Source organism: Accipiter gentilis, chromosome 27 (assembly GCF_929443795.1).
Source record: "Accipiter gentilis chromosome 27, bAccGen1.1, whole genome shotgun sequence".
In the NCBI taxonomy this organism is placed as follows: domain Eukaryota; kingdom Metazoa; phylum Chordata; class Aves; order Accipitriformes; family Accipitridae; genus Astur; species Astur gentilis.
This window is the reverse complement of record NC_064906.1, coordinates 9,247,969-9,390,074: the sequence shown is the minus strand read 5'-3', so window position 1 is coordinate 9,390,074 and position 142,106 is coordinate 9,247,969. Positions and strand designations below refer to the sequence as shown.

The 142,106-nt window shown below is 42.2% G+C and overlaps 4 protein-coding genes across 9 annotated transcripts; 2 read left to right on the top strand and 2 right to left on the bottom strand.

Annotated features, from left to right (window-relative positions):
• Window positions 1-8,942: 8,942 nt before the first annotated feature.
• CNDP2 (carnosine dipeptidase 2) lies at window positions 8,943-24,744 on the bottom strand. 2 transcript variants are annotated; one of them, XM_049830307.1, is made up of 12 exons: window positions 24,696-24,744; window positions 22,033-22,122; window positions 20,946-21,089; window positions 18,330-18,492; window positions 16,646-16,734; window positions 15,544-15,744; window positions 14,942-15,026; window positions 14,205-14,365; window positions 11,546-11,710; window positions 10,856-10,997; window positions 10,081-10,228; window positions 8,943-9,651 (listed from the first exon to the last, which is right to left on the bottom strand). In XM_049830307.1, exons 2-12 carry the CDS (start codon window positions 22,090-22,092, stop codon window positions 9,582-9,584), a joined length of 1,428 nt encoding a protein of 475 aa, XP_049686264.1. In that variant the 5' UTR covers window positions 22,093-22,122; window positions 24,696-24,744; the 3' UTR covers window positions 8,943-9,581. The 2 variants fall into 2 exon arrangements, with proteins under 2 accessions (XP_049686264.1, XP_049686265.1); XM_049830308.1 differs by lacking the exons at window positions 18,330-18,492; window positions 22,033-22,122; window positions 24,696-24,744 and having other exon boundaries at window positions 20,946-21,028.
• Window positions 24,745-43,448: 18,704 nt separating this feature from the next.
• On the top strand, window positions 43,449-55,791 carry DIPK1C (divergent protein kinase domain 1C). Of its 2 annotated transcripts, none has more exons than XM_049830309.1 (4): window positions 43,449-43,717; window positions 49,836-50,513; window positions 54,303-54,467; window positions 55,206-55,791. In XM_049830309.1, the coding sequence occupies exons 1-4, from the start codon at window positions 43,532-43,534 to the stop codon at window positions 55,419-55,421; spliced, it is 1,245 nt and encodes a 414-aa protein (XP_049686266.1). In that variant the 5' UTR covers window positions 43,449-43,531; the 3' UTR covers window positions 55,422-55,791. The 2 variants fall into 2 exon arrangements, with proteins under 2 accessions (XP_049686266.1, XP_049686267.1); XM_049830310.1 differs by lacking the exon at window positions 43,449-43,717 and adding an exon at window positions 45,207-45,642.
• A 28,071-nt stretch (window positions 55,792-83,862) lies between these two features.
• On the bottom strand, window positions 83,863-103,466 carry C27H18orf63 (chromosome 27 C18orf63 homolog). Its single transcript, XM_049830290.1, has 15 exons — window positions 103,364-103,466; window positions 102,903-103,072; window positions 102,121-102,199; window positions 100,662-100,718; window positions 99,124-99,235; window positions 97,857-97,898; window positions 96,790-96,866; window positions 95,268-95,377; window positions 94,513-94,609; window positions 94,335-94,420; window positions 93,599-93,776; window positions 91,409-92,485; window positions 90,318-90,434; window positions 87,870-87,957; window positions 83,863-84,082 (listed from the first exon to the last, which is right to left on the bottom strand). The coding sequence occupies exons 2-14, from the start codon at window positions 103,034-103,036 to the stop codon at window positions 87,901-87,903; spliced, it is 2,223 nt and encodes a 740-aa protein (XP_049686247.1). The 5' UTR covers window positions 103,037-103,072; window positions 103,364-103,466; the 3' UTR covers window positions 83,863-84,082; window positions 87,870-87,900.
• Window positions 103,467-106,890: 3,424 nt separating this feature from the next.
• Window positions 106,891-121,358, top strand: LOC126051267 (cytochrome b5). 4 transcript variants are annotated; one of them, XM_049830318.1, is made up of 6 exons: window positions 113,338-113,383; window positions 114,067-114,158; window positions 114,974-115,102; window positions 116,759-116,788; window positions 119,355-119,389; window positions 120,251-121,358. In XM_049830318.1, exons 1-6 carry the CDS (start codon window positions 113,353-113,355, stop codon window positions 120,327-120,329), a joined length of 396 nt encoding a protein of 131 aa, XP_049686275.1. In that variant the 5' UTR covers window positions 113,338-113,352; the 3' UTR covers window positions 120,330-121,358. The 4 variants fall into 4 exon arrangements, with proteins under 4 accessions (XP_049686274.1, XP_049686275.1, XP_049686273.1 ...); XM_049830317.1 differs by lacking the exons at window positions 113,338-113,383; window positions 114,067-114,158 and adding an exon at window positions 106,891-107,131; XM_049830315.1 differs by lacking the exon at window positions 113,338-113,383 and having other exon boundaries at window positions 113,876-114,158.
• Window positions 121,359-142,106: the final 20,748 nt, after the last annotated feature.

Below are 142,106 nucleotides of genomic sequence, written 5' to 3'. Positions count from 1 at the left end.
TACCTCCATTTCCAGAGCAGTAATTGCATGAAGAACTCACACAGAAGAATCTAACTCTGGAACATGATGGACTTAAGGAGTCCAGACCATCCATTTAGTACCTTGTGAGTGATCTCAGCTGAATACAAAGGTGTCAGAGATGTCAGATCCTTCATCACTGTGCAGCCTTCCCAGCCACGAGTAAACATGTCTTTTATCTACCTAGACTTGCCCTTTCTTAGCTGGGAGGAGAGAAAATGCTCTGTGGAGATATTAGAAAGATAATGCAACTCACACAGTTGAGGCTGCAAGCAAAGGGAAAAAAAAAATAGTGCTTTTTTCCTCATAAATAGACAGTTTTCAAAGAGTCACATTTCAAGAAAAAAAAAAAAAAGTGTCAGCCTGAAGTAGTGTGTGATTCCTTTTAAAGTATCTCAGCATGGTGTCATCTTATCTGGAAATTTCATTTGTTCCTGTGACTAGTAATTGGGCCTTAAACTGGCTAACAGATTTAGTCGGATCAAGCTCTCAAATTCAGAGCACTGTGAAAACATACAGAGAATTTTTGATCTTTAAACTGAAAGATAAATGGATGTTATCCAGGTGACATGTGCCACTTTAAGTACTAAATAAGGGGTTTAGAGAGTGGGGGGTTTGATACTTGGTGTGTTCCTTCACTAATAGTAAGGTATAAGTCACTCTTTGCTCCTGCCAATCTTGAAAACCCTCTGAATATTGATAAACCTGTGAAAAATGAGTGACAGACCAAGCTTGTAAGTTTATGCATCATTTGCCAACATACCTGTCTTACCTGAAGTAACCAATTCTCCCTCACCACAGACTACAAGAAAGGGGCTTTTATACCACTCTGCTGTTTGTTAGTTTTGAGTAGCAGCATAACTTGGTAGGTTTAAAGGACTCGGGATGACACATTAATTTCTATCAACACAGATAAAATTATATGTGGAACAGATTAATTACAGTCTGTATTTTTGCATTATAGTCTTATGTAAAATGTGTGAAATTAAAATTTACTGGTTTGCTCTGTTATAAAGCAAACAACTTTCTGAACATTTCACAGTTCAAAATCACTATATCGTCTACTTTCGATTTAGTTCCAAACTTAAAGCAAGCTCTCAGATTCATAGACCTCTGTCATTTTATCAGCCCAAATTCTTACATTCAGTAATTGAAAAAGACTAATAAACAGTGTGCCAAAATGTTAGTTATCTTTGATGGGCACAGACTCTAGTCATTCAAATTCAAAAGCAAACTGGTGCCTATATCTGAGTTTATGAACAGATTACCATGCACTTCTGGATATATTAGCCTCAATTCTGTATTGATGTCTATGAATATAACTAGATGAAAAGACTGTTGTATTGCAGACTGTGTGCTATTAAAACAAAAACAACCCCCAAAAACCCAAACCAAAACATTTTCCTATTCCAGCCCCCTTTTTAATTTTAGTGCTAAGCCTAATTATTTTCAGAATGTTTCTTCTAAGTCCTTAAGGACTTCTGGTCTGTCAGTGGCAGGGATTGTGTCATTAAAACTTTCTTCCTTATAAATCAAATTATTGGAAGGAGCTAGAAGAGCATTTATTACTGAGGCACTCTCAGCTCCTTCTAATGAGGTCAGAGAAGCTGAACTTGTTTTACATTTGGAACAGATAATGCTAATCAGCTGTTACTGAGCACAGCTTCAAGGTGACTGCTCTGTCCCAGTAAATGTGTCATATTTGCACATAGATAGATGTGGAACTACAACACATTAAGAAAATGGAATGTATCATCTTAAATATTAATATTTTATGTTGATGACTTAATTACCTGTCATACCCTATAGGAATACTTTCACAGAGCAGGCAATGTAATACAGCATAGTTTTCTATTAATTTAATACTCAGTAACTCTGATGCTCCTGTGTTCCAGGGGAAAAAAAAAAACAACACCAAACCTCAGATTTATTTGCTACTTTTTAGTGTATTTCTATTTTAAACCAATCAACGCATGAACTTACCTGCAGTTAAAGACAACATTTCATTCTCCCATTTCTCAAATCCCTTCCTCAAAACTCCTATGAACTTTAAAAAATAAGGACTTCTGAACTGGTCTCAAGGTATTTAAATTTCATCTATGAGTACCAGACAACTCCAAGTAAAGCTTCCAAAAATTATATGCTCCTCTGCAAACTTACAGAAGTTCATAACCAGCCAAATTCCATTAATCATCATTTCCAGATCAGTGCAAAGGAACATGAGCAGACTAAAGCCTGGAAGCTAATAAAGTGACTGTCCATACTGTAGGAAGATGTATTTATACATTCACTTACACCTTTCTCATGAAGCTTTTTACTTTATTTCTGAAACCTGCTCTCTACCCGTCTTCCCACATTCAAGATATCTTTATTCACATCTCTCTATACTGAAATTCTGAAATTGCCAGACAACAGAACTGGTAACCAGTGTGTGTGCCTGAGCTCCTGATGCAGTCCTTCCCTCCTCTTGATTTGTACTTCTGAATCCAGCCGGTCAGAATTAAAACTGCCTGAAAATAATCATGAGCAGCACTGTGCCTCCTCATACAAAAGTTTAGGATGCAGCTGACAAGGCATTACAGGATATTTCTGAAGTACAAACAAGATTCAAAGCTGTGCAGAAATAACTCTTTTGCTTCCTTTTCATTAATTCGCTCTGTTAGACAACCGATTCCTGAAAATGATGACACGCAGCCTGTACTGTATTTTGAATTTATATTGTATTCTTACAGCTTTGAACTTGAGTCCTCCAGCTAAGTGTTCAACACGTACAATAGAGAAACCTAAAGAGATTCGCCTGGAACCATTCCTGAGTGTCCTTTGTCTGATGCCTTTAACTTCTGGCATTTCCACAAATTAAAAAGAAGTATGTTCCAGCAGACTTGCAGAAATAGCTGCTCTTCCGCCAGAATTTTTACAGGTTGCTGTTCACTCAAATAGCAAAGAGGTTAATGGAGACGAATTTGGAAACAAAAAGTTACCTTCCCCCACTCCGTTTAGTGTTATCATACTGTTGTGCCAGCTTCCAAAACCTGAGAACTATTGCAGTGGCAACTACAGAGTAAAGTTGAAATACAGGGTCATCATTGTCCGCTAGCATTTTCCACATAAGCATTAGAATAACTACAGTCTTAATACAAAAAGTAGAAGAGACTTGGTCCAGTCAACATGTAACTATCACGTTATAAAGTGAAAGCCTGGTCATATTCCTGGGAAACTCCATGGGTCCCCCTTGCAGGATTAGCTCCCCTCATATGAATAACTGGAAAAAATAGCAGTAGAGGGGGAGCAGAAAGAGCAGCAGTAGTAGAGAACACAGTAAGCAACAGAGGCCAGATATTCTGTGTTCTCCATGTATTAAAGAGTCCATCAAAAGAAATGGAATTTTTACATTTAAAAGGTTTCTAATGACGCATCAGTACACAGTTGATAACAGAAGAAAGATGTCAACCCATTACTAATACAACAAGATAGTCTAAAACAACACCTTATCAAAGGCATATTTATAAAAAAGCAAATACTATAGAGCAAAAGCAAATACTATAGAGCATTCTAGCTTGCAAAAGTCTTTTGCAGCAATTCTACTACTTTAACACTTTAGTTAGTTTAGTTATATTGTTGCTTTCCAAGTTGCTGCAAATCTAAGGAACAGTTTAATAGGTTTCCTTGAAATTGAGCAGCAGCATCTCAGAATTCTCCCTACCAGCATTTAAAACAGTCCAAGAGAAGACAGCATTAATTCTCATATCTCTAACCTTGACTCCACTATTCACTACATGGACATTAAATCCATTAAGTAGTTCAGAAACGTGAAATTTAATTTCATCATATCTCTTCACAGCTAACTTGAATTCAGGAATTGGCTACAATTCTGCATATATTAACAGCTCCAGCTGGCAATTCCATTTACTTACTCTGTCCAAAAGAACAACGAAACAGTCCTCCAAAGATTCACCTTTACATGGAGACATTTAGCATTTTTTTATATGTTTTCATTTATTATATAGACAGTAGCAGCAGCCTTCGAAGGATCCTTCCTTAAATGCTATTCAAACACATTACTTATGAACACTTAAACTTTATTAAGGTTAGTCTTTCAGTACAGAGCAGTGAATTGTGACTGACAACTGTAGGGCGCGCATATTCACAAGCAGCAGCTAACACAGAAGAAATATCTCTATACAAAGACCTTCTTGAGTATCTAATAACTGAACATATTTCACTTCCAAATAATATTTGGCACTTTGTGCTGTGGGTCGAATTTGTTGCTATAGATTATAACTCTGTAGTAACTCTTAAAGTTACCTTGGTGGAGTTAGCTTGGACTTTTTGCAAAGAGCCCACGTATCCTCTGCGGATGCAACAGGTCTCACGATTCAAATGCACCGCATATAGGACGGCTGCTTTGCCAAAGGAGAGCATAGCACAATAACAATGACAAAAGAAGCTGCTCAGCTGTATTCGTTACCTCATTTTTCAGTCTAAAGGGCAGAAATAGAAGAGGTCTATGGGCTGCCTCCATGATTGAGGAGAACATAAGCCTGCCCAGACAGAAGGAGGACACTGCATACCAATGTGTCAGCATCAGCTGGCATAATTCATTGGCATGCATTTTAAGCAGTCCTCAAGAAATCTCAGAATCGCTAAGGATATGCAAAATTAATAGAAAGATGAATATTTAAAAGTACTAGAAAAACACGTCTTAGCATTCAGAGTTTGTCATAACTTAACATCGTGATGTAGAATGGTACGATCAAGCTAGCAAGGGACTAGAATCAAAATTATCCACTAATAAGCTTCTCTGTGTAGCCTAAGCAGATTCTCTGAAGAGTGATTTAAATCTCCTGCATAACTTTATTAATTATCAGGAAGGTGATTTATTCAGATTGACTCCTCATAATGTAAAAGCTTATTTAACACATGAATCTAACTGAATGAGTTCAGATAACGCTGCAAAAAGTTTGTGATGTTTTTAAGCTGCTACTCTGACAGAATGAACAAACTCACATACTTTATCTAGATTAGCTCTATGTTATCTCCACTCTTCACGTTGCTTCAAGGTCCAGATCACAAAGCTGAAGTTCTTGAAGTTAAGACAGTCTACCATGTAACCTTATGGAAAAATAGGTTTTGATTCAGTTAGTACATCCAAACTCATTATGCTAAACCAAAGCCTGTTTTACAAGTTAAAAACAGTTTCAAATTAGGAAACATTGTGCTCAGTAAGCCTAAAATGGATTGCCACATAGTTGAAAGTCAGGGCTGTGCTTTTAATGTACATGCTATTGTTTCCCAGTACAGCAAAAATGAAGAAAAGTGACATTTTAAAAGGCAGTTAGGGCTTATTCATTTAAGGATAATAGCTTGTAATAACTCCAGCTGCTCTTTTAAGTGCATATTCCATACCAAGATGCACTGTCATGGATTTTGCTACAACACAAGAAATCTAGTGAGCAACAAGGTATTACAAGCCAGAAGTCTGCATTCCCAATTTTGCAGCACTTTCACCCTGTGGACAAGTGATTGTAAAATGCATGTCGTAGATCTCCCTCCATTCTTGGAGTGGGAGAACTGGAAGTGCAAACCATCTAGACTTGTGAAAAGCAGCATGCCTCTGACCAAGAGATTTCCAAATTTCCTATCAGGAATCAAGCTCTTATTCCACATTAGAAAACAGGACAGAAGAATGTGTTTTGCTTTTGTGGCATACAGATATCCCCCCCCCCCCCCCCCCCGCCTCCGCCTTTTTATTTTTTTGCCCCAGCTGCCTACTTATGCAGTCACCTTTCCTTCTGCAAGTAACCCTCCCAGGCCCCCAGAATTAGTTTCCAGGAAACCACTGCTGCTGCCTTCAGTTAATTAAGCAAGGGGAAAAAATAGCTAAGTGAGGATATACAGATCTTCTCCCATATTTAATAAAAGTCCAGGTTTCAAATATAGCAGAGTTATGCAGTTCCATCTATTTTGTCTTGAAGGGAATCTGGACAGGAAAAGCAAAATTACCCTGGGGGTGGAGGGCACAGAGAGAGTACAAAGGTGATCCCACTGCTTTCACTTTAGTATTTGAAGGTGTTTAGCATACTTTGACATAATTCAGATAAACAGAAGCTTGCAAAAAATCTCTCACCAATTGACAGCCACATGCCATTCGGGTCAGCTGGCAGTAAGCTGGGCTCCTACCTGGTTTACACCTAACAGCCAAGTAGCAGACAAGTAAAACGTGGGCATGAAAAAGAACATCCTGAAGCAATAATCTAAGTAGTAAATAAATCTAAGCTAAGCAGGTATCCCCAATAGGCCCAGCCAAGATTCAGCCACTTATCAGATTAGAGAAGTTTGTAACCACATTCCTTTTGATAGCCTCGCTTATAAATAGAGCCGGCATATCTCTACTCTGGAAAATTGGAGACTCTAGCTGTTCACATTTGTAAAGCTGTCCCAGGCATAACTCCATCCCAGAGAGGCCACGGTGACTGCAGGCAGACACCACAAGGAAGAAACTGCAAAATCAGCCAGAACATTTTTCCTGTGCTTGCCATCGCATGGGAATTACTTAGCACAGGAAAAACACCTAGCAGCTAGACCTAGGCTAACCAAAGCCCTCTGAAACACCTGGAGTCTTGCCCTCCTCCCAGCTGTACTTCCCCATAACTAGAGACTGGTCTGGCAGTCAAGACAGTTCGCTTAGGAATCTTTTAATGAGCATCAGCCGAGGGTCATTAATTAAACAAGCTTTCATGTCATATATTAACTGCAGGTGGCCAAGCCTTTCAGTAAACTAACAGGTAAAAAGCAATGCTATGAAGTTCTGCATGGAAAATACCAACAGCCTTTGTACACCCAGCAGATGGTGCTGCGAGGTTCTGTGCTTCACTGATACATTTTGGGGTTTGTGTTTAGCTCACACTTTGTCACCTGTATTGTATGGCAGTCCTGCTATTCTAACAGATGGGCTAAGCAAACTTCATGTGCTGCACAGCCATCCCAAGGTGCAGCAAAACAGATCTCCGCACCAGATACTAGTTTTCTAGAAGTCTTCAAGGAGCCAGCTCTGAAGCAGCCAGGCTACAGAAAGGAGCTGGCACCACTAGTCCTTTTTGCCCGTGTTGTTCATTCAGGCCGAGCGCTACTGCTTTTGTGGTGACCTTAGGTGGGGGGGACAAGGGAGGTTACAGCTAAAGCAAGCTCCACTGTAGCAAAGTAACAGATACTGACTATTTCCAACTTTAAAATTATACACCTAAACAAACCTGAAACCACATTAATCTCATAAAGGAGCCATTACTTCAGCAACTTACTCCTATATGCTTAAATAGGCCCCTGCATTTTGCTCAGGCCAAAGTCCCATTTTAATCTCCTTTTCACAGGGTTCTGGCACTCACCCCATGCCAAAATATTTCTGCTGTCTATGCAATAGGATCTACTTCCCAGCCTCTTCTACAGACCCCTTAACACACTTTCTCCTGCTTTGGACATACTTCACAACTCTGCCATGCTGTAATTATTCAGGAAGTGCAGGATCTGATACAGTGTCTTGAGTGCAGAACTTGCACAATTAAGTGATTCTCAAGAAAGTACTTGCAAATTAAACAGGAAAACTACAGACACACTCACTTTCTGAACATAGTTCATGACATTATCAGCTTCCTTACTCCCCAAATAAGCTTTCTTGATATTGTGAGAAACTAGTATTGCCTGAGTCCAGGAACTAGATTCTTTTAAGTTTTGATGCTTTTCAAATTGATAGAAAATTAGCAATATCAATTCACCAACAGCCAGGGAATTGTCTTTTTGTGAAAGTTACCCCATTTAGAGAAGTCTGAGGTGTCATTTCAGTAACTGAAGCTGCTTTAGACACACTGACTGCTAGGACTAGTTATCCTGTATAACTATTTGATCTTCTCAGCACACAGATGACCTTCAAATATTCAGGCATGCCAGTCTTGTCCTATGTACAGACCCCATGCTGTATCAGAGTAGTTCCACTGTCACCAAAAGGTGAGAACCTGGCAGCCCACTACCCAGTGTTTGTGCAGATTCTTGGTGCTAGCAAGTACTGACACAGGCATCTGACATGGGTCTCAGGCTGTACCCAGCTGTAAGTGCAAAGTTTAATGGTACCAGGTTATTTCCAGCCATCAACTTCCATGACAAACCAAACAACAAAACAAACAAGGCAGAGAAGCTTGAGAAGCTTCACAGTGAGAACAGACAACTCCTCCTTGACCCAAGAGCCATCCAGTATTAAGACTCTAGATCAAGCAACAGTGAAAAAAGACATTCTTGCCTTCTGCCCCCCAAGGCAGGAAGCATCACATGCTGCTCACCTATTTGTCAGACTACAGGACTGCTCTGTGCTCTCAGGCACTTCTCAGAGCAAAGCATCATCACTTGATATACTTACCCATCTTAGCCTGCTAGCACTGGGTCTGGGAATTCACAAACACTAAGTCAAATCCAGTTCAGATTAGCACACATTTAAGAGGGTTTTTTTTTTTTTTTTACATAATACCAGAAGTGTTGTAGTTGAATGTTTCCAAAAGACAGCTGGAAGTTGGATGTCAGTCAGTAGTTGCAATGAGTGATGCTTTTCTCTCCCCACTTACGCCTACAAATTCCACCCACTCCCTTGCAGTATCATCAGTTGTGCTACAGTGTGATGACCTGGTTTACAGAGCCAAAATGGAACATTTTCTGAGCTTGTTTTCTCTCAGGAGAGCAGGATTTAGCAACATCTGCTTCAAGTCAACAAGCTGTTATGGAGCCAGAGCCTAAGGAATAAAAATCTGGATTCCCAGGAAGTATAGTCTGTCTAGCCATGTTGCTCTCCTGCCTCTGTAACCATAGAAGAGTTCCTCTCAAGTTACCTGAAGTTGCTTTCCCTCCCAAGTCACTATTTAATCCTTAGAGACCAAGAACCAAACTCTAGAGCATGATTATTTATTGTCCTTTTTAGGTTGTACAAAGGTAGCTTTACAAAAAGATGGCCAGTAGTCATTACCACAATGAATTCTGTTATAACCTAATTCACTGTAAACTGAAACCTGCAGGCAGGTATAAACTGTAAGAGACGAACTGCTCTTCCAAATCACTGAGTCAGCAAGACAGATGCCTCACTACAGCTTGAACACATTCCAGTATAGCCCCATAATCTGTCACTTTGACTACTTCCAGGACATATCCAGGAATAAGAACCTTAAACTTGGCTAGCAGTTCTGCAACTCATGTGGCTGCTTAAACAACTGAGAGCAAACCATTCCTCCTGCTTTACAGGAAAAGTAGATGAATACAGCAAACCACAACTTTGAAGTGACACAGAGGGGACAAAGATACAGTTCAGGACTGCTGGCCAGATAAAGAGTAGTCTGTGTCATTTGAAGTAAGCATTTAAAGAAACATTTTTGGTATACAGTGTTCTTTGTCAAGTGGAACCACATGCTTCCCTCTCCCCCACCAAAGCAGTGGAGTGTTGGTAAAAAGGGGAGCCATGTAAGACTTGGTAATTGACGACATTTTCTAAGAAAATTCAGACTTCTGATCCACAAGCCAGAAGGTAAGGTGTCTTAGTCCTTCAGCTGGGAGACTTCATAGAGGTATGCACCAAGCATCTTCACCCCTTGGATGTAGTTGTACCTGGGAAGAAGATAGCTTCCATTAGCATTGTCTTAGCTTGAGCTGTATTTCTAGTAGCTGTGCATTTTGCAGTATCAGTCCTATGCAGGCAAGAGATGCTACAGGCACCAGGTACTACTCCCAACCTCCCTGGAATCAACTCTGGCAAGAGAAATGCCACCCTTGGGGTAGGGGAGAGTAGCCAAGCTTGGAGACCAAGGTATAAAAACTGCTTCTGATTTCAAGTGTATAAAATTAGAAGCAGTAATTGGATCAAGATTCAGCTACAGGCCAGTTACCCACCCAGTCATCCTCCACTAGGGAGAAACAGCACTTCACCTTCCAGAGACTTCGAGAAAAGCAAAAGCCCAATTCTTCTTGCTCCTCTTCATAATACATGCCAAGACCAGCAGTAAACTCAGCCTGACACAGGGATAAATGTTCTCTTACCTATTTAGCTTCTCATTTTGAGAGTGGGCACCATCATCTGCAGCTCCAACAGGAAGCAGCATGACATTCTTGCCTGTTGCTTCTTGAAAAGTAAGGGTAACAGGAATGCTTCCTCCCTCCCTCGTCAGGTCTGGTTCAACTCCAAAAACTACAAAGTGACACTCTAGTCAGTTTGGAATTGTATTTGTTTTTCCAACACAGATCCTTACTGCTGCTTAAGCAATCAAGTACCAGCCACTTTCGTACCACGTGCTGACCAAATCTTGCTCCGTTTTAATCAGCCAGACCACATAGGTTGCAGAATTGTGGCATTTGTCCCCCAGATGTAGTGCTGGAGTACCATCACTTTCAGAGGTCAGTTACACAAATAACACTTATCTGAAAGCCTGTTTGTACTCCAACACAGAAGTTGGATTTGCTCTAGTTGCCCTATACAATCTAGTTGTCCTAGCATAACTGATTAAGAAGGATGCTAGGATGACTAAACTTTGCGGGCTTTGGTTAAGTGATCTGAACTGACAGTCTCGCCCTTATGCAAAAGCAGCACCATACCAATGGACTTGTTCCAGCATAGTAGGAATTAGCTTGGTATCAAGTTTCTTTCCTTCCTGTACCTCAGACTTGAGTTTAAGGATTGCGCACAACATGCTTCCTTACTGAGCCAAGCTTATTCTGTAAGTGCAGAACACTGCAAACATGACCTCCTCAGTGTTTCCTGAGGTGCTAAAACAAGAGCTTTTTAGTCCTCCCAGTGCCAAGTGGAAAACCTACTGACCTGTCTTCATGGCCTTCCTACCAGCCATGTAGTGGGGATGGTTGAAGTCTGACACCCAGGGTTTTCCGCCATGGCCTAAGTATACTCTGAATTTGTTGGGGCTCTGCAGCTCTGCAAACTTTTTGCTCACATAGTCTTCAACCTGTAAGAAAGATTGAAGAGTCTTATCTACTGTTAGCATTTGTATGAACACTGGTAAAGACTAAAATACTAAAAATAGTAAAAGCATCTTAGGGACTTGCAGGTCACTACTACTGTGCAGCAATACTTTCCTTCCTATTACTATTACTTCATATTATTCCTATGTAACTCTGCTCTGAAGTCAGAGTACCTTCTTTAGGCAAGTTAACAGTATACTGTAGAACAGTTAGCCAATATGTCAAACACTGATGCTTTTGAATATGCACTTTGGGCAATCCAAGTACCCTACAATTAATTTAGCATTTACTCCTGAGCCCTTTCTTTGCGTTATTTGAGAGAAATTAAATTGCCAGGCCACAATGGTCCAGTGTGGGACCATACGGGAATTCTCTCAATTATCTGAGTTGAGGTGAAGAACAGGGAAGATGGTAACAAAGTAAATAACCAGAACTGCTTTAGAAACCAGAAATATTCTTCCCCCAGGCATGGAGAACAGGAGAAGTTTAGAGATGCTAGTTGTTTTGAGACCATCAATCCATCTCAACATACGTGTTTTGTGACTTCTTCAGGAGTCATGTTTGGCACAAGCCGGATTGAGAACTTGCCAATCACTTTCCTAGGAATCACAGTCTTAGCTCCAGAGGCTGAGAAGGCTCCTTCAATTCCATGAAGAGACAAGGAAGGATATCTCCACCTATGCATAAGGATATCTCTCTGCAAAGGGAAAGATGCAAGGTTACGTGAAGTTTGACAGTGTTCCCCAAAGTTATAATTTCTTCAATGTAATAAAGACTTTGCAAGAAACAGTGCTTTCTCCTACAGACAGTGCAGCTCATTCAAGACCACTGTTATAAGCAGCAGCTGTTACTCCCATTAAGCACACATTTTGTTATAACAGCTGGGTTTTCAGCACCTTAAGAGATTCAGTAACTCTAGTTTGGCTTTCTCCTAGTTCTATGGAACCTATAGGACACGACCAGTCTGCTTCTGACAAGGACACAAATACCATTAAGGTGCTCAAACACAGTGAGTAGAAAGTGCTTTGGAAGCTCTGGTCCCCACTGCCTCAAGTCAGGCAGGTGCCTTCATCACTGAGTCACATGCTTATGAAGATCACAACTTTTCTAAAAGCCTCACCACTGTGCAAGACTGAGGCATACAGTGTGTTCCTGCTTTTATATCATCAATTGTATTAAACTGACCCAACTCTGGGTTGATTAGAGTAAGCACTATTGCCTTTTTCAGATACACTTCTGCATTTCCTCCTTGTTGCCTTGGACACAGCTGTTCAGTACACTGAATACTGTGAATTCAACACATTTGTGTCCTCTATAGACAGCTACAGTATCTCAAACCTGAAATTCACTGCAGAGACTCAAGAGACTTGGAAATTGTGGCCTTTATTGTCCTGGTTTCAGCTGGGATAGTTAACTGTCTTCCTAGTAGCTGGTACAGTGCTGTGTTTTGAGTTCAGCATGCGAAGAATGTTGATAACACTGATGTTTTCAGTTGTTGCTCAGTAGTGTTTAGACTATAGTCAAGGATTTTTCAGCTTCTCATGCCCAGCCAGGGCACAAGAAGTTGGCACAGGACACAGCCAGGGCACCTGACCCAAACTGGCCAACGGTGTACTCCATACCATGGGACGTCCCATCTAGTATAGGAACTGGGAAGTGGGGGCAGGGAATCGCCCCTCGAGGACTAGCTGGGTGTTGGTCAGCAGGTGGTGAGCAATTGCCCTGCGCATCACTTGTACATTCCAATCCTTTTATTACTACTGTTGTCATTTAATTAGTATTATCATTATTAGTTTCTTCTTTTCTGTTCTATTAAACCATTCTTATCTCAACCCATGAGTTTTACTTTTTTTCCCCGATTTTCTCCCCCATCCCACTGGATGGCGGGGGGGGGAAGTGAGCAGCTGCATGGTGCTTAGTTGCTGGCTGGGGTTAAACCACAACATTTATGTTAAGTTTGTTTTGTTCCACAAAATCTGCCTCTAATCATCTCTCAAAGCAAATTTAACTGTCACATTTCAAATCTCTCAAGCACATTGTTTCTCACTTGGAGATCACAGCCTTCTCTACCATCTCTCTCCTTAGCCCCAAGACCCTTCTTGCATGCCTGCAGCTTAGTTGGAACCCCCTTGAGTCTAGCAAATACTGAACAGCTTTAGTTCAGTATCATACATAAAAAGCATCTGGCCAGCTCCTTATATATAAGCTATATTTCATCATTACCTTATAGGAAAAGGCTAAAAATGGAAGTCTGCATGCTCCCAGTTGATACAAACCTGAGCATGTAAAGACAAGGTTGAGGATATAAAATTGTTACTCATACCCAAGTTGTGTGAAGTCTCCTGCTGACAGTACTAGGACAGAAGACAGACCTGCACATGCAAACCTGTCTTTTACAATGCTTGTTTCTGCTTTTTATGATAGATGTATTTACATCTAGGGTTTAATGCTTTAAAGTTAGTAATACCTATACCTTGCAAGATTCAATGCTGTTAAAAGGATTCGTTTGGAGACCTCCCAAGATGGAGACTTGAGAAGATCAGACATGAGTTTATTGAACTTGAGCCTGTTCAAAGATTTGGGCAGCTGCCTAGTTAATGGCTACAAAACAGTCCTTGCTTGCCAGGTGTAGGAAGGTGTTAAGTATGTCAACCTTAAGTGCATCACAGCTAGATCTCAAGCTGTTTTCTCACCTAATGAGAAGTCATCTCTATGACCAACTATATTTCTGGTAACCCACTGAACTTCCTACAGATGTAGAAAATCAGATGCTTTATGGTATGTCAGATGTGGTATCTGACCTCTAGAAAAGTGCTAGCAATTCTTATCCGGCATTAAGAGAACAGCACTAGGTAAAGAAAGTTCTGTACAACTTTGAAATGCTACTTATAGACTAAGGAGCAAATTTAAAATTATCTAGACAGCTTGCCTTAAATATGCCTTTAACCTAGACTAAGTTTCCAAGCACCTAACTCTCTGCAGAGGAACTGCAAGTGCTAAGTATACAGTCAACTGTACAGTAGGTAAAGTTATCTTCAAGGCAATCTCACCATTTTAAAGACATCAGATTAATTCTCTGCCTAAATTACACAATACTACTACACAAGCATCCACAGAAGCTTGTTTCTGTCTTCTAATATAGATAGCTTGAACTAACACAGCTAACCAGGATAGAGAGGAGTACAGTATACCTTTGTATCATGCAATAGTTTTGTTGCTCCTACATCTTTTGCATATTCTTCCAGGTCAAAATCAATCTTCTCATATAGTGCCAGCTCCTCATCAGTAACAGGTGCCACTGCTTCATTAATGCCTGGGATGAGGATTTTCCCTTTCTTGTCTATAAGAGAACCTGTAAACAAGAAGCACCTAATATCAGGATTCAAGCAGAAGAAACAGTATGTCATTGCTGGGAACACTATCAATGGGAAATAGAAGTCTTTGCCTTCTGAAAACTCTGTAAATGTAATGAAATTCTGACCTTTACCTCCCAGAGCCTGTACCACTAAGCATGGAAGGCACCTATGGAATTTACAGCTCTCCAAAATGTCAAGATGTGCACTTCCTTGCAACTGTATTTAATTCTACTGCTACATGTTTAGCTGGCTGTTTGAAGGCAGTATTCCCAAGGAGTTCAGTGTGGCATCTGTACCAGAGTTTGAAGAAATGAGCCGATTTAATTAGCTTACAAGTTTGCAGCAAGATTTTAGGGGAAGCTGAAGTAGATAAGAGAACTTCCAAGCAAGACCTTCATCTTTTTTCTGTATCTAAGCCATCAGCCTTGCATACCCGACAAGCACTATTTCATTGGTCATTGCTTCGCTAGTATAAGCGGCCCTTAGGAATCCCCCTCACTGCAAACTCACTCATGCTTTAATGGGTCTTACTCCCATTGTACATGCAGTCAGTGAAACCTGCTTTTGCTTACCCATTAGCGTAATGAGATCTGTCATGGCCTCATGTACTGAACCACCATAAACTCCAGAGTGAAGGTCTTTGTCACTACATTCCACCTGGTTTGAAGTGAATTAAGAATCAGGTTAATTTTAGCATGAAGATACTGTCAAATGTGCAGAACAGACTTTTACCCTAGCTTTTTGTTGCACATATTTTGGGAACGCATCCGTTTCTGAACCCAGACCGCTCAGTTGTAGCGCATTAAAGCAGATATGCTTTTTATTGCTCTGTTGAGTACAAGCCCTTAGTACTGACTGCCCCAACCTCAGGGACTTCTGTGGTGACATCTCTTCCAGCACTCAAGTAAATATCTGGATGAAGATATCTATGCCATGAGATAATCCTTCAGTGAAGGTGCTGACTTATCTTGCTTCATACTGTGAAAGCTATCCCTCCTACTCAGGTATCATACAGGATAGTAAAAAGAAGGTATTTAGACAATTAGTAGAAACTGTTCTACTGAAGTCAACAGTTTCACCTTTTCTGAAGAAAAGCTATTGGCATGAGAAAAAGCTACAACTCCAGTAGAAAATTCAGTTTAATACTGGTTTTCCACTGTATTTCAGCACTTACCTCTATGAAGTAGTAGCAGATACCCCTCAAGCCATAGGTGATACAAGGCTTCTTCTTGCCTAGCCAGTAGTTATCAGAAATGCAAACATAATCCACATCTTTGAAGAAGGTCTCTTGCTGAGCAAAAATGAGTTCATCAAGGCCTTCAGATCCCGATTCTTCCATACCCTCTAGGCAGAACTTAACATTTACTGGAAACTCCTTTGAAAATGAAAAACAAGAACAGATTTAAGTATGTGAAAACATTGGACTCCTTCAACAATCAGTAATTTTCATCTGTCACGTACAAAGAATAGACACGGGTAAATTAGTTCCATGACAGTGGAATTTGTTAATTATACACGAAGTATTACAAAGTTTGGACTGCACTTATGCTGAGAGCACTTACACCACCCTTCATTTGCTGGAATTCAAACTCTTCAAAAAAGTTTTAACTAAGCTCTAGAACAACTTGTTCCCAATCCTCTTAACTGTGGGAATGCAGTTGCCAAAAGGTAAGTCACAGGGCTAGGAAAACTAGTATTAGCCACAGAAATCGCATGACAGTAGGAGAGTCAGAGCTACCGTCTATCCAGTCTACCATGTTCTATGCCTTGACAGCACTTGAGAACTGGTAATTCTTCTAACAAGTAATAGTAATTTGTCTTGCAAGATAAAGCAGACACCCTAAGCTATTTCTGATTACACTTCTTGAACAGAAACAGCAAAGCTCCCAGTTTAGTGTTACTAAATTAATCTCCTCAGAGTTCAGAGGCAGTGAGACATTAAGCTTTGCTAAAGGCCAAGCTAATTTGACATCCTTATGTGAAAGTGATCACATTTGATTATTTCTCCTGCTCCAGATGCTTGCATATGTATTTTCCTTCCTACACATTTTGTTAAAGCAAAAAGGTTTAAAGTCCAATCCAAGCATCTACAAGACTAACTTGTCAGCAAGTCAGCTCAACCCTGCTGGGACATCAGGGATTTCACAGGACTATTGCATCATTCCTCCCATCAGCTGAATAAGCAGGCTTGCCTCACAAGGGTTTGTGGTTTGGATAACATTTATTGCTAGAGTCAGCTATATGTAAAAAAGCAGGACACATTTTTGGGCACACACCTGGTTAGTTTGTTTATAAGCCTCCAAGGCATTCAGCCAGGCAAGCACTGGACCTTTGTCATCTGTTGATCCTCGCCCATACAGCTTTCCTGTAGAAACATGATATAAAGTGACCGGTGTGGAGAAAAATTAGGATGAAGCTTCAGTCATCTGATACCTGCAGGAGAAAAAATCTTTTTGGATAAGCTTTTTAGCCCTGCTTACATTAACTTTCATTTCTGATTCTTCCAAAGTAGCAGTTTTACATACACCCATGCAAGTGGGATAGGTACAGGACTGCAATAGTTCTCCCACTTCCAGAGCTACCCCACCTCTTCCCCCAGCTGCTCCCTGGACAGGGGCTGAACACAAGCCTGGAAAAGATGTAACTGCCTTGGGCTACATCATTCCCATATCCTTCACAATAATATCATTTTCTACAAACACAGCAGTAAGGGTATAGAAACAAGCTACCTCCTTTTAACAGAAACATACCCAGTATTAGCTTCAATTCAGTAATTCTTTGTTTGAAGAGTAAGAATTCAGTAGCTAGTGACCAATCACTTCTCTGGATTCTCCAGATAAAAGTGAATCTCCCCAGAAAGGGCTTTAGTCAGACAAGTTTTACAGGCTACGGGGAAGGTCCCAGGAAATGCAGCACGTGGGATCACAGTAGGGGCAGGTATCGCTGCAATCAGAGCTGTGGCTACAACCCCTAAGCACTAGGTGCAACCAGTGACAGAACAGGCCAGACAGCTTGTAAGGTAAGGAGCCATTAGTAAATACGCCTCTTACACTGCCAAGCTGCACAGGAATAAGCCACAGCGTGAGACAAGTCTAGCTCTTACTATCAGATGAGATAATCCAATTTAACAGCTTGGACTGTGCTGCCCATAGGCACTTCTACCAAGTGCCCAAGTAGAAATACTAGTTGCCACAGATACATCTTTTCTTGGCAATGATTAACACTTACGCAACAAGAATGGTTAATGTCCTTCTATTCATGTGACTTTTGACACTCAACACTGAGCAAATGAAACAAGAGGGTGTTGGTAGCACCAGCTTTCAACAAAAAAGAAAGTTTTAGTCTCCTCTTAGCTACCGGCAATGTGTTGTTTCAACAGAAGTTACTGCATGATTTCTTCATCCCCAGTTTTGGGAGAAGGACACTTGCGTGGGCACTAGCTCTGTAAAACACAGCTTCAGCAGTACTCATTGTAACACAGTACGTAACCACAAGGCAACCCAGGGAGGATGCTGTACCACTCCTGTCTCCAGGCATAAGAAGCTGTGTTGAGTGTTTGTCCCCTGTAGTGGTTCAAAATCCCCGCAGTCTGACATGACCTTACAGGCTGCAAGTTGTGAACAGCATAAGAAACTAGTTCTAAAAAGCTTTCTGGCAACAAATTTTCACCATGGAAGGCAGCAGTTAAGACTTTGCTGTAGCTACAAGGAAGATACATGCAAATAAATACAGCCTAGACTATCAGAAAAGTAAACAAGCCCTGAAAGCAGCAGAGGTGTTGCAGGTCTACTTGCTTACCACTTTCCCCTCCTGTGTATTTTCTCAACAGTATTAAACAAACACCCATATCTCTTCTTACCCCCCCTCCTCCTTCCAGTCAAGGGTACACAACCTTAGACCAGTTGAGAAATACCATACTCACTAAAGAAGTGTTCAGTTTGTGAAGTTCACCAGTCTTACCTTCTCTTTCTACCAGTGTGAAAGGCTCACTATCCCAGCCATCCTCTAGTGCTGCTGGCTGAACATCCAGGTGACCATATACACACACCGTCTTTTTGCGTGGATCTGAGCCAAGTATTCCCAGAACAATTGGCGGTAGAGGGATCTCTGATCCATCAGGCAGCTAGAAGTTTTATTCATATGTGGAATGTCAGTGCCACGTTTTTATCAGATGAATTACTTTAACATTACAGAGTTTGAGATTAGGGGCATAGACAACCAAACAAAACTAAGCTACTTAACTGACTGCCAGAAGCTGTGTCCCAATGAAGCCATGACAGCACCATGCCAGTAAGTTTCCTGACAAGGCCCAGTAATGGTCAAAGTGTTCCAAGCCACTCAGAACTGTTAGCTTTAAAGTAAGTCCTACATCAAATTTAGCAGAGCAAGCTGTCTGCATGCCAAACTGCCATATCTAATGCTGACCTAAGCATGTGATAAACTCCAATATCGCTGCACTGCTTGTCACTGCACTTTCATCCTGTCCACAGTATAGATGTAGACAAAAATTTCCTGACAGTATCACTGAGTATATAACACATGCCTACACCCAAATAAGATCAGCATAACAGCTGTATTTCCCTATACCAGCCTATGCTGTTAAGCAAAGGGCAGGGTAGTGCTGATGAACTTCGTTCAAGAGTTGAACTCAGCCTAGTCCTTTGGAATACCCCATAAGCAATTATCACATGCTATTCTCAGCATGTATTTCCCTTCCAGTGAGAACATACTCCTAGACACTGTTCAGGAGATCAAGATCAGCTTTGACTTTTTGCTCATATGGGCTCCAAGCTCCAATTTTTTATCAACCGGTTACGTGGTCCTTGGCCCGCTGCAGTTCAAAGCGATTAAAGCATTATTACGCTTACAGTAATCAGTACACAGTACAAACTGCTGTGCAGCAGTAACCTAAGTTAGATCAGATAAGATCACCAGTTGCTTTACACTGTGCATTGCTGCTATATCAATAAAGGACATAATACAGACTAGTTTTGTCTATACTTACTATAAAACTGAATACTAAAGTTAACTTTAATCTAGCTGCAAGAGTTTTTTAAATAGAAGTGTTACTTGTAATAAACTCTCTAAAATCAGTTCTTGCCCCCAGAAAATTACACTGATGAAAAGAACAAGTTAGTCTCTGAATTAACTGAAACACTTTTGATGGGATTTTAGGCTGTAGGTAGTAGCAGAGCTAGAATTATCCTACAGATTCCCTCCCAAGAGGGCACATGAAGTCAGGTGCTTCCCTGCTGGGACCTGTAGTGCTACAAACAAGTGTATTCCAGTTGCCAAAAGCAAGAACTGCTCAGAGAGCCCCGACATACATAGATTTCACTCAGCAGTCATTAGGACCAATTACAATGACAATCATCTAAAACTAGCAAACGCTCCAGTACAACAGGATTTTGAATGCCACTATCCAAATACTAGTCTAACAATTTTGGTATGCATCTTATTCTGTGACATGTAGTGACTAGGCACTTCAAAGGAGGACCATATCAAGTTCCCTAGGATGAACTTATCACTCACAAGCACACACATTTCTCAGGTGAAAAGCAGCCCAGATAGGATGTGTCCCCTTCTTATTTTCAGCTATTAAGGATCCTTCTGTATCTGGTAAGGGAGCAGTGCAATCTTGTGACAAATACAACACTTCAGGAAAAGCCTAAAAGTCTTTTGGAAGACTTATTGAAACTTCAGTCAAAATCTTTAGAGTCTATGGATCTAGGGTTCAACACCAGCCTGCTGTTAAAAACATCTAACATTTGTTTGCAGGTGCTCTGTCCATGTTCAGTTAGAAAAGTATTTAAAATACATGTAATACACAGTCCAAAATGTAATACAACATGCTTAACTGATCTGGATCCCAAGGTTTACTTTATAAACAAAGGTTTTAACAGGACACTCAGACTGTGTGGCAAGACATTATCCTACACCCCAAGAGGTTACTGCCTTTCTAGGCCCCTACCCACAAGACCCTTGTGCGGGGATCCTGACCAGAAAGTCATCAGACGTCAGGGAATTAGTAATCCATATAGTTAGCCTGAGTTTACCCAAGCCTGTGCTGTGCTATGCTGCACATCCAGCTTGGCCTTCCTGCCTGTGCTGTGCATATCCTTGGGCTGCAGGATAAACTTAGCCAGTTGACTGTAGCTTGCAGGCAGTTCCCACTTGGTACTGGTGATTACACCACCCACATGTCCTTGTCTTTATCTCAAAGTGCAGCAAGAAGTTCTCATGTGAATATCCCTTTTGTCTGGATGTCAAACAGCCTGAATAAATAAAATGGGATAACATTTCCATGAATGGGATCTGCACAGCATGCTGCACACTGATTGGATGCCCACTAGATACTGCACAGCTTGGGGTTCCCAGTATCTGAAGGGACATAAGATTATCTATACTAGCCTCTTTCTTTATAATGGTATCTCTAACAAACAGCATTTTAAATGATACTTTATGGAGTCTAAGTGCCTTTCTTACTGGGAGCATAAGAAGCCAGCACCTCCTAGTACAAAACACCTTGTCTTCTAAAGAGACTTCTACTAAACTGACATGAAGATGCTCACATACCTTTTGTTTCCCAATATCCATAAGTTCAGTTGTGCCTCCCAGTTGCTCAATATCCTTCGCAGCAACCTCCATCATGCGTCTGATTTCAGCCCTCTTCTCCGGCCATGCTGACACACTCTGGATTGCCACCCATTGAGCCAGCCGCTACAGAAAGACAGAAAAGCTAAAGGTTTTACTACACATGAATTACAGCATGGGAGGCACTGTACAAATACAACACCTTGCAATTCAACTAATACCGTTTTAGTCAAGCTTAAACTTGAGGCAAATCAGCTCCGTCCTCTGCTCAAAAGAGTACTCTAACCATTAATACTACACTCAAAAGCTCTCTAAAACCTCACTTCCTTACAGTTGGCCCTGCAGTGTAGCACAAAGACTACAGATACATAATGTAAACGTCAGAGTATGACAGCTTGCACATATTGTGCCTTTCTGGTTGCCATTCTTTAAGTATCCAGAACCAGCTAACATCCTTGAGACTTCAGCTTTTTTCCCTCATGCAAGATCAGCAAGAGCAACTGGCAGAAGTCAGGTTGGCATAGTTCTTGCCTGAGAGTTTACAGTGCTATACTACTGATTCCTTCACAGGTGAAAGGGATTGCAATACAAGGTGAAATTCAATAGCAGGCTAAACAGCAAAATACAGAAGGCAACCTGTGTCCCTCTGTACCCCAAGATGAACAGTTTCATATGAGAAAGCTTTATTCCAGCCTTGTTTATATCTTTCCTCTCCCACCTCCAAAAGGGAAAGACAGTACCTAATTCAGCATTCAGGAACCAGTGTCAAACTTCTTTTTCCTCTAAATAAGTCACTGCTTGCATTAGACAGTAATAGAGCATTTCCTAATAAATCTACCATGGAGATTTAGGTCTTTGAACAGAACTGTGCCCAAACCTAAGAAAAAGTTTTCTGGCTTGACTGAAGTCAGTCACACTTCCTGCCTGCTCCCCCCTCTCCCCAATTACTTGGCATTACTCTGTTATTGGGCATATGACATAGGTGTAACAACAAGCTTGAAGTTGACCACCTAACTTTCAATATCCCATAGCTGTCTGTGCTGCAGGACAAAACTCAAAGAAAACTTACCTGAATATAGACATCCTGGTGTTCATCAATGTATTTAAAGAGGGTTTCAAGAGCAGACATTTTCTGACCAGAACAGTGCTGCTGAAGATTCTGTGACAGAAAAATTATTTAGCCCTCACAGGTTTAAGCAGCAAGTCAGTTATCAAGCAGCCACAGAAGACTTTCACCTTACAGCTGCTCATGCCACACACCAAGCTGTGCTAATATAAACCTTGAGGCCACTCCCTCACAAAATGACACAGTGAAGTGGCTAAACAAAAGCATACTTAATCTCAACACCACTGTTTCTGCCCCTCCTCCCAAAATAACTTTGGAAGTTAACCAAGCAAGCTTGTCTATAGAGATACTTCAATCAAGTCAAGTACTTTACTGCAGAACTACAGGCAGAATGTTACTCGAGTAAAATGCAACTTCAAAGAACAGATTTCATTATAAGAATTCAACTAATAGCGTGCCATAGGCTTGAATGCTAGTAGCTAGGTACAAGAAAGGACCACACTTTGTGCTCTGCAAAGGAGGTTAAAAGCAGGCAGCTTAAGAACCATGCTTTCTCCAGCTTTAAAGTCCCAATCTGCCACTCAGCCTTCCCAAAGAAGTTCAGAGTTAAGCCACAGGAATAGAAACCAGCCCCAGCAGGCCATGAGCAAATGGTCAGTGACTAGTTCAGTGCTACTACTTCCTTCTTTTGTTTTAGTTTCAACTGAAGTTCATGTGAGAAAATCCAAGACCTCTCCCCGCCTCAGTTTTCTGTCTTCCTTACAAGTCCAAACTCCACATTAAAAACACGTAGTGTCCACTCAACCGACAAAATCAACAAGCTTAAACTTAGTTCTCAAGTTAGAACTAAAGATACAGCACCTCCTCTAAGCCAGGAAAACAAATGAGCTTTACAAATACGCCTCTGAAATCCAAGTGCCTGGACCATGAGAAAAACTCCAGTGTCCATGTAATACACTGGACAAGCACGTTCAGCAACACCAACTGCTGTGATTCAGTGTTTTGTTCAGTCAGCTTTATGCCAGATCCTTTAAACCTTTCTTCCACTTTTATGTGGAAGTCACAAGACAAGAGTATGATAGTTGTTGAAACATTTGACTTTGTCTTAGGATTTCTTGAACAGCTGACTACCCTACATAGCTGAAATGAAAACTTTCAAGCCGCAGGTTGTCCCACACAACATACTGCAATACAAGCACATCCTACCACCCCAAACCTACAGAAGACTTACAAAATGCACTTTCTTTCAAGCAGGGTTGGACTTACACAGATCACTGATGTTTGATATACAAACATCTTTTGCTCACTGGAGATGGCTTCTATTTAATTTACAACATCCATCAAGTTTAAATTTGGATAATGAGTTTTAAGCATCAGTTTGAACAACCCCAAACCACCAGACAGCTCAAGCATTCTCTTCAATAGTCATGAACGGTGAAAGTTGAATGCCTTCAAAAGGCCTATATAGACATAACCAAGTTAAAGAAATCTTTCTAACTGAAGCTTAGTTTCCCTAACAAAGCCACCATCCTCACATGCAGCTGGAGCTCATACATTATTCACCTGGAGCTTTTCAAAGAAACCAGCACAGAGGCATCAGCCCTGCCAATCTGACCCTCCCCTTCACTCAACCAGTTCCTATACAACATCAGGGCTCTAGCTTCGCAGCACAGACACAAAATACAACATATTACACGGAGACTGATATTCTGGCCAACACAAACAAGATCTGAACTACCTGCTGAGTCAGGGACTACTTTAAGTATCACCTTAAACATGGCTAAATATTCTTAAAAATTAGAGGGGCACTGAATCACTCCAGTCTCACTGCAGAGCTGCAAAAAAGTCCGCCCCAGAAAGCTTCAAACTTGGAAAAGCAAATGCTGCTTACCACACAGCACAAGGCTGGATACCACCTCCCCTCCCCTCTTAAAAAACAGAGCTAGAATTTCCCGTAGGTCCCTCAGACTGGAAAGCTGGAACCTTCCTACCTGCATGGAAGAGGGTCCACGGTTCTACCTTTTCACAACACTATAACAGTTGCATTATGGAATGCGATAACCCAAGGGACTGCCAGCATGCTGTGACAGCTTTGCTCTCCTTATCCACGGGCAAAATTAGCACCCAGGCGAGAGCATTTAATCGAGTCAGGAGAGAGAGGTCTGTAGCCAACCCAGAGCACTCGCCCACCCTCCACCAGCCACTGGAAGTGCCAGCATACAACCCCGCGTCCACATTACAGGCCCCGCTCTGTGGGCTGAGGTTGGTCTAGAGGTCAGACCTGGGACTTCACGAGGTTTTGCAGCAGAAGGGAAAGTTCACCGCGGCCCCCAGCGAGGCGAGCCTCGGGGCGGGAGGGAGGCACGTCGCAGTTTCCTACGGACAGGGCCAGGCTCACGGGGAGAGAGCGAGCAAGCGCGGGGAAGGGGACGGGGACGCAGCGGCAGCTTCCCTCTGAGGAGCAGCAGCGGCAGCTTCCCTCTGAGGAGCAGCAGCGGCGCCTGCCGCGTCCCGGCAGAGCCGGCCGGCCCGGCGCTTCCTACCGCGGGCAAGGCCCGGCCCGGCGCCTCCCCGCAAGGCCGCGGAGCAGAGGCCGGCGGAAAGGCCGGGCCACCCCACCACAACGCGAAGAGGACCCGACCCGGCCCGCCCCCGCCCCCACTCACGCTGTCCCCGCCGTCCCGCCTCCGGCTGACAGGCAGCGGTTACCGCCGCGGCGCCTTAAATAACCCTCGCGCCGGCCCCGCCCCGCGCCGCGGGCCGCGGCGGCGGCCAATCGGCGAGCAAGGAGAAGGCGGTCCGGCGGTTTCGCGCGGCCCCGGGGCGGGGCTTGCTGCAAAACGGGGCGGGGCTTGCTGCAAAACGGGGCGGGGCCAGCGCCTCCCGCCCAGCGGCCGCACCGAGATACGGCGCCCCGGGGTCCAGGCGGGGGGCCCGGTGGTCGGTCCTTCCTTCTGTCCCGGTGGTCGGTCCTTCCTTCTGTCCCGGTGGTTTGTCCTTCCTTCTGCCCCGGTGGTCGGTCCTTCTGCCCGGGGGCATCCCCTCGAGGCGGTCGAGTGGTAAGGACCTCTCCAGTCTCCGGTGGAAGGTGATGAGCAAGGGCATAAATAACACGAGAGAATTACGAAAGATAATAGGGGAGATAGTAAGGGAGAATATAGTAAAGTATAATATGGGAGCAACTTGGGGAGATCTTGGCAAGAGCCTGTCTGGACAACTGAATTACTCCAACCAAAGATGGAAGTGTCCTTATGACCTCCCATTGGAAGGTTGGAAAAGGAAAGTGTAAAATGAACCGTAAGGTGCAAAAGTGAAGATGACCTAGTGCAGGGTTTCCTTACCTCCTAACGATGTTGGAAAGGCACAGAGTCATTCCAAGCGCAGAAAGGTAAAAGTTCAGGTAAGGCTTGCTATTACCCTGCACCTGACCTAAATCAACCAAGACCTTAAAAGATGGGAACTGCTAAAGCTGCGTCTGTTCATGAGTAATTGAATAGCTCTGATACATATAGCCATTAACTGTGTGTGGATATAATAATTTGGTAATTAATTTTGTTTTATGGGCAGTCTTAAAAGAAGTGTAAAAATGGTGGTTGGCCCTAGGCTGTAATAAAAGTATTTGTTACCCACATTACTGGTTACTGGTACTGAGGGAGGAGGCTCACCAGTCGGTCAAATTTGTTGGGCAGTGTGGTCCTCAGTGCCACAAACATTAGGAAATGTGGTGATAAAATTTGCTGAGGGCACGAGGCCGGGAGATGGAGTCAGGACAGAGAAGGAAAATGGAACAGCGTGATGACCCTGAGGATCGCAGAAACAAAACCAAGACGAAAATCGGTAACTGGGAGCGCATCAGCTGGAAACGGGTGAGAAGGAGCGGGGCATGCTAGCTGGTCATGGGAGGTCTGGGAGCTGCTGTGGAAGAGAACGACAGAATTTGGGAACTGGTCGGGTGGTGGTGTCTGGGAAGTAAGTGCCGGGACCTTGCGCAAGGCTGCGGTGAGCGTTGTCCCACGTGGACTGCCGGGCACTGCTCCCGTCACCCGCTGACCCTGAGCTGAAACGACAACAGGGGGTCTCTGGGGGGGCCGCTCAGATGGTCAGAGAAATGCAGAGTCTCTGGGCGTCCGAATTTGGCCTAAGTAACCTAGAGAAAAGACTGAGGAATGACATGGTTTGCAAGCACGCTTCAGGCTGGGGTTAACGCACAAGGGGGAGGAAAATAGTTATGGCTGAAAGGGCCTGAGGGCATCCATGCCCGTGGGAGCTGCTTTTGGCTGGGCTGCCAGCGCTTGGCCCCACCAGAGCCATGGCTCGGCCGTGCTGAGCTGGGGATTCCCAGGCTGCCTGGCTCCTGGCTGGGGCGCTGGGACGGGTTCTGGCTGCCGGGTCCTGCCCCATCAGACCCCCACGGGAATCTCCCACCGCTCCCGGCACCCCCAGACCCTGGGGAGCCCCTGGCAGCACGACACCGGGCACTGCTCTGTGCTGGTGGAAGAGCAGATGGCCAAATCTACCACGCAGGGACAAATGGAGCTTAGAAACTGGAATAAAATTTCTGTCCACACTTGTATTAGGAAAATCCTCGCCCGGGAGCAATAGGAAAGAAAAAGATTTTAAAAGAAGGAAAAGAAACTGCTTCTAAAAAGCGGTTTGTTGCATTTATGAAAGGTATTATGTGACTGTTGTGGTTTAACCCCAGCCAGCAACTAAGCACCTCGCAGCTGCTCACTCACTGCCCCCCATCCAGTGGGATGGGGAGAAAGTCGGGAAAAGAAGTAAAACCCGCGGGTTGAGATAAGAACGGTTTAATAGAACAGAAAAGAAGAAACTAATAATGATAACACTAATAAAATGACAACAGCAATAGTAAAAGGATTGGAATGTACAAATGATGTGCAGTGCAATTGCTCACCACCTGCCAATTGACACCCAGTTAGTCCCCGAGCGGCCATCCCCCCACCCCCACTCCCCCCAGTTCCTATACATAACGTCCCATGGTATGGAATACACTGTTGGCCACTTTGGGTCAGGTGCCCTGGTTGTGTCCTGTGCCAACTTCTTGTGCCCCTCCAGTTTTCTCACTGGCTGGGGATGAGAAGCTGAAAAATCCTTGACTTTACTCTAAACACTACTGAGCAACAACTGAAACCATCAATGTTATCAACATTCTTTGCATACTGAACTCAAAACACAGCACTGTACCAGCTACTAGGAACACAGTTAACTCTATCCCAGCTGAAACCAGGACAGTGACATGACATGGGATGATTCCTGGTGACCTCTTTCGGTTCCCATGTTCCTATCTGGAAGTAATTCTTGGTACCTTTTTCCCATATGCAAAACAAACCCCACAAACCAAAAATACAAATCAAGGACACAAGCTCCAAATATAAAAGCATGAGGGAAGCATACAGTGAAAATATTTTGTATTGTATTATCAGAGTTTTCTGCAAGCCTCTATTGATCTAAAATCCACAAAGGATTCTGTGAAGAACAACCACAAAAAGCACACAGTAGCTTACCCATGTGAAAACAACAAATTTTGAAAGATAACGGGCCCAATTATCAGCTTTGAGGACCTTGGAAATTGTCTTTAAGGCAATGCAGTTTTGTTTTACAAGGCTGGTAGTTTGGAGGTGAAAAGAATATCTGCATGCATAAAAACCCTCTGGGAACAGAGGAGAAGGGTAGGAAAAGACACATTTATCATAAATGGTTTAGGGACAGAAGGTGACAAAGCAAGGTACTTTATAAAGAAAATATAAGGGTGCTTGGCCTTCTCTAGTCCAGGTGAAGCTATCTAAAACATCTAAGCTGCTCTATTTCTTTTTTTAATATGTTCTCTTTGAAATAGTTTTGTTCTAAAGAAATCTTTCATAGATACTTGTGCCATTGCTTTTGAATCATGAGGGTATAGAGTGTAAGAGGCCCCTGAAGCAATAGCAGGTGAGTAGGTGAGGGGCCTGAAACCCAAGCTCTGGTCTGAGGAGAGGACAACTGCGTGAATCAGCTTTGCAGGACGGCTGCAGACTGAGAGCCACGGGCCGTGGGAGGCCAACAGAGATACCATTGCCTTAACAGCTGTGGGCGTCCTCACTGAAAAACTCCATGCGAAACCATGAAACGGGACAGAAAGCTTCTACGGATGCTACAGTAAATGTACAAAATCTCACTCTCATTTCTTTTGAAATGAATTTCAAGTGGTGGTCATGTCCCTATATGTAGGTGTATGGCATCTAAAAATCTCACGTTGCTCAATTTCTTTGTCCTTTCCCTGGAGTGAGATAAATGCACAGCAGTTCCTTTACTGCACTTCTGAGGGGAAAAAAAAGAAAAAACACAAAAAGCTGAAAATTAGTTGTCGTCAGCCTCTTTATTCTATCTTGCTATTTCTTGCTCCATCTTCTCCTTCTCCTCTTTATTTTGCGTGGTTCTGCTCAGGTGAGTCACAAGCCCAACTTTCTAAACATTGGGTGCTCACAGTACATGAGGTGGACTGCTAGACTGAAAGTAAAGATTATGTATACAGATTTGCAGAACAATGCAGCTTTGTTGGATTTATTTGCTTTCCTGCACACAATAGGTTTTGAACTGGTGAGAGTAAATTTAAAGCACTAGTATAGGCAGGTTGCAGCTGATGTTTAAGGAATTCCTCATTGATCGCTTTAACCCCTCCTAAACTTAAGTGTGTCCTATTTATATCACACCCATGTATGCTTTAACCTCTCCTAAACTTAGGTGTGTCCTATTTATATCACACCCGTGTACACTCACCTGTAAGGACATTTTGACTCCATTAACGTCTCTTACCTGAAATACACGAATCTGGGTAATGACTTGAAAGCTTCAAGATAACATTTTTTGCAAGGTCTTCCTTCCTTTCATACTTTCAAATGCACAAGAAGGCAAAGTGTGTTGCCTTCTGCAGATTGCACGTGTGGGTGTGCAGTAGTCAAGCTGGCATGTCCAGGGGATTCACCGAGGTTTAGGTTTCTCTGTTTTTCCCAGGCGCTTCACAAGATAGGTAGGGTGTTTCCTATAACCAACCTGCATCGTAGGCCTCATGCAAACAACTTAGGGTCCCAGAGCACCTTTATGAAGTAAAAGAGCTTTCAAAAGTAAATCTTAACCCTCTTCTTCTAGGACTGTGATCCCTGGGAATACCTTGTTACCACTGTGTAAAAAGCCATACTTTTCTTCACTCTTCTGGAGTCTGACAGCCATTAAGTTGTCACCAGGCTCTGTTATTGAATACAGGTAACTAGCTTGATGTATCTGTTAGATTTATGTAAGATTTATATTCACCAACACCGTATACTAACCCTTGCTGGGTTTTGTAGCCTCTCAGAAATGTACACATTAACATGTAGACTCTGTGGGATGAAGCACATAGCCATCTGAGACCCATCTGGTTTTCTTCCAAATTAATTTCTGCCCTCCTCCTGATACAAGAGAGACATTAGAGACGTTGACAAACTGGAACAAAACAGATAGGGACAAACTGGATTGACTGGTGGCAGCAGGCCACCGAGATGGTTAGGTGGGCTGGAGAATGTGATGTATAGAAACGGCTAAGAGAGATGGGTTTGTTCAGCCTAGAGATGGAAAGGCCAAGTGGCATCAAATGGCTGTGTACTATTAACTAGAGGAAGAGTATAGAGAAGGAGACAGATCACCCTCAGAGGTACACAGCAAAATGACAACAGGCAACAATCACAAGTTGCAGCAGGAGAAATACTGAGTAGACATAAGGAAACAAATTGTCAGGGTGGAACTGGCTGAGTACTGGAACAAGTTGGCCAAGAGGTTGTGGAGTTTCCACCCATGGAGATATTTGCCGGGGAGCAGCAGGTCCTGGCTGAGGTGTCCCAGCGAGGGTGACCCAGCACCGGGGTGCAGTCCCACAGTGTCTGAATGTGGCAGGCAGAGACGGGGCTGGATGACAGGGTCCATCAACAACCCTAGACGTGGCAAGCGATGAGTCAGGTCCAAGGTCCAGCCAGAGTCCTATCAGGAACAAAAGGAGATGGAGCCAAAGACCAGGCTGGAAGCAAAGGTGCAACATGGGTCCAAAGCCCACACAGGGGACAGAGGCAGGGACAGGACTGGAAACAAACGACAGTGCCCTGAAGCCCTGCCAGATCTCCCCACCCCTGCCCACCTCCATGGCTCCCCCCACCCCACCCATGGCCAGGACCCCATCTCAGACCCCCAGAGCCAGCAGCCTGGTCTCCAGCTCCTCATGGCCCCACTCTGCCCAGTCATGGGTCCCCCAAGCCTGGGTCCACAGGGAGCCCCTGGCCCACCCAGTGCCGCGACAGTGGGGTCACCAAGAGACAACCTATCTACAGACATAGGTCTAAGGTCCATCCAGGAGGCAGGGCCAGAGATTTGGCTAGGGTGCTGGGCTGGGTGATCTCAAAAAATCCTTTCCCACCAAAATTAATCTGTTATTCCAAGATTCTGCAGTCCAACCAGGCTTGAACAAAGAGTCTTAGAAGGCTTGGAAGAGATATCGGTCAAAATTTCTTTTGGTTTTTTTTGGCTTGTTTGCACTGATACTTGAAGGAAAGCCTGGGGTAAAGGGAGAATCCTAAGTGAAAGCATGAGGCTAAATTAAATGTTTTGAAATTTAAAGGTAATTAGTTTGAAATGTTTAAAGAGCTGTTGCAGCAAGCAAAAGGGGTCATTTCTCCAAAGTGAACAGAGCAGGAACAGGTTTACATCATACCAAAAAAATTGAAACTGGGAATCCAGAAACATTTTTTAACAGAAAGGATTAGAAAGCATTGTGTACTGAGTCTGTCTGGGATGGAGTTAGTGTCCTTCATAGCAGTCCGTACAGTGCTGTGTTTTAGAGTGGTGACCAAAACAGTGTGGATAACACACTGGTGGTTTTGCTATCGCTGACCAGTGCTTCCACAGTGTCAAGGCTTTCTCTGTTTTTTACTCTGCCACCTCCAGCAGGCTGGGGGTTGGCAAGAAGCTGTGGGGGGACACAGCCAGGACAGCTGACCCCAGCTGACCAAAGGGATATCCCAGACCATATGGCATCATGCTCAGCAATAGAACTGGGGGGGGAGTTCTTCCAAAGTAGCTGTTGCTCTAAGACTGGCTGGCTGACTGGCTGGCCACCAGTCTGCTGGTGGAGGTAGTGAGTGACTGCCTTTGCATCACTTGTTTGGGGTTGTGGGTTTTTTCCCTTCACTTATTAAACTGTCTGTATCTTGACCCACAAGGTTTTTTTGCACTTTTACACTTCTGATTCTCTCCCCCATCCTGCTGGAGTGGAGTGACTGAGCGACTGGGTGGAGGCTTAGATGCTAGCCGGGGTCAACCCACCACACATTGAAGTAGACTGATTGCCTGCGGAAATTATGGACTTTCCAATGTTGGAAGTATTGTAAAAGTCTTTAGCACAAATTAGAAAAGAAACCATCAGTATAAGATAGATTTAATTAAGCCTGTCTTGAGTGTGGGGATGGATTAAATGAGCTCTTGAGGTCCCTTTGGGTCATATTTTTCTTTCAGTCTCTGCCTAGATGTCTTCTGAGATCCGTGACAGTGGATCAGTTCCCCTTTTCTGTTTTGCAGCCATTAGCACTAAAAGCCGTCTGAGACAAGGAGGAGATGATGTGAAACACCGTTCTGGCATTTAGGAGCTTCAAGAAAAACTCCTCATGTTAGCAGGCTTCGGATAAAACACTTCCCAGGAGTTTACAAGATGGTCATTTTGCTTTGTCAGATTTTTCCTCTCTCAATTTTAATTATGGGTTTGTTCCAGAGGTTTGCATTAAGGCTTTGCTTTTCTTCCCCATTATTTTAGACAGATGCTCCACTCATGATGGCCACAGTTCTGAAATAAGTCATGCGGAAGCAGTTTACTTTTCCATGCAGAACCTTGTTGTGGGATCGAGGCCTGTATAACTAAGCTTGGTTCTTGCTCTGCTAGCCGTTTGTCAGTGAAAAGGTGACTATGCTTTCTGAGTGACTTGACTTCTCTCTCTGCCTTCTGATCACAACATCTATTTTTGGCCAAGTATGAAATCTTCCCTGGGAACAGAGCAGGCTGCTATTTGTGTTGGACCCAGCAGAAGGAGGTAAAGTTTATGGGCCAAATCCAATGATGGAATTACACCCACTTCTGCTGGGTTTGACCTTTTGTTGACTAAGGGTGAACAGAGTTGCTTGTACCTGGAAATGGCCTTGCCGTTGACATTCCAGCAACGTAAGCCTCACCTATTACCCCTGGCTTTTCAAAACCAAATGAAGGTAGGAAGAATGTGGCCTCAGAGCCCAAGCTCATTTCGAGGAATAGCACTAAACTAAACCAAAACAAAGTATCATTTACTGTCCCTCTTTTCCAGTCAGTACTATGGCTTCAGAGGCAACCTTGCTCTGACCTCCGAAAACGCAGGGCTGCTTATGTGATCTATGTAATTGTAGAGTGCTGAATATTTAGGTGCATTCATGGCCTTCCTAATCTATGTGTGCATGTGTGCCATATAGTAATTAATGAGTCTGATCCTCACAAGCTTGCTCCAACAAAAGAAATAGTTTTCTTTTTTAATAGGTAATTAATCAAAGTACAGGGCAGATTACACTTAACCTGTGTAGAAAATGTTGAGGTTTACCTGAGAGAGCACAGTGTGGGGTGCCTGTGTGCCCCAGCCTCTGGTCAGAATCCCGCTGGAGTGCACCATGTCCCTACATTGGACAACGCACTCAGCTTTTGCTGTTGTGGACGAAGGCATGGACCCACAGGAATGCTGCAACTAAGACAAGAACTGAATCTAAGTCTACAGGCGTGGTCCTGTGATCCTTCTTCCCATCCTTCCGTAATGGGGCACCAGTACAAAATGGGGCCTGTGTGGGTCAGCAGCCCAAGTAATAATAAATACTAAAGGACCCTTCTCCCTCTCTCTGCTCCTTTCCTTCTTCTGCCCCACCATTTACTGCTCCTTTCATCATCTCCAGTGTCCTCTCACTGTACTGAGCCTGGCGAGCGGAGGCTTTATATTCTCAGAGAACCTATCGCCCCACGGCTCCATCCAATCCAACTCGGAACAGAGACATCTGCATTGATCCCCCATGAGACCCCACAGGGTCGGGCCACTGTGCAGAAGACAGATGAGCCTGCCTGAGCACAGCACTACAGCAGGGTGGCTCTGGGCTGCTGCTGACTTTCTGCCTTGGTTAGCACAAGCTTGAGGAGCTCTGCTCTGTGCCCTGCGATGGTGCACTGGATGCTCAGGATGCCCAGGATGCTCAGGGTTCTTCTCTTTCCTCACTGATTCTTACAAACCTCTTCCTTGTCCCCAGTCTCCTGGCTCAGTGGTTGATGCATCAAACCTTTCTGCAACTCTGGTAGCCCCTATATCAATAAGGTTGTAACTTTCCTGCTAAAAAACACACTCAGAAGCTTGTTGGCAACTTCAGGTCCTCCAGTGTCTTCACAAAGTAGCAAAACTTGATTACTCTAAGCCTTCAGTAGTCATTAGTTGCTTAACTAAGGCGATTCAGGACACCATAGATCTTGAAGTCTCTCATCTTAGGTGATAGATTTATCCGCAACCTATGAGAGCTTAAAGTAGAATACAAGGGTCTTGCTGTGCACTGCTGGATAACTCTTCACTCCTTTTTTCCTGGCTTTATACAAGGTGGCTTTGCCCCTCCCTGTAAGTGCTAATTTGCTGAGTCTGTACACTATATTGCAATCTATGTTTTCCGTGTCCTTTTGTCAGGATGCAGCAGTGACATGTTGGAAATGTCACTGTTAGGAACCCAAAATAAACCTGAAGACTGGCTAACCTGTCTAGAGGGCTGGAGAGACCATCTCAACTCAGAGAGAGTAGCGGAGAGCCAGACAAAAAGAAACTCTTCTAAATTTAATGTGCAGATTTTCCAAATATCAATGTGCTTTTGGCAGCATACTCCCCATTGCACTGCCCTAATGTTGCCCAGGAACAGGCAGTCTTTCTATTTTGGGGATCCTGGGCTCAGGGAGGGCAGGTACTCTTCGCTTTTCTGATTTTGAGGCACAGATGACAGAACGGTGGGAGAGGCTGTTAGTACATTGTTCGTCCCCAGCACCTTGGAGGACTGGCTCACAAACTTCGGAGCCAACGTGTCTTGGAAAGTCATTGAATGGGCATGCCAAATGATTCCTCGTTTGCTGAAGTGTTAGTCCAGCTAGGCCAGTGCTCTAAGAGGAGTAAAAAAATGCACCTACGTCCCTTTGTTCAACGTCTGTTCTTCTGCCTAAGAGTCACTAAAGCACTCTGAGCTTCTGCCTGCTTGTCCTGATACTCTGCATTAATATAACAAGGCAATGGTTCAAATGGGAACAGTGGGATGTGTGCCATGTAACAAGCAAGTGTAATAGACAGGCAAGCAAAGGGTCAATAGCCCGGCTAGATGCGGTCTGACGGCAAATGAGAACCACAGCCCTTGGAGACTGCTTAGGTCCAGCACTTTTCTTTGGAATGACCACAGAGCCCAATTGCCAGAACCTTTACCCTTTTGCAACTTAATATTGACTACCCTGAATTTCATCCCAACGTTTCATCCCAACACCATGCCCACTTTATCCACACTGAAAGCACATGGAACATGCCTTGTGCGTGAGTAGATGTCATTTTCAGTTTCCCCTTGAATATACTTTGGAGTGTTGGGAGGCTTTATTTTGGTCTTTTATAAGTTGTTGATTTGCCAAAGTGAAAGAGAAATATTAAAGAGACTTGGCCAGCACTGCACGCTCTCCTCAATGAAATGCAGCTTAAGTGCTTCCCCAGCTGGAATTTTCCTCCAGGGTTGCAGCTCTGCAGGACTGCACTTCAGTGTCTGTTGTGGTTTCACCGTGGTTCCTCTCCCCATCCTTTGATGGATCTCCCCTCTTCCCGGACTGAGGATCACATCCAGAATAATGCAATCCTTGTTTTTCATTTTGGAAGACTTGCTATGAATTCTTTTGGTAAGAACATATGTGTGTGCATCTGTACAGCACGGCCTGAAAACACAATTTAGTTTTATGAAAGAAACAAGGAGTTGCAAAACCAAGGAATATTAAATATTGTCTAATAATGGCATCTCTGTGTATTCCTTCTTTTATGTACCTTAGTGTAAATCAAAAGTAAATCTACTGATACTGGGTCAGAACTAAGGCCTCTTCTTTTTCAGAAGCAGCCTCTTGCTAAGGATGTGGAGGAGGGACTCCTTCGACAGTGCACAGAGTCTTCTGAGGAGAGAGATGACCGACACATCCCGTTGGTGGCAGATAATTAAGGGCTAAGAAGGATAGAAAGGGGAAATCATTGAAGAATAAGGAGAACTGAAAAAATGTAAGTAGGGAAGAAAATAGGTTTGTACTGAAGACAAATGACAGAAAACAGAAGGCAGGAAAAGGATGACAGCACGTCACTTCAGAAAGAAATAAGGAAAGTAATGCCAATTTAATTATGAGAAGTTCTGGAGCAAAAGCTTCATTACACAAAGGCATTTTTCAAGCTTTTGTGAAGTTCTGCTTTTAAGAAAAAGGTCGAAGTTTTGATTATCCATTGCACAAGTGTAGGTAGGAACAAGTGGGTAGCTCACTTAAGTGGGGGTTTTTGTAATCACACGTCCTTAAAGCTGAAAGATACCCATACTGCCAAAGCCAGCTGAAAACCATGGGATGACTCCTGCTAACTGCAGTGACCATTGGCTCCAGCCTATAACAAATCCAGTTCGTTCAAAGGATACGTTACTGCCTTATAAAGTGTTTCTCAGTCAATTTAGCTTCTCATCAAAAGGCAGCTCACAAAAACCAGTGTGGCCTAGTAGGAAGAGCTGACTCAATGCCAGATTTTAAAAATAGCATAGGAAGAGACGGAGAGGAATGTTACATCCCCTGAAAGACCCATCTACTGAGCAAACCGAACACATCAGCTTGGCTTTGATGAGAAGCAAATTCTCCTCTACCTCTCTGCTCTTTTTGTGCGAGGAAGTGCATTGCAAGTAGGGTACAAAGATTGTGCCTGTGGAAGAAGCTACGGAAATCCACTTCTGAGGCTTCTCAACCACAGACAACTCCGCTCGCAGCAGGAGGCAGCTCCGTGGCACTCCTTGTTTGTTACGTTGGCTATCGATGCCCGTGTAGCAGTGACCCCTTCAGAAATAGGTCTGGCCAGCAAAACCAGTCAGGTTCCTGGAGGACACTTCTGTGTGAGAGGAGGAACATCATACAGCAGCTGGACAGGATCCCACATGCAGATTTCTCGCTCAGGAGTAACACAGGGGAGTCACTCGCACTAATGGGTATTTAACCTGGGCATAATTATGAGCAATTTGTTGTAAAGCAGTACAGCAACTAAATTCTCTACTCTTCCCTAAACAAATGTCATACAGCATTGCATGTGTGCAAACTAACATTACCTAAAGGAAAGCTAATGACTTGCAAAGAGTGATAGAAAATTGAATTTCACTAATGGATCGTTTTGCAGTTTGCTCCATGCCCAGCCATTCATTATTCACAAAGAAACTGCACAGAACAGCTTCAAGGAAATAACTGAAAGTAATTAAGTTGTACAGAGCTGGTACTGAAAGTCATCCACACTCCATCTAAATCCTCTTTTTTTTTTTTTTTCTATTTCAGATACGGATTTTTAGAAGAGAAATCAAGAAATGGACGTACTCACCTGTAAATGAGCTGTGATCTATCATATGCGATGGCTATGTTTTAATCTGATTTTTAACATAGAGTACTACAGTACACAGCCCTTGAACCAAAAGAACAAAACAAAAACATCAGAAAAATGCTATCAGAAAGATTCAGATTGCCTTATGTGAATGGAGAAGAGCAGCACAGATTCTCCCTGGAAGGTCTATTTATAAATTACAAAACCTTTCATGTGCAATATCGATAGTATCCACTTGGTGGTCACTTGTGCCTACAATGGAGATGCCCTTTCCCATCTCCAAGAATCAGTTACTTGCTTTCCATTTCTCTTCTAGTAACAGAGAGCACGCAGACCTCTGGAAACAGCTGGGCTGCATTTTAAAATCTATGGCATAACAAGATGCAAGTGGGTGGGCCTTGGCTATCCTAGACCACTCTTGCCAGTGAAAGAAATTTAAAATCGGCCTCGTGCAAATTCCTAACATAAACTCATTTCAGAGAGTCTGCAGCCATAGTGCTGGACTGATTTTAATCTATATGACAACATGGTAACTTTTCTGACAGTAGCAGCCATTGAAACGTCTTCTTCGTACAGTGGAATGTATAATCTATAGTCATTGGACTAGAAAAGATGACACTTAACTCTCTAACTCTTTTGAGCTACCACATACCTAAATGATCACAGCCCTGTGAATGCCATATGTACATTGTGTAAAGTAACCTGCCAGTTTAAATGACTTTAGATCACTCATGTAAATAACAGCACAATGCAAGAGGCCACGGGGAATTAGCTTATTAGATGGTGGAGGTTTTTTTTCTTTCTATATAACCCTAGTGCAACTTCAAAATATTTCTGGAATTGCTTCAGACACTCATAAAGGGAGGCTGCAAAGAGCCAGATTCAGTATTGGCATAATGAGATCACTTGGCCTGAACTTGGTGCAAAGAATAGAAACTGCATACAGAAAGACTGGAAAAGAATTGCAGCATTTTCCCTTCTTTGTTCCCCCTTTCGCATACTGTGGACAGCCGTACAATGTGCCACACAGCAGCAGATTCCATTGGAGAGCATCCTCCTAGGCTAGAAAAATTGTTCTCGAGTTACTGACTCCAATCCCAGGCAAAGAGAATTCCACTTATAAACTGATTAAGCTTCATCTTACAGCTAATTAAGCTATTTTTTCCTGTTGGTGAATGGTAGCACAAATAGACAAAGAATGTAGCAGAGAAGCAATGGGCAGTGCTGTGTCAGGCATGGCTTTTGATATGTGGACGAAAATTCCAAAACATTTTTACATCTTGATTCTTCCATCTAATCCTAAGAATTACAAGTAAATCGCAGTCTGCCACAGTCATTGCCAAGGTATCTCACTGGCTTCTCCAGATGATACTGTTTCCAGAGGAGAGGGAAAATAGGCATGAGATTAATAAAGAGATTATTTAGAAGGGGATATATGAGAAGAGCAGGACAATTAAAATTTTCAGTGTGGAATCTAGAAAGTGGTAAAAGGGAAGAAGAAAATAAATATATTTGGCTTTCACAAGCAACTATGCCTAAGAAATATCTGCTGCAAGTAAAAAGCAAACAGGGCAAAATATATTACAAATTCTTTATTCTATATATACATGGGAAAGCTTTTTCAGTCTAAACACTTTCCCTTGTTTAAATCAGTGAATTACTCTAGGCCTTTCCCTTGTCCACAAAGCTATACTCTGTATTTTATATTGTGCCATTTTTCTGCTTCTGGTCTGCAATGTGACCCAATAAACTCACTGCACGCTGGTGCAATAAAACTTCTGTGAGTAGTTTGCAACATATTCTTTTTGATTAACGGCATAAATGAGAAAATACATTTGGATTCCTTTGGTAGACTCAGTACTCTGCAGGGGAATTTCACTGCCTAAAGGACATGTTCAAACCTATGTCAAACCTTGTGATGTTTTTCAGTAACTCAACTTTGCCACAGGAAATCAGAAAGAAATATTTATACATTAAAATATATTTTCAAAGTAGATTTGAACAGCACTTGAAAGTTTCCTGAGCTTCTAGCAGGAAAATAGGAGATTCATATGCACCCTGTGGAAGATTAGCCAGAAATGTACCCTATTTCCACGGACAACCTCGTGCTAATGACAGAAGGTGATGAAATCAATCAAACAGAACAATAATTCCTAAAGAACCAGTTTTACATTTCATTAACTTGAGTGCCAAGGTAGTTCTTAATGACTGATTTATTTTTTTTTTCTTTTAAACTCTCACAAAGAACTAAGTAATTAGGAAAATAAGGACTAACAGCCCAACACAACTTGAGCCTGTGCGACGCGGTTTGTGTCCGGAGGCAATGCGAGAAGTGTGGGCTCAGCAGCTCCTCAGGCTGAGGACTCCTCACGGTCCTGGCTCGAGGAGCTGCTGAGCCCACGCGTAGGTAGACAGCACAGGTACACCCCACGCCAGGCTCCTCTACCTGGCTGTGTCACGGCGTCTCGCTCCTGGCCGCCGAAGCCTGCGGTTCTTCCAGCTCTGAACCGTCACCAGTGATGCGCAATTTTGTGACGTGCCCAACGCAGCGATGAAGAGGACACCAACTTGATGTCGTCATCGTGCTCTAAACAGTAATTCAAACGTTGCGGCAATGTAGTTGGGTAGGAACTAATACAGTTAGTCCGGGATTATTTTTACTGCCCTTGACTTCGCTTGCTTTAATTCAACTTTTACTAATTAATTTCCATCAAGCTTAATTCTCAGTTAAAGTGAGAATAGGAATATAGCTTCCTTTAGGAATACAGGAATGCAACGTGAAATAGTCACATTTTAATATATACAGGAAGCAAAGTTTCTCCGATGCAGAGGGTTGTTTTCAAGGGAAAATTGCCATGGGACAGAGAGACACTTGGATACATATTTTACAGAGGATGGACTAGAATTGACTCTCTTCGTCTGAAGAACCTTGAAGTTTCGGGAAATCTAAAACTAGCTTTGAATTTTGCAGCTAGCAACAGATCATTATTAAAGGCTAAACCCACTGATCCTAAAGCACCTAGGCTTTTATCTTTTCCTGAATCCAAGCTTTCCAAGTCAACTCCTGATCTGTTCTGAAGATGTCTATGTATATGTGTGTATGTATACATCCATGAAGAAGGTATGCGTACACACAGACATATATTTACCAGACTTGTCCAACGTTTCACTCCCGCTAAAGTCAGTGGGATACGTGGAAGTGCAGAGACTGAACAACTCGATACAAACCCTTTCCCCTGTCTGAAAGCTGTATCAAAATCTTTTGGGAATACAGGGCTTTATTCCCTGCAAATGTCTCCCGTGGGATTTACCGTAAAATGAAAGTGGTAAACAGTCTAGTGTGAGTGCCACGCAACCTGCATTTGCTTCATTAGGTTCCTTTCACCCCATACTTTTATTTTTTTATTAAAACTATTGAAAACTCTATGGAAACCTTATTAAAAACTATTATTATTATTATCTTAGTCTATTTCTTCTTATTCCACAATTCCAAAGCAGCAGACACCTGTACGTTAAAGGTAGAATTGCCCTTGCTCTGTGTAGCAGCTGTTCCCAAACCAAAAAGAAGGATGCGGGCTCCTTACACACCCCAAAATCCAATGAATTTTAGCTGGTACCTTGGGAAGAAATGAAAAGTGCACTCCGAAACCTACAGGTGCTGCCTGTTGGGCTAACTGCCCTGACCCAGCTGCCAAAGAAGCAGTGGCAGCCTACGGCTGGGGTGAAAACAGGGACAAGACTGTTCCTTTCAGCACGCATTTCCATTTAGATCACCTTCTCCGTCATACCGCATTGCATCCTTACGGTGCAGACACGTAGTAGAGCTGAGCCAGCGGGACCGCTCTGCCTCCAGCATCCCGGAGCGCCTGGCCCTGCAACGCGCTTCCCTGCAACGGCTCTATCGGCGTGCCTGGCGGCATCCTCCGGACTTCCTAACCTGCCTGAAAATAATCTCAGCAAAGAACAGCTTTACGGTTTTCTGCCCTGTTGGTGAGCTGAGTAAACTTTACTGGGGGAAGGGGCTGGACTAGGAAGGCAAGACCAAGAGGAAAACAGGGAGGTGATGGTGGAGGAGGAGGAGGAACATGCTTGTTTCTTTCAGTAGCAATTAGAGGAGCTCAGCCACGACACCCAACCAGATCTGAAGTCTCCATACTTTGTTCCTAGCTCAAAGTCAGGAGTAATTAAGATTTGTGTTCAGAACTACCGTTAAAACACAAATGATACATATACAGAATTTCTCGGACGTGAAATAATAATACGCAACATCCTTTGGAGAATGCCGACACACAGCGAAGTCAAGACCCAGACTTGAAAAAATAAAGTGTAAAACGCATATAGTTTTGGTAATGCCTAAACTATTACCCAGACAGCTTAGGACCGAGCGGTAGGGAGATACTCTGATGCTTGAGTTTCCCCTGCCATCTACGCCCCTCTTCCATGTGGGGCACATTTCCCTCCATCTCAGGATTGTTCCAGACATCGGTATGGCAGATCTCCAGTTTTTCCTCCGAGGTGGGAGCAGCAGCTGGTGATGGTTGGCTGTGTTCAAGCCTAGCTGGTACTCCCTACAGAGGAATGGCTAAGCAGCTCTCCCTCTTGCCCCTCCTCACTTCTTGTCCAAGAAATTTCCAAATAAAACCCAAAACTGGTGAGGGACAGCTCTTGAAATTATTTTGTATCAGACTGAGAAATAGGATCAAAAGTTCTCAGTTCCTAGTTGCCCTGTCGGTCTTTCCTGCTTGCTGTGTTCCCAAGAAACAGACTCCATCGCCAGTGCCTCAAAGGGAAGCTTCCTCTCCATAAAAGGACCAGGGGGGGAAAAAGCAAATAAAAAAAAAGATGGCCAAAGACAGCCTCTGCAGGTGAAGAACTGAGACGGTGAAGAGAGAGAGAGAAAGCAAAACACATTAACTATAGAAGGTGTGGCTAGTGATAATGATTCTGCTTCTGAGACTCTTTGGAGATGAAAGCGGTTTTGCTCTTCTTGCATCCCCCTCCCCACTGCCAGTCTCTAGAAAGCTGTAGTATTTTCAGCAATAGTTTTATCTTTCCATTTTCTTTTCTGCCATAGTCTGCCATCTACTTAGAAGCTGCATTCCAAGCCCTGCTCTGCCATGTAGGGGCGAACCGTGCTCACCATGCAAAAGGTGTGGCTAGCAGCAAGTTTGCTGCACCTGTGCTCGTCCCCTCCCTGTTCTGAGAGGTAAAATTCGATCGTGACAATAGACGCATCTTTCTTTTTAACGACTTGTACGGGAAGATATTTTTCATTAAGTTGGACATATATCCCTGAACCCAGCTCTCCAACAGTGAACTTCCCCTTTTTAACGTTAATTCATTTACTAACAAAATGTGCGCCAGAGCGACTTACACAAGATGCACATTAAAATAAGTCTACTGCATTATTCTGCAGTGCTCCATCCATGGACCTGATTCTGCTATTCTGACTCATTTGGGTAAATAATTTACCCTCCGAGTGGTTTCATTAACTGCAATTCATCTTCCTGCTATGGGCTATCAGGTAGCCTGAAGTAACCATCCATAGGAGGCAAAGAAAATGTTTCTGGTCCTTCTTCATCATATCTGGCAGTAAACCCGAATCAGATACCGTTATTACATCGGGCTGTACTTTCAAATATGAATTTTCCCACTGAAAACCGTGATGGCGAGATGCTATCAAGTAAGCGGGAGTCAAGGGAAGAAAAAAGTGACCGCGGTGGTCTAGACGGGGACAGTGAGCATCTGCGCCTGGCCTGAGGAAAGGGTGCCAGCATCTCTCTCGCTGCACAGGAGCAAACATCTGGGTCTTTGACCCCTCAGAGACGGGAACAAAGTCAAATATATTAGAGGCCGTCGCACGGAGCTGACCCCTCCACGTAGCCACAGACGCTGTCTCTGCCACAGGGCACGGGGGGGGGGGGGGGGGAGGGCGATTTACACCCCCCCACTCTCCCCCACCAGCACCCTTGCCCCCAGTCCAGCCTGCCCTGGTTCTGCAATGCCACCAGTGGGGCAGCTCCGCTGGCCTTCTCCACCGGCTGCCGAGGGAGCCGGGACACGGGGGAGCCGGGCAGGGCCCGGCCAGCCCCGCACCCCCGCGGCCGGGGCGGGGGGCGGCCGGGGGAGGCTGTGGAAGCTGCTGGAGGGTCAGCACGGGGGGGGGGGGGGGGGGTCGGCGTTAGGGAACGGCCACGGGAGCCGCTTCTCTCCCTTCCTCCTCTAGCCCCGGGTGGATAACACTGAAGAAGAATAAACAACTTTTTTTTTTTTTTTTTTTTTCTTTCTTCCCCCCATTTGACGGGGGAGGGGGGCCCGAAGCTTTCTCCAGAAGGAACCATCCGTCTCCAGGCAGCTTCTTTCCAAAAGTCGGGCAGCCGCCCGGGTGGGGAAGGGTTCCCACAGCAGCCTCCATCCCTCCCCCCCCCCCCCCCCCTCCCGCCCCCATCCCCCTCGTTTTTATTCTCGGGTGAGAAACTCAGCGGGGAACAGAGCTCGGGGCGGGAGGGGGGTGAAGCCGCCGAGGGACTGCAGGGGCCGCTTGGCACCGGGGAGAGCGGACAAAAGCCGGCGGAACGACGTGGCTTCAATTCAAAAAGGGGCGCTCCGGGCTCCGGGAGGGCAGCACCGGCCCGGGGAAGGGGGCGGGAGCGGCGGCGGCGGCGGCGGCGGCGGCGGGCAGCCCGGCGGCGGGGGCGTTTGGCGATGGGCGCCGGCGGGGAGCGGGACCGGCGTGGGAGTGGGGGAGCGGGGAGCCCCCGGGCGCCGCTGGTTGGGGACGGCAGCGGCTGAAACGGCTGCCCAAAGGCAGCCCGGACGCCACGATGAGGGGCATCCCGGGCTTGAAGCGGCTGCGGCTCAAAATCTGGCGGCGATGCACCCTGCTGCTCCTCCTCCTCCTCTGGGCTGCCTGCTGGCTGGTGGGGAGCGCCTTGCTCTTCCTCCTCCACAGGAGCGTCTTCTCCGAGCGCTGCACGGACGAGAAGAGCCGCCGGATGCTGGCCAGGCTGGTACGTGTCCCGGCGGGACGCGGAGAGGGGAGCGGGCACCCCCCCGGGGGCTGGGCGAGTCCCTCGGGGCTGCCCCGAACCGAGCTCCGTCCCGCAGGAGGTGCCGCATCCCCGGCGCGTCCCCGGTGCGCCCGGGCCGGCGGGCGAGCGGCTGCCTCCTTAAGGCCCTTTTCCCTTCTGCTTCCCTTTTCCCTCCTTCCCTTTTCCCTTCTGCTTCCCTTTTCCCTTCTTCCCTTTTCCCTTCTGCTTCCCTTTTCCCTTCTCCGCTTTTCCCTTCTTCTTCCCTTTTCCCTTCCCTTTTCCCTTCTGCTTCCCTTTTCCCTTCTTCCCTTTTCCCTTCTGCTTCCCTTTTCCCTTCTTCCCTTTTCCCTTCTTCTTCCCTTTTCCCTTCCCTTTTCCCTTCTGCTTCCCTTTCCCCTTCTTCCCTTTTCCCTTCTTCTTCCCTTTTCCCTTCTTCCCTTTTCCCTTCTGCTTCCCTTTTCCCTTCTTCCCTTTTCCCTTCTGCTTCCCTTTTCCCTTCCCTTTTCCCTTCTGCTTCCCTTTTCCCTTCTTCCCTTTTCCCTTCTGCTTCCCTTTTCCCTTCTTCCCTTTTCCCTTCTGCTTCCCTTTTCCCTCCTTCCCTTTTCCCTTCTCCCCTTTTCCCTTCTTCTTCCCTTTTCCCTTCCCTTTTCCCTTCTGCTTCCCTTTTCCCTCCTTCCCTTTTCCCTTCTGCTTCCCTTTTCCCTTCTTCCCTTTTCCCTTCTGCTTCCCTTTTCCCTTCTCCCCTTTTCCCTTCTTCTTCCCTTTTCCCTTCTTCTTCCCTTTTCCCTTCCCTTTTCCCTTCTTCCCTTTTCCCTTCTTCTTCCCTTTTCCCTTCTTCTTCCCTTTTCCCTTCCCTTTTCCCTTCCCTTCCCGGGGAGAGGGCAGGTGTAGGCAGCGGGGCGGGCTGGTGCGCTGCCCCGGGGGCTTTGGAAAGGGCAAGTACTCCGAAGAGGTTGGGGGGGGGGGGAAACCTTCCTGCCGGCTTTTTGGGTTGGGTTGGGTTGGGGTTTGGGGGTTTGTTTGGGTTTTTTTTTCTTTTTATGGAGCCGAAAAAGTGTTTGTGCAAAAGTCGTCTTTCAGAAACGTCGGGCAGCTTGTAACGCCTCCTTTACGTCTGGCGGGGGCTGGCATTTGAGATGTAGTTATTCAAAGTTCCAGAAAGGATTTGCAAATATTCATTAAAATCTCCATAGAAAAGTAAAGGAAAAAAAAAGGTAAAAAGAAAAGAAGAAAGGAAAAGAGAAAAAAGAAGGGAAGGAAACAGGCTTAGAATTGTGTAGGAAACACTTGAGAAGAGGAGCAGCATGGGTTAATGCTTTGAGTTCAGTTCTGTTTCTTGATTGAGGGATTCGTAGTGCCAATGGTTAGGTGGGAAGGGAGGAATCCTAATGGAAATTAAATGACCTGTTACTGCAGCAAGCAAAAACTGATCATAGATTTTCCCTAAATTCTGTCCAATAAAGGAAGAGAAGCCATAGGCAGAGGTGCTGACAGTGCGGTTCTAACGGCAGCAAGGTCCCGTTTCTTCACCCCAGCAGTCAGCTTGAAGTACAGCTGGGCTTGGGATTGAAGCTGAAGGAGTGAATCCTGCCTGCTCCTTACGTGCCTGGGAAGAGCACAGGGGTCTAGAGGTGCAAGGAGCCACCGAGCTCGGGGAGGTCCAGGCCCTTGCCATCACACTCGGATGTGTAAACGGACAGAGACTTGTGGCTGTTCTTCAGTTTGGAGAGCGTTAGGCACGACTTCAAAAGCCCAAGTGGGGATCAGATTTCAGGCACAAGGCTGGAAAGTTGTCTCTGTTACTGGGGCATAGCTCAGATTCAGAGCCTCCTTCCAGAGGAAGGGTAGCTGAGATGGCTGTGCTCATCTGTTTCCGTAGGCGAGTCTTCAGGAGTATCGTTAAGGTTTGTAAGCGACAGTTGTCCCGAATGAAGTTAGAAAGGGGTCGTCCTTCTAGTGGAACGATTAGAAAATGAGTTCGTCTTCATCAGCCCTGAAATAAGTCTTTATTCATCTTCGGAGCATGGCATGAGTTTTGCAGTTATAGAAAGTGCAATTGATCTAGGAAACAAATAATCTTATAGCTTGAGTCTCACGGCTTTTATTTGAGCAAAATTTGACTTGCGAGAAAAACTGTTTTACTAGTCATCTGTCATATTTTCAGTAGGAGATAAGATGAGCTATTTTAAGCAAGTGGGTGAAAACTACACGGTTGTATACCCTTGCGAGTGATATTTCTGAAGGCTTATTTCCTTCTTCTGAGCAAAATATGCACCTGTGCAGATGTGTACTGCACTGGGAAGGCTGAAGTAGCACTGGACATTTTGAAGAGACCAATTTTAACTCTCAAAAAAACCCACTTACTCTTTCCTAACATGGGTCTCGTCTTCATTTACACTGAACACGCTAAATCATAGCAATCAATTTCTCTTTTCTCTGGAGAAATCAATTAATTTTGATGCCTTCCAAAACCTTGCTGAGTATTGCATTTACAGAGGAGAAGTACTTGATAACAAGGCAGGACTCAGTCTCAGGCCTGATTTACACAAAAGTGATGGTGATACAGTAAGTTATTTAAATGTATATAAATCCCTAGTGGGGTTTATGTTAATTTAAACTTTTACAGGAATTTAACCCCAGCTTTTTTAACTTATCTTGATAAGTGTACTAAGGACATTAAAAATTATGTAGCCAATTTTAAACCGAAACAGAAGAGTGAGCTCAGACCGTGCTTGTGTTTGCATTTCTGCGCAGTATAGCTGCTTTTCTGTAAGGCTTTTGGCTTAGTATCACTTTCATATTTTAGTTTAAAAAATCTGGCACTTAGTGACATACAAAGGGCGCTCATTAGGTAGATTTAAAACTGTCTCATCGACAGATCTCAAAATGCAGTCATTAAGACAGGGACGGCAGTGTGGAGGACCCTTTCTGGGAGATTTCTTTGGGGAATTGATTCTTCTTTTTACCAGCAGTCATCGTGACAACATAAAATCTTGTATAGCGAAGTCTGCAGTTAGTGCAAAGGTTCCTGGGTCGGAAAATAATAAATAGACCATCTTTTCATGGCAGGGTAATCTGAATCACCTGGTTAAATGTTTTCAGTCCACCAAAATGTGTTTTAATGCAGTAAAATGCAAGATAGTACACTGGGGTGTACACAAGAGTACAAGCTGTGCCAATAGGATGGAAGAGTGTCTTGTAAAACTGTGTGACTTTGGAAAGGACGTAGGGGTCAAATAATTGCTTCAACATGAACTACCAGTGCAGACTGTGCCTAAAAGGCTGATACAATCCCCGAATGTCTCCAAAAAGGAGAATTAGGGAAGGGCTGTTGGCTTTCTTTGCGGCACTGGACAACAGCATTCAGTTCTCATGTCTGTCCTTCTAAGGTTGGTGGAGGGAAAATGGAGAGAAGAAACAGGCAGGGAATAAAAACACACAAATCATCCGGGGGCTGAAAAAGTAAGGATTAAAGTGGGAGGGCTGGGGAGCTAAGCTTACGTAGTGTACTATGCTCATGGCATAAAACACTAAAGGTCGGAATAATGGGGGGAGGGAGGGTAGTGAGGGCATGAAGGTGCAGTCAGTCTTTGCTGACCTTCTAGGTTATAATGAACAGGAATCTGAGGAGAATTTTAAAGCCATTGAGTGACTCATGGCTCACTACCTTCTGTGAGTAAAGAGAGACAGCTTGAAAATTGTTCATACTTCTTGATTGCTTATTTGAGGAAGCCTTTTTGAAATTCTTGCTCGGATTGGTGACCAGCAGAGAATGTTACTTCTGGAAGGCTGATCTGTGTTTCATCACTGTGAGACCAGGAACTCCTTGGTCAAGTCCTGTTTCACAGATCCTCGTTTGCAAAACGCCACGCAAGTTCAGTGTAAGAAGAATCAGATTCTGAGACTGTTTGTCAGATACTAGGTTAATAATCAAAGATTTATGGGTTCAACTGGAGGAGCGGACAAGTCCTAAACGGCAGCCAGGTTCAAAAATGACTCATCTCCTATGTCTGGGAAATGTAACTGAGACTATTTTTTCCACAACTACTTTTCCTCATTAATGCCATTAAGAATGACGTGATGGCAACACAAGAAAATAAGCTGCATGTTCACATGTTTGACGGCAGGTCCTCTGGGCATGTGTTCTTCTAGATGCAAGAGGTCCATGCATACAGACCCTGTAAGAGTGAACTTGATGGACCACTGTAAAATTGTCCATGGGGCAAGTGTTCACCCATGTGGCCCCAGTTACAGAACTAAGTCCTATATTCTCTCACTGTAGTAGAAGAAGAGTTAGGTTGTGGTCTTCTCAATAGGGGAGCAATAATTTAAAAAGTGATTATGCTTGCACTCCAAACAAACCCCCCCAAATTCCTCCTGCTTGTAATGTTCTTTCTAAAATCGCTTAGAGTTCCAGATGGTAAGAACTGCTAAACTACTTCTGTTGAGAAAATTACACTTCCTACTTAAAAAAGGAAAATAAATTTGTATTGCATTCATAGGGGTAGATTTTCAAACGCAAGGACATTGATCTGCGTGCTCTGAAGTCTGTGGACAGCCCACTGAGTCTGCTTGACCATCCTGATGTGGATGCGGATGCAGATGCAGATGTGTGTGTTTCACACATGCGCACCACCCTGGACTCAGAGTCAGGACATTCAGAGTTTGCCTACCTGGCTCTCCGTGCCGGTATTGAATGTTCTCATTGGGGCTGTGAGAACATCAGAGTATAAATAAACTTTATGCCTGTCTGAACTGCCCTCAGTGAGCCGTTTCAGTCAATTTATCACCATTCCTGGATTTTGGACTTCATCCTCCACCCACTCCCCCGTGTGTTGTTTAAGGTTGGGCTCTGAATGTTGCCTGGCATCAGAACATATCCCTCTGGTGCACAACACAGAGACTGTCCTAAGAAAATACATCACTTGAATTTTACGATCATGTTTCTTGTGTCTGTAACAGCAAGTCACAAGTGAGGTGGGGGTCAGGCAGCCATTGCAAGTACTCCACACGCAGGGGGAGCTGCCAACTTGTTTAAGTGAAGGTTCAAATGCCAGAAAGCAACAGAGGCGGCTGACACTGTCAAATCGCCTCCCAGATGTTTGGCTTTCTACACCACCACAGTCTATTCCCCTTTCACCAGAGACCTCTGACCATCCCCTCTACTGATTCGCCCAAAGCAGTCCCTGCAGCTGCACTTCTGAATGCCCGTAGGAATATATTGACTGCCTACACTTTTGAAAATGATGGTATGGAAACAATTATGGATTGAAGGAAGGACTGGTGAGGGAATCCTTGCAGTTCTTGTACGAATTTGCACTGACCACTTACCTATCAAGCAGCAGTTCCCATGTTTCCATGGGCTGATTTTTTTCCAATTTTTTTTTTTTTTAAAAAGTATTTAATTCATATTAGAATGTCACTTCTGATAAGTACCTATGAAACCTGGAAACATAATTTTGTCCTACAGCATTTACATATTTGAAAATTCTGAAAGTTCTTGGTCTAAGAGGCCTTGAGCGCAACCTCTGTGTTTCCTGGTAGTGCAGAAGGACGCCCTTGCAGCTTCATTCAGGGCATGTTGAGTGCAAGGTTGAAACACGCACGGCTGCAGAAGGTCCCAGCAATCCAGCTACCGGTGGATTTTCCTACAGCTTAAGTGCGGATGTCTAAGTTCTGCTGCCCTGAACCTTCCAGAGAAGGCCTGAATTGCACTGGAAGTTATCTCCTGTGCCTTAAAGTGTTCCAGCCCAGAATCTCACATAGCACAGTCAATGGTGTCCAAAGCTTGTCTCACTGAATTCATATGGGGCAAGAACTTAAGAGTAACGGGTTATCTAGTCCATTTCCTTGCCCCCCAAAAGCCTGTCCTTTACCATCCCAAGAATCCCTGTTTTGAAGCAAGATTCGCCCTAGTAAAAGGTCTCTAGAGACTTCTGAAAAAACACTGAATAACCCAAGAGTTATTCTTCAGAAGGTGTGTGCTTGTGGTACCACGACTGCTGCAAGACTCTTGAGCTTAGGGCTATTGCTGATTCTTGATAATTGGTCCATGGGTGTATGGTCCTGCTGCAAATATTCTGCTCTTTCACTCCAGTGTCTTGACTACAGCAGCGGAGCCCTGACTGGTGACCTCTGTGAAGACCTGTGTGTGGCACAGAAGCTGGTGTACAAACACTGCCTTTACTATGACAGAGGTAAGAAGGTCATCCAGGCTGACTGGAGAGGCCAGCCCATCATCCTGAAATCCAAAAAGGAAATCTTCTCCAGCTACCAGCATCTCAGTATGCTAGAGGAGGTGGAAACACAGGATATTCCTGAAACAGAGCTTCTGCTGATGGTAGCCTTGGAGGTCAAAAATGTTCTGGGGCTAGAACTGTCTAACAATTCCATGGGGCCTCTGTGGACAAGGAAAAAGGGACCACGTTGGAAAGCACAGGTGGCCAGCATGTGGTCCTTGCTCCAGCAGGAAGAATATATCTACTTCAGTTTGCTGCAGGACTTCAGCAAACACGTGCTACGAATTATTGGCTCTTGTGGACACTTTTATGCTGTGGAGTATCTCACAGCTGGACATGCCTGGCACAAAACTCTTTTTCCCTTGGAAAACATGGTCGGTCTCTCCCTTGCTGGCCACAGAAGCAGGGTGAGAGCCATCATTGACATTGCACTCAGCTTTCTCGACATGGTGCAGCATTTTGACAACGATTTCTCTCACCGACTTCACCTGTGTGACATCAAACCAGAAAACTTCGCTATCAGGCGTGATCTCACGGTAAGTTGGGTCTTTGGGGTGGTGTTGCAGCAATTTGAGGTCAAATTCTAGTCTGAAAGTGGCTGTGTAAAAATGACACTTCCCTCCTCGTACAGCTTTTGGCCAAGTTTTTGCAAAAACAATGCATTTACAAGTGACGGGGGAGATTCTCTACTGCTTTTCGTCTTTGTAATATGTGCAGCCACATTTCAAAGCAGTAAATCCTGCTGCTTGTTTTGAGAACTGCTTGCTCAGTTCTGAGTTGCTTCGCGTCCTTAAAGGCACCGGTACGGACAGGGTCCCTTGGATGTGGTGAGGGATACCTCCTGAAGACAAGAACATCTCAAAAGCTGTAAACGGAGCTGTAATTTGAGTCACGGGAGCTATTTCTGGTAGTGATGCTGAAAGGAGAAACTGCTTGAATTTGAAAGCTAAGGCTGAATTCTTTGGCCTGACACAAGGGGAACTCCCCACATCCAAACATGCACATTTGTGCTTTAGGTCTGGACATGATCCAAGGACAGCGACTTGAAACTCCCTGGTACTGTTACACTTTGCCTTTTCATTGTACAGCCGTAACTTAGACCTGCATAGCTATGCACGTTTTCTAAGTAGTGATGTAGCTCAGCACCACATTGCTGCATGTATCTTGTGTTCATTCTGCGGACAGAAATTCCACTGGTTTTGGTGGGAATTGTGTGTACCGACTGGAGCCACCGTGCAGTGAGTATGTGTTTGAACCAGGCTCGCAATTTGCAGTGACATCAGGGGAGTTTCTGCACTCTGAGTGATTATAAAGCATTTTCAGGGACTTTAATGCTATTTTCAGTACTCACCGAGTGTTAATATAACACTCGCATCTTCAGAGCACTAGAGAAAAATTGCCTAAGCATATAGCCATTAAGAGCAATTAGAGTGCTTCCCCTTCACCCTTCCCTTCCCTCCCATTGTTTATTCAGGTGCAGTATAGCAGCTGAACAGGGAATGGGTGAGGAGCTACAGCAAGAAGCTAAAATAAGCATACCAGTACTTAGGCAAAGTGAGGTACGGCAGGGATTCCTCAAGGCAGGCTTTGCCCATCTTTTTCAGTTACATAGGGCTGTGACTGCGTGTGGCTGAGCGCACACCAGAGCATCTGTTTTACAGCCTACTTGCAGGAAAAGATATTTAATTTAGGAAAAGAGAAAGAATACTGGATGTGTATTCCCTTACGATTCCTTTTGGTGAGGCTTGCTTCTCCAGGATCTTCCCATGATTTCTGGGGTCCAAAGAGACAGCAGTCACCTTCTGGTATAGGAAAGTGCTCTAATTTAGTATTTTCTAGGAGAATTCATTAAAAAAAAAAAAAAAAAAAAAAGTGAGTTGCCCACACATGGCTCTCCCAGTTGTCCGTTACTTACAGCTCGTTGGTATCACCTGTTATCACCCCACTGGGCTGGAAGACAGGAGATACACGCGGTCAGAAAGCTGCGGGGAGGAGACACACGACAGAGGGAGCTTCTGATCAGTGAAGAAGGAAGGAAAGTGAGAAGCAGAAACCCTAGGGGTTTTTACCAACCAGTTCCAGAAAAGGGACACAGCAAGGCAGCCTCCTCTTTGTCCCTTATGTTTGTTTTAGGCAATTTTTTCACTTGCTTGTTTCTTGTGCTCTGTATAGGATAATAATAAACATCCATAATAGTACCACTATTCCTCGTCCCATTAGTGAGACTGCTAATGCCCAAAGAAATGTGCCTGGAGTGCAATAGTTCTACTTTGAAGATTGTTTTGAAATGGTGGGGATAAGCCTCCAGCCGTCACTCCAGCCTTCACGTACTGTTCCTGCAGCACGGAGGGGAGAGATCACTGCCTGGTAGATCATCCAGGGGAATTTTAAGCTGCCACAGAGCTACAGAAGGTGCAGAGTTGGAAGGAGGTCTGGGTGAATATACAGTGCTCTTGGAGATCTTCCTCTTTTACCAGCACCTCAGAGACAACTAGAAAGATTACAGCACCTTAAACGTGACTTTAAATCAGGTCAGGAGCCAAGCTGGGTTCTTCCTGCATTTCCTTAGGTACCTTCATCGTCAAACCCCACCAAAATGTAGCTGATTATAGGTAGAGCATCGCCCAGATCTATCTTCACAGGGTCTGGCTGGATGCCCACACATTTTTGTAACAGATGAATGTCAGTGAAACCACTGAGCCCTTTGGCAGCCGCACGTTTGGGAGCGAGGGCGGTTTTTCCTAGCGCAGCAATTGATCAGATTGTCAAAGGTGCTCGGTGCTGGCAGAGACCCCACCTGGGAACTGATGCAGTGACCCCATGACTGGGGAAATCCTGCACCGCTTTTACTGTCTCTCCTCCAAAGAAGTGAACAGCAAAACTGCAGAAAGCTTAAGGAAGTAAAGAAGGAAAGGAAAAAAACCTGCCTGTCCAAACGTGTGACATTCCTTGGGCTACGTCATCGTTATCAAGCTCTCCAAGAAGCTTAAAAATACTTGAGTTTTTTTAGCTATGCCTCATCTCTCTAAGATTTTTCCCTGTGGAAAAAGGAGTAGAATAAAATGAAGACTGGACTGTGTTCTTTCTTTTGCCTGTGGAAGGTTTATTTGGCCTTCTACCAGACCAGACATCTTTAGTTCCTGGGGTTGATCCAGCTGCTGCTCCAGCCACACAGTTCAGCTTCCCCTGTTATTTGGGAGGTCGAATCTTAAAAATGAGGTTATCGTTTGAGCCCAAGTAACTCTGCTTTGCCCAGGTCCCAGACATTTCCCTCCATGAAAATGTGTGTCAGCTGCTGCAAGGGAGCGTCTCTGACCCTGACTGTCGAGTGTTAAGCGCAGCTCTGATTGATCCATCGCGCTGAAGGCAGGCTGCGTTCACTGGGGTCACCCACAGTTTGTCTCATGTCAAGCAGCTGCCATCCCATTACTGGCTTCCTTCCTTTCCCTGTTTATGGCTGTGATTTTTTTAAGAAGTGAAGTGTTCATGGGTGGAGTGACACTGGCAGAAACTGGGACTACAGCCCTTCACTCCCAGAATGGTCTCAAACCTAGCACGGGCAGCAGCAATGCAGACCTCTTTGTGCTACATATTCACTATTTTGCAAGCTTTGTGTCAGGGCGAGAAAATGGATTGATCCCTTCAGTCCTCTCTTTTTCTGCTGAGACCAACTTCTGGCTGGACTCTGTTATAGACTGTATTTCTGGACAAGCAGAACAAGAACTGTGCGCAATAAATGAGTCAAATGATCGCAAAGAGGACCAGGCAAAGCCAGTCCCAACTTTCAACAGCTTTACAGATCTCTTTCTACAGCTGAACAGATGCAAACCCATGGAATGCAATGGCGGGTTTGAAGGAGCTGTGCATCCCACTGCTCCCCTCCACAATGGTAAAGTCAGGGGTTTAGTCTGAATGGTGAATTCGAAATGATGCCGTCTGGCCTGTGGATAATTTTGCACCATCATAAAATTAAAAGGTAGAGGTGCCATCTGCATAAGCTGCAATGACAAGCAGATCAATCTTCAAGTTAGATAGTCCCAGTTTAAGGCAAATCAGTCCAGTTGGCCCCAGGGACACATACTGCCCACAAATAGTTTTCCCTTTCCTGGTGTTGTAAGCATTGGCCGTTTTCATTTAAGAAGTGGTATTCATAAGACTACCGCAGCTCAGTTAAGCGAAATAAAGCCCTTTCATTGTGATTCCAGTTCCCCGCTGGCAGATGCTCTCAGCACAGCATTTCCAAAAGCGAGCAGCAAAGAACGCTGGCTCAGCCATATCCCGCAGGCTGTGCTGTGCCAGTTCTCATGGGTTGTTTTCATCCACAGGTGGTGGCCATCGATGTGGATATGGCCTTTTTTGAACCCAAAATGAGGGACATCCTCGAACAGAACTGCACAGGAGACGAAGACTGTAATTTTTTTGATTGCTTTTCAAAATGCAATCTGAAAATCAGAAAATGCGGAGCACAGAGAGCCAACAACAACTTGCAAGTGAGTAGACACAGCTGCTTTATGCATCCATTTCTTTTAAAATCACATTGACTGTAAAATGCACGGTATGTACTAGAAGACTGTGAGATGAAGACAGGCAGGTTTTTAAACGTGGCCACGTAAGTGCCAGCCCCGTCTGGGGGCAAGCAAACAGATCTTTATATTCACTGGTGTTTATTTGCCGTGTTTTCGTGGTATAGCTGTTTGCCCAATGCCTCTGATGACAGGAGAGGGAAGGACGTAGGAGAAGGGGATTAGCGTTACCGTCTCCACTAATGGCAAAGTCGTGGCCGTCCACGTGTCAGCAGTGGGGGGTTACGGCTGCGATTCCCCGCGCTACAGACGTAGTGCGCAGATGTAGCGGAGAGAGGAGTCCGTGGGGCTCTCGGCCCCGGGGCGAGGTGTCTTCCAGCTCACCCCGCTTCTGCTGGTGGGAGGCACTAGCGCTGCAGAGGGGCTGGGGGGGGGGGGGCATAGCTGCAGCTCGGCAGCCCTTTGCCTGCTTCTCCCACCCCCCTCACCCTCACCGCTTGTTAAGTAGAAGGTGCAAGAGCAGTCTGAGAAAAAGGGGGTAGAGCAGAGCCTTTGTGGGTGCTCCTCTTCTCTACCTTCCTCTTTGAATGGCTGCGGGGGGCGCATTTTGGATTCGGATGATATTTTGCTACAGTCCCAGAGAAGCAGCAGGGCGTTAGTTGTGGCTCCTGAAAGACAATAGTCTGCTCTCTTCCCTTTCCTCAGGTAATCTGTGACAAAATATTCCGTCGCTGGTTTTCCCCAAATCTCAGAGGACCGTTGGTTTCCCTGCCCCTGCAGCTGCAGCTGCAGAAGGCTGTGCAGGAGTGCGCCGAGCCGGGGCACGTGGACGCTGCCGGGCACCAGAGGACTCTGAAATCTCTCTCCGAGCTATACCACCTGCTTCGGGTCACTCAGCGAGAGCTGCAAAGGGCAGAGTAGACACAAAAGGCAGAACTGCAAGGGCCGCATCCCAGCCACTGCTAAGGGACGCTGTGTACGAGGCACTCTGAGTTTTCTTTCTCCCTCTTCCATCTCTCCTACCCCTTGTATTACATTTACAGCACAGAGATTGTTTTTCTGCTATGCAAATGAAATTCATGGCTGCGGGTGCAGCACCTCCTGTTAATATCCTTTCAAGTGTGAAATTGTTTTACATCACCTGGATTCTGTTCTTGCTTATTTTCTTGAGCTAGCGCTAGCCCTCTCCGTCAGCAGTCAGCACATCGTTGGCTTACCAAGAGCTGTAGTCGCTGCTCAGATAGCATCTGAGTGCGGTGCTCACAGTGAGGATGCATTTACAGAAGAAAAGTGCAAGCAAGTGCAGCAAAACTAGTATCGGTAATCAAAGTAGTGGGTGGGTGGGTGTGGACAAGTACATGAATAGTGTTTGTTTTAATTTCTCCGTAGGATAAGGTTTTTTTTGAAGTAGGGACAGAGTGCTCTGTGTGAAAAAACAATCGCAAATAGGGAGATGTATTGTCACAGAAGTGAAGAGTTTCTTTTATACAAAGCAGTCCTTTCTGATGTCCCCAAATGCATTTTCTCTGGTGTGTTGCATTACCTGTGCCACGGCTAACTTTCTGGTGAGAAACTGTATGAAGGTACTTAGGACTTTTCTAGAGCAAAATAATTATACCCTCGTTGAGTTCCCATGTGGGCACTCATATTCTGCAGTGGAGTGGTATGAATAATGCCACTGAATTTTGCCATGTGAACAAGCCCTCAGGCACTTGTACATCAGAGCACTTGATAAGAAGCACTCCTTTGCCAGAGAGCAGAATTACCCAGGAATGCCAACAGTCTGTCGCTTGCGCTGAACAGAAAAATATCCAGACCTGGTGTTTTCTTACACAGTATTTTTTTAATGAACAACAACAAAATTTTTTTGGTAAGAATTCATTATCTTGCAATCAGTTACATAAATAAAGATCCCTAGATTAACTTAAAATCATTAACTTTGCTTTTTAAGCGTGTGTAGCTGTGGCTGGAGAATCTAACACACAGGTTCAGAAGACACTGCATGTGTTTTGGTCCAATACTGGGCAATACACCCCTGAGCTGGTTTTGGCATGAAGACATTAAAAACTCCACAAAGAGAAAAAAATGACAGCCTGTGACAGCCCCTCAGCTCAGGACGACTCTTCAATATTAAGATTGACAATACTGGTTTGTGGATGTGGGACACATAACAGTACCTAATCTTTTTTGTCTTCGTATTCCCTCAGCCATATGACAACCCTGAAGCCCTTGAGCACTAATTATACATAAACTTCCAATTTCTGGACAGGTTCTTTAAAGTGATGTCAAAGACTGCCTGTGACCAGAAAAATGTGAGCTGCTTAGGAGACCCTTATCCAAAACTAGCTCGAATTTTCGGACTAGTGCTAGATTTTTTTCTATTTCTTGCAATAAACTACCGTAATTTTAAAAATCATGCAAGCCCTCAAGAAGCTCACCGTGAGGGCAAGGTCAGCTGCCTTGCCTGGGGCTGTACTGAGGAGAAGCTGCTGCTAAGCCAGAGCTACAGCTTAGGAGCTGCTGGCTGGTAAAGTTGTGCTCAGTCTGTGCTTCTCCTCTAACTGGGGAGACAGGCAATATTTCACTACTTTAAGATCATCCTTTGCAAAAGCAGGAAGGCAAAGCAGAACCAGAAGAAACCCAAATTCAGAACAAGCCCTGTTGCAAAGTTGTGAAATTGATAGAGAAAATAATTAAGGATAGAATCAGATTATGGTAAAGGTCTGGGGACAGATAAAGCATCAGGTAGATAGAGGATAAGGAAAAAGAGGCGAAGGAGAAATAGGAAAAGTGAAGTAAAAAATATGGCCCACTTTGTGAATACATGATTTATGATGGAAGATTGAATAAACTGGCATTTACTGTGAGGGAGACTGAAGAGAAGCATGGTTACGCTCTTCAGAAACAGAAAGAGGCTGATAAAAAGAGAGTAGGAGAGAACTGTGCTGTCCACATTTCCTTGGTGGATATGGCAAGCAATGAGCTTAAATTGTACTAAGGACAATTCAGGCTAGACGTTTGTTACAGGCTTTCTAATAGTAAGGAACGGTGGAGATATGGCACAGATCATTTGGGAAAACTTCCTAAGTTGTGATTTTTTAACTACAGGCAAGAGTGAGTGCCTGTCAGGAATGAGGTATGTGCAGTTACGTTGATGATCCTGCCTTGAGGTAGCCTTTTATCTCCAAGTCCTGTGATTCTGTTATTACCAGCTAGTATTTGTGCTCTTGTGACCCCCCTTACAACAAAATCCACCCTTCGGAGACACGGGGATAGGTAACTCTCCTTTACCTTACATGTGCAAATCCGTGGGGTCCCCCGGGGAGGGAAGGCACGGCACAGAGATCTCCAGCTGTGCAAATGATGCTACAGAGCCCGCTGGTGCCGTCGGGGTTTGTGTGCTCCCCACATGACCCCCCTGCTGAAGGCACCGATCCTTGCTAGCTCAGGAGTGACCCAGTATATACCCCAAATGCTGCCGGGGAACCTGAAGATCTTTACATTATCGCCGTCTTGGTTCCCTCGGTCCCGTTAATTCTTTCCTCCTTCCCAAGGCCAGAGGGTACCATCAGGGAAAAGCAAGGCTCATGCAGACACCCAGTGCATTGCGGCACTGTCCCAGCCCACCGCGGCCAAGGTCCCCTTCCCATTTCCAGGTTTGCCTTTCAAACAGGTTAATTTTCCACTGGATGTGACGTTTCAGTTTTAAAACGGGTGGAAAAAAACACTGCAGCCACCTCCACCTGGCAGGGACCTCCTTCCCCCACACCACACGCTTTCCCAGGTTGTTAGGTTTCACTTCTTCTTTTCAGAATACAGAGAATAATCCTCAGAAACCTCTCAAGAGTGACACAAATGGGTTATTTATACTTGGCTGGGCTGTGAGGTTGCGTATCACTGATGCAGCCGGCTCTGGCTGCCTTTGGTACACCTTCGCTGGTGAGTGGAAAAACAAGGAGAATCTGACGGGCTACGTGAACCTGATTCTTCACCTCCCCCCATGCACCTTGTAAAGTCACTCAAACCTGGGAAACAGGAGAGAAAAACACTACCAGTGAAGCAAATGAAATATTCCAACTTATTTAGCACAGGTACCTGTGACCAAAACAGGAATAAAACAGGAGTCATGCCTTTATCTCCCTGGGAGCAAAAGAAAAGAAAATGAAGGCACTGGTTTAGTGCAAACTGCATTATTTTACACCTGTGTTTTAAGGTGTTGGATAATGAAGAACCAGGCTCACACGTCCCTTCCAACAAAGCCCTTTTCGTACTGCCTTGGCAGCACTGCTCACCAGAAAAATCCCTGGCATAAAGAGATGCCCGGCTGGCACGTACTTCAGAGAGCACGGCCAGGTCAGGTGTGTATTGAACGAGAGTCCTCTGTGCTGTTGAATCCAGGCCTTTGGCAGAGTTTGTTGCAATATGACAGCCAGCAGCGATAGCTGGGAAATTCTGCCATGAAACAGTGCTGGGGTATGGCCAGAAGAGTTGTCAAAAATTACATCATGCTCTACAAGAGTCTAATTAAAAAAAAAAAAAAAAAAATACAAGACACCAAACCCCTCAATTTAAGTCAATTTTGAAAATGTCTAACATACTCAGTTTTGCCAGTTTCTATATGGAAAAATCTGCATGTTATTTTCCCAGTTTTAGTTAATTTATACTGAAAAGGTTTGAAAAATAAAAAGATGAAGATTGAAATTAATCACAATTTTAAAAACAGTGTTTTTTCTGGTCTGCACAGTGAAGCTTGTTAGTACCCTCATCACTTTCTGATGTTTAGTTTTCATCCCAATTCAGATGAGAAATTTCATGAAAGCTCAAAATCTTTTGCAGAGGCTTTTTCACCCAACCCCAGTGGTCAGATCTGGAAAAGAGGAGGTCCACATATGGTTTTTTAAGTCACTTTTGCATTTCCACGTACTGTTTGTGATCTTAACCTGGGCTGCAATGGTTTCTGCTTGATTTCTCTCACTTTCAGATATCTCCAAAGCTCCTGCCTACTGGCATCCCTGTTTGGTATCCAGTTCACCGCAGCTTTGCAAAATCATAGAATGCATAAGATTCTTCACACTGTTCATCTTCTCCATATAAAAGATGACTCCTCTTATATAGGTTCACTAATAGCATTTGGCTGCACTGGGAATGGCCACTTAATCCAAGGCGGCTGTTCCCATTCAATTGATCTCAGCCCCATCTCTTTGCTTGGTCAGTCTGTTCCTGAATCCTTTTCGCCCTGTAAAAGTGGCACTACCTCTTGATTCATTTCTACCACTTGCTGCATTAGTGCCTTACTCAGCAACTTTCTCCCCGTATTTATGGCTCTTTGTGAAACAGGAATGGCGTTAAGTCATTGTTTATTCCTTCTTTGCGTCTTGGTCAGCAGCATGTGCTTCAGCTCTGCAATAATCTAAATACACTCCCTATTCCCACATTTTACAAGACATGAGTCCGGTTGGAGGTCCACTTCATAATCTTTAGGAAAGATAAATTCAACCCTTTCAGCAAGATTTTCACAGAATCACTTCTTAAACACAGATTTTTCTCCAATTGGCATTGTATGCTCTGCAAAAACATCCGCAAGCAATAGTCCTGCGCTAGGGTGATGTGAAACAGCAAAACGCCTTCTCCCGAAGGACTTAGGTGGTCTCCCTTGTGTTTTGAGGTTGACTTGACAGTGACTAACCCAGAACAGCAGGTCATTGCTATAGCCACAGTTTTTCATATAGAGGCTACTACTGCCTAGTGTGAATTCACGGAGCCCCCCCTCCACTGAGAGCATTCAGATGCATTGCTGGAGGCAGCACTGGAGACAACAACAGATATTTGGTACTGGGAGAGAAGAGAGGGAAGGGTTTGTTTTCTTTCAATTAGAAATGTTGACTGAACGAAACACTTCCTACAGGTGAAAAATGGGATCAAAAACTTGAAGGAGTTAAGGACTCCTCACCAATTTCCTTTTTCCTTTGTTAAAAAGTGTAGACTCAAGCTGCCCTATTTATTTTTTATGTAGTTTTTCTTTAAAAAAAAAAAAAAAAAGAATTAAAGAAGTCACATACCATGTTGCCTGTCTTTCAGCAGATCATATTGTTGTATGTAATGGGCAGGAAGGTGATAAATTACAGCTTTTAACGAGTATTAGGCTGTAACATTGGAGCCTTTACACATCTGGAGAACCAACTGCAAAGAAACCCCATAACCGGTATCAGTGGAAGCATACAATCAGATTAGCCATCTTGGCAGATGCTCCTGGAAGCCTAGCACAGACGAATGATGAAATCCCACTGTCAGGGCTGACCTGCAGCGAGTCCAAGCAATAAGCAGAGTCATGCTGCAGAAGCCTCGGTTGCTGCCACTTCCTTGGATCCTCAGTGAAATCAGGAGGAAGGCTACTAGGCTTTCAGTAGCAAAAAAAGGCAGCAACAAGTAGACAGGGAGAGAATGACTTGCCTGGAAGAATAAGAATCCAGACTCGGAACCAAAGCTAGTTAAGAGACCCTATACTGAAAATTCAGAGAACGTCAATAAATTGATTGGGAAAAAAAATCCCAAACACTTCTATTGTAGTTCTTTAAAATTAAAAAGAACAGCAGCACATGGGATATAGTGCAGGCATCTCCAAAGCCATTTGTTGTACGTGTCTAAGGATCTGTCAAGTAGGCTGCGGAGCTGTATAATGATGTCTGCAGCCTAAAGGCTAGACAGAGTAAAAGAACTTAACAAAAGCTTTTAGAACTACTATTTACATAAATGCAGAAAACTGCCCTAATTAGTAACAGCCTATGTCAGCCAAAAAAAGGAGAAAAGAGTGCTTTTCTCAATAAAAGTGTCATTATGTCTATAAATGAACGTACGGCAAAATGTTGAAAGGCTACGATCCATAATCCTGAGGTTTGTTTAAAGTTTTGATCCCGCAGGCTTGGGCCCCTGCGCAGCAGTGATTGCTGAGCTCCTTCAAACTCTGTGATTATTGGTGCCTTCTGCAATATACTTTGAGCTCCTTTTTCTGTAAACCGGAGGGGTTTTTTCCTACACTACAAATGCGCCTAAGTGGTGACGGCCGCCAGAAGGATGTGCATATGATCCAGTGCATAATCACTTCCACAAGCATCTGCTGCTAGTGCTTTCAAGATACGCGTAATCCAAGCTGGAGACTATTGTGAATACCTCTCGTTTTCCCTTGCTGGTTCCTTAGCGGTTTGCTTGTAGCTAGTTAGAAACAGAATCCCCCATCCTGCTTAAATTGGTTATAATCTCTCCAAGATTCGTGCTACAGCAGGAAAAGACCAAACCGCATCAAGTTCAGGGTGGGTTCATTCTCTTAAAGGTACGACATGCAAAGCTGCAGGAAAGAACAGAGGTTAATTTTTATTTCTAAAGAAGAGGTCCTCTGGCTAAATGTAAGTAGCTGAAAAAATAGATGTTTCAACCAATATTCCATGTACATTTGTGAATTAACATTTGTCTGTATTTGCATAATCTAAAGCCCTCTGCTCCTTTCCCATTCTAAAGAAAATTAAAAAAGCAGAACGTGTTGTTGACTACTCCAAATTTCACAGGTATGCCAATTACTTCTTTCCCATTTCTATGTCAGACATTTAGGTTGTGTCTTTGTCCTTAGGAAATGGATTTTTTTTCATTATCCCTAGAAAGTGAATATCTGGAAAAATACAGATTCCCAAAAGTAATTTTCTTCTCTTGTTCAAGGGTTGTTATGCACCATTTAAATCTTGCAGAGAGTTATCATTGGCTTAATATTTATTACATGAAACCAAGGCCTGATTAATGGAATCAATATCTAACAACAACTAAATAAATATCCATGTAATTACTCCAGCGTTCAGAATTTTGCTTTTAATGGAACGATACCAGTACTATCCTATCTGATTATAGATTACATATGTACAAGTAAGTGCTTTGCCAAACTTATGTTCAGATATACTTTCATGTGGATTAAGTCTACAAGTGACTCTTGGCGAAACTGTATACCTGGACCGGAGCATAGAGGAACAAAAAACAACCCTCACAAACTTATATCCATTGTCTTTCTTTTAGCCATCATGTTCAATTGTTTGCGGAGTAAAGGCAGTGTATGCGCACACAGATACGCTTGCATCTGTTTGTTGACCAGTAACTTCATGTAACAAATGCTGAGTGCATTTGCTATTGCACAATAAGAGTCCACAAATGGTCAGTGTTTTTATTTTTCCTATTGCATTCTATAGAAATTGGGAAAGTGCAGGTGTAATTAGCAACATGAATATCACACAGTGTAGAGCAATAATGAAAACTTAATGGAATGCTTCATCAAATTCTGCATTTTCACCCATTGATTTCACTGAGCTTTCTTAAGTGATTAAAGAGTTAAATCTGTTGGATCACATTCTAGTCTCCAACTCTTAGAAAATATTGGATGAACAGTATTATATTAGCCAAAGCAATATCACTGAAGAGGCATTAGATAATGCAAGCATACTGCGCGAATGTCCATTGCCATTTCAGTAGATACGTCTCAAAAGTGAAGAAATAAAGCCAAGAGCCGGACAGGACAGTGATAAGCACTACTGAAATGCCTGCAAATGGACTCGGTAAAGAGCAGGGACAGATCTCCAGTCCCACCTCATTCTTGTTGCGTTCGTTTTCCCTTGCATACGCGCTGACGTGAATTCACATGTGATATTAGCATGTTTCAAGGCTCAAGTTGGATTTACACCAGCATAACTCACTGGCATTTCGGTGCGTGCTCTTGATTCACATCAGCGGGAGAGCTGGAGCTCCTTGTGTTTTAAATGGGCAGAGGGAGCAGTAATGTTGGCAATAAGCTCATTTAATAAATATGAGAATACAGAAGTTACGCTATAGCCAAGAGCTTTTTTCTTTCCCTAGCCGAAATCTTTGCGGAGAGGGTGACGCACGGCTCCGCCATCTCAGAAGCCATCCAGGGATGCTCCTCAAGGACCACGGCACTGTCCATCATTATCACTCCTGGTTCGGCAGTGGCGTCTGGCACGCCGGTGGTGGCCAGCTACCTCCTCTGGGCTGTAGGGCCGGGCAGGGAGCTCGGGGGCATGGGTTCTTCTTCTCTCCGGCACCTGGACGGCGAGCAGATAGATCGGCCAACCTGCTGGTTGAAGGCTGTAGCTCAGCCCCTCTCCTCCGATAGCGCTGGTCGTTAGGCAATGAGTGATGAGCGTTCACTCTCCCAGTCCTTGGATGCGAGGTCACTGGGAAAATACAAGCCGCTTTGCTAATGGATCCTCACAGGGCGCTGGAGGGCGAGTCTCCAGCACCGTTCCCAGTCCTGAGGTGTCTCCTCCAGGAAAGTCTCTCTCCTAACTGGGGCCCTTCCCAGTCCTGGCACAATGGTGGGGCGCTGGGTGGGGGGGTCACCCCACCGCTCGCCCTCCTGCTCCTCTGGCAGGGGCTGCAAGAGCCGTTCCCATCCCTCGGAGGAACGCCGCATTCATGTTGAGAAAGGCAGTGAAAGAACACAAAACAAAGGCGGTACCATGGAAGTTCCTCGTCTATTGATTTCGCCCCGTTCCCACAGCTCCAGGATTTTGACAGCCTCACACAAACTTTGCTGAGAAAGACCTACTCTCATAATGTAGCCCACTGCAAAAAAAGACTGTAGGGGTGAATTTAATGCTATCTGCTTTTTCATGTGGGAAGCAGATAAGAATCGTCTGAATAATCACTACAAAATTAGGCAGCTTTTCTGGAAAGCATGAAGGAAGAGAAAGAATTTGCTGGGCTCCATCCTTTCATATTATAGACAGCAAAGCACAGCAAGGCTGTGTTTAATTTGTAGTCCAGGAGTTCACAAAGCTGTCAGCCAGGTCAGATGCTGTCTCTGGAAGCAACAGGAATTTCAGTGCAGGCACACACACCTGCTAGGGCATTTGGATAAAAGTCTGGTAGCTGGAGTGTGCAACTACACGGCTATAAATATTTAAACTAGCTGCTCTGAGTGCGTGTTCTCAAGCTGCAATGATGTTGGAGTGCAGAGCAGAGCTGGAGCAATGCCAAATCAATAGGTACGGGCTTTTGAAGAGCTTGTACGTATCTCTGTGGACACTTCTGGTACTATGAAGAGCTATTAAAAGCAGAAGATAACAGTGTCTTTTCATTAGAAGAAGAAAGCCATACCAAAACCATACAGCCTCTCTCTTGCATAGGAATAGGGAAGATTATTATGAGAAGGAGCCGAGACCACTGGGCTCGTTTAGCCTTAAGAAGCGACTGCTGTGTACAGCTAACTGGAGCGTGTAAAGAAGATGAAGCCAAACTCTTCTTGGAAGCGCACGGTAATCGGATGAGAGGCAAGAGGCGCAAGCTGGCACATGGGAACTTCCAACTCAGTATTAAGAAAAAGTTTTATACCGTGAAGAGGGTCAAGTGCTGGAACAGGGTCCTAGCGAGGCTGTGGAATTTCCATCCTTGGAGATATTCAAGCTTGACAGGACAAGGTCCTGAGAAATCCAGTCTAATTGGGCCTCCTTTGAGCAGGAGGCTGGCCTAGGTGACCTCCATGTCTCAGTGTCAGCATGCAGTCTTTCAAAGATGTCAACCACAGTTTAAAAATCAGAGAAGCATAATGGTCTTTCTTAACTATTATTACTCAAAATGCCCAAATGTTTCTTGTAACTGTGGCTATTCTTTATGTGAAGGAAACAAAAACACATAGTTGGTCTCTATCTAGCAAGTGCCCCGTCCAGTTGTTTGCAGGCATCTTCTACTCTAAGCTGAAGCGCAGATTTCGCACTCTGGCCTAGCCAAAGCCAGCTCAGGTTCTGAGGAAGCTGAGGAATGGGGAAACAAGAGTTTCGTGAATGCCAAGGAACTGTAGAGTTGCATTGCCAACAGGATGAATCGTTTGCAAAATTCTTGAATCCCAAGACTTAATCTCCATCTGAAGGTCTAGGACGATATGATCAGGGTTTAAACATTTTGTTGTCTCTATTAGGCTAAGTGGATAAGGGCCTCATTGTGCCAGGCGCGGGACAGGACCAGAGTAATAAACAATGCCTGAGTTTCCATTCACATTTGGAAACCTCTGGCCCGCTCTGCAAAAGACTTTCAGGGGCAAGAGTGGTTATCAGTATAATCTATGTCCACTGCAAGACCTCCACAGGAGAAAAAAATCAGAATTAAGCCCAATAGTTTGGTGCCCTTTGGTGTGACCGAGGTTCTTCCTCCCAAACAGAACCTCGGTGCTGAGAAAACGCCACTGCTCTTCCTTTATCTTAGACACAATTGCAAGATTAAGGACGAAAAGAGACCAGCCAAGCACAGGTGGTACAAAGATTTTAAAAAGTAGCTGTCATGTAAGTAGCAGAGAATTATAAAATAAATTCTGCAGAAATACAAAAATACATGCCTTTCAGTTGTTCAGATAAAGAAGACGTAGCAAGATTCTAAATAATGTATCACTATTGTTAGAAGCTTGAACATTATTGCTTTTTCTCCCCAAAGAAGTAGTATAAGTGGCAGAAACAAAAGGGTTGTTGCTGTGTATTTAGGGTTGGGTGGGTTTTTTTTAAAGCATTATGCCAAGTTGCTGTTTTCAAACACAGGTCGATGCTGGGAAGAAATGGGCATGTATCCATCTTGCCTGCAGGCCAAACCATTTAACCAGAACTGGGAATACTGACAAACTTTCTCAACCTCCCCCTCTTTTCAGCGCAATTGTACAAAGCAGCCCTTTGCAGATCTCTCTATGAAAATGACCAGTAAAAATACCATGCTGCGTGCTTCCGTTTATCAAGTGGAAAATTATTTTTAATGTACTCCTGAAGAAAGGTAACAGGTAAGTAGCAAACGTTCACACGGTCATTATAAAGGGGTAAGTGTCAGCCTATAAATCAATAGCTGGCACGATGCCATTTGCTTCTGAATGGAAACCAACTATTTTTGCAGAGTTCTGCTCGCAGCAGCTGAGCATCGATGCTAAATAGTGTGTAGCTATTAGGGAAAAACCGAGCATGACAACACAAATCATGGAGCCCCTGATGAACATCTCTGCACATGGCTGCTTCTTCTAATCACCAGCAGAATTTAATGAGACACCTGCAGTTTATAGATACTCTTGTTCCAACATAAATTGCCCTGAGAGCACAAAGTCTTCTTTTAAAAAATATTCTTCAGTAAAGCATAAACCACAAAGAGTTCATTGTCACTAATAGCATACTCCTCATTAATTTATAATTGTATGAAACCATATTCCCCCACACATGACCTCCAACAGATCTGAGGATTAAGTGAAAGGCTGTTAAGGTTTCCTAATTAGCACAGTTTTCAACCATTTTAATTTTCATTAATAAAACAGCGCTGGAGACCTTGAAATTGACCTCTTGCAGTGCTGCAAAAATAGTAATTCTTCATAAATCTGACCCGTATCAGGTGAAGGAGAGGACTGAATACATCCCATGGGTTGCTAGGTGGGAACAAGCTCGGGCAGGTTGGGATTCCTCCTCTGCTCGAAGCTGGAATGACATCCAGCTGACTGCAGCCACGGATGCTCCTGCCCTCACCTTCCACTTCCATTGCAGTGAGGGGGCAGCTCGGACTGCCAAAAAACCATAAAGGCAGCTCGTCAGGATGCCAAAAAAGGTAAAGGTAATGTATACTTTGTCATGCCTTATCACATTTGCAAAGAGGAGGCAATAAAACCCTTTATTTTCTAATCAGCAACGCGTTCTTTGCTGCATGGCAGAAGAAACAGCGAATGGCATCTGCTAAAAAGAAAACAAAACCAGCTCCTCTGAATCAGGGAGCTTAAAGAGAGAGAAAAAAAAGGCTTGTTGCTGAGAATTAGGGATATTGTCATCCACCGAGTAAGCAGCTGGAAATCACTGGCATGAATTGCTGCATCTATGGTGCACCCCGGGGCTTTATTGTCTTGGACCAGGACGTGGTGGGGCCACAGCAAAGCAGCCTGTCAAACTCTCGTCAGTAGGTGCACAGGCCTCCCAGGAATTCGGCTGTGAGCTGTTTTGTTACCACTGACAACAACATTTTGACTTTTTAACATCTGGGATGAATACTTGCTGATCTTTGGTCTAAATTTGTAGCAACCTGCAAAATATCTAAGAGTTACCTTAAGACCTTCCTTAGAAGGGTCCTCAGAAATTGTTAGCACATTATAAATTGTCATCTTTGCTAACATAAACCTGCTGCTTCTGGGAGGAAAAAGAAGATTTGTGGCATTAGTTAGTGGAAGAGCATTTAATAGCAGCATTGAAAAAAAGTAATAGAGATTTCATTCTGCTCCTCTTTTGTTGTCAAATATAATCTATTCGTCAGTGGCTGCCTCTCCGACATTTCATATCCTCTTCCCTTCGTGGCCAATAGCTCCATTTCACACTATGCCAGCTGGTGTAAAGAGACACATCTCCAGTGAAGTGAATGGAGCCGGGGCTTTTTACAGAGTCTGAGAATCTGGCGCTGAACATTTTAAGCTGGCTGTGCAGTTATCAAATGGGACGTGTCGGGGAGGCACTCCAAGTCAGACAGAACAGTTGTCTAACAGCCCTGCTATCAGGAAAGCCACAAATGCTCTCACAAAAACAGTTCTGGTGGAGCTGGTAAGCATCTTTTGCAATATATTCTTTATGTAAAAAAAGAAAGGCAGCACGTTTATATTCCTCTCACATTATTCAGAGATTTTCTCATCATCAGGACAAGAAAATGTCAGAATAAGTTTATTTGAAAAATGGTTTTTTAATAAAGTAAATGGAACCTTCTTAGCTAAGGGTAGTGAAAGGTAATAATAATGGAATTTTCATTAAAGAACACTTCCTTTCAAAATAGTACAGACCACTGGGAGAAGAAAATTAGCAGTCAGATCCTCACTGGCTGCAATCTGGCATCGTTCTAGTGACAGACTAACATCTCGTCTAGCGTCGCAAGTGAAATTACACAGTCAAGTTGTGCTCTGACATATGTATTTGTTATGCGCTACCTCATATTTGTTACTTGTTACCTCGGAGCAGCAAAGTAAATTTATTTTTAATAATGAGAAATGAGCAGGTAAAATCTAACAGCAAACTTCTTGAGGGTTTGGCCTTCCTTAAAAAACAAATTCAAAATAGTCTACAAAAAATACACCTTTCAGGCTTTAATCAAGCCTCAGTGGTTCAAAACCTCATTCCTATGGCCTAGGGGAGTATTTACATGCTCAGTTCTTACCAAGCACAGGGTCTTCTCTGTATCCCCTACACCCCAGGGGCCAACCCAGCAGGTCCCCTTCGCCACCACGACCGAGCCTGCAGCTGTGCAGAGGTTTAGCTGTGTTACAGGCTGGGCTAGCCCGATAACCAAGTTCACAGTCAACTTCTAAAAGACGCGACAAATACCCTGCCTCCCAATCACATGAAGGTAACCTATTGATTTGGATTTTTTTCACGTTTTAGTATTTTCCCATGCTTGAATTGCCAATTGCTTCTGTCACTGTCACAGCCCTCAGGACACAGAGGCTGAGAACCCCACAAACATTAATGCATTTATCCCCGAGCAATACATCTACAAAGCAGGGCTTTGCTACTGTTCCACGTGTCTCAAACAGCTCTCCTTTGTAATGATGTTCAGAGAGAAAAAGGAGTAGCTAGGCTGTTATTTGGATTAGTAACAGTCATGGAGAGCTAGGTACATTGCAGGTAGATACTCCAGCTAAGTACTTACGTGTACAAGCATCTTTTAAGCCTGGCCTGAACTGACAGGCTGAAGGACGCAAGATGCTTGCAGGAGAGGTAAGAAAGAGTGAAACCCTGACTTTTGGGCCAGCATTTTCAGTCCGAAGCCTCCAGCCCCTGTGCACGCCTTGCATTACCACCCTGGGCTGGCACCCTGCTTTGCCCGGCAAAGCACCCTGAAGCCCACGGTAGTGCTGGGGTTGGCGGCTCTAAAGCACCAACCATCTCTGCAGCACTGGAAAAAAGTCAGGCGGTGGGATCTTGTGGAGATCTCTCTGCCCCTCTCCTTCAGTCCTTTCGGAAGGGAGGAGAGGAGTCACAGCAGTGCCTCCGCTAGGGCTGCGGAGGCTGGAGGTAAGGTGGAAAGGTTAGCTCAGGCACCGAAGTCAGCCTCCCTGGGGCCAAGAGCACGTCTGGTGCAAGTTCATTTACTTTCCTTTGCGGGCTCTAAAGGTGAGGTGGCATTTGGCAACGGTTCAGAAGAAAGGAGGTGACGAAGTGTGTGGAAACATACGCAGCGGGCAGGAACGGAGAATCAGGTGAATAAACATCAAATATAGAGCCCAGGGAACAGAAACCCTTTTTCCTATCAGTCGAATCACAGCTGAGGGGCCCAAACTAATTCCGTTCGGAAACCCAGAATACCTGAGGGGCACGGGAAAAATTTGGAACTTAGCAGGAAATCTGTTCACAGTGAAGCCACTGAGTGAGCTGGCGAGAGAAATTACTCAAAGGCATGGAGCAGAGCCAGGGAAAACAGACAACCGTTGACCAGACATTGCAGAAAATTCTGGGGATAAATTGCTCTAGAGAAGTGCAGTGCTTCTTAGGACTGGATTCAAGAGTACTTAAGTATTATTTCTTGTGTGAAGCCTCCACAGCCAGTTGCTTGGGAAATTTTTTAGCAACTTTTAAAATACCAATTAATCAAAGCAAATCTTTTGCAAAAAAATGTATCTGCTTTAAGAAACATCCACAGGGACACAAAAATGGCACTGAACCAGTGTATTTGGTTTTTGCCAAGTTACCTACTAGGTTTAATGTCTAGGACCTGTTGTTCTGTGGCTGCTCAGCAAAAGGAGTGGTCCTGCAGCTGCCAAGATTCTCAGACCTAGGAGTGGCTGCCTCAAAGCGTATGACCCCACAGTTTCCAGAACCCTTTTGCAAAACCAGCATTGTAGAAGCCCCACCTCAAATGATGATTTTTCAGAGAACAGACTCACCATTTGGGAACTGGAGACTTTGCGCAAAAGCGGACTTTGAGATTCAGAACTCCCCACAACATTTGGGATTCCTCTGTTGCAGTGATTGATGCTCACTATGCTGCATAAAACAAACTCCCAGTTTGAGTGTCACTCTTTATAGCGTTTACAAATATGGGCATGCCCTCCATTAACAGAGAGCTTAATAGCTTTGAAGTATTTTTTGATAAACAAAATCTTCACATTTTTCAGTACTGAGATCAAAGCATAAGTAATTCTTATAAACATTTTCTCTAACTAGCATTAGAAATCAATTTGGCATTTGTTGTATCACTTTGCCCCACTCTTATGTAAAAGCCTCCTATTCTGTTTTGTATATAATTTTATTTTGATTACTGTAATTTCGGTTGCAACTAATCACACACATTAAAATCAGCTGGCCTTGAATAAGTCTTTCTAAAAAGCTCAACACTCTGTGCTGCTCATTCTTGATAATTGATACATTAATGCACACCTGATTTAAAGTGCATAGTACAAATACAAAGTGCAAATTACAGTGAACCAAACTGCAGCCAAGGTTTTCACGGCTCTGCAGCGTGTGGCGTGGTATTCACCAGCTGTAGCCCAGGGGCCAGTGGGCTACATTTAAGCCCTCGTTTTTTAATTTATTCCCAGTGACCAGCTTCCCTGGGAGTGAAATGGAAGACTTCGTATGTTCACTGGAAGCAAATGGCACTACAAGGCTATATGAACTCAGAAAGATCCGAATCCTAAGGTCTAGCTCCTCACCAACCTGATTCCCAAACAGCCCCTCATGACGAGACGAATATATCCTCCCACTCAAAAACTTATCAGGCCATTATATTATTAAATTCTATCAGATGATGTTAAGTTTTTCTAAAATTGAGGCAGTAACAGTTACAATTAAATATGGGCCATATTTGCCGATTCAGAGCCTTTTTCTTTCCCTGAGATGCTTGATCCCCAGCATACTAGGGAAGCGCCCTGCAGGCTTTGAATCAAGCCTGCGATTCCCCACCGCAGCCCTTTAAGGCTCTCTAAGACTACGTTCAGAAGCAATTGCTAGATCAGATCCTTAATTTGTACTTGACAATGTTCAACTCATACGCACAGTAGGTGGGCGGGGGAATTTGATGGCTTTCAGATTGTGTGGGGGAAAGGAAAAAATAGACTTTGTTCTGTATTTGGCGTGAAAATGATTAATCTCTTTTATATTCTTTTAAGTTACAACATGGATGTGGAGCAAAAGAGAGTTAGATTTTAATCTTTTCACTGAAGTAAAATAATTAAAAGGGTTTCACAAACTCATTTATTTCCACATGAAATATTCTATTTCAGGCATGTTTGAAAAAGTGTTCCAGAAGTTAGCGATTTAAAGCAAGCAGCCGCATACTGATAACAGGGGAATTCTCTCACTGCGGCTTTAGATCACAGGAATCCACTCAGCAAAGGAACCAATTTTTCTCTCTAATTTTGAAAAAATAACCCTACTGGTTAGAGTGCTAGCCTGAAATTAGAACACGTATCTGCTTATTTTGCAAGAGAAACATTATAAAAATGGGTTGAAAGAGCTGCAGCTCTTTTAATATCTCACAAACAATGATTTACTGTGAAGAATAAAGCTACTGAATTCTCCCTCCTCTAATTACTATTCACTTGTTGTGTACAGACAGAAGATGTGCCACTGTTCATATGGGTATTTTAAATACTGATTATGAACTCTAAGCTTGCTAGCGAAGTTAGTGTCGTGGAGGAGCGATTACAGTGGGTTACGCGTGCCCCCAGTGCTCGCTGAGCGGTCCGAGCAGTGCCTGTCTGCTGGTCTCAGAGTGGACACTATCACCTCAAACATCTAATGCAATAAGTGCTTGTAATGATTTGTTTCCCATGTAATAGCCTGTTCTTGTACCTTAACCCCTGACAGCTCAGTTTTATCAAATGATAAAATGTTTTATCACAGGAGTCAATGCTTAGATGGAAAATGTGTTTTGGGAGAGCTGGTGGTGACTTACAAGTTGGTTTGCTCGATCTGTTTTTCTGTCCTTGGAGTTGTCAAGCACGAAGACAATCAAATCCTGGCAGCATTTGCATTTGGTGTCCATCTAGAATAACTTACCGGGTCAAAGAATTATCTCAGTCTGACACCTGGGGTCACCAAGGGGTTTTCTGGGCCAAAGAGTGCCAGTGGTGGGCAGACCGTCTCTCAGTCGGGCTCCTTGATGGCCCATCAGGATAAGAACAGCTTCTCTTTGCTGGGAGAATTTTTCACCTACAGATGTCTGCTGTGACATGTGGGTCCACGATTTTCTTGGCAACTTTTCAAAACCGGGCTTTTTCAAAATTACTTCCATATTCACTCAATAGTTGGACATTTGGAGTTTGGCAGACTTGGAGAAAAAGATCTGCAAGGGAATTCAGGGTTCAGAAAGTCACACTTGCGTTATCTGTATTTTAATTTGTCCTGAACACAGGCTTAAGCCCAGAAGGAGTGATTAAATATCGTAATCTTCTGTAGATCACAGGCCATTGACTTTCATACAGTTACCCTTTGTCGAGGCCCCAAAAATATTTGTTTGATTACTCATTTCTTCCATGTGAGATTTGATTGTTGATTTGAAGACATCCAGACATGGAAAGCCCTCCACTTCTCTTCGTAGTTTGTTCCAATGGCTAATCACTCTCACTTGTTTCCTCAATTAAATCTGTCTGATGCTGGCTTCCAGCCATCTATTCTTCCAATGTCCTTCTCATGAAGCAAGACAGCTTTGGGTAAGTCAGGGTCAGGCACTGGCAAGCTACGTCCGCTCAAGCAAAACGCTCTGCAAGAATGGTGGTTAGCATTTTTACTTATGAACTCTTTATATATTTATTTAAATGAATTTAAATAAAAAACCTACAGTGAATTAGCATTTTATATAGCATTTTAAAATGCATTGAGCATTATATGAGCATATGGTTTTATTTTAATATTTCTCTAGGCAGGTATTATTGAGAATTGGCAAAATAGAAAAAACTATGTATTTCTTCTTCTGCTTTGTATAACAAACATCTGCATTCTTGTCTATCTCACGCATCTGTTTATGAAGTTAGAGAAATCTATTGTCGAAGGAATAGGCCAGAACAGCACTGGAAACTCTAAAGAAATGCCAGCTAACAGTCTGGCTGACTAAAGAGAATGAAATAAAACTCAAACCTTCACCTGCCTGTAACAAAACTGATAAGGAAAAAACCTTAAAGCCCCAACTATGGCATTCAGTAGCTGTGCTTTCATTAGAAAGCTGTTCCTTCTCTGCTAACTCTACCCTGAAATCAAGGCGAACAGAGAAACTGAGGCCTCAGATGCCCAGAAGAAACAGGAATTACTCAAAAACGCAGAAAAGATGGCAGAGAGAAGATGAAAAAATCCGGGTCTGCATCCATTGAAACCTATGGAAGTTTTGCTCTCAGTGCTAACGCATGCTCTACTGCATCGACTGAAATATTTCTTCTACACAGTCCCCTCAGATTCAAGAACTGTTAATGTCAGTCCCCACGTTAATGTCACTGTGCTGGGGTGAGTCCCTCTGCTGTCTGTTTACAGGCTGGGTTCAGCAAGATGGCACAATAAGGACGTGCTGAAAACCTGAGACGAGCACAAGAATGTTTTGTAGATCCACCAACCTTGAAGCCCACAGAGATGTAGAATCAGGCAGAGATCCCGGGGCAAGGGCAGGAAAAGTAAAAATATTAGAAAAAAAACCCCCAACCAACCTGCAAAGTGCTACTCTAGAAAGTTACTGTCATCTTTCTAATATGAGGTTCAAAGACCCCGACAAAACGAACTAGCCAAGATTTATTTTAATAATTGAGACAATGGTCTAAATTCTTGTTGTTGTTCTCCACCACAGAAGAAAAACACTGCACTTAACTAATCGTTGTGACTGAATCAATTACATAATTACATTAGCGCAGTTATCCGATTATGCCCTTTCACACAGCTAAAGGAAATCAAAGACAATCCACATACATTAATGCGCTGCACCTTTTCTGCAGGATATTCTGGCATCGTATTAAGTGCTATTTCTAGAGACTGCCTGCAGCAGATTTAAATTCTGCTTGGGTTGAATACAGGAAAGATAATGTTACTTCAGTCTCTTCAAGTCATCTGGGTTTTGTTTTGATCATATTTCAGGAATATTCACATGCTTCCCATACATACTGTAAGAGTATTTTTGTAACATAAAGTTCTCCTTTCTAAGGTCATTTATTTTAGTTGCAATGCAGCCATGCTGATAAATGGGAGATGAAGGGGCATGAGAACTTACTTCCCCATTTATTCACAAACTCTAAGCAATAAAATGTACTCCCCAAGTATTAAGAATAGTTTTGGGCCAAACCTTATGTATGGAAACTCCCATGACTTTTAATTAGCAGAGTCAAGAACTAGAGGATTTACCTCTGAGGCCACCTCTATACCCCTCTATTAGGTTAATCCTGAGGGCAGCCGAGGCGGAAGCAGTCCTGTATCCATACTGCAGCCCTTTAGGGCACCCTGGCAGACCCTGAGCATGGGGTCCACCTCCAGGCCCCTGCAGCTATCTCCCAGCTTGGTTACATTACACACATCCAGCGCTCTAACTTTAATCTGGCCTCTCGTAAATGGCTCGCATGACTATTTACCACTGCCACTTAACACAAAAGGGAAGAGGTGGGGAAACCCAGTCCTGAGCTCACTGCACTAGCCACCAGCAGCCAGAAGCTGGCATTGAACGGAGCAATCAGCATTTGCACCCTCAGGTTTTCCCGAGCACACGCACAGACGGAGACTTTATTCCATTGCAAATGTCAAAGTCCACTGGTATTGCTTCAATTAGGAACACCTTTGCTCTCCTCATTCCCATGCTTTGCTCAGACCTATGCAACGGGGCTACAAAGAAGGTCTCTGTGAAATCTCAGTCCTGTGTGGGATGTCCTGGAAGCCACCGAGGACCCAGGCCTGCCATGAAGGCTTCGATAAGACTTGCCGTGGCAGGAGAAGCACAAACAAGGCTATCTGCTTTTCTAGAAAAGCAAAAGAAACCATGCTGAGCCCAAGGAAACCTACTGCAGGGCATTTTGTGATCGGGGCTATCACTAAGAGCAGGTCTGAAGGATGGGCCCTTTACGAAGGCAAGGAGGGAAGGAGTAAAATCTTGAAAAGAGAGAAACTTGCTACTTGTGGAGCTGTGCAAGGCTACTGGTTAGTGTCAGTCACAGACCCACCTTCTCTGCGTTTTCTTAGCCTTCATGTCCTCCATACACCTACTCATTGGGTAGTTCTGGTAGTGCCGTCTTGTTAGACGGCTTCTGTGTCAACACTACCTCTGGCAGGGATGGGGAGGTTTTGCTGGTATATCCATCACCCCGCCTTGGGATGCTACGGGGTCACTTTCCAGATATCCATATACGCAACCGGAGGAAAATACTTCTTGGCAGTGATCACTGATGATTGCGCACAAAAGGATGTAGGAGCTAGAAGAAAGATGGTGGTGCAGTCAAGGGAAGAACATCATCCGTCTGCAATCAGCAGCACGTCCCCTCAACCTCGCACCCCAAAAAAGCCACTGCTCTAAAGGACAAGTTTCAAGGTCCCTCTCTCAAAGGTCCCTTCAAAGCAAATCTTGGAAGAGGAGACAACTGGAAAACTTCTTGGTCCTCCCTGGAGCTTTGCCTGGGCTGATACAAGTGTGGAAGCCAAGGCAGGGGTAAGAAAACACTGACTAGTGACAAAGATTTCTGTCTGGGAAATTAAGAACACATCGGACCTGGGTAAGACTTGGAAGAGCGCAAGCCTTGTGCGGGAGGCTGGTGCTGTCTGACTTTCTGGGGCACGCCAGGCTGCTCAGAAATAGATTTCTGGCACGTACTCACAGACAGAATTAGCTGGTGCCTGGCCCAGGAGGGAATCGGCTCCATGCGACTCACGTAGCACCATCAACCAACCTGGATAAACACTGCAAGCCTGGGATGGGGAAACGGAGCGGTGGGTGTCAGGACATCAGGGGAGGCAGCCGGCTGGCCAGGGCCTGGGTACTGAGCAGGATCAGCACCTTACAGCAAATAGTTTGCATTCAAACAAAGACCATTCCTGTTAAGATCTTTTCTGACGCTGTACAAAGCGGCTGCGGGAAGCCCTGGCTTGCTCAGAAATGACATAGGGGCTGAGTCCGAGGACGGGAGCGTGGCGGGCGCCGTCTGTACGCTGGGCGCACACAAGCCGCACCGCCCTGCCACCCGCTTCTCCTGCTGGTGCTGACGGGGGAGATCCAGGTCCGGTGGCTGTCTGACCACTGGTGCAGGGACACGGAACCGTGTTTGAGCGTGAGGGGGGAGGCTGAGGGACAGGAGAGAGGGTCCTGCTGTCCGACGGGGGCTGCAGCCTTTTCGTCCTGCCTGGGAGCCCTGCTCCTGGCACCGCTCGGCTGGGCTGGCACTCCTGGCCAGGGAGATGCGGGCAGGGAGAGGGACACCCTGGGGCAGGGACAGCCCAAGGGACTTCAGCCGTGGGTGACCCACCTGGGAACAGAGCAGGAGGAAAAGCAGTAAGCGGCAAAGAGCCGCAAAACATCACCACGAACGGGAGCGCGTGGCTTTGTGGGACAACACATTGGAAGGACGACCAAGAAGCAATGGAAGTCAATGCAGAAAAGGCAAAGATAAAAAAGACACGAGCAAATACATGAGCAGAATACTTATGTTCAGTTTTATTTTAAGTAAAAATATTTTTTTCCCCCCCAAGAATGAAAGTTAGAAGGGAAAGGTAAAAAAAAAAATCTAATGTGTATGACTATGAATGAAGTACCTCAATCTCGAAAGACCAAAATGGGAAAAATAAAGCTTACTTCAATTCTCATTAGATTCCCTTTTTGAAAGACACCTGGCTCTGAGACTCTGAATGCATTTAATCGCATCTGTCCTATTAAGCAAAAGTGAACAACCTAAACTGTATGAAAATTATTGCTGGCCCAAACGTGACTCACTAGGAATGAAAGCCAGCCCCACTGATTACTTTCTGTAGAGCATTCCCAAAAGTGCATTATTCACACTGAAGTTCTAAGCACGTTGTAGTTCATGAGGCAGAGGTGGGAAGACCCTCATTTGGAGGCAGGCAGAGAGCTACGCCTTTGGACTGAGCATGCAGAAACTTGTAGGAGAGGGGAGTGACAAAAATGACACAGAATTCAATTTGATTGATTAATTAGCTTTGACAGAAGTGCCACCATAATCATAAAAGGAGCCATGATTAAACGTACGAAGAAGTCGATGGGAATCAGGTGACCTGGAATCAGTTAAATTTTGATACCTACCAGCTCTCTGTTCCTATCTGTAGCCTGTGCCTCCAACCATGTGTCTCTCCTGTCTATTCGAGTATAAGTTCATCAGAACAGCAAGTGTCATATCCAGTGATACTAGGAAACTTCCAAATTATTATAGACCTTCTGAGCTTACATGACTGTTATACCTAAAAGTGATAATAAAACGTATTACATCTTAATGAAATAGTGAGCTACTGCATAAACATTTTATCCTATGTTCACAAAAATATAAAAAACCACTTGGTGCATTCTATGCTAAACTTTTTTTTTTTGTAATGAACATGTTAAAAGGCTGCTGTGTTATTATTCTGAATTATTCTGAAAATACTTGCCCTGATTATGCAGTAGTAGGCATGTGCAGTTGATTCGAAGGAGCTAAACTCTGCATCAAATTTCCCCTGGGTACTATGTGAAACTGCACAATAAATGAGTGTTGCTGTAACTTAAACAGATACTGACTCTTCGGAGACATGAAAATAAAAATGTTGTGGTGTTAAAATGTAGCCCTGACAGGTCTATTACACTCTTCACAAAGTCTGATAGTTTTCTTCTGTGTCTTAAAAATTAATGAAGCATACTTTCAATGTTATCTCATTACTGATGCACAACTCAGTAGATTTCAGATGAGATTCCAGCTAGATGGGTATGCCCTTGATGTATAGGGGAATGGGCTCAGTTCGCCAAAAAGCTTTCCTTCTCTGTATCTTTATTTTTCTACTTAAGCTACAGAGCCATTCTGTGAGATCTTCCACTGTGCTCTTCTTTACAGTTGCCAGTAAGATTGCTTTAGATCTCCATCTTGAGTTACAAATTCCGTATGATAACATAAAAATAGGGGGGTTTTGACTGAAGTTTGGAAAAAAACCCAAATATTTTAAGCTGTGAAGCAGAAAAAACCTTCTATAGCACCTTTTAAGCTTTCCAGTAACATTTGAAAAGATCCAACCAGATGACAACTTTCCTCCGTAAGGATGCCATAGACCATTCAGAGTATTGAAACTCCCAGCGTATTTGTTATGATAAATTCCTGCTGGCTTATTATCACTAAATAACAATGCAGAAAGTAAGTACCTTTTAGCCTTTTATTTTGGACCCATTTAAAATTAATTAATGTCTGTAGTTGTATGGCAAACATGCAAAGCAGCTTTCTAAAGGAGTGTCTCTGTGATTTAACATGACTTCTTGCCCACTCCCACCCAGTCGGCTCCCTCCAGTCCAGAAAAAGCCTGGGAAAGTAGGTAAAATTGGCATTTCTGACCCAAAGGCTGGCAGATTTGGCTCAGCCAGCGGGGCACAGGACATGAGGGAGTACAGTTCAGCATCCCCCCTCACCCAGCTGGGGCCTCAGATTTAAGTAGATGCATGCATGCCAATAGCTGATGGATATATGTACACCCAGTATTCCCAGTAAGGGCAAAACCCCCAAACCGATATTTTTTCCTTTACGTCTGAATGGTGGTTTACACGACTTAAGTTTACGCTGCTAACATCAATCGATTCATCTCTAAATGAAAATTAATGAAGATGTGTGCTTAATACCAAACTGGGCTGGCTGGGTGCCCAGGTATTGGGGGCTATGCATTTTCCATTACTGGAAGGCATTTACTCTCACTGATGTGCAGAATTTGGATTTTTCTGTTATTCTTTCTAAATTAAAAAAAACTGCAGAGGCAGAATATCCAATTAGTATTATAAGACCAAAAAACAATAACCCAAATTTGGTCAATAGGACAAAGTGCTCGCTTTGTCTGTGTGGCGTTTTAGTGAGTGCATTCCTAAAGGAGCTGTGAGATTTGATATAAAATGAAATGCTTTTGTTGGCCTTCAAAGCATCTAGTCTCCCGGGAAGTAAAGCCTTATGGAACTGAGTCTTACCTAAGTCCCTCTTTCAACAGAAAGAGCACTACAGAAATTTCCTGGTTAACAAATGTTTGCATTTACACAAATTTCAGTTCTTTACAATGCTGGTCACATATGTGAAAAGATGCACAGTAAGCTGCAGAATGCTATCTGCTTTACAGAAGGTCCATTTTTCTTCTTTCCATATTATTTTCCATTATATGAATGGTAGAAAAAGAAATGAAGTTCGTTTTCTGATACATTTTTCTCTTGGAGACTGAAAATACACATTATCATTTTGAATTATGACTTACTTTTTGCCCTTTTCAGCAGAGGTTTAATTCTGCTTCATTTACCTCAATATCCCAGAGCCATGCAGCTCCAGTTGCAATAAAAATATTTCTACTGCATAATATAATCAAAAATGTAACATAAAAAGTTAAATAGGTATCTGCATTGGCTGTGTAGGCATGGGTATTGCTATCTGTTGCTAGGACCTCGCAGTGGAATAATCCTTCTTATTTTTGTTCTGGAAAGCATTTCGGCACTGAGCAGTCTTAGCTGATTTCCTTGGTACTGTTCACCAGCTGAACTGAGACAGGTGGCCAGCTGCTTTGTAAGACAAATGTTTATTCTGGCTAAAATCTGTGCTGCGATATTATGCATAATTAAGGGAAATACATTTTTACTGGACTGTGGAAGCTGAAAAGCACACAACCACATGCTTTCAGATCATCTACCCAGCTGACCACTTCAACTCCCAGGGATGCCTGCAGCGCGCAGACCCACGTGGGGGAACAGGTAGGTCCTGGCACGTAGGAAAAAGTGAAAGTTTGACCTTCACTGCTGAGTCAGCATCACCCAAGATTTCATACAGTAGCCACACTGCAAGCTGCAACTATCGGGACACTTGACTAACTGTTGATTTATTCAAATAGTAGCTGATGGTTTAAATAGTATTTAATTAAGCTCATATACTGCTAGAGACAGCACAGTTAAAACCAGCTAAGCTTTGGCAGCCTGTTCCTGTCGATGTAAATGGAGTTTTGTGTCATGGACAAGGGAATCGGGATGACAAAATGAAAACTATCCCTTGCACATCACGCCCTGGTACCTGGCAACAGGGAACTACCAAACGCTGCTGCCCAGTCTGAACTGTCCATACTAGAACAACATTTTTCACATTACGCATACTCTGCGTATTTTAGAACACCTGTAATGAAACATAGCTATAGGTATGTGTGCGTGTATACATGCACACATGCTCTAACACATATACATACGTGTGTGCATATATTTTTACATATATATATATATTTACACACATATTGGGCTGCTTTCACACCAGAACAAAACTGTATCCGTTCCTAAAAGTGATTATTTGCTCCCAGACAAGGAGCTTCATCCTGCAAGAAGATCAGATGTATTAGCTTCCAATCCTTCTGAACTTCTCTTGCTGGAGCAAGCTTAAATCCCTTTTACATATTGGGTTTAAGGAGCAATTTGTTGTCACTGTTTTAAACAATAAAAATATCATTGCAAGAAGCTACGTGTGTTCCTGATGGAATTGTAAGCTCTTTAGGAACAATTTTCACATATTTTCCAGCAAAGTTAGACTGCTTTGTCCCAGATTCTAATGCTACCCTGGGGGGATTAAGCTGCTCAGAGGCTGCATCAAGTTCTGCACAGATCCCAAGGAAAACATACTTGCTCATCCTGGCTGCAAATTTTTAGGTGAGAGGTTGAGCCACTGCTCTGTGCTGTCCGTGGGCCAGCAGAACTACACAGTTTTGTGAAGAGTCAGAACACTGGTAGCGTTTTTAGGGCTGGGAAGAATAGTTTTCCTGAACTAGTACAAGAGATGCCACAGAATTCTTCAATTCATGGCTCTCCACAAAGCTAGGACGAGCATGTTGATGCATATCAGCATGCAGCTCAAAGTCCTTAAATTGCTGTATTTGCTAAACTACTTTGTGATATAGTGACATAGTACTTTTAGAGGTCTTCATCTGACTATTTTTAAACCAACTATTAACCACAAGCTGGTATGAAACTGGCACCAAAAGAACTAAACAGCAAGCTTCCCTGCTGTTATAAGCACCTATAAAATAATTTGTAAACTTCTAAGTTCAGATTTGATGGAGTGCTTGAGTATATGCCAATTTAAAGTATGTAAGAAGTCCCTCTGGCTTACATCTGGGAAGACTAGGGAGGAAAAGAACACTGTCAGCTTATGAAAACACATGAGAAAAGAGCACTCTCTGGTAGTGTGTATTTACTAAATAATGTGAACACATTACAAATACTTCAACTGGAGCTGTCTGAATCCTCTAACACAGTGGCCAGAGAAAGCTTTCGCAAATGTAAATCTGAACTGATTTAGACATAGAATCAGTTGATTTGAAAACTGATGAAAAAGCTATAAAACACTATGAAACCCAGCAGGCATCAAAGGGTAGGTGATATCTGCTGCCAGTTGACCTCTTACCAGTTTCTCACACCTGGGGATTGTTTTAACCTTTTACATTTCCACTCGTTCCTGATGTACATCTATATATTTTGGGGCAGGTGGAGGGGTCTGTTCCTTTTATCTTGAGGAATCAAACCTGCAGACACCACAAGTGGAGGCTCCAAGCGATCCTAGACATTGAGGCCTCCTGTGCGTTGACAGCTTCACGAACCTGCCAGAAGCGAGGGTATTCTGCCCAGTTAGTAAGAACTAGTTAAAAGGAGAAACTGAGATGGGCTCTTACAAGCCCTCCATACAAACAGTGAAGGGTAAGGCAGGACTGAAGGTCCCTTCAGCATCGCCAAATCCTCCGCAGGCAGCCACAGCACTAATTCTTCCTCCACATTAGTGGCATTTCCAGCGCCACTCCTGCACCCAGCATGTTTCCGCTCACTATCAACACCTTACTACACATTTACAAGGAGTGGGTGGGTGGGGCTGAATAACAGGGTCCTCCCTTACAGCATAGACTAGGAAGTATTTGGCAATTTAACACAAATGAGTAGTTCAATAGTTTATTTTAAATGGAAGAAATTGGATCTGCAATAATTAAATTTTCTGTATTTTGAGTATTATAATAGATAACACAAAATGATGTAAACATTTGAAAATGCAAGGACAATGCAAAATGACTTCTACTATAATACAAGGCAAATGCTGGCAACCAGAGGCATTTAGAAAGCAACAATAGGAAAGATATCAGATGAAGCATTAATTTATATAGCGCAATAGAAATGCAACTGCTCTACAGGCTTTTTCATACTGTAAGACAAGAAAAAGATCAACTACCTATAGTCAAACCTATGAAAGAATAACTAATCCACAGCATTTGAAAAGTAGCTTTGTATACCAATTTCATGACAAAATGTAAGTATATTTGATTTCTTGCTGAGCATATTGCTTTAATTTTTGTAATACTTGTGTTGTTTTGTATTTTTTTATATTATGTATGAGAGAGTTGCATGTTGTTGAAGTGCCCACTTCCTTTAAACACCGGCACCATTAAATTAGAGCTATGTTAACAGTCACCATTCAAGAAAAAAACAAAACAACCCAAAAGTTGTCATTGTAGTAGGGCAAAATCTTGCTTTGGAAAATGAGGTAAATAAAAATACAGCTATAGCAATATAAACCTAAAAAGGTTTTCATAAAGCACGTAAAGTTCCATTGTACCAATTCCTTTAGCAAAAAAGTTTTGCAAATATATATCCGAAGCAAGTGTTTAACTAAAGTTTTTTATCATTTGAGTTTAGGAGCTAGTATGTCATTTTATTCTTATTTTTCAGGTAACACGATAATACTCACTTAAAAACAGTGATTATGGGGCAACAATTGCATATATGTATATATTTGTAACTACACCTTCAAGTGACTCACTTGAAGACACATTTATGCTGATAAAATTACACAAAGGGCAACTATACACATTCTGCATGAACTGCTGAAGAATGGCGTTATCAATCAGGCTTAAAAAAATCTTTTACAGAGCAGTTTCATTTCTGAAAACGGAAATTCGTTAAAAATTATAACAAGAATTAAAGAAGCTTGAATCAAATCCAGCCTTCAGATTATTCCCCTAAGAAAAAGTGTACCGTTTATTTCCTAAGCATCTGACCTGACAAAGAAAAGTTATTTAGGAATGTTTTACTGATGAAACAAAGAGGACCAGACATTTTAGCAAAGAATTAGATATAATTATATCACAAAAAGACAGACTTGAAACTTCAAAATAACTTGGAAGAATGATTAAGTGTGTAAGCAAGTACTAGGACAGACATAATGTGATTCAAAAACTAAGCAATTAGCTAAATTTTCAAATTCATTAGAGGCTTATTAAACTGTGTGGAGAAGTTGTTATTCACTTGACTGTATGGATTTAACCCTCAGGTTTTCATCCAGAAACAGGTACCAGTGATGTGAAATAAACAGAGCAAAATTCACAAAGCTCAGAGATCCTCAATTATGTTAATGCCCTCTTGGGAACCTGAATGAAGGAAAACATAGAAGAAGTTTAGATCACAAAAGAAACCAAAAGACAACTCAGAATTGTATGGTTAATATGCAAACAAAAGTTGCTGTACTTCCACATTTGTATTTGCAGTCTGTTTATGAAGTTTGGATTTAGGGCTTTCAAGTTAAATGTTTGCATTTTTATACAGAAAAAGAAAGAATTCTCTCTCTTGATAAATCTATGGTATCTTAAATCTTTATCCTTCCTCTTAGGTCTGGGTTTTAAAATTTAAAACCCTCAAAATATTACAATCAGTTGTAGTGCTGGAAGAAAGCACTTTGATTGCAGAAGTCTATTCACACCTTCTTAACCAGCTGAGATCAGGTAGCCAAGCCACATTCTTAACTCTTAAGAAATTGTTTAGCATTTTTAAATGGTCAACTATGCAGTAAATTACATTAACCCTAACCTGGAACAGTCCTGCAGCAATGACAAATGGATAGGATAACAGCAATAATGTTATGATAGCATCTATTTTTTGAAGTATGTCTCAGGTATTTAGGTACCAACAACCTACTATGGTACACAGTCCAAAGGTTATTTCTGCTACTAGATTTGAATAGGAAATGAATTTTCCCCCATCATAAAAGGAATTGCTTTTTCATTGAAAGACTAAACATTTTCAAAATCCCTTTTTAATGAAAACCCAAATATTTTCACCACATACAATTTCCACGCAAATATTTTCAAATTTAAGTTAAAACTGTTTCTTCATAAAACCAGCTCAAGCTATTATATTTATATGATAGCTTAAAAGGTATTATTTTGGCCTAATATTTCACATCAAGAAAGCATTTGAAAGATGGCTTTGTTGAAATTTCTGTACCACACACAGCCTTCTAATCAGAAGAGAAATTCCTAAATGTTGGCTTGGGCCAATCCACCTTTTAGAAGAAACAGTCCAATAGATCTCTAGCCCTTATATGCAAAACTGCTAAGAAATTTTACTTAATTCCAGTTGTGTGGATCCCCTGCCTTCAGCTTGTGTTCATACAACAACTTTACAGTAATGGCAGCAATTACTTTCATGTAAAAGAATATTATTATTACTATATGAGATGAATTTGTATCTTCTCATTTGCTAAATGAGTTTTGGCAACTAAAACCAAAGGTCAGTATCATATGACAACACAGGAGCAGAGCAATAGGAAGAATTATGCAGACCAGTGGAAAAGGCTTGGGGACTTCAGCGCTGCTATTTTGAATATGTCTGTTCTAGCACCAACATTTGTAATGATGCAAATCTTTCTTTTAAAACATCTTTCTGTACTAGCATATACTCTGCTTTAGAAGCTCTGCTCTTATGACTGGTCTTAGAAGCCAAACTTCCCTTTCATAGTAGTTTTTGACCTTGAAAATGACAGGATGACTTCCATTAATAAAAGACTAAGCATGGAGACTTTTTTTAATTTGACAGCAAATATAAAATAGCTTAAAAAGAATCTATAAATCTCTTCTGAAAACTCTGTAATCATGCAGATCTTTATTTAAACTGAATAACTATTCAAGCCTGACCCTTGGGATGGTTTTGAGCTCCAGATTTAGACATTTAGCTCTCTACATATGTGTTAGATGTCAAAACTCCTATTAAATTCAATGGAAATCTAGTAGACATACCCAACAGACTCTACAGAGCTCACTCAGCAGCAGATATCCTGCCCCCACCCCATGGGCTGGGCACCTCAGCGGCCTTGGAAGTTCCACTGGCCCAATCTATGTGGCCTTGAAAAAGAACAATGTACCCAGCATAGTCCAGACCCCTAAATATGGGGACAGGAAGGGGCTATGTCAAACTCATGCTTAATATCTAGCTACTCCTTTTATGCCAAAGAAAAGCCCGAGTCCTTCCCCAGAGAACAAATTAGAATGTTTTAGTATTAAAATCAAATGTCCAATTTCTTAAAATGTTAAATACTTCTCTCACATTGTTTTATTAACATACCCACTATTTTCACCAGCAAAACAAGGAAAAAAAATTAGGATTATGCTGTGATTTCCTGGACAAGTAAAGAGGCTGTGCAACTTGGCATGTTAGTCATAAAAACTGACCCTTTTTGCAAGATAATTATAAAAAAATGTTTTTATTGTCATGAATTATAGATCCAAGTCTTTCCTGTTGACTACATCATTGAATTCCATTGTAGGACCTTCTCACCCATAAATCTTGTTACACAGTAAATTTGAAAACTTACAAGTAATTCTCAAGTGTTCAAATGAAAACATATACTCCGAATGCATGTGTAGTAATACATAATAAAGAAATTCAGAGCACAGCTTTTCAGAATCAAAATTGTAGGCACTGGTCCAATAGCAGAAGTTATTTTAGCTCTAGTTTTCTTTTTAAATCATCAACACCAATGAAGAACCCATACCAATGGGCTTCTTAGAAATCGTATTTTAAATACTTTATGGAAGATGCTGTTTCCTTTCCAGGGTTTAAGCATCACCTACCACGATCAACTTGATCCTGTGGCATTTAACTCATAAATAAGAAAAAAAATTAGATTTTTTTTATTTAGGCAAAAAAAGTAAAGTTTTGACCATTCTGAGAGACACCATTCCTGTTCATCAGTCCTCAGTGAAAGTCACAGACTTTGGACCTACAGATACCTATGCTGAATTGCTAAAACAGATCACCTCTGAAGAAGGACCATGCCTGAACTGCCTGGCTTGAAGCAGGAGAGATTAAATGCTAGACGCAAGAATAGGATATGAAGGCCCTATACGCAGAGCTTCCATCCATACAATGGACTTTCTTTAGGGAAAGCAGACAATTGATATATATGTTCACTGGAGGAAATTTATCTACATAAAGAAAGGAAAGACATAAAGTGAATCTCTGAGACAAAATGCACATTTGGCTACTTGTTATCACTTATGTTGAAGCCAAAAGCCAGATTAAAAGATGCACAGTTTATATTTTGGTTCTTTATTGCTATGATTTTCTATTTGTTTTGTATAATACACATTTTTGTGCTGTCGTGTCTGTGTGACCATCTTGCTTACATCAATATTTTCTTTTGAATAAATATACTTCTATTTATCTCCGAAGTAGTTAACTGTACAGGCTACTCTTTCCTGCATGCTTTAGTACTGATAACTTGGATAGGCATTAGCTCAATAAAACTGGTAGGTTTCATAACTTTCGTATGTATCCTTAATATCCAAAGGAATATTCAAAGGAAAAGCTTGTTCTATCCTGCAAGACTATTATCGACAACCACCCACAATGTGGGTTGAAATATCTGTTCAAAAAATTAAATTTATTCATTTTGTATGAAGGACCATTTTGTCCTTGGACTAGATCTTAGCACCACAAAAGCATTTAGCCACCCCATTTCATGTAATGATATTAAATAATACACATAACTTCACTTCAATGGTTTATGGTTTTAACTTCAGCTCAGATTCAAATGAAACTCAGGAGTACAAAAAACAGGTTTATTTTAGTCTGAAAGAAAATGAGCCAATCAAAATACAAATTTAAGCCAAATTCTAAGTTCTACTAAGTACAAGATGCCTTTGTATTTAACATTGCTTGTTTTATAAAAAACCCCGAAAGCTTTATTTGCTAGTATCCAATAAAACCAAGAATCTTAGCTTCTGTTACCTTGTTATTTTGCTCTAGAAGCCATTTTTTAGTAAAGTGATTCCTTTGGAGACAGCTGGTATCATTATAATGATCCAAAAGTAGGCACTATTACAGACATGTGATATTATTTTAATAAAGAAAAATATTTAAAATTTGTAATGAGCATACCCAGAGTTTTGTTTCAGTACTCCAGAACATCCTAAATAGCAGGCGTACTTCTTTTGGCTTTCTTTAACTTCAAATAACCTTCTTCTTTCTGTTAGCAAAAACCAACCAAACAAACAAACAAAAAAGGCAAAAAAACAGTAAAGCAAACAAAGCAGTAATACTAAGCTAACAACTCAACTAAAAAGTTGAGTGAAATGCTTAGTTGAATGATATGAGAAGTAATTAATAAAAGTTTCTATTTTGCAATGTAAATATAATTTAAAGTATGTTTATATGTACAGTGGGTAGATAACTAAAACCAGAGCTATTTTGAAAATAGCCTTTTACATGCTGGCAGCCAAGACTTTCAAAACCAACTCATCACTTTTGGTGTCCAAACTTGAGATAATGACAAAGGCTTACTCTTCAGAGAAGTATTTAGCAGTGTCCCCAGTCAGCACCATTGTATTTTAATCTGGAGAGAGGACGAATCAGACTAATGAGTATTGGAGAGTCCATTCCTACCCCAGTTAATAGACAAGTCCCTCTCCTATTCCTGAGACTCCAGCTGAAGCTTCCCTAGAGCTGTGCATCCACCTGGCTTGGCTCCAGCAGTGGCAATGCTGAAGGGGCAGTGCGGCAGGCAAGTGAGAACTTGCTGTCTCCTGCCACTTCCCAAAAGTAGTTTGCAGGGCTCAGCCTGCCTGGAGAGAGCGGAATGGCCTGGGACACTTGTGACTCATGACTAGGACAGGAGAGGACAGCAAGACCAGCTACAAGCTCTCCACTTGTCCAGCCTGCCCAAGCTGTAGAGCTAGCTCCATGCTCACAAGCCCTAGTGTGGCTGAGTCATTCCCGATGGCGGGGAAAGGACTTCAGCACTTAATTTGTATCATGGTGGAAGTCTCCCTTCAGTACTCAGACCCCTGGGGTTGTTATTCTTATAACCACGGTTATTTTTAGTTGCTGTTTTTCTCGTTTTCTTTGTAAGACTGACTCCTGACTCTACTGCTGTAGCATTGTGGTGCTGAGCCTGGAACTAGTGACTCAGTTGTGGCCCTGTGGAAGGGCCTTTCCCAGCTGCAGTTGGATGAAGCCAGCTCAGAGCAGCTGGGCTGGCGTTCCCCACACCAACTCCTCTCTTCCCTGCTGCAGCCTGAGCTCTGGGGTATGAGTGCGTTCTTGCTGCAGGCCCCTGAGGCTGCTTTACCGGCCCTTTCTGACCTGCATGGATAGCACAAACTGTGCTCTTTTAATTACCATTAAAATTACAGAATTGTCTTGTATTTGGCTTTAAAAGCATAAAAAAAAAAGACATATAAAATCTAATGTTACAAATGCAAATTAAATGGAAGAATCTGAATTATGGATACATACTCTTAAGTTCTTAATCAACAGTTAATAACTATGTTGACACGGTAAGTTTATATATTGCAACATCTGATTAGGCAAAGGCACTTCAGATCAAGCATGGGTAATGAGACCTCAGATGGTCATGCTTGAAATGAAATATAAAAGGCAAGGGAACCTGGGTGAAAAGGGACTTAAGTGTGTGCAACTTTTCCACCTGGCTTATTCTGTAGAATTATTGCACAGTATTTTCAGTTGGCTATGAGCAGAAATAATACATATCTAAGTGAGAAAATACAATTGTACTGAGCATTGGAGACCTGAGACGTGTTCCTTCTAATGGGCCTAATTTCTGGGTAGTAAAAACGTATAGAATGTGGTTGTAAGGAGAAGGAGATGGAAGATACAACTGAGTTTTAAAGAACTGATAATTAGAAACAGAAGTGTAGCCCAGTGGTAGGTAAAAGCAATATTTAAGAATCATGAAAAAATATTTTGAAGAGGGATTTAAAAGTACACACTACTATCATTAGAGCAGCATCCAGAGGAAAAAGTATTAAAAAAAAAATAATTCATATTAGGAACTTACTAATTGCTGCTGCTGCCCCCATCTAGTAATACCATAACAACTTAAATATATTAAGTTAATAACTAAGATAATATAACTTTTAAATCCCAGAATTAATTACAAATAACCTTTTGGAACTCTACAGAACATTGCTGAATTTAAGCACTTAAGACGAGATACTTACAGAGCCATTGAGAATGCCCATAGTTATATTGGGCAGGATAAAACTGTTTTCTGTAGAATCAGAAAATCTGCTTCAGAAACATATTTACATTGAGTAACATCATTAAATGTTTTCATTTTAGTAGTATCTTTTGCAGAAGACAAACATTTTAAATGCACCCTTGAAGTACAGTAACATAACCAATGGTTAAGGCTAATTTTATCCTGGCTAAGGTTAATTTTATCCAGAGCAGGCTCAATAAGATCTCTTGGTTTCCCCATTTTAACTGGAACATGCTAAAATGAAAAAAAATTAAAAATTCCTTTTTATCTCTTAATTCAGGTCCTTGTAGACTGGATTAAGGGGTCTATGTGTGTGCATCTTTTACCTGTCTTCTTCTGGCACAACCTTTCTTTACAGATGCTTCCATGTTGCTCTCCTTGACTGAGGAAGTCAGTTTTGAGGTCAGTGTTTCACATGTCAGATACTCGTTCCCTGTAATCATCTTAAAGTATAGAAGTTTATACCTTCATTAGCAAAAAAACCCCAGTATTTTTCTACTTGTTAAAATGACCTACTTTTTCAAAAGGTGCCCTCATAATACAAAGTTGAAATAAACTACCAAATTAAATTTTATAGGTGAAAAAAGTGATAAGCACAACATATTTCATCCCTGTGCCCAGTCTGTGGGATATCATCCTCATAAAAATTGCACTGAAATCAGCTCAGCTATTTATCTTACTGAAATGCAGACAGAAGCATAGAAATTTAGGTTGTAAATTACCTCCAGCAGTCATCTAATCATAACTTTTACTCATAACAGAGCTAAATTCAAAGTTAGATCACATTGCTTCAGGCCCCATCCAGTCAAGTTTTGAGAATCTGAAAGGATAACAACTCTACAACCTCTTTGTGCAACTTATTCCAGCACTTAACCATTCTCACTCTGAAGATTTTTTTTCTTTATGCCCGCTAGGAATTTTTCCTGTTGCAACTTGTGCTTTTAGTGAAATTGTAATTAAACTTGTATTTTCAAAACTTCCATGTTTGTCTAACAGCGCCATGCCTTACACACACCGCAGTCAGCACTACGCAATTGCTAAGGTTACAGATTCCTTTCAGGAGCTGTTCATGAATATGTTTTCATATGAAGACAGACTGAACACCAAAAATTTCACCATGTTAACCTCACACAAATCTTGATAAACTGTCTTAAAGAAAGGAAAACTAATTATTCCACCTTAAAAGTCCCAAATAAAAAAAGTGTGTATCTCAGACAACACAGTAAATCATCTTCCCTTTCAGAAAAAAAGCAGCAGAAGGAAGAAAACATTAACTTATATGATAGAAATTTTAAAAAACTCTATTGAGAATGATGGTAGAACATGATGAAAGTCATGCTCTTTATTGCCTAACATTGTTTTAGAACATACTGAATTTGTGAGAACCAGTGAGAATGAGCCCTGTTATTTACCTTACCTGTTCAAAGTTAGACTTGGAATGATGACTGGTTGTCTTAGCAATATAGACCTTAGAGTGGCATGCTGCTTTATTTTCTTCATTTTTGGAGATGCACACTGTACCATTTAAGACAGATTCATGAATATTTATCTCTACTCCTTCATTTGATCTCTTTGTTTGTTGCTGTGATAAACTGGAATTTGTCATTTCATTGTCTAATTTACAAATCTGCAAATGTACTTTCTTTGACTGGTGTTGTTTCTCAAGAACTTGCGTGGTATTTTGACTTGCAAACTTTTTTCCCCTTCTTGCACTGGAAGTAGGAGATGGATATGTATTCAGACTCAGATTGATGTTCGATTTCTGAAGCACTGACCCAGCATTCTTAAGAAAAGAAGGAGGATTTGCCTTTTTGTGGTTGACTTCATTTGAATTCCCACCCAAAGTCGAGTTATCAGAAAAATCGGAATTAGTCATTTGTCCACCAGACTCTGTTTTCCACCGAAATACAGGTATATCATGTTTCACGTATGTTTTCGCATTCATTACCTGAAGTACGCTGCTATGAGTAGGATTTTTGACTGACATATTTTGAACAGGTTTGTAAACCTGAGTTATGCTAGACTTGCACACATTCAGCATAGAAGATGAAACATCCATAATTTTTATTGGTGAATGTCTTTCAGCATGTTCTCTTTTCTTCCCATTCATTTGATTTGTGGGCTTTCCATTCATTTGCATCAACTTTCCTTTGAAAATTGGTATAATTTTGCTGACTTTTTTGGGGGGTAGTTCAAAGGCTGAATTTACAGGCATTCCTAAAGATTTCACAACTGGTAACTCTGGTACTTCTGGTATTTGCCTATAATTCAGTGATTTCTCTGTTGCTCCGATGCTAACCTTTTCCGTATCCTTACGGCTACTCGGAAAAGTGTGTGTTTCTGGCTCTTTGAACAAACGCTCCATCCAGTGGCTGTTTTCCATACTGCATGGTGAAGAAATTCTAGGCAAAGTCTGTTTCCTTGGAGGAGCCTGCGTTAGAGCTACTACACAAACCATCTCACCAGCCAATTTCATATGCTTAGATTTTATTTCCTGCAATACAACAAGAGTTACTAAATTGAATGAACTGAATTTAAAAGTCTGATAGTGCCACCTAATGCATCACTAAATCATACCAACCAATATACATCACAATATATAACCATACATTTTCCTATTTTGAATTAAAATGAACTATATTTTTAAACAATATTTTGTTGCCACTATAAATGAAGATTTGTCTTCTCCTCCCCCCAGTTCTTTGTTTATAAACTATGCTGGAATATCGTATTTCTCAGAAGGAAAGACTTAAGTTACAGTCATTATCTTGGTTTAGTGCTTTCCAACTGGGTAATGCCTACCCCTTTTCAGGGGGTCTGCAGAGAGTTTGACTGACAGGGCTCCTCGTCTCTTAAGACTTCTAAAGGCATCTGTATTCTGAGCAAAAGACAGTTTGGTTGTCTATAAAAACTGCAGATGACAAAGAGGAGCCATTCTAGCTTTGATCACTGAAGAGACATAAACAGGAACTGCTTTCTGAAAGAGGATTATAGTATTTTACAGTCTCTGCAATTTCTGTCACTATTCTTTGTTCAGAATTAATTACTTCATTTCTTCTTTCACACACTACTACCAAAGAAAAATTTGAGTCTCAGCCTTTGTTGCAACTTCAAATTAAAGGAGTTCTGATTCCTTGCCTCTTTTCCATTACCAGCCATGGAGTAAATCTTACAGCTTGAGTGTTTTTAAATGTGTAAGTCCACAGAACTTTGTATTTTTCTTGTTTTTTTTTGTTTTTTTTGTTTTTTTAATTTAATAATAATGATTTTATTGTTGTTATTGTTGTTATTATTATGGAAAAGGTGTGAGAAAGTTCTGGATATCCACTATAAAATAAGGTCTATAGAATTGCAAATATTGATATCAACTAATTAACACTAAGTCCAACTTTTTAATGTATTTGTGATGTGAACAACAACATAACAATGGCAAATAGCAATATCATATTTAATTACACTTTTAATTAAAAGTTACATAGTTGATAGTTGTTTGTTGCGAAAAGCATAGTTTTATGCTCTCACTGTGTTCTGAATATGATAAAGACCACTTCATATGGTGAACAAAGTACATGCCATTAATATGTTTATAAAAAAAAGGTACACGCACCGGAGCCCTGAAGAGTTCCTGTGTAGCATAAAGTGCTTTACTTGTCATCTTTACTGGAAATCCACATATATGTGAAAGATTACGCTTCATGTCAGAAAGAAAAGAATTCAACACATTTTCTGAATCTGTTCTAGGGAAATACTGCACTGGCTGACTTCGGATGCAACTTAAAGGGTACCTGAATAAGTGTTCAGGGATACATAACAAGCTTCTTTACATGTCTATAATTATGATTCATATTGGTTGAGAAGAAAGCATGACATGTCTAAAGCTTTTTCAAAAAGGTGAACAAAAGCACTTATTTTCTGAAGGGACTGAAGCTTATAAAGTTACAGGACTTCAAAATGATTATACCATACTAAACTACCACAGTAAAGATTACTCAATATAAGTAATCCCTAGCCTAGTTTTTCCTAGCAGGAAAATTCTCTTTAAAACAAGTCTTTGTTAGCCATATTCTTACGGGAATTTAACTCCTCCTTTTACATCACCATTTAGAGTGGCATTACCATGTTTACAGAAGCTGTGAAGCTGTTCTATTTGACTTACTATTATTCAATACTAGGACAAAGAGACTTGACTAAATATTTTGTTCCAATTTGTCTAGTGAAAAAATTCTCTACTGACTTCTACAAAGTTATGGAAGAAGAAAATGTGGCACATTCAAAAATGAAAATTTAGACCTTTGCTAGAAGTGTAGTAGAGGAAACGTAACAAAAATATTCTGAAAGGATACGTAAAGAACCTTTCCCCGATTGGTTTGAAGTAAACACTGAAGTATATTTTTGTCTCTTCAAGATCCTCTGGAAGAATATATCCATACTTAAAAAAACCCACAAACTTGTATTACAAATACAAACTCCATAGGTAAAAAAAGGGAGGGAAAAATGAAAGCAGTGTATATTGTTTCTTACCAGATTCTTCCAGTGTATCTGAAATTCTTTATATGAACGGAAAGGAGATTCTGGAGGAATTATGTGGCTGATGTTTATGATCTGACCCATTTTCATGCTATGCATAGGTAAAGAAGGGATGCTTAGAAAGGGTGTCATAAAACTCAGCTGAAAATATATTTGACTTTTTGAGGAAAAAAAAGCAAATAATTTTTGGCATTGAAAGTATTTATGGATTATTTTTATATTTTGAGGACTAGCACCTTTAGCTCATAAGTTTATGACAGAACAATAGCACTATTTCCTGAAGTATGGAAAAGAATTTGGCACCTACAAGTCTAATTTTCTCTTGTCTGTAATACTCACTACCAGTGAATGTAGAACAAAAGCAAATATATCATTACGTCTCATACTTTTATGATTAACATCATAGGTGAAAATAGAGGTAGTTTGTGGCAAAGCTGGAAATATGTTTTTTCTTTATATTGACACTTTCTGCTAAAATAATATTTCAGAAAAATTAATTCTCTTGCATATCACAGATGTAGCAGATTACTAAAATTGAAATAATATTTAAATGTGTAATTTATGATTCACTGATTAATTTTTCTCATTTTCTGTAACACTGAGACCATAAAACTAAAAAAAGAAAGATTCCTGAATGTAAAACAGACTGTAAACCGAAAGTGTTCTTATCACTAGTGTCAAATTCACAATTCATATGGGAAACATTCCAGGAAATGTTTGTTTCTGCTGAAATGTAAAGAGACTCCTACCTTGGCAAAACATAGCACCAGTTACTTAATATGGAATGTTGGTGAATAACTGTATTTTCATTGCTGTCAAACAGCTTTAAGGTGTTTGCTGAAATATCAAAATCTCCCAGCTTAAAACAGAAAAAATAAGTTAGTTGCAAATAATTCCACAGCAGTACAAAACTAAAATTTTCCAAAATAATTGTGTATCACAATACACTGAAGCTTATACATTATTATTCCTTTATCAGCTGTCACAGACTGATCATTTCAGAAGATATTCCCATTATCAAATTGCACACTATCTTATATTACAGCCTACACTTCCAAGAGTTATGTCAGTACAAGGTTTAAAGGTTATTTAAATCAGTGAGATTTAAAATCTATTTGAAGTGTTTTAATAAGTAAGAGTACAGAAGGAATTTTATCAAACTAAGAACTGTCTCACTTCCATGCACATTTTTTAAAGTTCTAATCAGAAACCCATGTTTGACAGTCCAGTAACTGTGTATGCTACTTTGCCTAATCAAGTGCAAAGATCCAAGCAACAGAATTAATGTGAAACATATAGTTTCACCCTGTGAGAAGTCAAAAAACACCACACATTTTCACAATGTGAAAATATTTGACTGTAGAGGCCAATCAATCAAACACTGAGATCTGAGAAACTTTTTCTCTCTCTATAATCTACCAGGGTTTGCATTTATTCACTGACAAGAAAATCTGGCCATTTCTGTTTTAGAATAGTATTAAAATGATCAAACTGATAATGAAGCCACATAATGATGGCTTCCATCATTGCTTTGTGTAATTCTGGAACTGGATTCCTATAGATAGCATTAATGTTTATGCTGTCCAACTAGGTCATAGAAGAAATCCTATTCTTCTATTCTAAGAAAGAAGAGTTTGGATCAGAAATACTTATTTTGGAAGAAACCAGCAAGCCTGACAAATATGCCCCTTTATGTATGGACATATTCAACAAAGGTAACATGGCTGCCACAAAGGATGGTAATTTTTCAACCTCAACCATGATTTCTTAAACAATTTATTAATTATGCTTACAAGCAGCATAGTCCAGGCTGCTCCAGTATTTTGGAAGCTGCATAGAAAAGGAAGCAGATTCCAGAATAATTATATACAGGAACTTTAAATATAGTGCCGACAACTTACCTGTAGCTTTGCTTTTAAGATGTTACTCAAAACTGTCTATGTGTTACAGTGAGATAGTGAATGCCTTTTCTAGAAAACACTGCTAGAAGGAAATCTAGAATCATGAACACACTTCACTACTATATTCTGCTAGCATTTTTTGAAAGGTCTCTTAGTTAGACTAGAATCTCAATTTTACAATGCTTGCTAGAATGCATCAATAGCGATATTATATGGATGTTATGCACTTAAAACAGATGCAGATATTCAATGAATATGATTACTGTCATAATGCAATCAGAAATAAGCACTTCTAGCCCCATCACGCTAATTGCAAGTCACCTAACAGAAAAGAAGATAAAGATTAATAAGACAAAAATAGAAAATATACCTCAGGGGGTGGCAACCGAATTGAGCAAGGCTCCACACTGATGCAAAGCTGTCTCTCTGATACATTGAGGTCTATAACTAAAATAAAACCAAAGCGCAAAGCCCTGTTTTGAACTACAGTTCATCTGTTGGACGGAGAGCTAAACCAAATGTTTATTTAAAGTAATTGTTAGTCAAAATGCTGCATTTGAAAATCAAAAGGCTAGACTTCCTCAGCATGGAAATTAAAATTAAGTGCATTTTAACTGTGAAAAATTAAAATAATAATGAATTACCATCCATACAGTATACCTCCCTAGGAACTTATGGCTGTCCATGCAACTGGATGCTTGATACTCACATCCTTGATACACAAACAGCCATTTTCAAAGCCAATGTAGTTCTTACAAACATTGGCTGTACTGAGTCATCTAGCCCAGTATTACACATCCAGAAGTGGTCAATAGGAAAGACTATATGAGCAAGGCAAGCATTTACTGACACATCTCCAGAACATTCACCCAGCTCTGAGCAAGCTGTAGCATAGGGACTAAATGTGTTACATTCCTCAACATATGTCTCTGTTACAAATTTAGGCTCCAGCATCCCCCAAAGCAATCTTTGATTTTTATAGTGGAATAAAAATATTACTTTGTAATTTTTGTAACAGCTAAGCAGCATGCTTTGTGACTTTTGTGAACAGCAAAGGTAGTACATACAGGACAGTCACTTTAGCTCATTTTCCTATCTGTTTTTATGGAACTTTCACATCACTTGCAAGACACATAATTTGAGGCAAGTGCATTTAATTGTAATAATCATAACTTTTAAATGGTAAATTTCAATCTATGGCTGTAGATTAACAGTAGGAAAATTACTTTTTTTGTGGGTAAATTTTCAAAGGCGTAGTTGAGCTGACAACTATTACATACAGAGCATCATCTGCCATCAAGTGTATTTTGACAGACGTTATTTCAGAATGAAATACAAAAAGACATTGTGTTGGTAATACCAAGACCATGCCAGTATGAAAGTACATAACTATACCTTGCTCTCACAAGTTTACCATTAACAAAACACTGTACTTACCAACAGCATTTTGCCTTCCTGAATGAGACAAAAAATCTTTACCTTAATAAATGAAATAGATAGACATTATTTTCTAAACGATATGTCAAATGTCTTAATGCAATAAAGAAAAGAAAGAAAAGGAGAAATCGCACAGTTTTGTTTGTGTGTGCTATGAATGCTGAAAGGTTTGTTCCTTTTAAGGAGAGAAAACCCCCTCTATCAATTAACTTTTCACTGATTTATTAACCTCTTATAAAAAAAAGATATATGGAAGTATATTAGTGGACAGCAATTTATACATCATTTTTTCCTTCCAGTAAGGAATTTATACATTGAACTATTTTTAATTGACTAGCAGTTAACAAATTTCTCAGGTTCAAAAGCAAATCTGTATAGTATTACTACATATTTTACCATATATCATCAGTTTTGCCCAGCTTTAGCAACATATATGATTAGACAAGCTGCATGTAGCAGGGTCACATTGCTGTTAGTCAATGTCTTTCATTTGAATCAGTTTTATACCAGCTACCATCTAACCCTCTACTTCTAGGTGCTATTCCTGAATAAGTTGATTTCATTCAGAGCACTATATATTTTGAAGATACGAAAACAGGATACTGTTAATATTGTGGCTGGAAATAAGACAATAACATATACACTTTTCTCAATGTATATTTGGAATGATCTATACAATTGCTGTACTTAATAAGAGCACACCACAGTATCTGAAACACATCTGTTTTTCCACACTTTGATAATTCACATTTATCCTACACAGGAGTTAGTAGAGAGATGTCAGGCCAAGGAAATACCACCTGAAAAGTCAGAACTTGGTAGAAGGAGATGGGCTGACAGAAAAACACTTCTATATTAGAAGAGCATGCAAACTATGTGCAGAAGTGCCACTGATAAAAGCATGAATCTGAAAAACAGGCCCAACTTTTAGAAGACATTTACTGTCCAACAATATTTGGTTTGGAAATTATTAATCTGGTATGTTGCGTTCAGTTGAAATAATTATTTCAAAGATGAGAAAGAAGATGAAAAAGTGAATGATATGTCCATTCAAATTGTTAACTTGAATCATTGAACTTGGATAAAGGAACAATAAAAATGCAGTCAAAGAAAAAAATCATAGGATAAATGAATTAAATAATTTAATATAATGAACTAAATAGTGGTGGAAATGAAATAATGATGGAAATTAAATTATGGAAAATAAATACAACAATAAAGAACTGAAACCTAAATGCTTGATCTCTGACCCAGGTGAGTCAAATACCTTGCACCAAGAGATGACCAGCCTTGTTCCATCTGGGTGCCAGTCTGGCTGTAAGCGTGTAGGAGAGACAGGTTTGGAGAATGGCTGGACTAACTGTTTGTGGTGCTTCCAGCTAATAACATCAGTGAGAAAAGAAAAATACATTAATAATTTAACTTTTTTTTTTTAAAGGCTTCAGTCAAAATTTAATCAAAGATACTGCTACTGCATCTTGGAGCCAAATCCTAGTATATGTTAGACATCTTTACTTTTCATCTACTTAGCTACAAGAGAAAGTTAGCACAATATTTGATGTAGGCATTTAGATTTCATGCATCATAGAAGTAAGGTGCACTGCAATTCATGTAATGTTTTCACTGATAATAGACTTGGGGAAAAGACTAATTGGACTATATAGAGTACTTTACTAGATAGTCATCTCTTTCCAGACAATAGGCACAACATCTGAAATTTACATGTATTAACTCTGCTGTCAAACTCAAGACCAGAGACATTTTCTTCCAATCACAAGAACAATAGATAAACATAACTTTGTTCACCCAGCAGTATGACTTGCCTTACTGCTTGCTTGTCCTGCACAGCTTTCTGTTGACAGCATTGGTCAAGAAAAATAAACTAATTACAACAGGTTAAAAAGAGTTAACTAACACACATCCAGGAGGATGTTTCCAATGAGATCCTGCAAGGATCTGCTTGCAGCTCATGGTTATTAAATATACTTCGTACTACTAATCTGCTGGTGTTAGAAAATCGAACAATGACAGGTCAGTTACACATATCAACATAAAGCAGTTTTGTAAGGAAAGCATATTTGAACAGTATGTGTCTTACTAATCCAGATATACACTTACACTTCTTGAAACAAAGGAAAATACACCCAACTGGCTGTGCAAATGAATCATGAGAGCCACTGGCTTTGACTACAATCAGTTTTTTGATGCAGCGATTCTAGTGCATCCACACATACATTCATAAACCCTGCAAACATTGCATACCAGAAGATAGTAAATCATATGCACAACTGTCTAAAAATATATCAGCTGTTAAGCTGGTGGGTTCCATTTCTTCTCTATGTTTTTGTTTTGGTTCTCTGAGACTGTCGTATACAGGCTGGATAAACCCCAAACGTGAATGGGGAGACAGTTCAGTTGTCTGAACACCCCCACCTGTGGAACCCACAGAGCACATGCAGAGGGCCTGACACCAGCAGGAGACCTGCAGGTCTTTGGCCCGAAGGGCACGTCTGTCGTTGCCTCGAGGTCAAACCCCAACAACCCTGAGCAGGATCAGAATCCCACTGCAGCAGAGAAATGTAGTGAAATTGCTTAGGAACTTCTTAAAACTTTTGACTCTGACAAAGTATACCTACCATACCCAGGTTCATAAGAGACATGTTGTCTATGGGACAGACTTTTTTGCCCTGCCACTTGGCTTCTGTAGTGCAAATTGTATGCTCTACAAAAAATACTCATCTCTGGCAACAGCAATTGCAGAGAAGTGTAACAATCTTAAGAACTGTGACATCTTTCAGCACTTACAGTAGCTCCTTGTTTCTCTATGTAGGCTTGGCATATTCCTGATTTGTAAAATGGTATCTAAAAATAAAAAAAATTAAGTGTCTGAAATTAAGGGGTGTTTCAGGAAACGATAAATTAAATTCTGGTCCATCCGTGACTTCGTCAAACAAAAACAGGCTAAGGAATAGTTAAAGCAAACACCATATCCTGTATTTTAAAGGAGAATGATAACCAAAATTAGTTCAGGCATTTGTCATAGCATAATCTCATTTCCAGTGAAAGATACATTAACAAGCAAGCAAACAACTGCCCACCACAACGTTGCAGAACTCTGCCCCTGCTGCTCTCATCGTGAATTGGGTGGCATCTTACCAACTGAGTCCATTCTGTTCCACAAAGGGTTCACCATCTGAAAAGGCCATTTTATCAAAAGAGTTGAAGACATAAGCTGCCATCTACATTACTAATGCACAAAAATAAAAATTTGCTTTAAATGACATAATCCTTGATCGTCAAAGAAAACACTTCTTAGAGAAACATGCATGTACATGTGATGGATACACTTGACTCCTAGCTGTACTTTGGTTCAGGCTGACCAAGAAGCAATGGGCCTCAAGTCCTTGGGGTGAATTTGTGAGCTGGAAAGCCCCTGGCTCACGTACAAGGGAGTGGAGGTGTCTTGAAGAATATTTCAAAAGGTGGTTTCAAAATCCAAAGTACAAGATAAAGTACAGAATAAGATATAAGAGCTAAACTGAAGACATCTGTCTTGTCTATACTACTGACTAGCAGCCAACTACTTCACCCTATAAATATTAAAATCAAGATGGGCCCAATTTGAGCTCTCCCTGATAGGCAGCTGGCCTGCATGTCAGGTGACTCTCCCCTTAGGCAGGGATGCTTCTCAAGGTTAGAGATTCTTTACCTGAGACTAAGAGATCCTTCCTGACCCAAGGAAGAAAGATCCCTTATCCATGACAAATCCTCGGTAAGTGACTGATAGCATGCTATGAAGTATTACTAATCCATGTAGCTACTCAGATATTATAAACATTGTATGGATAATTCTATTAGACATGAACTGTTGATCAAGTCTGAGACCAACACTGGATCCAGCCACACCTAGGCTCCAAAAAGGAGTTTAGAAAGCAAGGGGGTCCACTCTGAGCCTCATGATTCAATGGGAGGTTCCTCTTTACTCTTCACACCTCTGGTCTCTGTATGAGCCATTCTAACTCAGTTTTCCTTTGTGTGTTTGTTCCATGCAGTAAGTAATAAGATGAACCTTGTCATCAAACTTACTGAACCTTGTCAAACCACTGTTAAAACTTTGTTAAATTCCATCAAACTTACTGAACTCTGTCAAATTATTATTTTACCTCAGCAAAACATATTGCTGCTTCTCTCTTTTGAGTGAGACGCATTCCGCTCATCCTAATAGTATGTAACTACTTATACTTATTTACACACTGATACTGACCGCCATTACAACTGAAAGTTGATTTAGTGTTCCAATAACAGGTGCAGAAAGGATGTCTTGATACAGGAATAATAACTGTCTATTGAAAAAAAAAAAAAAAAGAAAAAAGTTCCAAAATAATTTTCCATACTTGATTGTCTCAGCTTAAATTTATTTTCCTCACCTTCTGCAATCAGAATACATTCCACTTTTAATTGGTTTCCAGTGGTTCAGTATAATATATTGGACTAGTCCAAGTTACTTGCTCTTAACCCACCCATAGTGGTCTAAGACAAAGACTACAAAGACTACAGGCCTTTGGCACATGAACAGAACTCTCCAAAAGCATTTATTTTGGCAGAATTTCTTATTTATTTGTTTTCCTATTAAAGGGAATGACATAACACTTGGTGAACACTAAGAGGCGTACATATGCTTTCCGAGTATTCTTTTCACTCAGTCTCAACCTACATAAAGCAATACAATAACTCAAAAGATGTTCCTAAAGCACTCCAACTTTGCATGTGAACACAGATTAATTTTAACTATTTATTAATTTGAAGTAGGTGGCCTTGTTAGTTTTAACCGATGACATTTAAAACATAATAGAAATGTGTTCTTTTCCCCAATAGCCAGCAAGTCCCCCATGGAAAAAACCCATAAAATTTTCAACAATTTTATACTGTTTGCTGCTGGTAAGAATGTTGCTGATTTTATTACGGTTAACTCCAGTACCGCTAATAAAATCTTTCAATAACAACCACAAACAGCTTCTGAAAATAATAACCCTCAAAACTCTTTACCTGCAAATCTTTATCTGTGTATTCCTTGTCTCAGTTTCCGGTATCTGAGAACTCAGTGTTACTGTAGTGGCACAGAGTTTTTGTAGCTCCGGCAGACTGACAAAGAACAGAGACTGGGGCCTGGTGTCATTCATGTTATATTGTTGATTGCCTCAAAGCAGCACTTGGGTCTTGAAAGAAAAATTTTAATTCAATTTTATAAGGCAGGTATTTGTTTCCAGAACTTTAGAAGTATATGGTATCAGGTAAATGAATAATCAATTACCTTCTGATTAAGGTTAGGTAGGCAATATAACATCATTTGGTCAACTAAACCAGACAGCTCAATATACTTTTGCTATAAATAATGCATTATACTTGAAAAAATAATTATTTACAAGAGTTAAAATATTCAGAGTAAAGACAATGACAAAAGCATCCTTTCCACCTTCTTCTAAGTCTAGGTTGGGGCTGGAATATACCTGGGATCCAGGAGCTGAGGAATCCCTCTGCAATATTGGTCCCCTCCTGCCTGGTGAGAAAGTTTAATTCCCAGGAGTTCAACAGCGATCTCCTCACTAAGTCATGCAAAGACTGTGGCTGGCCTGCCGGAGAGAATTAAAACCACAGAAACACAGAGGGATGTTGGAAATCTTTTCCTTTTTCCCCACAGCAGGCTCCTTTCCAAGTGGTACAGAGAACTTGTGTGCTCCCTGCTTAAATCCACCTCTCTTCTCAAGTGACAGGTGAACACCATATTCTAACCTATGCAGAACTGAGTACAGTCTTACACCAGGCTGAAAGCCGTACTAATCCAGAATCACATTCAGATATATGATTAAAATGAACACACACAATGTGTTCTCCCATTCTTGCTCTCAAAGGAGAAATGTATGAAGAACAGCATTGTGTCTTTGTGGGAATTTTTAATAGGTACACTCCTAAATATTTATCAAAAGATGAAGAAAACATACCTGGTATTGGGAGTGGAATGTGACTAGACATATAGTGGTTCTACCAAAGCTGTCTCTCAAATCTAAGCTTTGCCAAATAATAGAAATTATTGACCATATGTTGTGTTCAAGAGTATAAGGCAGTTTGGGGCTCAGGCCACAATCATTATCTTGAAGTGCACATGACCTGATATTTCACACAAAGTCAGAATACAGAGTACATGTATGTTCACTGCCACACCACTGAGTAGATGTGCTGCACTATCATTTTTGGAACTTCCTAAAAAGCACCAGAAAGAAGAAAAAACCCAGAATTTCAGACTGAGAATGTGATCCTTTGATGTAGTACTAACAAAATTCATGTGAGCGGGAGTAATACAAAGTCATGGCTGCTAACCTGGTCTGTTGGATGCCTGTTAGATGCTCCTATGTGTTGCAGCACAGGCCAGGCTCAGTGTAAAGGAACTAGAATATTTATGACAAAAAAGAACATCTAACATTTCATTATTTAAAGAAAATACACCTTTTAACTATAGCACCTTTCTCAAACACAGTGTTTCAAAGAAAAACAGGCAGGTAGAAAGTCTTTTTGTTACAAAAAGCCAGGAGCAAACACTGCACACCAGAAAAAGCTGTTCTAATAGTTCTCTCCCCTCCAAACCCTAAAACCCTTTTGGGAAATGGTCTTACCAGCGCAGTGAAGATAGTGATAAGTATTTTGTTTCCAAATTTTATGAAGTCACCAGGTATTCACCTGAAAAGCAATTTTGCAAATTGTGATCAAAAAATGATGAACTGGAAACATTTTTTGAGGAACAATGTCAAAGATAACTTTGCTGTTCTGATTTTGCTTTGCCTTGCTTACAGTGTAACACATTCAAAAGATTAACCTCAGTCATATCCTAGAAAAAATCACAAGGTCAGTGTTTTATAACTGTAATTTAAAAGAAAATAGCATGTTTCTTTGTTTCTTACCCTTAAAGGAAAACACATTTCAAGTTTTTTCTAGCAATCATAAAAAGTAGTTTTTTTAAAAATACCAGCCAAGACTATCACTTCATTATAGAATTCCAAAAGCTACAGCTTAAGGGAAAGAACTATTTTAAACAAATGAGAAAAAAATCTTGTCCCTTCGGAAACACAGAAAAGAAAGGCCGGGTCCCCAGCTTTCATAATGTTTAAAAGAATCCTAAAGGGCCAACTGGGGATTTTTGTGGGGAAGATGTTGTCAAATACATGCTGCAACGCTCCAGTGATCCACTTGCTGTTTGAGGCCAATACCCCTGTGGGAACCACTGGCTGTATTCAGTGTAAGTTAAATCTTCCCAGTCATCTTAAAAGCTAATGGGACAGAGTGCTTGCTAATGGCTTCTCCCTTCAGGGGAGAGCATAAAGAGAGAAGTACCAGTTAACATAGAACTACCAGTTATAAATCATAGCAAATAAACCCAGCTGCCTTCTGTATAAGTAGGAGAACTTAACACGTGTGGGAGAAGTTACATCTTTAGATGCCGATAATCACATGAACTTGAAACCACCACAGAGCTCCTGCTAAGCTGAACAGGACATCAGTTGGAGAATGGCTATCGCTGGTTTTCTGTCAAAACAGACAGGTAAATCACAGAGCTTGGTGGTGATATTTGTTGTTTTCAGTAATGACCTGGAAGATGAAGAGCCTCCTTATTTAAAGCTGAGAACACCACCAAGCTGTGAGGGACGGTAGCCACTCTTCCCATTAGGCTGACTGTAATGAACTAGAGACGGGATCTAAAGATCGTGGTGGCATTCAGCGAGGAAGTATGAAGCTGTCGTGCACAAAGATAACCAACAGCACATGCATAGGGTACAAAACAACTACCTAAGCACCAGCTTTGAGGACAGGTGCCTCGGCAGGTCACACTAGGTATATTTTATGTCACTAGTTATGCTGTAAACAAACCCCACAAAAAAACCCATCTTCTTATCAAGCCAGAGTGTGTACATGGGGCTGTTGCTGTTGAGGCACCCAAGCAGCGTACAGGTGTGACCCAGCGCCAGTAATGATGGGGACAGGGGGGCCCATTCTGACCAGCCCAACAAACAAAGCAAGCCATCAAACCCATCTCAGGCCAGAGTGAAGGAACCGGGGTTTAGCTTCAACACCACTGAGGAAAACCAGGGCTGCGGGTGGGTGAAAGGGCGTCATCAAGAGAAGGGGAAGGCGCCGCTCCCCGTGCCCTCAGCCCACCAGGCAAGGCAGGGGGCGATGTCACAGGGAACCCTCGGCTCAAGCCCCGCGGGAGAGCTCTCCCCAGGCAGGGCTCCTACCCCAGCCGGCAGGATTTGAGGAGCCGGCCCGAAGCACCTCTGACAGGGACGCTCCTCCGGCCGCCTCCCTTCACGGCCTGCGCGGGCCGCCGAGGCACCCGCGCGCCTCCCGCCTTCGGCGCGAGCAACCGCCGCGCGCGCGCGGGGGCGGGGCGGGAGGAAGGGGGCCGCGCGCGAGGCGGCCGCCGGCGCTGCGGGGATCCCGCCGGGCCCTATCGGCAGGCGTCCAGGGGGTAACGGGGGAGGCCGTGATCTCCCGGGCCCGGTACCCGCCCGCATCTGCCGCCGGTCCTGCCGAGAAAACCGGCGGCAGACCGCGGGGGAGGGGGGGGGGATCGGCTCGTCGCCGCGCGGCCCGGCATTCACCGCGGCCAACGCCTGCCAAAGGTGACGAAGGCCGGGGTAACCTCCCCCTGGCGGCCACGTTTCGCCCGCTGCCGGTTCGGAGCCCGGTGACGGCCCGTAAAACGCCGGCGGGCCCTACCCAGCCGCCGCTCGCTGCTCAGCGGGTCCCCGCGCGGCACGTGACCGGCGGCTGGTCACGTGGAGGGCGCCGCTCACTCCCGCGGCGGCGGGGCGAGGGGGGGGGGGAGAGGGCGGGGCACGAGGCCGCCGACCCACCTCACAAGTCCCTCCCCCGCGGGCGACCTCGGTCGCCAGCCCGACGCCTTCTTTGAAAGGCATTTGGCTTCGCCAATGAGTAAGCCGGCGACGAGGGGGCGGGCGGTGACGAGGGGGCGGTGGCGGGCGGTGATAGGCTTGCGGCTGGGCGCCAGTCGGCGGGCGCGCGTGGGAGCAGGGCTGTAGCCTGCTGAGGAGCCGGCGGCGGCGGCTGTCGTGGGGGACATGGTGGGCTCCAGAGAGGCCGGGGGCGAGTCGTGGCGGGGCCGGTACTACCGGCTGGAGGAGGTGCAGAAGCACAACAACAGCCAGAGCACCTGGATCATCCTGCACCACCGCGTCTACGATGTCACCAAGTTTCTGGACGAGGTGGGTGCCCCGGGGAGGCTGAAGGAGAGGGGCGGCGGTGGGGGGGGGCAACGACGCGGGAGGCCCGTGGGGCGGTTGCAGGCTCGCCGGCCGAACCCCCGGACCGCGGAGGGGGCGGCCGTTGTGGGGGCGGCGCAGCAGGGTGCCGCCCCCGGCCGGTCGCGATAGTGCCCTTTGAGAAGCAGTCGTGTGAGGGCCACGGGCCTTGCTGTGGGGGCGGCGGGAGCGGGTTCCGGGCAGGAAAAACCCGAGTGTGCCGGGCGCGCCGTCACCCCCCCACCCCCCCCCCCCCCCAGCGTGTAATCCGTGGCTGGGAACTGTTTTCTGCCTTCCTCTGCCTTTAAACTTTCTGACGTCGTAGAAACCCCAGTTCCCCAAAGGCATCGTGGTCTTACTGCTCTCCGGACACACTCGGCGCTGGTGCTGTGAAGCTGCAAAGGCTCCAACTCTACTTAGTAGATAGAGTACAGCGGTCCGGTTGAATGCTTTTGGTTGCTGGGTTGGGTTCCGCCCCATCCCGTCCCCCCCAGTTAATGATTAATGCTTTTGATCACTTGATGATGATGAGCAATTGATATAATTGTTGGTAGTCATGGTTAATAAAGAAGCATTTTAGTTATTGGACTAAAATATTCTTCTGTGGAGATGCAGAAATGCAACTGCGGAGCAATTTTTTTCCAGTGTTGAATGTAGCTAGGATTTATGAGTGTTATTTTGGATTTTCTCCCTCACTCCCATTATTCCTAATCTGTAAAGATCTAGCATCCAATTAAAAAGTGTTATGGTAGACTTACATTAATTTCTTTGAGAGTATAGTGTAGATTGGTAGTCACGTGGCAGAATTCGAGCCTCGGTAGTTCTGTAGCCCCATCTTCATTTTTGTGATTGTAAACACTTGAAATTCAAAGTATAAATCGAGCATTTTGAAATAAGAGGTCGACAAGAGGTTTTTCAAAGGCAGTGTTGACAGAGGTAGTATTTTGTTCTTAAGCTGTGTGCCAGCACGAACTGTTTGGCTTTTCAGCAAGGTGGATTGTGAAACTGATCTACTGACTCTTTCTTGATTATTTTTTCATCTAGCTCTGTCCCTGGTCTGGTTCCTCCTTCAGTTATGGAAATATTTGTTTAGTTATGCAGGCAAGGCCAGTTTAATTATAGAAGTCCTGAAGGAGAATGCAGTTTTTCATGCAGACTGAGAAGCTGAAGTAGCTGTTCTTGGAAACTTGATCAGTTTTGGCTGATACATATTTATATAAGCAATTCCAGATGGGGGGGTGAGGAGGGTATTCCCCCCCCAAAAAAAAAAAAAAAAAAACCAAAACCCCTTCTAAACACAACCCAAGAAAAAAACACGCTTGACAAAAAATCCAGAATCTAATGGGCTTTTGGATTTTAGTTGCACAAACAGGCTGACAGCCTCTTCTTTCAGTATGTGTGATGAAATTGGTGAATATTAAGAGTTACTACCTTGTGCAAATTTCTCCAAGAAAGCCTTCATCTCAGGACATCATTGCTAATTCAGCAACTTATCAAAAGAATCAGTTTGTCTGTAAGCAGTGACATAGTTGTTTCTTGGACAACTGTGGGGTGTCTGATGCACTCTGGTACACATGGGTCAAATTTTGGCCTCACACTAAACAGCTTTCAATAGAATATGGCTGGTTGTGGAGCTGAAGTTTCTGGGTCATGTTCTGAAACAGGAAGTGAATTGAGATTGGATAACTATTTTCAACAAAGTATCTAAATGAAGCTATACTCATAAGGAAAGTTCTTGGATATTGTCCTGTTCATTGTGTTGGTGATTTTTGGGATGGAACCCTTGGATTAAAATATTTCATATGAGTCTTTTTTTTCCTTTTTTGAATGCTTCTGATACCTGTTAATTTATCAAGTAAGTTGCTAATTCTTCTGACACTGTCAGACACCCTGAGGCATTTACGTGTGACAGATGAGGAGAAATTGGAGCTAGCCTCTTGCTGGTGCGTTCTGGAGTACGGTAAATGCTTCTCAGTGAAATGGGGATTACATTAGCTGTTTCAGTAGCATTATTGGTTAAACTCCGTTTTATTTCTTGCATTTCCTTGCAGGAGTATAAGAGCTTAAAATATTTCAAGAATTAAACGTAAGCTATTAAAATAAGTCCAATAGTATTAAAGAAGATACACTGCTAAATCATCACCTCATTCCTGCTCTTCCCAAGTAGCAAATAAATAAAAGTGTCAGTTTACTAGGGAGTGAGGAACTGGGAATGGAAGCTGACTTCACCAGTCCCATTTCTTAATTTGACAAGCAATTTTTCCAGCCACTGCATTAACCTATGGAAATATTTTCTTACTGATTATGAAGTTAAACTTTACGGTGCTCCAGTGCTCAAGACACCCTGGATGCTCTCATGCCTAGTAAGAGGAAGTATGCTACTGCCTTTCACTTCATTACAGTACTTAAAGGGTGTATTGCCTCTGTCTAGCTTTCGTCTCTTCATAAAGCTTCTAGATGTTTAATGAAACTTGTTTGGTTTTGGGGAACCATCAACCTCTCTGAACACTTAAGTTAGATAGTAAACGGACTTGGAGTAGTGATGTGTATGTGTTGGGGGTGATGAGGCTGAAAAGGAGTGGAGGCATCACACACTATGACCATATTGGCTTTGTTTTCTAAGGACAAGGCTTAAAAAAGATCATTTGAAATACAGATGACATGCTGGAGGAGGAAAGGATTGTGTATTTTGACATCTTGTCCTAGGGGTTACTGAATACACAAGATTCCAGCAACTGCTTTTTCTGTAATTCTTTTTTTAAATGGCAGATCTTGGGGAAACTTTATAACTTGAATATATATCTCTGAATTTTCTTCAATTATCAAAGTATATCCTCTAGGAGAGGAAATCAAGAGACCTCAGCTTTTGGAGTGCAGTGTCTGAAAGCCCTTGGCATGAAAGACTATTTCTGAGACCACAAACTTCTATATCCTCTTTTTCATTCAGAGGCTGTTGGACCTGTGTTACAGAAAATTTGGGAAACCTTTTCATAGTTTCAGGTCCTATGCCATTTAAGGGAAAATAGCTACTAGAAATGCATGTATACTCACAGCAGGATCTTATGACTATATCTGTATTGCAGATAATTACACGTGAATAATATGAAATGTCAATTAATGGATATGTTGGTAATGCTCAGTAGTATTTCTCCATAGTTCAATAAAGCAATCGGACTAGTCAGGCTTTGACATCAATCTAATGAGCGAATCAAGAGTAGCTGGGCCTATAAAAATGAAATGATCAGTCTCTTGATCTACTTCCATTTGTGGTAGGAATCCTCCCTATGGCTTTTGTGGCAACTTGGCTGGATTCCTTAAACTAGGCAGAGAAGCTAACAAGAATAGGAACATGTCTACCTGAGAGAAATTCCTTGTTCTGGAAACTAACTATAGTATGCATTTAAAATTAATCTAATACAGACTTTGTTTAGGTTACTTAAATTGGTGGTGGTCTCAAAATTTAGTGAAAACATCAATGGCCAATGAAAATGGGTTTTTCATAAGGTATAAACTTGTGCTTCAATAGCACTGTTTCTAAACAGAATGGACAGCTCCCACAACATGTGTTTTGTAATGCTGATCAAATAAAGTATAGAAAAACAAATATTGTTTTACTCTGTCAGAATGAGAAATGTTCTCTCCACTATGTGGTGGTAACTTATATTCATCCTGTATGATGATATTGTGGAGGAGTAGCATACTACCTTCCATATTCAAAGTAGTGAATGGCTTACATTGAAAAGTGCTGGTACTAGCACATTTTGAAGTATGTCAAGGTACCATGTGAATTCTTATTGCAGAAACTTGCAGTCTAAGGATTAAAACCAGTGTTATCACTTCCTTAAGCTCTGATGAAGCTTGCAGGAGGATTTGAAAATGCTTTGAAAAATAGCACTTCTTAGCATTCTTTTATGTCTGCAAGCTATAATTGTTTTGTAAGTGGGGAAATGGGCACCCAGCTACTGGGCATTTCTTTTGCACTTCATCTAAAACCCTAATGATGGTTTTCAAAAATCCACTCTCATAAAGAGAACTACTTTCCTAGGGTCCTAAAATTTTACATGAGTACAGAATTCCTGTCCTGTAACTTAAATAGGTGATGGAAGTAACTTTGGAGGACTCTTTTCAGACTACATGAAAGTGCCCTTAAACCAAACAAGCATTAGTCCTTCTGTCTTGCACAATAAAGCTGAGGTTCTCTGGGTGTCTCTGGCTCTGTCGCTGTCCCTTTCTGCTTCTCATTCCCTGTAGTGCAGAAAATGAAACTCTAATCTATAACGCTGCAACTGGTGGAGACCTTTGCTAATCTCCCCAAAAGTTAAATTGGACCTTAGATTTGATTCCCCCATTATGGGAAAGGAGAGGTGGCAGGAACTGTGAATTAGGATAGTTACACTTTAATAGTCTTGAACTATGGCACTGAGAAAGTCGCATGACTGTAGCGAGGGGGAGAAGAGCTGATAGGCATTCAGGATGAAGTAATTACAGACTTCTGACCCAGATAAAGCAAATAAGCTGTTAAACTCACTGCTCTCATCTAAAACTTTCTAATGTGCTGCTGTCAGGAATTAATCTATGCTATGTACTAGTGCTGGCTCTGTACAGATATCTGTTATGCTACTAACTTAGATATCTATGTTATTATATTGGGAATGTCCTAGGAATGAGCTAGACTAGCTTAATTTATCAGCAAAAGCTTTTTCATTTCCCTCGAACCACAAGTTTACCTGCAAAAACACTTCATTTATTTGTATTAGCAGGATTTCACTTTAGGAGTCACTATGTATATTGTCTTGTGGGCTTTCCAGTTCCAGGGTCTATCCAGAGGCTCTTAATTAAAGTAGAAATTCTGGGAGCAAGCTTTGTTTACCAGGCAGAAGTGTGAACAAAAGTCCTGTATAAACAAACTCTGAGAAACTCATTGAACTGTGGAAAATGCTCAGCTTTTGATGGAAAAGTTACTTCTTGCCCTCTGTGAGACATTACAGTTGCTCCCTTTCATTAGGGGAGGTGAAGTTTTTTCATTAATTACTTGTATTACGTGCTAGTTGTTTGCAGAAAGCTTGTAAGTTTGCATCTTCAAGCACAGGTGCCATCTAAAAGGAAAGTGTTTAGTTTCAAAGCACTTTTATGTATGTCTGGTAGGTTACTAGTAACATCATCTGCTAGATGGCTTAATTTGAAAACAGTGTGTGATTCTTTCTAACTTAGTCTTGCTGATGTGAAGGGAAAAATACTACCAGTTTTCCAGCTGTGGTGGCGAAGGTCAGGGTGAGTTTGTCCCCTTCAGCTGATGTGTGATAGCCACTGGTAGCAGTCACTGTGTTGACACTAACAATGTGGTTTTATAGACAGACAGATCAGTTATTAATTAGACCAAAAGCTAGTTCTACAGATAAGAGCTGGAGTGCCTCAGTGAAGCTGCCCATATAGCTACGCAATTGCTTTGTAGTGGCACAAGGGACCTACAGGTAGTTCGTTAAACTACTCTGTGAAATAGTTTTAATGTATATGCATTATACTGGTAGGTATCCACTTGTTTGGTTGACTGGTGAATTTGGGGGGGGAACTAGTGTAAACCATGTGATCTCGGTGACTTCCTTGAGTAACTGGTGTTTTATCTACTTGTACATGCTGCTAGTGCTTTATGGATAGTTTAACTTTGCCTGTTGCTACTTGTTGATGTCTTGTTTGTTAAGCATGTTTTCTGAGGAGTTTTGCCACCTTCTCTGCTGAAGATGCCACATTTTACTATTTTGGGGAGTGCAATTCTATAGCATGGTATTAAAAAACCAAACCAAAACAAAGCCTCAAACCTGAACCCCATGTTGCTGGAGGAATTCTTCGAAGACTTAGTTGTGGCAGTATCTGGGAGATCCTGTTAGATCCAAGCTCAGCTTCTTAAATGTGCTACACAGTTCAAGGCACTGAACTTGAGTGATCCCTCAACTTTTGTCCAGTCTTTTCCCTGAATACTTACTAGAATGGACTCAAGGGCAGGATTTTGGTGAGCATGGCATATTTGCACTTACTAGAATGGACTAAAGGGCAGGATTTTGGTAAGCACAGCATATTTGCGCGTCTGCTTGCATAATCTTTACTCTGCATGCACTTTTTTAACCTTTTTTTGCTCAGCTGCTGTGCCTAATCTCTTTATCAATTGCGTAATCTTGCTTTGCTTAGTCATGGTAGGGATCCCTTACCCTTCTAGCAGTGGTATCTTGCCTCTTTTAAAAAAAGTGTTGGGTTGTGTTTTTTTTGTGGTTTTGTTTGTTGTTGTTGTTTTTTTTTTTTAATGCAACTTTCTTAATCTGTTAAAATAAATGTCTGCCTTGAATGCAAAGATTCAAATTTTGGAGTTCTGGTACTGCTGGAAACTGGTAGTAATAGTGTCTTCCTGATCTGTATGAACAAGTCTTAGTTTTGTTGGAAGAGAAGGATTGGTAGAAGATTACTATGGTGGATTTGAAGTAAATGCTAACCTGAATTGCCTAGACTAACAGAAATGTTTATGCCATTTCTTTAATCTACTGTCTAAGCATAGCCTTTCTGTTCAGCTATGCTCCAGGCAAGATGACCCTAAACAGTAGAAATTTTGCCTATTTTCATCATTTTAGATCTTGTAGTCAGAAGCATTAAAAATAGAATTGAGTCTCCAAAGCCTTGTTTCTTCTGTCACTGGTAAAGTGTTAAACTTATTTCATGGTTGGCTTAATCCAAGGCAGTAGTACTAAAGTGTTTTCAACTGGCCTATCTAATAATTCCCAGTGTTTATGTACTAATTTCCTACTTAAAAGTTGAGTGGTGAATTTTTATGGCATGTTACTTAGCTTCAAGTTACTTATTCATATATCAGATGAGAAAATTCACTGAACTAGAAGATGTGATATATCTTGCAGTATGTACAGAGTTGTTTGATGGATGGAAATGTGGAAATGCATGCAATCCCAAAAGTGCATCTTGGGGAAGAATAAAAGTCAATGGGGAACAGGTATTTAGGTTAAGGGAATGGTGATGAGTTGAGGTCTTAGGAGACATGGGAGATGACTTCTCTACATCTCGAGGGTTTTATCAGTAATGTGGTTTTGGGATTCCATAATCTGCTGAAATAGAATTGCTATTCTAGTGTCTTGTATGAGCTTTCAACTGTGCTTAAATAGTTCCAGAGTAGCTGGCTTACTAGATAATTATACAGTAATTTCTTTTGGAAAGGACCCTTGAAGACTATCTAGTCCAACCCCTAGCTCAAACTCGGATTAACTTGAAGGTCAGGTTCCTTAGCACCCTGTGTAGGCAACCTGAAACAGTGGAGATTCTGCATGCTCCCTTGCCAACTTGTTTCAGCGCTTGATTGCTCTTCTTGTGAATAACTTTTTTGTTAAATCTACCTGGAATGTTCTTGCTCAACTTATACCTTTTGGCTTTTATACTTTTGCTGTATAAAGCATTGTTTGGATAAAAATATAAATTTCCTGCAGAAGTGAGAGCATGGAATGTACCTTTAGATAATAGTTAGGCTGTAAAAGACACTGATTCCCATAATGTTCTAAATGCTTTAGTTGCTAGGGGTAATGCCTCTTACTGCTCCATTGCTGATGGAGTAGAGACTTAGCTTCCTTGATTTTGGCTTCAGAGAGTACATAAAGCTCTCTAGTTATTTGGAGAGGCTTACATTTGCTCTAAGAAGACTAGCACCTGATTTTGCAAGGACAATTTTTTTATTTTTAGAAATGTAGAAATTAAGAATTTCCATTTTTAGAATGTTTAATGGTTTTCAATAACAAATGCAACTATTAAACACTGCAGCACCCAGGTGGTGAAGAAGTCCTCAGGGAGCAAGCTGGGGGAGATGCTACTGAGAACTTTGAAGATGTTGGCCATTCCACAGATGCAAGGACGCTGTCAGAAGACTTTATTATTGGGGAGCTTCATCCGGTGAGTATGTGAAAGTACCAGCACTGGCTGTTGACTATAGTGTTTTTGCATCTAGTTGTTTCTCTGGTCATTTACCTCAAAATAAAGGAGAGCTGCTAGTTTGGGCCCTGCAGCTGTTTGTGGATGGACCTGGGCTTGGGGATAGGTTCCCCCAATGCGAAGGGATTTGATTAGTGTAGCATAAGGATTGTGACATCTAAAAGTTTGCTGCTTTGAAATATTTTACAGCTTAGTTCTTGATTAAACTGAATATGGAATCATGCCATTTCTGGTGCACCCTGTGGGCTTTATAATGAGACTCTATAACCCCTGATGGTGATATGTGAGAATGTCTAGGCCTTTTCTTATGTCGATGTGCAGAGTGATTACTAAGAGACGCTTTCATAATTGTAAATATTTATGCCAGGCTTCCATCTGGATCTCAAAGTACAATCTTGGCTCTTCATATGTATGTTTAGAAAACAGCTACTGTAAGCATTGTACTTCTAGTTTGGTGCTCTGTCTTCCCCCTCTCTGGCTCACCTGGTTTTGAGCTGTATCAGTGTTCCCTACTTGTAGCTGTCAGGGTTGTTTATGATCAGTTCCCACTGGATCATCTGTCACTTCCTCTTTTCTATACTGTCCTTGATGTTTCCTGTACTTCTAACAAGCACCTTTCTGCTGTCTCAAGTTTTGAAGGATTTATTTCTAGCTACAGAGCTACTGCCTTGGCTTCCTTCAGATAGGCCTTATTTAAGCTCTCCTGCATCTTAATAGTTGAAAACCACTTGTTAGTGGTTTAGGCTGCTAGTGTGCCCATCTGCTCTACTTTACTGCCCATCCCTGCCTCTTCTCTCTTCCTCTTCTATCTGTTTTGTGTATGTTTTGTCTTGCATTTGGGGTAAATATCACTGTCTTGAGTAGCATATTTCACAGTAAGATTCCTGATCTTATATCTGTCTTAGGTTCTCTCTTGATAAATATTAGTAGTGTAGCTTCTCCTAATATGAAATAATTGAGATCTGATGCACGATTGTTAACATTGCAAGCTTGTTGTCTGTTTCAGATGGCAGTTGATGCCAGTAAAGTTATTTAACCTGGCTACCAGTCCAGTTCTTCTTTGTTTGACAAGTGCCTGTTTTCATTTGATATGAAATAAACAGCATGATAATTTAATGTACAAATACAGCACTGTCAAGATTATATACTGTTGGGCTTTTTTTTGTAATGAATGTGACCATTTCAAGTAAAACTGCATAAGGTTTTGGAAGATCCATAGAATTTGGGACTTCTGCACTGGACATTGGACCAAACCTAGTTAGAAGACTTTACCCAATAATACGAGTAGACTAATATGGTTGCAATTGGTGTATAAGCTAAGGTTATGTGTACTGTTTAGAGACAAAGGGAATGCAAAAACATGAGCACAAGAAATAATGAAATATGTTGGAGAGTCAGGTTTCTTGTCTTTATTGTATACTGGGAAATATTATTTAAGGAAGTGATCTTGTTTATGGTACAAAATCATACACTGACATCTATGCTCTTGCAAGTCTGTTTCCTAGGTAAAAATAGGTACACATCAACAGAATAAACTGTAAACTGAATTTAGTGATAAATGGGGTTTTTTAATGCTTTGGGGTTTTGTCTAAATGTTTCTTGCTTGTTTTCCTGCAGGATGATAGAGGGAAGCTTCAGAAACCAACAGTAAGTGTGTTTCTTGAAATGCCACATTGTTTCCCTTGGGCATTAAGGACAGTGTCTGTCTGTAAATGGTATACCCCCAGAGGCAAAAATAATTCAACTTGATTTAAGTGTCGTATTTCAGGTCATAAATCTCTTAAACCTGTTGATCTGGCTTCACATTATTCTTCCTGTTAGCTGTTCTTTTCTTTAAATTGTGTGGTTTCGAACCAAGAGGTTACTAAGTGTGATGGCATTACACTGTAGCAAAAAGGTAAGCCTAGAATCAGTCAATGGTTTTCTAGTATTCAGTTTAAGAAAAAAATTGGTTTATAGACAAAATGGATTAAACTAGTAAGTGTTTGTGGGGGAAAAATGTGATGCTTAACAAGATATTGGTAACACTAGTAGATAGAGAATGTAGAGGCATTTGATTGCTGTACTATACATCAGTTATTTTGCAATTGTAAACCCTTTTCAAGGTGAAAATACTGTTTGATTCCTGACTTTCTGTAGATTTTGCTGAGTGTCCTGTCAATTCAGTATTGCACTTATTTTCTGATGGTTTTTTTCCCTATCTTTAATAGAATAAAGTTGTGTTGGCACTCCACTATCAAACTAATAAAATTCAGATGTCCCTTAAAGGAGCAAGTGCATCAGGGATTAATTTGTACAGTTGCTGCTGCTGAGTGTATAGAGGATATTTGCTCAGGTGTACCTAACAGTACAGCAGTGCACTTAGGAAATAGCTGAAGATTATTTTTAAATGAAGTATAGTAGGAATAGGATCTTACTCCTGCTGTTTGAGAGATTACTTTTAAGAAACAATCACTTTTGTAGGGTCTTCCAATAACATGATGTAAATTGAAGGAAAGAGTAAAAAAAATAAAATATATATATATATACACACTGAAATGTTTGCTAGAGCAATTATTCATTTTATTATTAAGTACTGGAACTATTATACTAACAAAAATAAGAAATGGAGTTGTGACTGGAATTCAGAGCTTCTTCCCACTGAGAATAACATCTGCTATTCTGATTTCTTTTGAAATTCAGGGTAGTTTACACTCAAGCTGTAAGAGCAGCAGCCATCAATGCAACTGAGAGACTGCCCAGTGCAAGTTGTAGTACACAATACCTTGATTAAGCTCACAGGAAGTTAGTAAACTGGAGCACTTAGAATATTAGTTTGGCCAAAGTGTGGTCAGTTGGGAGTTAAGATGTATCCAAATGACTTTTTACTACATTCCCGTTTGGCTTATTCCCTTGTTTTAGTGCTGCTCATAGTTATCTACAGGACATGTAGGTCATCCCTCCTTACAGAAGGAAGCTGGAGCACTTTCCTCCAGCAGGATGTGTGGGTGTAGCTGATAAGACAGTTTCACTTTGGGTTGCACTCTGGGTGGCTAACATGACAGGTTAGCCCTGTGCCCTGGCTCTCCAGGAGCTGTCAAAGGGCCTTGTGTTTTCAAATGTCCTTCTCATCCTTGCACTGTATTTAAAGTACCTTCAGTGTACATGTCCAGTGTCATAGTGTTTAAAAACAAGTTTTCATGAGCTGGGCTATATTTCTCTTGCTGTCTTGATGTGATGGGAAGCCATGCCCTGGCCCTGGATGTGGCAAGACTGTTGTAGAAGGTGTTAGGCTTGATAGTGTGGGCATAAGCTTTTCCATGCTGTTTGGCTTTGGGATTATTTTTTCATGGAGGTGTTCACAAAACCAATATAGTTGTAATCACTGAGTCTTATTCTTTTAAACATGGTATTTGTCACATGTAAACCTGTGATGATTTGGGTGCTTGCAAAAGTAGTCTGTTTGAACCTATGAGAGGATGTTAGGAATCTTTTGCTTTTTAAATGAATTGCAAATATTCTGATACTGAGGCAATTAATTTTTCAGTGATGGATCTAGTACCACTAAATTTAAGTACAATTCTAGTGCTTGGATCTTTTAAATGCACTTAGGGCCATGTGCAGTTAGTAGTATTCAAATTAATAAGTCTTCATATACATTGTACCTAAGTGGGATTTGATCTTGTAGTGCTGCTTTTTCTATGGACACTGAACAAGAAGTCCAAATAGGTATCAGAAACGACTATAATAACTTGACTGATTCTTATGCAGTCTGAAACACCACACTAAAAAACTCAGTTTAATAAGCCTCATAGATGTAAATTAGCAGCTTTCTTCGTTTAGGTTTGATATAAGAAATATTTGTGTATTAATTCAGAGTCTTTTCATTTAGATTTTAGGCAAGTAAGGGATCTTTGTCTTTTATGTGACTAAAACTTTTTCAAATGTAACCTAAGGTTGAAGTTAGCTTCATGGAAAACTTGCAGCAAAATTCCTTGCAATGATATTTCTCTTTAAATAACTTGATGCAATGTGGACTACAGAAACTGCTGCTAGCTAGCTTCTAATACAACAGTCTGTTATAGGAATTCTGATGAAATGCTTTCCAAATGCAATGCACTGAGTTGTTTTTTAAATTAGTCCCACTTAATGAGTTTTGAGAAATTGAGGGGCTAGTTAAAATGGAGAGGGGTGTCTGCCTGATGTAAATATCTTCTTCTGCTTTGCTTTCCAGGAAACTCTTATTACCACTGCTCAGTCTAATTCCAGGTATAGTATGACACCTGATGTCAAACTTGAAGTTCCTCATGATTATGTTTCTGAAGCTTAGGAAGCTGAATAGTTTCTATGTGCTAGAAGCTTAGATGTCAGAGGACAGTGCATGAAAATTTCTGTTCTACATAAAGCCCAAGGTGGCATCTATGTGTACCACTTTACAAGCATGTTAGCTTACTAGCTAGATTTTTTTTCTCACACTGATATGTATCAGTATCTACCAAATGGTTTATATTGCACAAGCCTTCATTTCTGGAGATTTATCAGGTATATAGAAGACACTTGGTGCCATTGCTGCCTTTTTTTACTGACATGGATACCTCATTTTAAAAATTCGCTACAAATGCTGCATCTGAAGGAAACAAGACAATTGTGTCTATAAGAAGGAAAATCCATCAGAATGGGGGGGACGGACCACTTTGTAACACCACTGAATCAAACTTTATATCCTGCTGACAATTGCCTATTGCTGAAACCTCAGAGGCTGTTCCATGCCCCTCTAAGTGGGGAGCTTGGGTGCTTGAAAGTGTCATGTGATGCTGCTACTTAAATGTCTTTTGAATGAATGATAGTCTGGGCAGCACGCCATGACTTTAAGGGTGTCTGGAGTCTTCTCTAGTAAGCAAACTTCTTATAAGCTCTAGTACAAAGCCTTAACAGTACAAGCTTTTTAACTTGGCTAGAGTATTACTGGCCAGCCCAGGTGTTCTATTGCCCTAACTTTGAAGTATTTGTTGGAGTGGGGAGGGAGGACTTCTTTAAGCAAGGACTTTTTTTTTTTTTTTTTTTTTTTTTTAACTTTTAAACTTGCTGGTTGCCACTTCCTAAACTGCTGTTTCAAAAACTTGCTTCTAGTTCATGGTCCAACTGGGTGATCCCGGCAGTAGCAGCAATTATTGTGGCCCTGATGTATCGTTCCTACATGTCAGAGTAAGCGCCTTACTGAGAACTAATGCAAGAAGAGACTGATCCGGGAAAGAATATAAGCAATCCTAACCCACTGTGTTTCCAGAAAAAGCCTGGTGTTTGAAGAAAAATTCAACTTTTTCAGAAAGCTGAACAATTCTTTTCTGCTGTGCACTTTTCTTAATGTTGCCTTCTTATTTGCTGTTCCGAAGTGATAAAAAGGCAGCATTTCTCTTTTAGTATAACAATTTTATTCTCTAATGAATTATTTCATAACTGTATTGGTTTCTGTGTTAGAGTATTGTTTTGTATGTAACACTGATTCTGGTTATTTCTCTTTAATCTGTAATGGGGTCCATAGGACTCTCTTTACATATAAATTTTACAGCTTTAAATGACTACCAAAACTGTGTACATGTATTTGTCCATGTACACAACTTCACTTAACTTAAAAAATAATGTTGTCTTCAATATAGTATGTTTGAATGAAATGCTAACTAAATGTAATAGAAAAAGCTGAGTGGAGTAGTGGGTACAGGTGCCTGTAAGCAGTTGGGCCCTACTAATCAGGCTATAATGAGCTGATTGTCTTTCCTTTCCTCTTGACATCTGCTCTTACAGTTGTTGTAGATAATACTCCTAGCAAGCTGTTCTGTTTGGTTCCCGTTGAAAAATTCAGGGGAAATATGAAACCCAATATTTGGCCCAATTATGTCTGTCTCAGTTTTGTGAAAAGTAGCTCTTTTTAGAAAAAAAAAAAAAAAAAAAAGTAACTGCTACTAAATAATACTGTTCCTGCCAAGCACTCAGGTGACTCTAAGAATTTGTTCTGGAACTTTTAGACTCTTATAAATTCTTGAACTTTGTCATGTACATTGTAAGGGAAAAAATGATACATGGAATCTGTTCCTGACTGTTCTGTGATGTGCTCCTTGGTGCTTTACTATGAAGAAATGACTATTTTCACTGCTAAATACAAGATAACTGAAAGTTTGCATTTTGTGGTGAACATTTTTAGTCATATGTAAATGATCATGAATAAAAGTTTAATTGCTTACTCTTGCTGGCTTAAATACATTCATTTCAAACTTTTTGAAGGCCTTGGAAGGGATGCTCTTGCATATTGGGACACTGCTCAGAAGTACCTGTTTGGTGCGTGCTGAAAGTTGAGGTATGTCCCTTATGCAGGGAAGTAGCATGTAAAAAATAAGACAGTGTATTATGAAGTAGTTAGCATAGACAAATGTTTTCATCAGCGTGACCTCAGTACCAACTAGTGACTCTGCAGTGGTTTGGCCCTGCAAGCTCTGCCACCCTGACATTCACCAGGACTCAAAAGAGTATTCCAAGGGCTGCTTCTTGGCAGCATGAAGTTTAGGCTCTGTGTCAAGTCAAATCAAATTGAAAGATAGTATACTGTAAACATGAGCTTAAAAAAAAAAAAAAAACAAAACATAAAATTGGGGAAGGAGAAGTGCTGTGACTTCAGGAGATTGTCTTGTGCATCTGTAAGACTATGTCAATACAGGAATCCTTTAAGAATTCTTTATTGTGGGAATTCCTTTATTGTTATAGCAAATAAGGATATCTCATATAGCTTCAACTGTGAAAGTGTTTAGTCTCTCTTACATTTGTATTAATTTGTTCTGTCAGACTTGGTTTACAGATACAGACGTGCACTTATAGCAGATCCCATCAGCTTCTTTAGTTGGAAATTTTAACCTGCAGTGTAAATGGCAGTGTTTGGGATTGTGTCTAGCACTGACTTATTATGTCCTCTTTTTGCCCTAGCTTTTCCTCTGAACGTGGTGAAGCAGAGTTTAAAAATTGAGACTTTTATTGACTTTTTTTACAGATAATGTTTAAAAAGGATATATTAACTCTGAGTTGGTATTTAGATTCATAAATCAAGTTTCAAGTACTGAATTTCCTGTTAGTTTTCAAAATAACATTTTAAGTTCACGTGTCTAGGTGAGGCAAAAACCTCCCCAAAACTCCAGCAACTTTAGAAAGCTTAACCTCCCCCCACCCCTTGCAAGAATTTCAGACTGGGATAATTACGTCCACATCAGCAGACAAGGTAGTGCAATCAAAGTGGATCCATAAGGCAAAATGCTTGCTGTGAAAGGCCTTTTTTCCATGCTGTGTATGTTTTGGGACTTTTAGTATGATGTATCTCTGCTTGGGTCCAATATGCTGGATGTTTATGTAATCCCCTGGAGTACCTATGCAAGCTCAGTCCCATCTAAAAGCAGTCAAGCTGGCACAGGCAGGGTATTTCCACAATGTGAACCAAAGCGCAGTGAGTGGAGATGAGTAGGCGATGCTTCAGAACTGATATAAGCTAAAATGTTAATGCAGATGTACGCAGCTCGTTCCCTGTAGTTGGTCTGTTCATATTCCCTTCCACCAGTGCTGATGTAAGTTGTTCCTCAGAGGTGGACATGACTATTTCAGGTTTTGAAACGTAAACTGATAAAACTATAAACTAAAAAAAATGATCAGGCTTACAATTTTCCTTTTTAATAACCTCCGGTTAGAGCTGCTTTCCATAGGGGGTCATGCAGGAGTTTTTATGTTACTTTAGCTTTTGATTATGAATATGAGAGGAAGAGAAAAGGTATATGGGTATGGTGAGGAATGAATGACTCTGCTATTGAAAAACTAGTCAAGTGAATTAAGGGTAGTCAATGTTCTTGCAGTCCGACAGCAAAAAGAAAAGAATGGACAGAGTCTGCTTTCTTCTCAGAACAAAATCCTTTGTCCCCAGATCCGATCAGAAGGTACTTGCTCTAATTGGCAATTAATACTAATTTTTGTTTGGAGAGGCTGGTTTTGGTGGTCAATTCTTTAAATCAGATGTTGTCTTGTGTCGTCTACTTGTACAATCTCACAATGTCTATACTGCCTTAAATTATTTAAACATTGAGGTTTTGGCCTTCATTTGCCTATCCTCTGTTGTTCACAAGAATGCATAGTGGCAGAGAGCTCCCTTAAATGAAGATGGCCTTGGCTTCCTCTTGGTGTCTGTGGAATAAAGCCAGCATGACTTGTTCACTTGCTTGCTCTGCTATGATGGGGAAAAAACGGTATGCTGTCCCTTTCTCTGGCTCACTTGCTTTGGCACACTAGTCCAATGCCTTTCTCTTAGTCCTGAATGCTGTGCTGCAGTCAGGATTTTGCAGACTCCTAAACAGAAACTGGCAAGGGGGTAAAAGCTAGGCAGATGGAAGCTGATTACAAATTTTCTTCAGAGGCAGAAAAATGGAAAGGTGTAATTGTTTTTATTTTCTGAATGTTTGACCACTGAGGCTAAATGAATGCTTATAAATTCTTGGCCATTTTGAGCAAGGCTGGCAATAAAGATTATTAACCAAAACTCAATGAGAATGAATGCGCTGTATCAAAGTGTCATACAAAACATGTAGAACATTAATAGTATCACAGCATTTTCTCTTGAATATAGAAAAGGATTTCAGAAACGGCATAGAAGGAACAAGGAGCGCAAGGAAGCTCATGCTCCTGTATGCTTAGTTCTAATGCCTGACCAGATCTGAGGTGAAGCTGGTAACTAACGGATCATGTATTTGAATTTTACTCTCCTTTGATGCTACATTACATTCCTCCTCGTGATTAATTCATTATGTGTTGAAATACTTTGAGTTTTGAATGACCTGGCTTGTAAGTAAGTAAGTGGGCAGACAAGCATATGAATTAATGAGAAATGTTGGAACATTGGATCTTGGTAGATGATTAATGCTGGATTTTCTGTTCTTTCTGAAAACTAGTTAGACTTGTTCTTAATCTTCTTGCGTGTAAGAGTGTGCATAAAACAATCCTTGACACTTTCTTTGCCAGCTTTCTAAAATTGGGGACATACAGTGTGACTAACTGGTCTATATTAATAGCTGCTAAAACAAAGCTCGGAATGGACTCAATTACACTGCAGAGTCTTGTGTATAAGGAGTAGCTTTTGACTTTTATCTGGTGTACTATAATTTCTGTGCCTGTATCTCACAGTTTACTGCACTTAGGCAGACAGCATACTGCCAAGAGCTGTCAGCTCTGTTCCCTGAGAGGAAAGTAGCACTGTCAGGCAAGAAGAGTTATCTTAGGGAAGGTTTTTTGGTATCTCCAGACAGAACACCACAGAACTCGTAGAGACCCCCAGAGTCCAAGAACTGTACCCAGTAGCACCATTACCACAGAAATCTTGACTTTTTCCATAGACCCTAGTCTGTGAATAAAACTGATTGATTGACTGATCCTATTGGAGGGTGAGAGCACTCCACAGCATCTCTGGAGTTCCACCTCCTTAAGTCCTAAATAAATGCGGCCTTATATTGTTTGAAATTACAAGATTTTTACCAGTCAGCTGTGGGAAAATGCCTCTTTAAATAGAATGTGTTCTGGAAACTGCTTCAAGGTCTAGAAGGGGGTGCTTAGGGAGAAAAAGGTAAGCAAGCCAAGCAAGGGGAGTGCTTTCGTAAATGACTTCTTGAAAAGAAGGAAATCATTCTCTTATCACATTCAGTTGTCACAGATTTCTGAAGCCAGTTGGTGCTTTTAGTGTCACTCATCTGGTCTTAACATGGCTTGCAGGGATATTTGTAAGAGCATGATAGGTGTGTTGTCTGCATGTGTGGTGAGGGTAAGAAGAGCTTAGCCTGCTGCTTAGAAGCCCCCAGGGTGGTGTAAATTGAATGGATTCCCAACTTGTATTTATCTGCATCCATTTTCAGAGTAGTGTTGCAGTGGGTAACGTTCTCTGCATCAGTCTGAGGAGGACAAGCAATTTATGAATAATAAAGGGAAGTTGGTATTTGAGCAGTCACAGCTTCTGGGATTAGAATGAGAAAACCTTGTTTTACTTTTAGGTGATTCTGTAGAACTACTTTTTGACCCTATTGAAGTAACAAAGACATTTGAGTAATACAGGTTATTATATACTTTGTTGTCACTGTGAAGAGATCTTCGGTCCTGAGGATATGGGTGGACAAGTTAGTAGAATACAAACTAGAATGTGTAGATTTAAAGTTAAGTAGCTACTTCCAGGCAGCTCCTGGTGTTGGGCTGCTCTTAGTCTTAGTTGCATTCAAGATAATTTATTGTGCCTTTGCTGAAGGATATAAGATCACATGCTTGAGAAGCTCAACGTCTAGTAGATGTGCAAGTCTGACCAGACAAGACCTTCCCGCCTCCAGGTCCCCCAAGAGTCTTGATCCAGGATGGTGTCTCAGATTGCATATAATACACACCAACAGGATCAGAGTCTTCACAACAAATTATGCTTTTTTCATACAGTAAATTGGGAACTGCAAATAAGCGTCCGCAGGTGACAAAGAACAGGAACAGTTGCTGGAGAAAAGAGAGCCTGTGAAGCAAGGACTATCATCCAGGATTTTCTTTCTGAGCTCTGTGCCCTAACTGCTAAGCTACAGAGTCCTACTCTCTCCTCTCCACTATGAATCCAGCATTGTTTTTTCTACTGGAACAGATGAACTGCTTGAATATTTAGCCTGGTTCTTGGACAAAGTTTCAGAGCCTGGGTGAACTCTGGCCTGATTTAGAGTGAGCTTGGATGCATCTGCATCGTTCCTGTAGGCATGACCTTACTGGTTTCTGCTGGGCCTCGCTGCTGGTTTGCATGAAGCATGAGAATACAGCTCCAGACTTGTCGCACGCTTCGATGTGGGAACCTTTCGTTTTTTTCTTGAAGTTGGCATGAGCTCATTATGAATCCCTTAAAAATAGATGGCCACCTTACTTCCAACAGCTAATTTGAATCTAAAAAAAACAACATAGGGTTAACATTAATAGCAAACCACCAAACTACAGCTTTTTGTACTTTAAAATCCACATATTTTAAACCCGTCAGTGCAGGGACTTCACTCGTGTGTAAAATACCTAGTATGAGTAGGCTCTGATCTTGTTTGGAGTGCTCAATAGTTCTAATTACACTGCTGAAAAGTGTATCAGTAATGGGGCTTGCAGGCAAGCGGTTGAGTGTAAACTCCTTTATAAATACAAATTTGTACATGTCAGTGTTAGGTTTTTTTGTTTACTATGTAAACTACCAGAACAATTAAAAATCTGAAGTATGGAGTGAGTTAAGACTACAAACTTTGTCTTGAAACTGAGCACAAAATGAGACACCAGGTGTGAACGTTGTGATGAACTGCAGCTGTGTGCCGTGCTATGGGGTGTTATTTAAAAGTAAAGCAAGGGGAGTATGTGTGTCGCTCAGCCTGCTATTTCTTCTGGCATACTGCACTCTAGTCATCCTGTCTTTTGGGTCAACCTTCCCTTAATAATCTCATTGTGAATCCGCTCATGCAATGCTATTAGAGGAAGGCTAAATTTACCTTACTACTTGTTTTATTAACACATAAAAAAAGGACTTGTAGGTTTTTAAAGCATCATATAAGCGTTATGAGTTCTAGCATCCATTGATTGTATCCTGGCTGTGATGTGACCTTTGGAGATCAGCGACCAGGAATGTCATGAATTAAACAGGATTTCCACAGAAGTTAGATTGCTATGTCATAAAAATCCTTTCTTTTTTAATTTAAAACTGTAAATAAACTTTAAACTGAGGCAACAGTGTCCATTTTAGAGGGATCAACCCAGTCCATGCAACAAAGTGCTGTCTAAATGCTCTGGAATAAGGATAGCTTTCTTCCAGAAATATGTTTGCTTAGGTATACATATTTTTTAGTATCTTCTTGCTTAAATCAGCTATGTGTCTACCGCAAATCCATTCAAGCAGCTGTTCAGCATAAGATGAATTTTGTTTCCTATGAGTATAACAAAACGGGGGTTATCTTATCAACGTGCTGTGTTACAAACAATATAAATAGAAAGTTTTAGCAGCTTTTGTTTAAGTGGCTACGACATGAGCAAAAGATATACTGTATACCCTGGTTATCATCCTCGTCCCGATTTCTCCATTTCATGAAATAGTTTGAGTTTTATTATTACAATTTAGTGTGCCCAAGCCAGAGTGCAGGCATTTCATATCTCTGCCGTAGTAATAAACATTTCATTGGGTACATTCAATGACTTCACAAGGTCAGAACTTGATTTCCACTCCAAAAGACAAATGAGAGGTTCACCAACATGTTACATTACTTTTTTTTTTTAAGCTGTAGTACTCCAAATACTGAAGCTTGCATCCAAAAGTTTCCACAGTTTCTAATTATATTGTGAGTTACCACATCACCAAGCAGTTCAGAGACGAGAAGTATCATAGTAAAATAGAAATAGTGTATGGGACTCATCAGGGCTCTTTCAATTGTTGGCAGTAGAAAAGAATAAGGAAGGTAAATGCAAGTTTAAGAAGTTTTAATTGGTAAAATAAAAGTGTGGTTTGCTCCAGACAGCGAGCATCAAAGACGGCACATGGAGTTGAAAACTCCGAGAAACTCTTCTCAATAAGTAAGAGTTGCTTTTCTTATGCCACCTTCTGAGTGTCCTGCAACACTTCACTGGTGCCGATTTTCAAAACCAAAGGATTTCTGGAGTTATCTTTGGGTAGCGACAGTCGTCCTGCCCTGCTCCTCGCACATTGCAGCTCCTGCACCCTGCTATGCCACCGCACCCAGCTGCCAAAGCTTCCACAGGTGTCCGGGGGTATCCTTACTCCAGAGCATTTTGGCGGTGCTTTGTTCCATGGATCAGGCTGATCCAGCAAAAATGGACACCGTTGCCTCAGTTTAAAGATGCTTTGCACCAGTGAAGCTGCATTCCCAAGAGGCCTTGTGCTGGTAAAAGAAGGCCACCTTCATCCACTTGTTCCATCTATACTCTGAGCCTCTTGCAACCTAGAGCTGAGGGAGCCGTGCTTCTCAGAGGCACAATCGTGAAGGAGGCACGGTATTTATTAGACACACTTGAGCAAAGTAAACAGATTTACTGAGTTAAGGTAAATCTTAAGGTTGCTTAATGCCAAAAACTAGTTGGATTATTGTTCTGTGCTGGTGAAAGGACTTTGATGTCTTCCTAATCGTTCACCTAGCTGCATATATGTAAAAATACATTAACCACTGAAAAGGGGAAAGCTCCCCGCCCCTCCCCCCCCCAAAAAAAATTTCAATCCTCAGGCTTATCTGCTCATCCATGAGAACTGAGCACTGTCTTTTTGAAAACTTCTGTTCAAATTTTTACCTAAGAATGAATAGCTCGCTTCCACCTTCTGTCTTGAGTCCTTAACGCCGCCTTCTGTGGGGCAAAACCTGTGTCTACATTTTGTAGCTGTGCCAAAATACAGCTGAGACACAGGTTTCAGCCCAAACAGAGCTGCTCTGTTGCTAGACAACACAACCAGTGAGAAACAAAAGGTTTTCTAAGAGGTTGAGGTGATCTATGAATTTTTTTTCCTTGTCAAGATAAAATTACAGAAGTATGTACCATATGGGGTTACCTGGCTTTTCTAAGTGCTGCTGGTTTGTTTTCTTCCTTCAAAGCTTTTCCCTCCCCAGCGGGTGGTGCAGAGCGTGCCACAGGCAGGGGCAGCTGGGGGATCAGGATAAATACCTCACTCGGTCCCACTCCCTCCTTTTATTCTGCCTTTAATTGAAAGTTAGGCAGAGGCAGAAGAAAACTCAGCCTTTAAAAAAAACATTGGGCCAGATGCTGCTTGACCATAAGTTCAGGCTGACTCCTGCTGACCTTACTGAAATAACAGAGCTCTGAGTCATGGAGGGGCTTGCTCTGTGCCCAGGGGACTTTTTGGATGATTCTCTCATTCTTAGTGGATTTTATGGTTTTTAAGTGCTCAGGGTTCAGAGGAGGAAGAAATGCTGCACACCCACCACAGAAGATGAGCTTTTGTATTCATGTGTGTTTTCTCAGTGCTTGCCAGTGCTGGCTTGTTGGCTGAAGGCACTTGCTGACTAGCTTTGTGGCCAAGGCTTTAATTAGCTGCAACTGATGGTTTTTAAACAAATGTCTGGCTATAGAGGACTGGGTCATAAAGGTGATATTTAACGGCTGCCTATTGTGTTTCCATAATTCTTTCTTTTCTGTTGGTATGGCTTTACTTGCAAGACTCCTTTCACAGGCACCTCTGTAGACTGCTAAGCTCTGAGAGAAAACATTTCTGTGAGAGGAGTTTCTGTTGAAGGTGTGCCAGCATCAGCTGTGTCACGCAGATGCATGTTAATGAAAAGAAATTCAGTGACCTTAGAAGCAAGGCATCATAAAGTTTCACTAAGGGAATAGCATATGCTGGGATCCTTGCAGGAATCTTGTTGAGTTTATTAACTGTCAAAAAGGTTTTCTACAGTGATGAGAAATATATCGGGCTGTGGGCTTAACTGGAGAGACATAATGAAGCTGATATCTTGAATGAGAGTAGTGTTGTCTTTTCTTCTGTAAAAAATACCATTTGTTAAAACATCCAAAGCTGCAAGAAGATGGAAAAAAACCCCTTAAGATCTATTTATTTGGGTTCTTTCAGCATAATGGTAGGTCAAAATATTTCTTGGTCTTAATAACTTATTTGGAAGTATGAAGTATATAAACAGAAAAGATTATAAAGTTATAAAGTGAATTGTTTTTTTTTAAGTAGGGTCTTTACATTTGGTTTTGATTTCTTTCAAAAAAGAGGGGAAATGATAAAAAGCTTTTCCCTCCTACAGATTCAGTAAATTTTTTAACACAGTGTCTATGTGTAGAATAATTTTCATATAAAGGTAAGTGGGAAAGGCTTTGTTCTTGACGTTTTTTCTATCTTTTGTCACTGCAAAACTTGGATAAACCTCTTGTCCTCTCTCTATCATTGCTTTACAATAGTAACAACAATCAATCCTTTTATGATTATCCAGGCAGTTTAATTTATCTTTCCTCTTCTTCCCAGTTGCCCAGGCGGACCAATAATCTTTTGTTTACTTGAGCTTTGACTGTGTCCTTCTGGACTGTGTGGAGGCAACAGTCCCAGGACAGAGTCCAAGGCAAAGGAGTTAAATTGACCCTGTTATATGACAGCTTCATTCAGAGGTTCACTGCTTAATTAACTATTTCTGTTGCCTAAGAGCCATTGTCATGGTCCAGGATCCAAACTGGAAGGAAAAACCTCCAGAGTAATGCATTCCCACAGACCCAAGCCAAGTCCAGAGACACCAGAGAACAGGAAGCCCAAGGGAAAGGTGAGACTGTCTTGGGATCAGTGAACTGATCTGGGCTCTCCCTGGGCAGCCTCTCTCCCTTTCCCCGCCTGTTGGCACAGCATGACCCTTTGCCAAACTTCAAGCCCCCAGATTCGGGCAGCGGCAGCAGAGGAGGTGGGAAGCTGCAGGAGTGCTGGTGGTACCAGGTAGACTCACCTCCACCCTGCTCCTACTCGCAGGTGTATGCAAGCCCGAGCCATCATCCTCGCCCGCAACCTGGCCGCAGCTGGGATTTGGGATACGCCGCGGCAACTGATAGGTTAGAAAAGGTGGTGGCAGGTTAAGCTGTCAGCTGGTGCCTGCATGGATGACTGAGCTCTGCCTCTGCACAGGGTCACTGAACAAGGATCGATGCTTTTTTAGAGTTAGGGATGCCTGCAAAAATGTAGCTGCAGACGTGAAGGCATCACAGTGAATGACATTGGTTTGGCTCAGCCACACCTGAAAGACCTTTTGGAGCCCAAGCGCTATGCTTTCTGGGAAAGCCCTTCAAACCTGAGCTATGAACCCAACCTTAAATCAAACTCTGACCCAGCCTTAGCCAGAGTCTAGCAACCCTTGCCACCCTTTGTCTAAATACATCCATGCTGGTACAAGCCTTGTGACATTCAAAATCTTCTTATGGGGAAAGGGAACACTGAGAATTTAGTGTTAGTATAACTGAAGTCTTAGCAGTCTAATAAAAAAGATGTTATTCTGCAGATTGACTTTGTTTTTCAAAACAGGAAGGAGGGAAAAAATTAGGAATATTATTATTCATGGAAAGCCTCAGTAATAATAATACAGTCAAGGCTGTTATGCATGCACTGTCTAGTCTCTACCCCTTCCCTCTAGTGTCCCGCTCGCTCTTCCACTGCTCCTCTGGGTCGATGGCTTTAGCCTGGGGGGAGCAGGTATGGCAAGGCAACAGCATTCTGAGTCCTTTGCTGAGATAAGTATGGTGGTGGTGGTGGTTTCTTCCTTCTCCTCTAGGATCCACTTAAGGTCATATTCATGTTTCCCAACATGTTTTGTGCTTTATTCTTTCTTCATCAGCCTGCAATTCTGTTTTACATCTGAATTTACTATATATGATGCATTTTACCTCTGTTAGAAACTTGTTCTTTATTCTTTTTGTTACTTTTGGTTACTCCTGAGATGGGTTTTGTTCACCTCCCAGGTCTGTACTTCTTTCACTGACCACTGGGTGTGGGTTATAGCCCTGCAGCCCTCAGCATTTACCCCATGCCCCATCTCCATCACTTTGTGCATGTACTCCTCTACCTCACCTCTTGGGCGTCCACCTTCAGGGCCTCCTCTTTCATACCAGGCCTGCATTACATCATTCTGCTAAGGTCATAAATATTGCACACTACACTGAACAGCTGCATGCTACTACTATCTGGATAAAAGCTGCGGTTATACTGTATGAAGATAAGCAAAGCAAGTTAGGCACAGCTACCTGGTCACTAGAATAGTGGCTGTTACAGCAGCAAATCAAACCAAACCAAAGGAAAGCTTCGAGCAAGTCTAGACAAATTCATGCAAAGCAAGACTGATAAACCTCCGCCCCGAGGCTCTGCAAAGTCAAAGCCTGTGTCTTGTTACCTGCAACAGCTGTGCTGTCTTTACAAGGCTGCAGCCCGCAGTGTGTCCTGAACAAACCACTTTTTACACCTGGGTATCCATGCTGTCCTGAGAAGTTATCCCAGACCTAATCCTGGTCTAGGCATCCTGTGTAGCCTCAGGTGCTGAAACATCATGGTGCCAAACATGGAGAGTAGCCTTCAGTTCAGCCCAGCGAGCCCTTGCCAGCTCAGTCACCTTCCTGCGTTAGGCTTCACAGGGTCTGAAACCTCAACTTGAGCCCATGGCCCCCCATCCAAGCGGCCTCGAAATTCTTCCCGGCCTCCACCTTACTCTCAGAATGAGCCCGTGACCCAGCACGACCATCCCCCATGGGACAGGGTGCTGGTGCGGGAGTCCTCGCGAGAAAGCAAGTCCAGGCTCATCCAGAGACCCATGTAGGTGTTGACCCCTGGTGCCTTCTCAACCCCCTTGGGTTGCGGCAGTGCACCCTCATCCCTTGCCTTCTCCTTGGCACTGGGGCAGCGGCTTCCCGTGGTGGTGGGGACCCTGCCTGAAGCCAGATCTTCGCCTTGGGCTGAGGTCCATGCCTGAAGCCCCAATGCCTTCGGTTCTCCTGTGTCAGGAGCCACCAACTCATGGTGGCCTCAGAGAGGCGGAGAGGTCTGGAAGTGTTTGGAAAAATGCTGGTCTCGGTCAGAGGTAGCAAGGTGAATTTTGGTTTGGCAGTACTAGAGGAGGTTTTTTTCTCTCTGTTTTGGCCTAAGTTCAACATGGGTCATGTGCTGGGACCCCCCCTGCCATGTCAACTTTGCAAAGCATGGGATCCTTTATGGGTTTGGTGGCCAAGTTTTTGCAGATGCTAATTTTTAATACTGTTGGGCAGGAGGGGAGGATTCATTAATTTCATAATGAATGTATAACAATCTTGGCTATTGTTTCAGTAGCTTGTATTCCTAACTTTATCCCCAGTCTCATTCCTTCATCAGCCTGATTTCTAAGCAGGGGATATATTGGAGGGTCTTTATGTTTTCAAGCTGTTTAGAATAAATAAGATTTATTTGGGGGTTTGGTTTGGGATTTGACAGTTTGGGAGGGTAGTGATGCAGGTAGGAATAGTTTTTACGTTAGTGCTCTGGGTTTGAGGACTGAGGAAGCTTTGAATTTATTGCTGTATGCTTCAGACTCCAGGTTTTCTGAAATGAGGTTTGATAGAGTGCTTCTGACACATATTGGTTGCTTTTAAAAAAATAGTTATCTTAGGCTACCGTGTGTTCAGGCTAACTCATGGGGCTGCTCCTCTGAGTCTCTTCTAGAACGATTGCCCTTTTCACCAGTGGAACAGGTTGGTGTGAAGAGCAGCTACACCAAGCTATGGGTGTGCACTGGCATCATCTGAGGGCATTTTTTTACGTCTCCACCTTCAAAAGGCCTGTTGTCCAGGGCTCAGGTTAGCATTTGTGCATTTTGGGTTTGCAAAGCACCTTTTTTCCTAGTAATAGGTACAGTTTGATTGGGCTTTGCAGGACTAGGTTTTTTCCAGTGGTCTAAATATAGAGGTAAGTCTTGCATTCAGAAGAAATGCCCAGTTTTGTTGAACGTGTTCTAGCTTGATTTTCCTCTTGAGCTGATAGAAGATCCCTCAGCTAATTTGTAGTTAGAGTTAATTACAGGTTTCAGTTAAGGAAGTGAGGCATTAGGGCAAGAAAATAAATATTTAAGACATAATTTTCTAATTTCTATATTGAGCTTTTATTTATTTATTTTTGACCTGTAAGTTCGGACTCTTAGACTATCTTGAGTGAACTGTGTTGAGGAAGACAGCTAGATCAGCTTTACCTTTTTAAGCATGTGTAAAGGATTAGGGCTATGGGTTAGATGCATTTGGTTTGTGGGAAGTTGATGTGAAGAGGTAATGTTTTGTTTTGGAGGGAACTGCAGCTTTTTGCTTTTGGGCTGCAGTGATGGGACATTGGATGTGAATAAGGGCTTGGACAGACAGGGAGCTGATTTGGAAAGCAGCATAGGTTGATTCTGGGGGGGGGGGGGCAGGTGGTAAGATGTGTGCTTGGGTTCACTGAGCAAGGATAAGGCCTCAGTTAGAAGAAACCCCAAGGGATTAAGTTTGGGACTTCTTGCCATATTCTGGCCTACAGTTGATCGGATAAGATTATGGCTGATGCTGCAGCTGTGGTTTTAGCTTTTGGAGGCTGGAGACCAAGCACAGGACAAATGCCCTGGTGGGTCATGGCAGCCTTCTGATGTCCCAACAGGGAAATGGCATGCAAACTTGAGGACAGTATGGCACAGGCTGTGTTAGAGCTTGGATTAGGTTCAGAGTAAGGGCTACCTTTACTCAGGCAATGAGAAATGAGGCCTTGTTAAAGGATGGATTTAGGATCACGCTTCCAGCCTACTGATGGGTTGATGTGCTGGTGTCCTGATTTTCACTGGGATAGAGTTAACTTTCTTCCTAGTAACTGGTACAGTGCTGTGTTTTGGGTTCAGTATGAGAAGAATGTTGATAACACACTGATGTTTTCAGTTGTTGCTAAGCAGTGTTTAGACCAAGTCAAGGATTTTTCAGCTTCTCATGCCCAGCCAGCAAGAAGGCTGGAGGGGCACAAGAAGTTGGGAGAGGACACAGCCAGGATAGCTGACCCAAACTGGCCAACGGGGTATTCCATACCATGTGATGTCATGCCCAGTATATAAACTGGGGGGGGTTGGCCTGGGGGGGGGATCGCTGCTCGGGAACTAACTGGGCATTGGTTGGCGAGTGGTGACCAATTGCATTGTGCGTCACTTGTTTTGTATATTCCAATCCTTTTATTGTTATTCTTTTTATTATTGTTATTATCATCATTATTATTTTTTTTCCTTTCTGGTCTATTAAACAGTTCTTATGTCAACCCACGAGTTTTACTTTTTTTCTGATTCTCTCCCCCATCCCACTGGGTAGGGTGGGGGAGTGAGTGAGTGGCTGCATGGTGCTTAGTTGCTGGCTGGGGTTAAACCACGACAGCTGGATACTCTGCCTGCAAGTGAGGACAAGAGGAGCTGATGGCAATCCCAATTTACAGGAGGCCCAGGCTAGCAGAGAGAAGTCAGCTGGGGTTACAGCAAGTGACTTTCCTGATTTGTGGTCATCTCTGTGTGATGCTGTCTCACTTGCCTACTGCTCCATGGAGAAGTGGTGCTGCGTCAGCAACCTCCTTGGACATCCTCATCCTCTGCGCGTAGTCTGCCTGCTGCTGTGCATGTTGTGTCATCCACAACCCCTTAGCTGTGTAGAGCTGCCTGGGTTAGGTCTACGCAGTCGGGACCTGTGCCTCGATCCTGTTTTATTTCCTACTGCTGGTGTACTGTTGCTGATGGTGTCAGAAGCCAGATGAAAGTATTGCCTAGTGTCCAAAACTAAAGGTCCTGAAAACCATGCCTGGGTGTTGCTTAACCCTGGAGTCTCTTAGTATCCACAAAAAAATCTTTCCGTCTGGCTTAAGTTTCCCCAGTGACTACAGTAGCATCTGTACGTGTATGCAGAGATGTCCCAGTATTAACCAGGCTGAGCAAATTGATACCTTGATCATGTGAACCATAAAATAGATGTCCTTCTGCTTAAAGTCCCCGAGGGCTTGATCTGGGAGGAATGGCTTTGGTATCCTCTGACAACATGGACAGTGTGCTACACAGGTGGGGCAAAACTTTTCTTCTAAGAGATGAGGGCCTGGTAAAGGGAAAAGGAACCTACAGTCTCTTCCTCATCTGAGGACAAATGCTCTAATGTTGTGTGCTGCTGAGCCCAATAGCTCCGACAGACGTGTAGTGGTGGATTTAGCCCTGTTCTGCTGGAGGTGTCAGCTCTGTGTATAACCCAGTTTACAAATCAGCTTATTAATACAAGCCCATCTTCATAAGTGAGAGGTTTGCAGTGGCCGTGACTGTGACGGATGAAGAATGGAGACAGGGATGGGCTCAGCAACCTTTGGCGGTGAAGGGAGACCTTCAGCAGGGTCAAGAACATCTGAAAGTACTGTGGCTTAAGCTACAGCAGCCCTTGTTTTCTAGTCTGGTCCTGTATTTCACCTGGCTCCTACCTAGCTGAAAAATTTCATGTAGTTATTCAATATTTTGTGTATTTAAAACATTGTCTGTGCTAGCTTTTTCCAAAACAATTCATATTTTTAAGTAATTATATTTTATAATGCAAAATATCAAGTTTGCATAGCCTTTCAAAAGAAATGTGGAACACATCAAGTGCTACAACATTTTGAAACTTATCTTGAAATCAACCTATATTTTCGCCAATTGCTTTTATTATTTTGCTTACTGACAACTCTGAGCTGGTGAAAAGGAATTTTTTTCCCCAGGTAATTTATTAAAAAGCCTAACTAATTACTTTTACAGCTCTTTGAAAAGGCTCATCATCAATAAAAGAGCAAAAGAGTTCAGTCCTGCCAGTAAAACTTTGGACTGTTTGCTTGCCAGAAATCTATTAATCAGTAAAGGAAATTTTTCAGAATCTATGGGGGAGAGAGAACCCAAAAGGAAAAATCTTTACAATTTTAATTTTAGCCCTTCAATTGCATACCTGTATATAATGTAATTAATTTTTTCCCCTAAGGGAAAAAATACCCATGATTTTTGTGATATTGGGGTGAGAGAAAAATGCTGGAATTGGAAAAGCAAAATTAATCATGGAACAGTAGATTATAATCAAAGCCCAGATCTGAGTCTAGCGAGTGGGATGAAGTGTCATCGCTTTCACATGATCCCTTCTGTTAGTGTTCTTAATTTATTTTGCAGATAAACTCCAAAAGGTTAAGTCCTTGAGCTGCCTGTGCTCTGGATCTAAGCCACTTGTTTACTACGGAAAAGGCATATATATCCATCCTTGGAGATAATCAGAACTTGACTAGACGTGACCCTGAGCAATCCAATCTGCTTTTAATGTTGAATCTAACTTCAAGGTTGGCACTGCTTTGAGCAGGGATGGGACAAGATGAAATTAGGAGGATCCTTCTGACTGAGGGTTTTTTATGAGTTTCTCTGTATGTGTGTATGTATGTGTATGCAAACAAGTACTGAAAGAAGGCTACTCCTTGGCTAGAGCCTAAGGATATAATTTTCCCTGAAAACATCAGCATGAAATTTGTCATAAGGCATTCTGGCTAAATTAGTGAGTAAAGAAAATGATTGTCATTTATCTTGCTATTCTAAAGCCTGTAAGTATGGAAAATCAGCTGTAGAACAGCCAACCCATAAGGGGTACTATTTATTGATTTCTGCAAGTTAAATTTCTTTTCCCCAAGATATTTGTTTCTTAGAGGAAAAAAAAAAATCTAGAAACAGGCTTGAATCCTGTGTGTTTTGTCATTTCTAGCTCCACAGCAGGCAAATCGAGAAGTCCTGCCTGTCTGCACAGCAGAAAGTGGCGTGCAGCAACAAGACAGAGGTGGTGGCCTAAGGCAGGGTGGAGGCAGGTTCTTGGTGTCTCCACCAGCCTGTCTTGATCAGCCTTTGCTGATAATCTGTTTGGGATTTCCCTAGTTTTTTTTCTTTTCCTCCCTCTATTCCTGCTCTCCTTCATCTTCTTCTTTTCTCTGCCAGTTGCTGTTATCTAGGAGGAGCACTTAAATCCCATATAAGTCCTTTTTAAATGGCCGTAATATGTATGCTAAAATATATGTTCATAGGAGAATAAAATACTGTTAGGAGAAAAAGCCTCCTAGGATACATTACTGTGTCTTGGTTTTTCAATATGCAAACACAGAACTACTCCAGTTTTTGGAGCAGAATAAGAAACTTTGAAAGTTAAATAAATTTTGACAGGTATTCAAAACTAGATTTATAGCAAGTATTTCTTCAGTCTGATCTCCGAGGGTTTGATTCTTCTTAGGTTCAGGCATTCATCTGTGAAGCCTGAAAATCTTGTAACCTAATGCTCAGCTGCCTTCGAAGAAAGTTGTGTAAGAAGATGAAAATCACTTTGTAATGAGTTAAAGGAACAATATAATTGGGAAATTATGTAGAAGGCTGAACAAAGCTTAGGGTGTTGCCATTGTAAGTCACCGTAACCCTGCATCAGTCCAAAGATTTACTCTGTCTTTGAGCATCTGTGCATAGGACACCAGAGCAGCAAAGTAGTTACTAGTGTATGCCACTGCAGTGGAGAGAAAAACAAAAAAACAGGCATGGATGGCAAAGTGAGGATCTATCTATCAAGAAATCACTCAGAAATCTCTTTACTATTTCTTTCTTTCATAGCATGAAGCTCAGGGTTTAAAACGCCCTGGTATTTAGATGCAATATTTGAATGGTAAGGAACATAACACTATTTAAAAAGGAAAATAAAAGTAGTAAGAATTGAATTGTGGCAACTATGTTTCATTAAAAATGAGGTTTTGATTAAAAGGAGCATAATCAACGCCAGCTACGCATGCAATACTGATTTCTGTAGTGCTTCACCACAGAGGGTCACTGTAAAAACAGCATGAAATGGTATTTCTGGAGACTAGTTCAATTTATTACCTTGAAATGAAACATTTAAACTTGAAATGGACCAACTGTCATGCAAAATGGCAATGGCTCATGCAATCCTTTCCTATTCTCTCATTGACTAGCTTTGACTCCTACTAAATGGGGTCAAAGATAAAATGTCCTACAAAATCCCAAAAAGCCAGCGCTGAAAATCAGGTTTGCTCCCTCGTTAGCATTTCCCTTTCATTTCTTTCTTTCTCTTAGCGGCGCAGATCGTCCTCAGCGATGTGAGGGCTGGATGCCGGGGCAGGGGCCGGCTGGGACTCTCCCCTTGGGGAGCTGGGCGAGGGTGGGTGCTGCGCTTGCACCGGCTGGGGTGTGCGGCAGGAGCTGGAGCAAGCGGCTGCCCCAGGCAGCGGTGCTGGCAGCCAGCGGGCTCAGGGGTGGCAAGACAAGGATGCACGCATCCAACGCGGTCATGTCCCGAAAGCTCGCAGTCCCCGTGGCAGACAGGGAGCGAGTACAGGAATGCGTAAGGTGACATCAAGGCTATGAGGCAGAGTGCAAGAAATTTGCCTTCCCAGCACCCCAGCTCTCTGCTTGCCCTGCTTTTCTTTTATGACTGTTCATTTGCAAATTGGCTTTTTGGTCCCAGGCCTTTAAAACTGGACGGAACAAGGTGACTTCAGTAACTTGTTTGATGGTCAACAGCAGCAAGAGCTCTGGTGTAAGATGGAGACTAGCTAGGGAAAGAGCAACTGGAAATGGTTTTTACAAGTGTCTCAAAAAGTTTCTTCCAAATATCCATGGTTTGAGGCTTGGTGGTGCACATAGGCTTCACTATCTCCTTTCCTGTGCTTTTGTAGGGGTGATAGCTTTCTGTCCTGGTTTTGCCTTGGAGAAACTGCTGCAGGACGATTGGACTGCTAATGTTGGCCATTTGGGGGTTTTCTCTTTCCCAGAAACACTTGTGGTCCAGCCTCTTCCTTCTTATTTTCTGGTGCGATGTGATGAGACTAGGGTCAATTCCCCTGGGCGCTCTTCTGAGAAAGGGAAAACCGGACTTCCCTATGTCATACTCGGTTGCTACAACTTTTGCATCCAAACTGAAGCCTGTTGCACATTTTGCAGCTCTAGAGAATAGTGTGTCTACCAGCATTACTGAGGACTATAATGGATTTCCCTCTAGTGATGAAATATGTCAACTACGGATTATTCTACATATTTAAAGTACTGGCACAGTAGGAGTAGTTGTTTCTCCCTTCCTTTCAAACAGCCACTTTGAGAGGGGAAGAAAAGAGAATCAGAAGTTTATTGGATATTGACTACTATAAAGTCAGTATAAATAACAGGACTCTTTACCATAAAAAAACCACCCCAAAACCACAAAACAAACCAGCAAACAAAAGCAACTTTTTCAAGTTAGAAATTAAGTTGTGCACTGAATACACCTTCACACCAGGTTTGTTATTCTGGATAAAAACCCACTACCTCTTAAAGCAAGGTGAGTATCATAATGTATTTTCTGGTGGAACAGGTAACTATTTCATCAGTTCTTTGTGTTTAGCAAATATCTCACCGCCTCCAGGCCTGAGACTGTCCCTATTTTAAGAGTTGTCATCCTATGCCAGGATTTTAAAATTACACCAGAAATAGGTGGTTCAGGGTTGAAAATGTTAGATTCAGGTGTGGATTCATCTAATTTTGCTCAGCCAATGAAGAAATTATTTACTTAACCTGAGCACAAAATGCATTAACACATCTTTCGCTCTATTATTTTCTAAAGGACTGTCGGCAGTGAGAAAAAGGTTTTGGAGATGCTAAGTTTGCCACTACTTGTACAGATAGCTACAAGGGAAAAGCCATTTACGCATACCCTGAAGGACAGCAGTGTAGGAGCAGAGCCTGTGTGGACAGAGAGTGCCCGTGGAAGGCTGACGCAGAGAGTACCCAGCCACACCTTCACTAGTGGCTCATGCCAAATTAGATAGCAGGGAATTTACACCTTGTTCGAGGTGTCTCTTGTGTGGATTTTCTTGGATACAGGAAAGCGTGAACACAAGTGAACAAGGCTAGAATTCAAGAATTTTGGGAAACTTGAGATAGGGATCACTTTCATCATGGTGATAAAAGAAGGGTGGTACATTTGGGCAGAAGTCACTGAGTACCATCACTGCACAAGGAAGGATCAGGGGACATTTGGGGATTGCAGGTCCAACAGTGCTGCAGTAACGTACCAAGGATAGGAAGCATGGAAGAAGCTGCATGGGTGGTTGTGGAGCTGCCATAGCCAAAGGTCTTTACGTTAGACAGTTTATTTTTAGGTGTAATTTTCCCTGGCCTTGAAGCAGGACTTAGACTAGCTGACCTCTTGTAGTCTTTCACTGCCTTATGGCTACATGAATGATGTTTCCTGTGGTTAAATCATAACGTCTGATGCTTGAGAAAGAGATATTGGCTTTGCGGTCCCAGAGATTCATATAAAAAGTCAATCAAAAATGGAACATAAGGAAATGGGGTCTCCCTAGTCCTGGTTAATTTGATGAGTGCAGAGAACAGGTACCAAAATTTTTAATGAGTTAAGAGTTAGTTACAAGTTACTAAATGTTGAAACACTGGATAGGCAGCCTGATTTGCATAAATGGCTTGTATCCTGATTAAACCCACTTTCTTCTGTATTATCCTTAGTCCTGTAGGAAAGACTTGATGCAAAGTGCTAAAGCGGGGTTAGCTGTGCACAAATTTTTGGTTGACCCTGACTTGTACAGTCACTTGCCACTGGCTAAACCCTGCCCTGTTCCTGTGTCCATTAGATGATCTGAGAGAGGGGGTGAGGCAGAGCAGAAAGGATAACGAGCTTTCAGACAGCCTTCCGGGGCATACCAAACACAGTTTTGGAGGGTTGCATTGCCATAGCGTGCAGCTTTGGTAAAGAAGGTCCATGCTCAATGTGTCCCCTGGGACCACCTGCTGCTTTGGGGGGGAAGCACCCCACTGCCTCCAGTCTCCATCCAGGCCGTGGCAGCAGGGCTGAGATGTCATGTGGGTAAGACAACTGATGTGGTTTAAGCATCCTGGTTTCGGCAGTCCTTGGAGGTTTTCAAGACCTGACTGGACAAAGCCCTCAGCAACCAGGTCTGATCTCAGACCTGTGAGCAGGGGGTTGGGCTGAGACCTCCTGAGCATCCCTTCCAGCCTGAATGGTCCTGTGAGCCTGTGACCAAGGTGCTGGGCTGCTCTGCAAGTACCTCCAGACCACCCAGATCACATCGTTTGTATACCTTGTCTTCCTTTTTCCTATCGTTTCCTTTCTTGATCATCTTTTCAGCTGCCCTTTTACACCCCTTTCTCCTCCTCCCCCTGTCTCCACCCAGATAAACACTTTTTCAGGACATGGTTTAGCGGGCATGGTGGTGTTGGGTTGATGGTTAGACTTGATGATCTTAGAGCGCTTTTTTTCCAAACTTCATGATTCTATCCTATTCTATTCTATTCTAGATGTGGCACTTAGGGACACAGTTTAGTGGTGGACTTGGCAGTGTTAAGTTTATGGTTGGACTCGGTGATCTTAAAGGTCTTTTCCAACCTAA

Bases quoted from the DNA above. Each gene is read 5' to 3' on its own strand.
- CNDP2 (XM_049830307.1), bottom strand. From the start codon at position 22,092: ATGTCTGCTCTTGAAACCCTCTTTAAATACATTGATGAACACCAGGAT. The intron at 15,745-16,645 runs GTGTGTGCCCAA...TCATTTTCAAAG, and splicing joins CTTATAAACAAACTAACCAG to GAGTTTCCAGTAAATGTTAA. The intron at 11,711-14,204 runs GTATACTGTACT...TTCCCTTTGCAG, and splicing joins AACTATTGCATGATACAAAG to AGAGATATCCTTATGCATAG.
- DIPK1C (XM_049830309.1), top strand. From the start codon at position 43,532: ATGAGGGGCATCCCGGGCTTGAAGCGGCTGCGGCTCAAAATCTGGCGG. The intron at 43,718-49,835 runs GTACGTGTCCCG...CTTTCACTCCAG, and splicing joins GCCGGATGCTGGCCAGGCTG to TGTCTTGACTACAGCAGCGG. The intron at 54,468-55,205 runs GTGAGTAGACAC...CCCTTTCCTCAG, and splicing joins GAGCCAACAACAACTTGCAA to GTAATCTGTGACAAAATATT.
- C27H18orf63 (XM_049830290.1), bottom strand. From the start codon at position 103,036: ATGAATGACACCAGGCCCCAGTCTCTGTTCTTTGTCAGTCTGCCGGAG. The intron at 92,486-93,598 runs GTGCGTGTACCT...GTTGTATTGCAG, and splicing joins AGGAACTCTTCAGGGCTCCG to GAAATAAAATCTAAGCATAT. The intron at 87,958-90,317 runs GTAAAAGATGCA...TTTTGCTAACAG, and splicing joins GTTGTGCCAGAAGAAGACAG to AAAGAAGAAGGTTATTTGAA.
- LOC126051267 (XM_049830316.1), top strand. From the start codon at position 113,982: ATGGCATGTTACTTAGCTTCAAGTTACTTATTCATATATCAGATGAGA. The intron at 114,159-114,973 runs GTATTTAGGTTA...TAAACACTGCAG, and splicing joins TAAAAGTCAATGGGGAACAG to CACCCAGGTGGTGAAGAAGT. The intron at 115,103-116,758 runs GTGAGTATGTGA...GTTTTCCTGCAG, and splicing joins TTATTGGGGAGCTTCATCCG to GATGATAGAGGGAAGCTTCA.